Raw genomic sequence first — 139,829 nt, 5'->3', positions numbered from 1 at the left:
CCAGGCTCAGTCAGGGGGTCCGGGTTCCCACCTTCTTTCCAGTTCAGTTTCCGCCCCTGTCAAATGGGAGTGGTAAGGCCTCCACCTGGCAGGACAGGAGTGAAAGCCATGACAAGGGTGGCCACCCACCCGGCGGCGCCGTGGAGTTGCTCAGCAAATGATTCCCCTTCACCCCTTCCCATCTGGGTAACCCGGGGGGATTGCGGTTCCCAGCGCCAAGTCCTGCCGCCTTGTTCCGAGGTGGGAGGAGGTAGACGCAGGTCCGCAGGGGGAAGGATGGGGTGACAGGTGGCATTGCTGTAGCCCCCACTCCGCGCCCACAAGTGGGCACCCACGCCCGCGGAGCGCATGCCCGGAGCCTGCTCCCAGCCCGCCCACTGGACAAGGCCGCTCCTCCTGGGGGCGGGGCCAGGGACGCACCCTTCACGTGGAGCCTCCACGGGAGAAGAGGGTCTCTCGGTGGGCTCAGAGGAAGGCTGCGGCAGGGCCAGAGGCTAGGGGGCAGCAGGGCACAACCGGTCCCAGGGTGGGGGGAGGCAGGGTCCAGGAAGGCTTCCCAGAGTTGGTGACAGGGACTGTGGATTCCAAAGGCCAAGGAGTATGTCACCCAGCAGAGGGAATGTGTGTGCTTTCTGCTCCGTGGGGCTCTCCAGCCTCGCCTCACTTGACCCGCCCCAGAGTGGAGAGTCAGCAAAGGTCGTTGTACAAAAAGTAGTTCAGAAAGGGAGCTGGGCTGTTCCTGCCAGCCAGGAGTGGCACCCTATGACCCGAAGGAAACCACACCGCTCCTGTTGTCTTAGCCTCTGTCTCCAGGGGCTGAAGCGGGCATCGGGAGCACTTGCCTCTGACCTTTGCGCACCCATCTCCTCTGAGCTGTTCCACCCTTCAGCCGAGGCCCAGAGCTTCCAGCCCCTCCCTGTGCCTTCCCTGCTTTGCCCAGCTCTACCCTGCCCAGCCCTCTCCACCTGCCCACCCAAGCACACACCAGCCTTGGCACCTCTCCAGGTGCTGCCTTGCAGGTGTAATGTCCCTGGGTTGGGGGCTCGTGCTTCCAGAAGGAGCTGGAGAAGTGCACTGTCACCATCATTGCTGTCCCCAAGGGTCACCCCCCCACTGGGGACGTGCCCACCCCATCCCAGCCTGGCCCTGCCCCAAAACCCACCCTGCCCACTGGCTCAGGGGAACCAGCTAGTCAGGTGTAGGTGCTGTGCCCTGTCCCCACTGGATGCCGTGTGAAAGGGGCCTCAGCAGGGCCTCAGCCGGGCCTGGCAGTTGCAGCATGGTAGGGAATGGGCCGTGGGGACTGTGAATTCTTCCCACAGTTTGCTCCCATATAGTACTTGGTGCTCTCTAGCGTCCCTCAGAGGCCAGCGTGTGCAACTGCTTATATCTCACAGCTGGGAAGGCCCCAGGCCTGCAGGAAGCGCCAGGATTTGCACCCAGGCCTCCTGAGTCTGGGATTCATACTTGTTGCTGGGCAGGGGCAGTAAATGGACAGGGAGGGCACTGCTGTGGGCTCTGGGGTGGGAGGGACAAGATGTGAGCTGCACTGCCCCCTGGAGCTGGCGCCAGGGGTAGGGGGATGGAGGGAAGCGGGGAGAGTGGCCCTCGGGTGTGTGGCATCACTTGGGTCCTGGCCGTGACCCCCTTGGAGACTCCACGGATGCTCACCTGGGACGGGAGCGACATGTCCCTGATGGGCCAATGAGCTAAGGCTCAGCCCCAGTGTCTGCAGCGTACCAGGTAGGGTTCCAGGCCCTGAGGACCCAGGAAACAGTCAGACATGGCCCTGCTCCTGGGGCCAGGGCCTTCCGTGCTGGTTTTTCTGGCAGGTGGGTGGCTTGCCCGTGCAGGCTGCTGGGCCCACTACTGGACCTGAGCTGGAGGTCCCAGAGCTCAGCCTTTCCAACCCTGCGGGGCCCAGAAAGGCTCTGTGGCTGTGAGGGAATGTGCCCAGGTCCCTTAGTGCTGGAAGCAGCTCCACCCTCCTTTCCCAAGGGACCAGAGCCTTCTGGCTGCCTCAAGCCTGAGAGGTAGGGGCCATGCTCCATTTTATAGGTTGGGAAAGCAACCGAGGCTCAGAAGCCCTTGCCTGGCAGGTGAGGCAGCCACGCTGCAGAGCCGAGGACACGGAGGCTCATCACAGGGACATGCTCTGTGCTCAGGGCAGCCTGGCTCTGAGCTTCTTGGGGACCAGCGTGCTCATCTGTAAAGGTGGCCAACCCTTCAGGATGGCTGTGTCACATTCTGTCGTCCTCAGCCTTTGCAGCTGTGAGGACATGCAAAAACACACTGCCCAGGATCGGACCTGAGTTGGCGCTGCTCTTCCTGCTGCCCCAGGTCCTCAGGCACCACTAACCCTTCTGGGCCACACCATTATTATGTGCCTACTGTTTGCCTGGCCCAAGCATGGCTGAGACCCAGCCTGAGTCCTGGATGAGGATGAGCAGTGGACACAGGAACTGCCCTGGTCAGGACAGGCCAAGTGAGGAAGGGGAGAGCGTTCCTGATGGTAGCAGGGCCCCCACCCCTGTTTGCAGGGTTTGCTGGGCCTGGGCCTGGGCCAGGGGTGAGGGTGCTGGGGAAAAGGCCAGTGTGGCCTGTGCCTCTCCAGCCTAGCGTACAGCGCTGTTCAGGAAGTGTTTACTGAGTGAGGGGCTGAAGACGGTTCTGGGACCAGGTCTGGAAGGCTGGTTCCGTGTCCGCCCTCCTACTGGGAGATGCTTGGGGGTGGGCATCAGCACCCTGGGTCTCAGGTTTGCATCTGCAGATGAGAGACTGGACCACATGGGGAGATGTAGGTTGGAGAAGCACCCCAGGTCGCTTTACCTCTTTTTGAGGTCCACGTGGCCCTAGGAGATTCTGACAGCCCCCAGGCAGGGAGCCCGCATTAATGGTGTGGGCAGGTGGAAATTTGGGAACCCCCAGACTGCAGCATGTTTTGGTGCATTTCCCTGGCTCAGATGCCAGGGGATGGCATGGCAGAAGCTGTGGAATGTTCTAGAGCAGAGAGGGTGGGATGGAGCAGTGCCCGTGGGGTCAGACTTCCCTGGGATCAGGTGTAGTTTTGGAGGTGCAGCAACAGGAGGAACGTTGGGGGAGGGGCCTCACATTCACAGCAGGGGTCAGTTTGCTGGAACAGGACTCACTGTGCCAAGGAAGTTGGGAGGGGGTGCCACGGAGGGCCAAGCTGGGCCGTCCAGGCCTGGGCTGCCCAGGGGGGTCACCGGTTAGTGACAAACCATGGTCCCTCTGACTTTGGACTGGCTCTGCAACACTGGGGTCTCAGTTTCCCCTCCTGCAGAATGGGGGCTGGGACCCACCATCTCCAGCCTCTCCATCCCGCGATCCTCCAGCTGCAGCAGTCTATTCCCACGGTCTTGGCCTCACCCGCCAGAGACCCCGAAGCTAGGGCTGGCCCAGCTGGGGAAGGCGGGCAGGCAGGCGGGGCCCTGCCCCAGCCCCTTCCCACGGGACTTGTCGCTCTCCTGGCCCTGGGGCCCCTCCTGTGACTCAGGCTTCCTGGAAGAGGCGCTGGAGGCTGTGGCGGATTCCCCTATAACCCGCCTTGAGTTCCCGGCCAGTCTGCCTGCCTGGCCCCCTCGCAGTCCCTGCTACACAGGAAGGCGGTTACCTGTTTGTCTGCTCCACCCCACTCCACGGAAGGGTGCCTCTTCCTCCTGGCACTCCCACTCTGGCATTATCCACTGGTGCCTAGGATGCCAGCCCCTTCTGCTTTCCCCCTCCTGGCCCTAGGGCCCCCTGCCAAAGCAAACATTTTCTGTCCTTTAATCCCCCTGTCTGGGGTCAGCTGCCGAGGTCCCTTCTCCTGGGCTTTGCTTCTCCCTGGCCGGCTGCCCGGAAGACCCAGCTGCTGGGAATTGCCCTGTGGAGCTCAGGGGGTGCCCGGGGGTGCCTGGCCGCCTGCTTCCTGGGGCTCCCAGCCGTCCTTCCCCAACAGCGACCTTGCTGTCCCCTCCACATGGCCCTAGGGAGCCATGAGGCATGCACGGCCCTCCCGGGGTGACCTTGGCCTGCCCTGCTCCTCCTGGGAAATGGGGGAGCTTGAAACAGGCCACCGGACCCCAAAGCAGATGGAGTGGGGGGCTCAGAACTAAAGCCAGGGAACCATGGAGGTTGTGCCCCAGCCACCAAGGCCAGGCCACCTGTTTCCAGTCCTGCGTCCTCCTTGAAACGGGTCCTGGCATGTGACTCTTGCTTTCTCCAAGCCCGTGGCCATGGAAGTGCCATCCTGGTTGCCCTGTCTTCTACAGCTGTCATGCCGTGCTCTTGGGCTAGTCCCGGTGGAGGGCTGGGGGTTGCAGTGGTGGAACTGCTTGCCCTGAGGAGCTGACATTTGTGGAGGAAGGGTGGGATTCAAACAATGTATGTAGTTATTGTTATACTCCCCGATTTTACGAGGCTCTTTAGAAAGCTTCAGATGGCACAGAAAGTTCCTAACTTCCTTTTGTGAGAGCAGAGCTGCCTGCACGTGTCATGTCCTCCAGCAGCTTACCCAGACCCCTGGTCTCTCCAGAGATGACACCCTTGGCCTTGGTCCCCAGGCCTGGATGGACCCTCGTTTATAGACCAGCCCCCACTTGCACTGCCTCCCCTTTGGGCCCTGCCTGGGCTTACCAGGGCTACTGGCCCACCAGACCAGGCAGCTCACAGAGCAGGACGTGTGGCCTCGCAGGGCCAGAGGTGGGTGTCTGCATCGAGATGTGGGCAGCCCCGAGACCTGGGATCCGGCGTGGCAGCCTTCTGCCTGTCCCTTGACTTGTGGCACACCTTCATCTCAGCCTCCATCACCAGCCCACTTCCTTCTCTGTCTGTCTGTCCCCAACTGTGTCCAATTTCCCTTGGATGGTGGGGAGCCGGGAACAGGGGTTCTGGGAGTGGGCATTGCATGTGGAGCCTCCTGTTGGGGTGTCAGGACCTGACTTAGCGGTCACTGCACAGCACTGCTCGGCCCTCCCAGCTGGCCCGGGAGCTCCCGACAGCTCTTTCTTTAATCCCCTCGATGACCCAGGTGGCAGTTGCCCAGGTGGGGAAACCAAGTGTTTGGGAGAACCTGGTCAGGAGACGGTGGTGCTAGATGGAGGCGGGGGGTGGCTGGGTCGTGCTGTTTGTTTGATCCATCCTGTGGGTTGGCCTGGAGCTGGTCCCTCGAGTCTGAGGCAGTGAGCCTTGATCCTGGCCCACCCTGCTGCCAGCACATCACAGCCCGGGGACACTCTCCCTCTGGCCTCACTTTGCACACCTCTGAAACGGGGTCAAGCTCGCCTGCCCCACTGGGGCATGGAGGATCTGATAATGAAGGGGGCATCTGATTGGCAGGAAGGAGTTTCCACGCCTGCCCATGCCTCAGTTTCCCCTTCTGTGCATGGAGGTAGGAAGCCCTCTCTTCGGGCATGTTGGCATCCTTAAGAGGGGCAGTGGGGCCTGCCGACAGGCTAGCCCTCCCCTCTCTCGCCCGTCCCTCCTGGCCACGGCCAGGCTGGGCCGTTCCCACGGCTGCCGGGCAGCCGCAGGAAGCCATCTGGAGGCCTTGTTTACCCTCCCCCAGCCTCCCTGGCAGGAAGTCACCAGAAGGGCCGTCCCGAGGGGCCCCCAGGCCTGTGAGGACAGCCAGCAGCTCGGGGGGTCTGGCGGAGTCCCTGGGTGGGGCGTGGGGGCAGGGAGCATGGAGGACAAAGAGCCATGGCGAGCGGGCGCCTGGTGGTGGCACGTGGTTGAAGGTGTCTGGAGCTATAGCCAGCTCCCGTTTGTCCATCCCCCAGGCCACTGCCCAAGCTCACATCCTGGCCCACGGCACCCACTGTCTGGGGGCACGGATGAGGCGGGTTCAGCCCAGGGTGTGTCTGTGTCATGTTTGGGGAGGGGCGGGGTCCCGGGAAGCCTGGGGTGGGGGACCCTAACCTGTGTGCGCGGTGGGGAGGAGGGTTGCTGGAGCAGGAAACGTCCAGCTGCGAGCTGAGGCTCCCGGAGGAGGCACCCAGGGGAAGAGGTGGGGGGAGAGGGCCCAGCAAGAGGGCACTGCGTCTGGGGGTGGGGCGGTGCTGAGGCCACAGTGGAGAGGCTGAGGCCCGCGGGGTGGGGGAAGGCTAGGGAATGGAAGGGACAGTAAGGATGACTGTCACCCTGCGGACGCCTCCCCTACCGTCTCTCCCTCCGAAACACCCCGGGGACCCCCCTAGTCAGCGGCTCTGGACATGCCTGGAGCAGGCTTGGGGCCTGGCTCCCGCCTCCCGGGACCTTGCCCGGCCACCCTGGCATTCGTGGCAGCCCTGGTGCCCACTGACGGCCTGAGTGGTGGCAGAACCTGGGGCCTGTTCCCACGGATGCTGCCAGCGGGCCTGCCGGGCCAAGGAGGGACCTCGACCCCACCAGCCTCATGTCCTGTGTCCTTGGCAGCCTCGCGCCTGTCCCCGCCTCCCACCTTCAGAAGGGGCCTGGGGGACTCGGGGTGGGGGGTGGGGGCGGAGGAGGGGTCAGCCGGCTCTGCCGCCCAGCCCCCTCTGCCGCCCAGCCCCCTCAATTCCTTCCTCCCCTCCTGTCCCCCTCCCCCTCCTGCCCACTCCTCCCCTCCCCCCTCCCTTGGGTGGATGGGGGAAGTGAGCATCTGGGGGGATGAGGGCTTGGGGCGGGCGGGCTTCCTCACGCCACCCCCTCCCCGAGAGGAAGTGAGCGTGAGAACCAGGGCTGCGGGGCAGGACCCAGGAGCGGCCTCTGTGAGGCACAGCCATGGGGCTGGGGGACCTGGGGGCTTGCGGCAGTGTGGGGGGGGCAGTCTCGAGGGGGCCCAGATTGGGTGGGACCGGGTAATGCCGCTGTGTGCCCCCAGTGCCTCCCGCTTTGCGGTGGGCCCCCCAGCAACCGCCCCGGGGACAGCGTGGGAACCGTACCCCGGTTTTGCAGAGGAAGCAGTGGGACTTGGACAGCTCCCTACCCCCGGCACGCAGTGGGGTCAGCCTTGGTGAGGAGGCCCCACGTAGAAGCCCCGGCCCTACAGAGGGGGGAGCGCCGCTGGGTGCCGCTGACCCCACTGAATGACGGCTTGGGGCGGCCTGGGAAAGCTCAGGTTTATGTGTGTTGTTAAAAAAGAGACAGCAACGAGGAAGTACAACCCGTAATCCTGGACGGGACCTAGCAAGGGAGGAGAGGGACTCCTGCAGACAAGACTGGACGTGTGAAGACGTGGGAATATAAGACCCAGCTTTATGCCAGAGTTCGAGTGCTTGAACCTGATAGCCCGTGGTTATATAAGCAAATGTCCTTGTTCTAGGAAATGCACAAGGAAGTATTATGTGTTCAAGGAGCGTGATGAGTACAACCTACACTCAGAGCCTGAGACAATAGATAGGTGGATGGATCCATAGAATGAAAAAGCAAATGTGGCAAAATGCTAAGACTGATGGATCTGGGAGGGGGTATGATAGAGTTCTTTATATGGCATTTGTATTATTTATGCAACTGTACTGTAAATTTGAAATCATTTGCAAATGAGAAGCTTAAACCAAATCTGATGTGAACTTCCTGAGAAGAAAGCAGCAGAGTCTTGACAGTGCAGCTGTGCCCCATGGTGGGAAGAGTCGGAGGAGGCTGGGCTCTTGGCGCAGGTCTGGATGCTGTGGAAATGGGAGAAGCCTTGGGGATCTGGGGGAGCACTGGGCTGGCAGGATGGACCCTGGGATCTGGCCTTGGGACCATGGTCAGTCCTGGCCTCCCAGGCTTGGTTTTCTGAGGACAGTGTCCTTTATTGATGGGGCATGGCAAGGCAGCCCTCTCTGAGCCCTTCCCCTTCCTTGGAGGGTCAGGGGTTGGGAGATTCTCAGTGTGTCGGGGTGCCCCGTAGGCCCGGGCTCCCCAGCAGCTGAGGTTATCCCTCCTAGTTGCCGGATACTGGTCCCAGGCCTCTCTCCCCGACAAGGCCACTACCTGGTTGCTGTAGCCTCATCTGTTGCTGTGCCAAGGACTGTGCTCTCCTCCCCATGAGCTACCTGGCACCCAGAGCGCAGTGAGGTATCCAGCAAGTGCTCAGTAAGTGTTTGTGAGCTGCTGCCTGGGCCTCAGAAGAGCGGAGCCAGGAGGAAGTGCTGCGTGGGAGCACAGACAAGCAAAAAGGCCTGCGAGCAGGAAAGCAGATGTCCTGCCGGGCCAAAGCCTCCTGAGTGCAGTCGAGCAGTCCGTGAGGATGGTCCTGCGGGGAAGGACAGAAAAAGCACGAGGTGGGTGGCAGGGCTGTACACGGTGATGGTGTCTGGAGAGCACCCCAAGTGCCCAGCGCTTGGTAGGGGCTCAACACAACAGTGACCAAGACAGTCTCGGCTGGGGAGGCTCCGATCATAGGAATCCAGGGGGGCCTCCAGGAGGCGGTGGCTGTAAGACAGCCCCGGGAGAGGCGCTAGCTGCAGAGGTTCTCCAGCCAAAATTGCCAGGGTGCCCCCAAGGACGTGCTTGAGCACCCAGGAAGAGCCGTGGGCTCACCAATCCGGAGGCCAGGCTTGGGGGTACCGAGGGAAGGCTGGGTGGTTCTTGCTCAGCCTGCAGCTGCCCCTTTGTGCGGGAGCCAGAGACTCAAAGGCTGCCGGGCAGTCTTGGATGCTATGCAGAGGGTTCCCTCCTCACGTCCGTCCCTGAGTTGCTGGTGACCTGTCCACTTCCCCAGAGCATGAGCAGCTGGGGGTGTTGTCTCTTCCATCCCAAAAGCCCCAGAGTGGGGCGCAGGGTCAGGCTCAGACACTGTCAGTTAAAGCTCTTGGAATGAGCATTTCTGGCATTTTTTGACTTCTCAGATGCTTGTGGCAGTGCACACAGTAGGTGCTCAATGGGTGCTGCCGGTTGGTGCTGAGGGTAGCACACAGACGCTGGTGTTATCCCCACCCACCTAATGTTGCTGTACAGGTGGGGATGGAGAGGACATGTCCCAGGCACCCTCAGTGAGTGCAGGGCTGGAGGGGGAACCCGCTTGGGCCCCCCCTTCACCCATGGGCTTCCTGGTATCCTGTCTTCCGCAGGACAGCCCTGGCCAGATCCTGGGGTGCCTTGTCTATTTGGGAGGGACGGTTGCCCAGTGTATCTCCCCACCCAGTGGAGGCACCTGATGGCAGTGTCTTCAGTGTGTTCCCTGCTACACTAGCACTCAACACTCAGGAGGGCTTGGGTGGAAAGGGGGGGCGCCCAGTGGGTCCTCCACCACTTCCTGCGGCAGGGTCCCAGCAGGCCTGGGCCTCAGTTTCCCTGTCCATTCATTGAGGATAATTGTCCCTGCTCTGCTTCCTCTCAGGGCAGTTAAATACGTCCAGGCATTCACCGAGCACTTACTATGTGCAGATGACTATTGAGAACCAGGTAGACAAGGGCAGGACCTGGTAAAGCCGGTATCCCATTGGGGACAGAGATAAGGCACAGGCTGACATGCCAGTGCAGAAAGGCTGACGGGTGTTGCTGATAGCTGGGAAGAAAGTAAAGCAGGCAAAGGCACGGTCGGTGGGTGTTGGCAGTGGTTGGGGAGGTGGCCAGAGGGGTGGGCAGCCAGAGGGTGATGTTAAGCCTGAGATCTGAGTGATGAGAAGGAGGCCACAGTGGGTGATGTGGGGAAAGAGTGTTTCTGGCGGAGGGCACAGCAGGTGCAAAGGCCCTGGGGCAGGACTGTGGCTGGCGTGTTCCAGGAAGGACAGGAAAACAGTGAGGTTGGAACAGAGTGAGGCAGGCGGCTGGCAGGAGAGAGTCAGAGTGTGTGTGTGTGTGGGGGGTGGGGTGGGGGGCACAGGTCACAGAGGCCTGCAGGGCCCTAAGAACTTTCCAAGTACTGCAGGAGCCCTGCAGGGTTTAAGCAGAGGACAGGATCTGACCCAGGTGTGATTGGGATAAGGAGCAAGGGGGGCATAGGGGTGGGCCCAGGACGCTAGGTTGGGGCTGTCTCTAGGCAGTGCCCCCTCCCTCCCAGATTCCAGGTCACCCCAGGCAGCCCTGCCCTGGGGAGCTGGCTTTAGCTTCGGCCCAGGAGCTGCCACCTCACCTGTCTGTCGCCCACGGTGGGCAGCGGGGGACTCAGGGGAGTTACCATCTCCTTGCCTGCTTGATTCTGGGATGTGCATGTTTGGGGCACTGCTGAGGGCTGTGCCTTCGTTGCAGAGCCGCGGAGCCACCGCCTGCCACCCAGGCCTGCCTTCCCAGGGAGTGTTTCCCCCTGTACTCCTGCAGTTTCTCCTGCTTGCATCGGGCCCTGCCCCTGCCTGAAATGTCCATTCCTAGAGGGTCTGGGGAGGCCAAAGGGATCAGCCTGTCCCTTCGTGTCCTCGGATGTTGCTCCTAGGTGCCCAGGGAGCACCCACTTCTCTGGGGTGTCAGGCCTGGGCCTGACATGCCATTTCCCATTGAATAGGGCCCGAAGTGCCTGAAGTGATGGGTTGCAGTCTAGAGTTTTGCCTGCAGAAGTGCGGATGGGTTCTGTCCAGCGGAGGAGGCCTGAAGGTGGTGACCGCCCGCCCCGGAGGGCCCTTTCCAGGACCATGTCCCCGTGTAGTGCCTGGGCGCCCCTAAAATTCGAACCAGCTTGCCTCCTGCTGGTTACACCACAATATGTTAAATAACTTTGGCCCTGCTCTCACTTTGTGTGTTTGAAGGCCCTGCTTTAACTTTTAGGAATGCTTTGGCAAATCTCTCCCCTCCTTCGAGGCCCACCTAAGCACTTCACTCCCCGGATGAGAGAAATTGGGTGGGCTGGCTGCCCTCGGGGCACCCACTGTCCCTGTGCCTCTCTCCTTGGGCCGCACCAATGGGACTCCGAGGACCCTCCCCATCTGCAGTGGAAAGGGACAACAAGGTGCCCCGGGGTGGTCCTGCATCCCACCAGCCCACTCCCAAGCTGTCCACTCTTCCTGGCCCCCACTTCCCTGAATTCTCCACCTACAGGGGCGCATGGCAGGGACCCCACAAGCTCCCACCAGGTGGGATGGAGACGCCCTCTGCCCAGCCCCAGGGCACGTGCCAATGCCAGGGACCGCAGGTAAAGCTAGAACAGACCTGGAAGCAGCCCCGGTGGCCCCCGACCATCCCACAGAGCATCCCTCGGCGCTAAGCAGGAACGAATCGCTGGTTTTGCCACCATGTGGCTGAGCCTTGAAAATGTGGCCCGTGAAAATGGCTGATCACAAAAGACACATTTTGTGTGATTCCACGGACATGAAATGTCCAGAATAGGCAAATCCATAGAGACAGGAAATCGATTGGAGGCTTCCAGGGGCCGGGGGTGATGGGGTACAGTTTCCTTTGGGGGTGATGGAAATGTTCTGGAATTCTTGCAACATTGAATACACCGAAACATGATGAAGCCTACACTTAAAAATGGTGAGGACGGCGAGTTTTATGTTATGTGAATTTTATCTCAATAAAAAACGTTTAAAACAGATGCCCTGCCTCGTCCAGGGTCTGGTGTGCACAGGTCCTCGGAAAACTCTGCAGAAGGCGAGCTGGGTGCCGCGTGCAGCTTCCAGCTTTGCAGGGTCTGTCAGGGCTTGGGACGTGACGGGAACGAGAAGAGGGCGAGACAATAAAACGAAAGTCTTCCTCACACTAGCAGAGTTTTGTTGGGTGAGTGAAGGGCTGTTGGAAGTTCGGAGACAAGGTGTGTGCATGCAGTAGCCCCCCACCCCCTCGGCCCCCTGCCCTGCTTTGTGGGCTCATCTCTCCCCAGGTGGGAGCCTCTTTCCTTCTGGGTCTGGGTGACCTGGGTCTCCCTCCTGATGGCAGGGACCACTGCCCGCCTGTTCCCTGCCCACCCCCAGGTCCTGGCAGGGGCTGCCCTGATGGACGTCAGTACACATGGGGATTGGGGGAGGGGGGTTGCTTCGTGGTGTGTGGGGGGTCAGGTCAGGGGGATGCAGTCTGAGTCTCCTGTCTGAGCTTGGGATTCAGGTAGCCCTGGACTTGCTCCATGCCTCAGTTTCCATCCCTGTAAAGGGAGCTCCACAGGGTCTCCGAGGGGTTGGGAGGGGTAATGCAGGCATGTGGTTGCTGGGCCTCTGCCCCATTCCTACCCCTTCACCGCAGGCATTTAAAATGGCGTGTTTGCCCCGTGGCCTCTGCGTCCAGCGAGGAGGGGCTGCCGACATGAAGAAGGTGCTACCCAGGCAGCCTGGGGGTCCCCCGGGCCCCTCTTTCCTGAGTCCTTGACCCAGCCCTGTAGGAGAAGGCCTTGGAGCTGCAGTGTCCACCTGGGGGAACGGTCTGCCTGTGTGGCCGCGGGGATGACATTGCTGGCTCTCCCGGTCCCGCAGGAAAAGGGACTCCAGCACTTTTAGGGTGTGGGGAAGTGCGAATGGGGTGGGCTGGGGCTGTGCCCGGCACGCGGTCGGCCTGTGGGCGTGGGTGGCTGTGGTTGCTAGGATGCTAGGCTGCAGCACAGACCCCAGGCTGCAGGGATGGGGCCCGAGCTGAGGCCCCTCTGCCCTCTCTCCCCCAAGGGCACCCATTCTGCTGGGTCCTCCCTTGCTCCCCTAGGAGCTGGGCAGGTGTTCAAGGCTGGTGATGGGGGCTCCCAGGCCCCCACCCACGCCATGTGTCCAGGCCCCTCCTGCACTCCCTGAGCCAGCAACTGGAGAAGCGGTGGCTGATGGCCTCTGGGGGGTGGGGGTGGGGGGCAGGAATAAGGGTATCCCGCATGGCTGGGCACCCAGGGGGGGCTTGGTGGGGTGGGCACCCCCTCCCTGCGGCCAAGATTCCCCACCACCTGCTTGGGCTGGGCACCAACTCTGGCTTTGGCTGCCAGGGGCTATTGTCGCAGTGGCCACTCTTGCTGTCACTATGGCCATGAAAAACGTGGGCACACCTGTTTGGGGCCAGGGTAGTGCCCGACCCACTTTACAGACAGGCAAACAGAGGCTCTCCCAGGTTCAGACACTCCTGTCCTCTTGTTTCAGGGGTGGCAGCTGGTTCCTGGGGCCAGCTGAGCGTTGGCCTCATCATGGACATGCCGTAATGTCCCATATATGCCAGTGGTCCGAGCACGAGACTCATAGCCTAACTGCCCGGTGGGCTTTGTGGAAGGCGGACAGCTCCAAGAGGACAGGCTGTAGCCCCTGGGCACTGGCTCTGGGGGGCGCCGGGGCTGCATCTTAACTGCCAGCCAAGCCCAGAAATAACTGTGCCCTTGCATGCCCGGTTTGGCAGCACCAGCAGACGAGAGGCCTACGTGCGCCTGGCTTGGTCCTCTGGCTGGGTGGTGGGGCCGGTTATTTTGGACATGGCCTCTTGAGGCCACAGCAGAGTTCGTTCCCGCGGCTCCTGCAGGCCCCTCTGACGTGCATGCACCAGGACCTTGGCTCGCAGCCCTGGCTACCTCTGTGATCTCCCACCCCTTCCCGCTTGTCTGCCTGACCCCAGCGGCCCTGGGCTCTGGGTGAAGCAAGGGAGGGAATCCCGGGGATGGCAGTGGGCACTGAGCCAAGGGGTACCCTTGGGCCCTTCTATCCATCGGCAGGTTCAGCCTCAGTTTCCCCTCAGGGCCTGTTGTAAGGAGAGTGCCCTCTGTGGGCTGGCTCCAAGGCCCTTCTCAGTCCCTCTGAGCTGTGGGGACTGCATGGCTTCAACTATCATATCCCCATCTGGAAAATGGGCTGATGATGGGCCTTACATGATAGCCCTGAGAGTGGACGTGGCGGGTGGTGTATGCTATGGGCATGGTGAAAGGCCACTACATTGAGGGTCCTCAACCTTCTCTCATTTCCCAGGACTGGCCACTGATCCCAGAGAGGGATGACCTGAGGATGGACAGAGGAGCAGTCAGCTTAGCAGTGGCTGAGCATGGACTCAGGCCATGGTGGCCTGTACACCTGGGGTCCAGCTGGGCCTTGGTTTCTTCTGTGTCACAGAATCCCAGAGCTTCTGGAAAAACGGCCATGAGCATAAGAGGCCTCCATACCCTGAGTCCCCAAGGCTTAGTCATCTTTGGGGCCCACAGCTTCCTGGACACCTACTAACAGGATCCTTCCATGGAGGGACAGGCTGGCTCTGCTCCCCACCTCCCAAGGTTGGGCGTCTATGGGGATAGACTTCTTTCCTTGTCTGTGGGCCCATTTGGACTGTCCTGTGTGCATGCATGGGATAGGGGGGTCAGAGCTCCACCGGGCTCAGCCAGGGGTGGCACTGAGTACTCTGGCAGCCATGATGAGGGCGGGGGGGCCTCCTTGGGCCTCTGTGTTCTTGGCTGGGATTGCACTCCTGCCAGGTTCTGGGGGCCTGGCGGAGTCATGAGGCTCTGTGCCTGATGGAGTGCCATGCCCACTTCTGGGCACTCGGCCCTTAGCAGGCACTGGAGATATGGGTGGCATAATGCCAGGAACTGGTGCCGGCATGAAAGGGGGTCCCGGGAAAAGCATGTTGGGGATCTGGGCTCTCAGGGCTACAGTGGAGGGAGGCCAGGGTGGGCTTTCAAAGGTGCTTTCCTGATGTCTGGAGCCCTGGAGCTGCAGAATTCCTGCCTCCACACCCTTTGATTCCAGAATTATCATCTCTTATCTGAACACTGCTACAGCATCTCAACTAATCAGAAATCTGGGGATGGAGGCCTAGCAAACAGAGGGATGTGGTGGTGGAGGGAGGGGTGTGCAGCTGAGTCCAAACCCAACCACCCACACCCGCCCTCTCCAGGTCTGCCAGCCCAGGTGTGCGGAATGCAGATGCACCTGACCGGCAGGTGTGGACAAGGCCTGGGAATCTGCATGCCAAGAAACAGCACACTTAAGGATGAGGCCAGCTGCCTCAATTCAAAGATGGGGCTGCAGGAGCCCAGAGTCGGGTGACGGGCGCAGGCCCTTAGTGAGGAAGAGTGGGGGGCTCTAGCCTTCTGGGACCACCCCAGAAGGTTGACACTCGGTCTCTGGGTGGGGGTCCCCAGCAGCATGGAGGCTGCAGACATCAGCCTTTACAGTGCGACTCCCAAACGCCGCGGTCGGCAGGCCACGGCTTTGGGGGTCAGCTGAGGCGCTGGGGGTGGGGACATAGGAGGTGCTGATCTGGGGTTGACAGACCCGGGAGGGTCTCAAATGGTGGGCAGGCAGCAGGCAGCCTGTGGGGAGTCAGGGATGGAGCTGTGGGGCACTGTGACTGGGTGGCTGGGGTAGAGGCCTTGCTATGGGTAGGTGTCCCCTCTTCTTCCCCTGGGGGAGAAAGAGGGGCAGGGCGTAGGTTAGCATGGGGCCTGGGCTGGCCTGAAACTGCCCCCTCCCCGGGGGGGTGGGCTCCCTCTTCGTGGAGGGGAAGCAGGTGACTCTGGGCTGGGAGGTAGGCGTAGCCCTCATCCCCTGGGTGGCTGCTCATGGATGGGGGGTGAGCTTGGGGGTAGGGGTGCTGGCAGCCTCTTGGCTCACCTGCCCTCTCAGTTTCCTCATCCAGGAAATGGGGACTGAGGATGGATCCAATACCCAGCCCACAGGGGGGTCTGGGCCAACCTGGCTGCTACCTGGAAGGGAAGAGACCCTGAGGCCCCCAGAACTGATTGGGGAGGGCCCTGGGTGGGTGGGGGGTGGGGGTGGGGGGGCTTAGTCGGGGCTGGCTGCTTCTGATGGGGATGGGGTGGAGGCAAGAGCCTCCCCAGGCAGCAGAGACACCTTCCCTAGCCTGCAGGTGGACAGGGAGGGGAGACAGGCCGCCCTCTACTCCTCCACCCTGCAGCTCCTGGGGATCCTGGGTCCAACGGCGCCCTCCCTCCCGCCCCTGGCTCTGAGCCCACCCCTCTCCCCCACTGTTCCAAGGCCCTGGGGACTGTCTTACTGTCCTGCCTTTTGGCCGCGAGCCCGCCCAGCAGCCTGGGGGCTCTCCTGCCCTCATCCTGCCCCCGCCGTGCTCCCCAATCCCCCCCCCCCCGCCCGCGGGTGAGGGCGGGAGCCTTTTGGAAACCCGGGTGGCAGCGGAGGCGGGTTCTTCCCGGGCTGCCCCCACCCCCCAGCGAGGTTGACTGCGGGGCGGGGGTGGGGAGGGGATGGGGGCGTCCCTGACTCCCGAGGTCGCGGGGCGGGCGGGGTGATAAAGCCGGCGGGCGCAGGGGGGCGGGGCGGGCCCGGCCGACTCGGGGCGCGCCGGCGGACTGTGGGCTCGCGGTGAGTGTCCCGGTGGTCGCGGTGAGGGCAGGGCCCTCCTCACAGGGCACCCGAAGCCCACCAGGGTCTCCTTCTCTGGGAGGGGGGCCACAGGGGGTCGGGTGTGGCCACGGAGGGCGCAGACTCCAAGAGCAAGGGGCTGTAGGCGAAGAGACCCACCCCCACCCCCCATCCCACCCCGCCCCCATCTTCCCTGGTTTCTTCCATTCAGTGTGCCCAGGGCGCCAGCCTGGAGAGGGAACCTTTCCTTCCAGAACCCCAACTTGAGGACTCTTGGGAGCTCCCCTTCCCTCCAGCACTTCCACGGTCCTCATGAGCTCTGGTTTCTCTCCCTGGTTTCCCTCTAGCCTCACTGTTCCCACAGCTGGCTGCTCTCTCAGCCTCCTTTTCTGCACTTGCATCCTCAGGATAAAGGAAAGCGGGGACTTGGGGCCCACCTTGACTCTTCTCCCACTTGGGCAGTCTCTGGATCCTTCTGTGGCCAAGTCCTCCCCTGCAATGAGGACCCTAATGCACCCCCCCCACCCCACCCAACGGAGGCTGCCCTGGGGCAGTGGCCACCAGCCACCCTGGCAGTCGCTGTGGGGATAAAGTGAGTTAAGGCCCATGCAGGGTGGCCTGGCCACCAGCTCCGGGAGCTGTGAAGGCTGTGGCGGGTCAACCAGCTTTGGGATCTGTCAGACTCTTAAGTTTCTGTCCTAAAGTAGCTGCTAAGCAAGCTGTAGCTGCTGTTGTTAATAAATGGCAGCCCTGATTGTTATCTGTTGTCCTGGGTTTTAATATCTCCCGGAAGCGCTTTCCGGTGGTCATAATTGTGGGTAATGAAAGAGTCCCTGGGCTCGGAGTCCCAAGAGGCTCCCCTGTGGCCACACCCGACCTCCTGTGGCGTGGTGGCTGGTCTTTGGAGCTTGGGGCCCCTACGTCTGCTCTGGCTGCTCTGAAGCCCTTGGGTGCGTGACCTGGGTCTGTGATCTGAACGGATGGGGTTTGCATGATATATTGTGCAGAAGACCAGAAATTCTGGGCTTAGAACTAGAAAGCCAGGCAGAGCACCCCTCAGGGTGGGGGTGGGCGGCGCTTGGCGGGGAGGTCTGGTGCGGCCCTCACCTTGGGCGCCATGCCCTCCCTGTTCTGGCTGATGGGTCCCAGGGTCTTTGCCCAAAGGCTCCCTCCTCAGAGAGGAGATTGGCCCTCCCCATCGCAGTTCTCTGCCAGCCCGGGTAGTGATCTATACTGTCTTCTCCACCCCCTCCCAGCTCCCTGAGGGAAGGGCCACTGGAGGGTTGGCTTAGCCCGGATCCCCAGGGCCCGACCAAGGGGGTGCTTGGCTCACCTGTGACTGAAAACTCAGTGAGGGGAGCCTAAGCACTGATGAACACTCACTGTCCATAGGCCCAGCCTGTGTGCTCTGAGGGCTCCCTGGAAGAGGAGGCAACCCTCGCCTGAGTCTTGAGCATGAGGAGGAGTTTCTGGGGGGGGGGAGGGGGGACATTTTGGACTGAGACCAGCAGTAGGCTGGAGGCACAAATAGGCAGTCCCTAGGCTGAGTGTGGATTATCTGTGGTGGGAGGGGCAGGGTCCTGGGCCAGACTGCAAAGCAGGAGCTTGGGCCTTAGGGAGCTATGGAGGGTGTGGGAGCAGCAGCAGGATGGCCTTCCTGTCTGCACTGCCACCGTCATATCTCCAGCACTGGGCCAGGCCCTTGCCATCAGGGGCGGGTGGTTGGATGACATGGGTCCTTGATTGGGGCTCTAGTTTGGATCTGGAAGTGGGACGCCTACTCATCCCACCTGCATGAGCAGCCCTCTGAATCAAGAACCCACCTGTCCCTTGGTACCTTCCCTGGTGGGAAGGTGGGTTGGGCAGGTGGGCAGAACAGCATAGAGAATGAGGAAGGGTGGGGGTACTGGAAGACCTCAACCCACCAGGGAGGCCAGGATGGAAAGGCCTGAAGGCATCACTACCTGGAAGGATGGGAGGGGGTGGCGGAGTCTTTTGCCTTTTCTGGTGATTTCTTCCCCCTCCCCCTAAGGTGAGCTCAGTGCCTGGTGCTGGAAGGTGCTCAGGAAATATCTGACAGTTTGGATGAGTGAATGATTTATTGATGGCTAAATGAATGAGTGAATGCTAGTTCTCTTTGCCCCTCAGCTGGAGTCCTGAGGGCTGGGGTGTGATTAGGGGAGGCTGTGGAGTAGGAGGTGAAGGCTGCAGGTGGCAGAAGGTGGGATCAGAGCTGAGGCCATGGGGAGGAAGAAGGACAATGTGTTGGGGGTCCATCCTGGAGGACCCTGGATCTTGGTCAGTGATGAGTGAATGGTGGGTCATTGGGCAGAGGCAGCTGAGGGTCCAGTCCCCACGCACTGGGGTGCTGGACAGGCCACAGCCAAGTGCAACACTGGCCCTGGGATGCCTTCTAAGCCACCCTCCGCCTCCTGCTCCTGCTGTGTGCTCCTGGCTGGAAGCTGCCTGGAGGGGTGACGGACAGATGGTGCCCTCGCATTCCAGGTGTGTTTGGATGGTGGTGGGAGGGTGTCGCCGGAAGCCTCTGTCCGCCCTGGGCACAGAGAGGATGGCTTGGCCAGAGGGGTGCTTCTCCTCCATTTAGGAAACCCGAGGAAGGGCTGAGCCAGGGGGCCATGATAAGGCAGGCTGGGGGGAGGCATGAGGGAGACTGGCCACCAGGTGGGCCTTTGAGTGTAGGGTGAGGGGAAGGGCGGATAAGAGCTCTGTGGGCCTGGGATTAATGCTCCCATTTCCTCCATCTGTGCCTCAGTTTCCTCTAAGCTGCCTGGTGGACATGGAGGCCCCATTTTCAGCTATCATGGTCTCCTGTCCCGTTTTTTCTCTTCATACCCCAGTGAGGTGGGATTTGTCAGACCTTTTACACTTGGGAAACCAAGCATGGGCGAGGCTACTGGGCCCCACCCTGGCTGTCATTAGGCTCAGAGGGGACCCATGTTTACAGGCAGTGTTGGGTTTGACCCCAGGTCTGTGTGAGCCCTAAACCTGGCCCTAACCTCCACTGCCTGTGAGGTGGGATTGGCGTCCTCACAGCTATGGCTCCTGCTCCAGCTTCTCCTCTTCCTCCCGCTTCTCCTTCTGCTCCAGCTCCTCCTCTTCCTCCCGCTTCTCCTTCTCCTCCAGCTCCTCCTCCTTCTCCAGTTCCTTCTCTTCCTCCTGCTCCTTCTCCTCCTCCTGTTCCAGCTCCTCCTTCTGCTTCTGCTCCAGCCCCTCCTCCTGTTCCTCCTGTTCCTTCTCCTCCTTCAGCTTCTCCTCCTGCTTGCTCCAGCTCTTCCTTCTGTTCCTCCTCTTCCTCCATCTCTTCCTTCTGTTCCTCCAGCTTCTTCACTTGCTCCTACTCCTGCTCCAGCTCCTCCACCTGCTGTAGCTTCTCTTCGTGCTCCTCCTCCTGCTCCCCTGGCCCCTTTGACATTCCTGGTCGCATCAGGGGTGGTCCAGGAGCGAAAGGGCTGAGGCCAAGGTGGGGTGGGCTGGGGTCTCAGACTCTGGCTGTGAGGGTGTGGGAGAAAGCTTGGGCCTGGGGGAACAGTAGATGCAGAGTGGTAAGTATTAAGCCCTGACTGCATGCCAGGTTTCCATGTGTCCCTTGGGCAGTTCTCTGGTGCCTGGGGATGGGTGTTATTTGGAGGCTGGGGAGGTCCAGAAGGCCATAGGATTCAGAAGAGCCCATGCAACTGCCTGCCCAGCTGCCCTGTGCCCGGTGCTAATGACAGCCAGGGCGGGACACAGTAGCCTCACTCATGCTCACAGCGATGCCCGCCTGCCCACCCATGGAGGCGGCAATTACAACTTTCAAGTCTGCGGTGGGGCTGTGGCCTGCCTAGGCCGTGCTGGCAAATGGCGGCACACGAGGGTGCCTGTGATGGGTGGGCTGCCTGGGTTGGCAAGTCAGCACCACACTCTATGGCCCCATTAAAGCTGCAGGTGTGGGAGGCGGCCCCAGGACGGGGAGCCTGAGGGACCGCAGGCGAAACTCTGGTGGGTGACTTTGCAGCCCCCCTTCTCCCTCTCTGTCCCTGCATGGGGCGGACAGTGGCTTCTCCTCTTGTTGTGGGGTGTGCTTTTTCCTTCTGCACTGAAGCGCCAGGACCTGCCTTGTTCAGCTGGGCCGCCCGCAGGGCAATGGCTCAGATTGCAGGTGGACTTCTCGCCACCTGGGGCCCATCTGGAAAATGGATAAACAAAACTTAGTTGCCGGATAATAGCCACAGTGATGGGGATGAGGGTGTCCTTTGTTTGTCCAGTCTGGCTGTACAGGGGGCAGGCCTGGGGACCACCCTTTCTGCTCCATCTGGGTCCTCACCTGGGCCTTTGCTCCCAGGCTCTCTGGCCTGCCCAAGACACTGCCCTGGAGCCTCCTGGACCACCAGCCCTGATGGTCGGCCATGATGGTGGGTGAGCCAGGATCTGGGAACCTGCAGTCATGGGAATCTGACTCCTGGAGCTTCGATACCCTGGGCCTCTGTGGGCAGTGGGCTCAAAGAGAAGAGGGGGGATCTTGGGGCCTCCGTGTCTGGGATCTCCAAACTCCAGAAAGTTTGACTGACAGAGGGCCAAGTCATGGGGTCCAGATCCCTCTTTCCTAAGCAGGAGAATGAAGCTGGAGAGGATCAGAGCTTGTCTGGGGCCTCCCAGTTAGGGCAGGCCAGCACAGGGGTCCGAGCCCTCCCGGCTTCTCCCGGGGCACAGGACCCCCACTCTGTCGGTGCCCTGTGCTGAGCTGACAGCCTTCCCACAGCACCTGCTGTGTGCCAGCCCTGGGTCCTGGTGTGCCCTGGGGAGGCCCAGGGTGGGGGCCACACAGGCAGCCCAAGTTCCTGCCCTGTCCTGTCCAGCTTCGTGAGCTGTCCTGTCCAGCTTCTCAACCCACCAGATTGAGAGGGTGGGTTCAGGCCCGAAGGTGGGCATCCGTGCAGGTGGACCAGTGTGAATGAGGACCGAGGTGGGAGGACGCCTGGAGCCCGGGAGGACGTCCCTGGTCTCCCTGGGAGGAGCCTGGGTTCCCAGCGGGTGGAACAGGTGCTTACTCGAACGGAAACCCAAGTCTGCTCCCGACAGCTCTGCTTCCAGGTTGTGGCCCTGGCGCTGTGTGACCAGCTTGGCGTGAGCTGACACCACTGCGGAAGCCGGCTTCCCTCCCTGACAGTGCCTCCATTTAGAGAGGAGGCAGTGGGGCCCAGAGAGGGCACACGCTGGCCCAGGGGCCCACAGGGACTCAGAGCAGTGTGTGGGCCTGATGGTGAGGCTCCCCCCACTGGCCAGCTCTTCCAGGCAGACACCCGCCTCCAGCCCTGCCCTCTTGGATACCCCCAGCTGCGAGGGCTTGTTCACTTGGAAGCTCATCTTTCTGTTGGTCCCATCCCAGCAGTGAGTCCAAAGAAAGCATGAGACTGACAGCCCTGGGAACTGCCCAAAGGTGGAACGTGCTGCAAGGGAGTAGTGAGTTCCCTGTCATCGGAGGTGTGCAAGCTAGAGATTAGGTGGTAAAGGTGACTCTTTTTTCCCTTTCTTTTTTTTTTTTTTTGCATGGGCAGGCACCGGGAATTGAATCTGGGTCTCTGGCATGGCAGGTGAGAACTCTGCCACTGAGCCACCGTCACACTACTCTAAAGGTGACTTTTGAGGTCCCTCTGCACCGAGTTCCTGCAACGCAGGTTTTGGATGTTTCCTAGATCGGTATGTCTGCCCAGAATATTAGGTAATTTGTTCTTTAGACAAAAAAGTGTGGAGCCCTCCTGATGCCAGGCTCCGGGCAGGGGACAGGGTGGGTGATGTTCTCTGAGTCCCTTCTTGGGGATAAGCCCTCCAGTCAGAGATGAGTTCCCCAGGCCAGGACAGCTCTGCTCCAAAGGGCATGTGGCGGTGGGGAGAGCGGACAGGATGCAGGGGTGGTGGGTGTGGAGGCAGCTGGGAGAAGGGCAGGGAGGGCTCCGAAATTTCTTGGGTCATCAGGCTTGGGCTTGGGTCTCCCCTCTTGACTCCCCAGGCGGCAGGCAGACTCGGGCTGGCTCCCTCAGGATTCCAGGAACAACTCCTGCCCCGATAAAAATAGACTTCTCCGAAAGGCTTGGGGCCATGCCAGCTACAGCAGGTGCCCTGGGCCTGCCAGAGTGGGTGCCCCAGGCAGGGGAAACGTGTGGGCAGGGATATTGGGACCCAGGTTTGAGGCCAGAGCAGCACGGCCGGCTCAGTTTCCTGGTTGCAGCATCCCATGAGACCCTTGTAAGGATCGGGAAACTGAGGTTGCGGGGCAGAGGCAGCTTGCTCCTTCTCACCCATCCAAGAGACAAGCTGGGGATGATCAGGGCCTCTGTGGGTCAGCAAACCTCCGTTCCAACTGCCATTCTTCTGCCTCTTGGCTGTGTGATCTGGGTGAGTCACTTTGCCTCTCTGAGTGGCCCAGTTTTATCAATACAAGGTGGACATGTCAGTGCCTTCCTGGTGGGGGGCAGTGTCTGGCTCAATGACCCAGGGGGCAGGCCCTTGGTAAGCAGTCATGGTGGGAGAAGGAGTCTGGTGTTGGCAGGAGCCCTGGCAAGGAGGTCATGCCATCAGGGGCTACTTGGCTCAGTTGGGGGTGTGCCTGGGGCTGGGGGTTCCCACGGGTTCTTCCAGCCTGGATGCAGTCGTTCTGTTATCACCTACCCTGTCTGCCCTCTTGTCTGCGCAGTGGGAAGAGGCGAGGGTCCCAGGCATCACTGGGACGGGACAGGATAAGGGTGGTGGCTCTCAGGCCACAGGGCAGGAGGGGGCGGAGGGGAGCCCCTGCTTGGGAGGGAGGGGGCAGGAGGGGGCGGAGGGGAGCCCCTGCTTGGGAGGGAGGGGGCAGGAGGGGACGGAGGGGAGCCCCTGCTTGGGCTGGTCTCAACCAGGCCCCTGGCCAGCATCCTCCCTCCCCCAGGCACTGGCCGCTGATTGCGGGGGGCCAGGCAGGCTGGCTGGGAGCTGGGCTCAGAGCCGGATTCCCAGCAAGGGAGGCCTCTGGGGACCTGTGTTCTGGGGCTCCACCCTCCCTGCTCCGCCCCCTACCACAGGCCTCCAGGGCAGGTAGGGAGTCTGGGCCCCTGTCAGAGCAGCTCTGAGTTCCCTGAGTGGTTCCTTCAAGGCAAAGCCAGGACTGTGCTGAGGGTGGAGGGTGGGGGTGGGGGTGGGGGTAGGGAAAGTGGAGGGAGCAGAGCTGGGCACCCTGGGGAGGCTTTTGCTTCAGCATCATGGAGGGCTTCACAGGAGAGGGGGCATCTGAATGGCTGAACTGAGCCTTGCCGGATGGGCGGGATGGTGGGGGCAACTTCCCCGATTGAATTCACCTTCCGTGTGACCCTGCACGGACTCCCACCCTCAGGTCCTCAGTTTACTCACTGGGAGCTGGGGGGAATAATGGTACCCACCTAGGATTTAATGGGGATATGAAGTCTGCCACCAATAGGTGATCCATAAAGAGAGGGGTCCTAGGACAGGAAGGGCAGGCTGTGTCGCCTGGGGCCCGAGCGAGACCTCACAGCCAGGGGAGGTGTCTGGCCCTTGTCCTGTGTGTGTTGGCCTCATCACCCCTCCTCTGCTTTCCTTGTCCTCATTTGCTTTTTCGGAAACCCCAGTTCTCCCTTCTTGGCCGGAGCTGCGAACCCGGCCCCCCCCCCCCCCGCCCCACGCCCCCCACGGGGTGCTATGGGAATCCTTGCTGTGTGATGGGGCCATAGGGAGCCCCAGCAAGTTCCAGGGAGAGAGTGCAAACGGGTGAGGGCGCCAGCTGGGGCCTGAGAGGAGGGAGCAGGAAGGAAGGGTGCCTTGGGAAGGCGGGGCTGGCCGCGGGGGTCAGCGGCCCTCCTGCTGAGCTTGTATTTCCCCTTCCTCCCGCCCAGGCGCTTCCTTTAACTCGGCTCCGGCCCTCCTGGCCGGGCCCCTTTGTTTGCCGACCGCGGGCTATATTTAGGCAGCAGGTGTGGGAGCGCAGGCCTGGGCTGCACAACAAGCTGGGTCGCCCGCCGGTCACCAGCCACCCCCCTGCCCACGTGATGCCCGGGCGCTATAAATAGCCCCAGCCCTCCTCTGGCCCTGCATCCGCCTGGAGGCAGCGGTGCCCCTGCGGGAGGATGCGCCGCGCCCCGCGCCCCGCGCTCTAGGTCCGGGCCGCCTCCGCCGCGGGACTCGCGGCCCAGGGACCGCCCGGCGGGCGCGGATGGAGGCGGCGGCCGGACGCCTGCGGGCGCGGGTGAGCCGAGGCGGTGGGGGGCGGGGGCGGCGGGGACGGTGTGGGACGTGCTGCAGGGCGGTGGCGGGGGAAGCGGCGGGCGGGGAGGACCCCGGGGCGCTTCCCGGGACACCCAGCCCGCCCGGGAAGGAAGCGCCTTCCCTGGGGTGGCTGAATGGGAAACGCCGCTTCCTCCCGGGGAGGGGGCGCGTCCCTCAGAAGTCCCCAAAGAGGCCGGGCCACCCCGCGGGCTCCGGGCCGTGGGAACCTTCACCCCCACCCCCACCCCCGCGTGATCCCGCCGCGTGCAGCCCCAGCTCCCCGCCGCCCCGCCCTGCGCAGGGCGCTCCCACGGCCCCTGGCTCACCTCTCCGGGGGCCCCACTGAACCTTGGTGCCCCGCCTCACCGCGTCACATGGGGTCTCCTTTAGAGAGAGCTGGCTCTCCTCTCTGAAGCCCCAAGCAGGGCTTCTGGCTCATTCAGTGCTGGATTCAAACTCAGCCTGTCCTTCCACCAGCTGTGCCGGTGTGGCAGGGAAGCCGGGGTCGAGGGGGATTGGACTCTCTGAGCCTCAGTTTTCTCACTTGACAAACAGGGACAAAGGCAGGGGATCCCTTAAGGGGTCTCGAAAGCGTTCTGTCAGTGGTAGAGGGCTCCTTATCCATGGGTGGGAGGAGGCTGGGCTAGGGTCTCCCGGAAGGAGGAAGGGGTGGCTGGAAGGCCATAGGGAGAGAGGGACTGTGGGCCCACCTGTGTCCTGGGTGGTGAGCTGCTGGGACTGGGGGGCTGGTGGCAGCCGAGAGGCTGGAACAGAGGTCACCTGTCCCCACTTCACAGATTGGGGTCCCAAGGCTGTGGGTGCAAGTCCACCCTCAATGCAGACTGGAAGCCTTTTAGGATTGGGCCCTGGCTGCCATGGGTCAGCTCTGCCCAGGGCCCATTGCAGGGCTGGAGTTCCTGCTGGTGACTTCACTGAGGGGGTGTGGTGAGGAAGAGAGCCTTCAGGATAGGGTGGGGGTCCCGAGGAAGGGCCAGCTGTGTGGGCTGGAAAGGTCTTCCAGCATCACTGCTTTGCTCCCACCTGAGGGTCGGGCCCTAAACTCTGCAGAAAGTGGTGTGTGGGGCCAGAACCCAGCCCAGACTAATGAGCCCCATGGACAGGTGACACCTCCCTCTCCTGCTTGGAGCCTGGGGACACTGGGGACCAGGCCCAGACCCTCTCCTGTTGCCCCCAGCTACTGCGGTAGTAAGGGGGCAGCATAACCCTCAGAGAGAGACCCCGGGGACCACTGTGGCTTCCTTGGGCCTCTTTTTCTCCTTTCCTTCTGGTAAACACACACACACACACGCACGCGCGCACACACACACACACACACGCCCTGTGGCCCCAGGGGATACCTGGGTGTTTGTGTTGTTCCTGGCTTCTTGGAGCTTGGCTCGCCCACGGTCAGAGCCAGGATGAGGTCAGCCGGGCTGGTCCCTTCTCTCCTTGTCGCCTTTTGATCTGCTCCCGGGGTTCCCTCCATTTTAACCTCCGGGACCGCGAACCAGGAGTACCTTGCCTCACACCCTGGGATGCCCAGGGTGGGGGAGTGAGGATACACCCATAGTGGGTGCCCCTTCTCCGGGGCCTGGGATCCCAGGCTTGGGCCCTTCCTGCACAGAGTTGAGGCTCCAGGAGCCCGGCCTGCCTGGTGGGCAGCTGGAGAAGGTGCTGGGGTGTGGGCAAAGGTAAGAGGTGGTGGGAGGTCAGGTGGAGGGCCCTGCCGAGCGAGGGGCAGGCAGGTGCCTTTCTCTTGTGAGAGGGAGAGGCAGGAGCTGGGCAGATAGGAGTGGAGAGGGCTGGCAGGGGTGGTGGGTGTGGGCCTTGGGCTGAGCTGGGCAGCATGGGGTGGGGGTTGCTGAGCGTGGGTCACAGTTTGAGGGGCCTTGAGGGCGTCTTGTGCAGTCTCTCATTATGACAGTGGGGAAACTGAGGCCCAGCGCCTGTAGGTAGGGGCAGAGGAGGGCTGGGCACTCTTTCCAGGGCTCCCTTGGCCGACCTTTAAGTGGATGGATCCAGAGAGGTAGAGGTTGGAGGTGACTGGGCCGCCTCTGTGGCGGGGCTAGCCTCCTTCCCCGTGCCCTGTCTCAGTGCAACCCACTCTGAGCCACCTGCCCCTCCCATCAGCCTGGCTTGCATGCACCTGGAGGTGACCCTTTTGCCGTGGGTGTCCACTCCTGGGGGGCAGAGCTGATTTATTTCTCTTGGTGCTGGACAGGTCCTGGGCAGAGATGACAGGGTGGCCGAGGGAGTGGGAGCTGGTTCTGGGAGCGGGAGACCTTCCATGGGAAGCCTCAAGGGGTGTGAAGTGGTTTCTGGCAGTGAGAGGGGCTGCCACCACCCACAGCCCCCTCCCTCCACGCTCCAGCCCTTTTTCCTGCTCCTGTAGGCAGCTCCCTAAAGGTCTGGGCTCAGAAATCCCAGAGAGGCTGAGAAACCCACACAAGAGAAGGACTGTCCTGGGGTAGGGGTAGCATGTCGAGGGATCAGGCACTAGGGCGAGGTGTGGGGTCTGGGGCTCGGTCTCTGTCACCACAGATGGACCCCCATGTGTGTACACGTATGTGCATATGTGCACATGTGTGTGCACATGCGTGTGTCTGTGTTCCACAGACCCACCTCCTGTTCGTGGGCGGGAACCCCTCCTTCTGCCCTCCCTCCCCCTTCCTGGTGACCATGGGGTGACTGTCCTTGTAGGCTGGTCATCTCAGGGCCCTGGGTCAGCCCTGGGCAGGAGCTGTCCTCTCTCGTCCTCCCGCATGGGGAAACTGAGGCCCCAGGAGGGTTGCTGGCTCACCACAGTCACTCTGCAAGGGCCCAGGGAGAAGCATCAGCCACAAGGGGGGAGGTGGGAGGCTCCCAGAGACCTGTCTTCTGTACTTTTCTCCTCTCCCCCTACCCAGATGTTGCTTGCTGCGGACCAGCCCGGGATTTATGGAGAGGCCCGCGGGGGGCAGCCCTGAGCACCCACCCGCCCTGCCCGCCACCCGCGCCCCTGGCTCTCACCATTGCCCTCGCCTGCCCATGGCCTCCGCTGCCCGGCGGGGGGCCAGCTCCGCCTGAGCCCACCGCTGCCCTCCAGGACTGGCCGTACCCCGATGGGGTAACATGACGGAGGCCCCCTGCGTCACCGCCTGCCGCCTGCCCCCGCCATCGCCTGCGCCCCAGCAGGGCCGCCCGTAGTCGCGGAGCTCAAGTTCACGTTTCCTTTTGTCCCTGGAGTTTGGGGCCCACCTCTGGGCAAAGGGGCTGGCCATCCACCCACCAATGCGGAGAGGGTGTCCCCGGCAGCGGGTGCAGTGGTGGACAAAGCCACGGCGGCCAGATTCATTTTGGGTTCCTTAAGTTTTGTTTGCTGTTTTCTTTTTAAATTTTATTTTTGCCCCTTTGTAATTATCCGGCTCCGAGAGACAGGAGTTTGGAGCTGCCCGTTTTGCTTCTGGGGTGGGGGTGGGGGGCTGGTTTGGTTCCTTTTCTTTTTTGAAGAGTTGGCTTTTTTAACTATCCCAGCACTGGGCAGCGTCTTCCCCTGTCTCGAGTATTTGCACAATATTTGTGCTGGGTCCGGGGGACAGGGTTTTTAAAGCGTTTTCTCCCTCTTAGACAAGCACAGGGGTCTTGTTCTTGGATTTTGGGGGTGCGGGTGGGGGCCTCTCGTGCCTGTGTCCCTACGCCCTCTTGGCCACCCTTCCTGGTGCCCCCTGTCCCCGTGGCCCCTGAGGTGGAGCCATGGCCCGGATGAACCGGCCCGCCCCTGTGGAGGTGACCTATAAGCACATGCGCTTCCTCATCACCCATAACCCCACCAACGCCACCCTCAGTACCTTCATCGAGGTGAGTGGCGGCCGGGGGTGGGCGGGGGTGTACAGTTGCCCTCGGCCTCCTGAGGGGTGGGCGTGGCCCGAGCCATGGACAGTAGCTGTCAGGCTCAAGGACTGCTCCTGGGAGCCAAACTCAATTGTCCTGGTTACAGGATCCCGGGGGCGGGGGGTCCTGGTGCTCCGGGTGTGAGGGGTATTGGTGGGACCCCTGGGCTGCCTGGGAGACCCTGCAGGTGTGCAGGCCCGTGGAACTCTAAGCTGCATGAGCGGAGGCAGGGTTCGGGGGTGGGAGGTAAATGAGCCCCTCACTGACCTTCTGGCTTGGGTGAAGGCTGAGCAGGAAGCAGGGGCCCCGATGTGTGTGGGGTGGCTGCCTAACACAGCAGACAGCCTGGGGACGGGCAGAGAGGCGGAGACGGTGATGAGGTGCCGCTCCATGGCTCTGGGCACCCTAACGGCTCCGGGGGAGGCCTTGGGAGTTGGAGCTGAGCTGGGCAGGTCTCTGGGGGAGAAAGGGCTGAGCAGGAGGCAGAGCTGGCCCTGTGAGGGAGTCACCCTTGGACTCTGACCAGCTGACTGCAGAGAGGTGTGTTTGCAGAGCCTGCAGTGGGGACAGGGTCTGGAGCCATCAGTTTGGCCTACCATAGGAGCCTGGCCTCTGCTAAACTCCCTGCCATCTACAGGCCTAGGATTGTTTGTAGAATCTATAGCTATGCACTTATATGCAGGGCTGTTTGCAGAGCCTGAGGTTGTAAGCAGGGGTGTTTGCAGAGCCTGGGAGTATGCACAGGGCCAGTTTATAGAACCTGCAGTTGTGTGCAGGTCTGTTTGCAGAGCCTGCAGCTGTATGCAGGGCTTTTTGTAGCTTTGGACCCTCAGTCTTTTCTTCTGGGATGTGAGATGAGCGATGGCCTCAAAAGCTGTATAGAGGATGTGAAGAAAAAGGAAAAAAAAAGAAAAAAAAAAAGCTGTATAGAGGGAGGAAGTGGGCACCCTGCTGTCGGGGGACCTGGAACCTAGACACTGGGCCAGGTGCCTTAAAGAGGACGGCCGTCCCCCTCACAGCTGAGACTCTTAAGAGAACAGTACCTGGGAACACATGGACGAGCACAGAGCTCAGGGTCAAGGCGCAGCCGTCACCTGGCAACCTGGCACGGGGATTCAGTAGCCCTGCTGAGGGCACAGGGGAATTTTAAGGTGCCTCACAGCCTCAGAGCCCCACCCCTCCCAGAATTCTCAGAATAGCTCTGTCCTGCTCTCCTTGTCCAGTGTCCTCGCTGCATGACGAGCACGAACCAGGAGCCGATGCCTCACCACTCCCGAAATAGCTTCTGGGGTCAGGTGGGGGAGGAAGCAGCCCCTGCACCTGGTCTCCGTGCAGTGGAAGCCCCTCTGCCTTGGGGATAAATACCCTCCCCTGGCTGTAGAAGGCCCAGACCTTCCCCTGGTGGTGTGGGGCTCCCCGCTGATTCAGGCCACCTGAGACTGAAGGCCCTGAGCAGGGGCCAGCCATACTCCTGGGCTGGCCTTGCCTGTATACCCCCAGCCAGGAGGGCCGCTCAGAGTGTGTGTGTGTGTGTGGGGGGGGGGGGTGCAGTTGGGAGGTGTCCTGTCCTTGCCTGCAGGGTGGGGGGAAGCAGTAGCTTTGTCCACAGAATGGGACTTGCCGGTGACATCAGGGGATCCAGAGACCCCGAGGAGGAGGGGGCAGAGCTGGTGGGCATGAGGGGATGGATGGGGTGGGGTGGGGGACACCGTGATGGTGTGAGGGCAGCTGTGCTGGGAAGCTGCAGCCTGTGGGCCTGTCTTGCTGTGGATTGCAATGCCCTGGGGGTCAAGGGGCCATGGCACCCCGGTCGGGGACCCTGACCCTGTGACCCCCCCCCCGGCAGGACCTGAAGAAGTACGGGGCTACCACCGTGGTGCGCGTGTGCGAGGTGACCTACGACAAGGCCCCGCTGGAGAAGGACGGCATCACCGTGGTGGTGAGGCGCTGCTGCCATCGGGGGGGCCTGGCAGGGCTTGGGGGCACCTGAGGGTCCTGGGGGCACCTGGGGGTTCCTGGGGGGGGGTCTGGGGGAGTCTGGGGTGCCTGGGGTACCTGAGGGGGCCTGGGGGTTCTGGGGGGTCCTGGGGGTGCCTGGGGAGTCCTGGGGGTGCCTGGGGGTTCCTGGGGGACCTGGCTGTGAGGGAGGAGGTGGCAGCCTGGCATATAGAGGTGCATCGAGGAAGGCCTGGGGCCGCCTAGGTCCCCCAAGCTGGGCCGAGTGCGTGGTGGCCCTGCTCCCCGCCCCGGGACCTCTGCAGGCTCACCCAGTGCCTGGGGATTGTTGCTGGGCAGCGGCTGCTGCGGGCCCGGCTGGGTGCAGTGGGACCCGGGCAGGGAGGGCCCTGGAAGGATGGTGGGAGAAGCCCTCGGGGCTGTTTCCATGGGTCCCATGGACCTGGGCCCACGTCCAGGTGAGGGGTGGGCTGTGTGCTGCCCCAGTCCCGAGGGGTACCCCATCCTTGGCAGCTTGGCCCAGAGCGGTGGGTCGCAGCCTGGATTCCTTGACCTCGGGCTGGAGGCAGAGACAGGGGCAGCCTTTGTGGAGCAGGCCTCACCTGGCTCTGTCTGTGCCTCAGATACAGAGAACAGCCCTTTTTGGGGGCCCATTTTTCATCCCAGGACCCCATTTTTGACATGGGTCACTGTCTTTAGTGACCACTAGGCAGTCTGGAGGGGTGGAAAGAGCGGAGCTTTGGAGTCACACAGGCCTGGGCTGAACCTGTCCCTGTTCCTGCCCTGCTTGAGCCTCGAATTTCTCCCCTGTGAAGTGCAGGGGCTTGCAGGGGTGCCGGGTAAACATGTGAGATGCACCTCTCGACACAGGGGCTCCCTGGAGCTTCCCTTCCCTTCTTCTGCAGCAGGAAGGACTTGGGTTAGACTCAAGGAAGCCATGCAGGCCTCTGGGCCTCCAGGGACTGTTACACCTGGAGGCCCCACTGTCCCTGGAGGCTGAAGAGGGGCCCAGGTGACTCCCAGGCCACCTTCTGGTCAGCATCTGAGGGCCCACGTGGATTCACCCCCCGGTACCAAACCAGTATGCATTCTGGAGGCTTCCCCTGCAGCCCCACGTGAACTTGCTTCACCAGACTTAATGTCTCCATCCTCACCCTGCCCCATGTGAAGGTCCGTGGCCCTGGGTTTTAAGACCTGCCTTGACTCTTCTGGTCCAGAGGCTGGGTGGGCATGGTAGAAAATGCAGCTGATTTTTGAAAAGCAAATTAACCCCCAGATGACTGGAAAGGCCCCAGTTAGTTAGTGTAACTAACTCTTTGGCATCCCGCCTTCCCCTCTACCCCTTTCTTCATTCTTTTGGGGTGGCTGGGCTGGGTGTGCTGGGTGCTGGGGACAGAGGGAGGGGCACTTGCTCGGCCACATTTATGGCAGAAAGGAGGGATTACCACTGGGGACAAGACCCCAGGCCTGCTGCCCCAGAGCCTCTCGGGCTGGGGGGAGAGTCAGAGGGAGTTTGTGTCCCCAGAATCACTGCACAGGCAGGTGGGGTGGCAGGAATACTCTCGAAGGACCCTACTCAGAAAGGGGCAGCGGTGTTCAGGGAAGGCTTCCTGGAGGAGGCGCAACTGCAGTGAGCAGGGAAGGATGGAGAGAGGAGCCCTCTGGGATCCCCACTCCCACCCTGCGGGCTCCCAGAATCCTCTGTGCCTTCTCCGAGCACCCTGTCCTGCTTGCCTCCCCAGGACTGGCCTTTTGATGATGGGGCGCCCCCGCCTGGCAAAGTGGTGGAGGACTGGCTGAGCCTGCTGAAGGCCAAGTTCTGCGATGACCCTGGCAGCTGCGTGGCCGTGCACTGCGTGGCCGGCCTGGGACGGTGAGCAGGCCGGCGGGGCCCGTGCATCTCGCTACTGATGTGCTCGTTTCTTGGGTGTGGGAACCAAGGCTTGGGGCTCATTCCATAGCACACATGACCCTCTTCCCAGAGGGCTCGAGACCAGGGTGCCAAGTTCCAGGGTGCCCAGACACAGCCCTCCCGCAGCCTTGCAAGGAGGTCTGACCCAGTTCCCTCCAGGATGGTTGAAATCATGTCCATTCACCTCATGTAGGAAAGGAGCTGCCCGGCAATCCCCCTCCCCAGACACAAAGACCCCCTGTGGGGCTGCGGAGCCCTTGCTTACAGGAAGAAGGAAGAGCTGAGCTTTGATGGAAATGATGGGAAGTGGGATGGAGCCAGCGCGTATCCAGCGCTCATCCTGGGCCGGAGCGGGTCACGTTTGACGGGTTTTCTATTTAATCCTCCCATCAAGGCATTTTACATACAAGGAAACTGAGTCATGGGGCGGTGGCCAGACCCACCTGAGGTTGCCCAGGAGGGGCACGACGGGGCTGAGAGCCCATGCCCTCCACGGGGGAAGGAAGGGAAGGTCCGCAGGTGGAGTTGTGGGCACTCCTGGGACCCTGGGATGGCCAGGACCCCGCACCCTGCATCCTCGGCAGGTGGCCTGTCGGGGGGGCAGGACGGGGAGGTGGAGGCCCGGCCCCCTAACCCCAGCCCTGCCGTCTGCCCCCAGGGCCCCTGTCCTCGTGGCGCTGGCCCTGATTGAGAGTGGGATGAAGTACGAGGACGCCATCCAGTTCATCCGACAGTGAGTGGCTGGAGGGGAGGCTGGTGGGTGGCTGGGTTCAGGGGGGCTCAGCGCTGGCCAGTGAGCAGTCCTAGCCCCTCTGGCGGCAGACTGTCCCCCGAGGTGTCCGCCGCCCAGGCCCACGCAGCCTCTTACACATCCCTCGTGTGACCTGCTTGTGCCATGTGGGTGAGTGGATGCACAGGCTGCCTCTCCAGCTCCGTGGTAGCACCATGCTGGCATGTGTCTGGGGTTTAACTGAAGGAATTAGCCTACTTGATTCTCTTGGCCAAGGTGGGAGCGGGTACGAGGCCTCTTGGAGACCTCAGGTAGGAGTCTTTGAACACAGTTGGGTTTGGACCTGCTCATTATTCTACCGTAACCCATCCCCCCCCGCCCCCCACCGGCTGCTGAGACACCCTGCGAGCAAAGATTGTGGAGATGAGAACAGCTCAGGCTCCCCGGGTGGGGGGGTTGGCCTCTAACCCTAGCCCTGCTTGCTCCCCAGCTCCCCACCCAGGCTGTCCCCTCCCTGGTGTTGGCTCCTATAGCTGCACCGGTCAGGAGTGGTGGGCTAGCTGCAGTAACAAGCAGGCCCACACCCTAGCTAGCCTTTGATCAGCAGGGAGCTGGGGCAAACACTCACAACGGCAATGAGTACTGAAACCTCTGCCATGCTCCATTCGCTGGGCGCTGGGAGTGGAAGCCAGGATTGCCTCCCAGGCACTGCAGCCTCTGCAGGTGTATCTCTTTAAGCCCCCAGCAGTCCTGAGGCAGAGGCGCGTTCCCTCACGTCCCTGAGGAGGAGGGAACCCCAGGCGGCCATCTAGTCCAGCCCCTCAGGGAAAACCAAGAGCCTAAAAGTTTTCCCTCGCGTCCTGTCACCCCCCCCCCCCCCCCGCCAGCACCCCCAGGGACGGCTGACGTGTGCTGAGGTCTCACAGAATGTCTCCTGGGACACCCCTCCCTGCCACGTGTTCTGGCCGGGCCCTCGGGGCCCCAGGGTACAGCTTTTCCTGCGCCCCGTGTCCCTCCTCTGGCTGGGCCCCCCACCCCCCATTCTGAGCCACGGAGGTTTCCAGGCCTGTCCCCGCTCCTTGGCTGCCTCCATGGGGAGGACGTCCCAGCTGTTGGGGTGTCTGGGGGAGCCTTGATGCTGCCCCCCCCGCCTACCATGTGTGTGTATGAGTGTGTTACACACACTGTGCCATAGTGTTTTCTCATGCTGCTCAGCAGACAGACCATCTCCCAGGGCACAAGCCATTGCTTTCTCCCTGAGGTGGGTTTGTTTACGAGCCAAGCCCGCTGGCCCCTTGGGTCACATGCATACATGTGAGAGCGTGCCTCCTTAAAGGAGCTCGGCAGCCCGCCCCCCACACACCCTCTCCACCAGTGGGTGTGTGACTCTGTGCCTTGGGGAAGATATAAGAAGGGACTGTCCAGGGAGAGGGCTAGGCCTCCAGCTCCTGACTCCCTCCCTTCCCAGCTCTAGCCCCCTCCCCGCCCAGGCTGTTCCCCTCCACTTCCACCCTGGATTTTGCTCCTGTAGCTGCACTGGTCGGGGGTGGGGGGCGGGCTAGCTGCAGTAACAAGCAGCCCCACATCCCGTGCCTCACAGCAATGCAGGTCTGTTTCTGCTCATCTTCCATGCCCAGTGCAGTTAGTGGGGCTCTCCACGGGGGAGCATTCCCACCTCCAGTGTGGCCAGTTGCTGGGCCAAGGGGAAAGAGCTACGATGGGACCATGCAGTAGTCCTCAAGCCACTCACAGTTCATTGGTGACAAGCCAAAGCAAGTTACCTGACCACCCCTGAGGTCCCAGCAAGTGGGCATGGAATCCTGTAGGGGACCTGGCCAGCCATCCCTGGTCTGCCACTCACCTCATCTTCCGGCAGAGTCTGACCCACGGCTCCCTCAGTACTGACTCATATACCCGCCCCCTGGAAGCATGTTATGCCCCCACCCGCCAGGTGCATGTAGTCAGTGAGACTGTAATGGGGAGAGCCATGAGCCACTGGCCATGGCCCAGGGACAGGAACAGAGTGGATAGGCATCAGTGCTGGGCAGGCTGGGGGCAGGGCCTGCTGTCCTTGGGCGGCTGGGACCCGAGTGACACCGGGAAGCCTGGCCTGGGCGCTCAGGGATGAGCTGGCTGGGCAGAGGACATGGTGAGTGTAAAGGCCCAGGGGCACTATGGGTGAGGGCCTGGTGAGGAGTGAGTTGGGGGCAGCTGTTGGGAGCGGGTGGGGCCTGGGCAGGTGAGAGAGAATGGACTGGAGGGGGAGGGCATGATATATGGCAGGGAGGTGCCAGCTGGATGCCTGGGCTGTTGGGCAGCCCCAGGGTCTCTGCCCCCTGCCCTTGGAGACCCTGACGGCCCCTTGGCTGCCCCACCCGAGGCTCTTTGCTCAGCAGTTCACTTACATGGGTCTTTTGGCTCCTTGTTGTCTGGACTGTCATGAAAAGGAACCTGAGGTTCAGGGAGGGTCACACAGGATCACCCAGCAGGGAGGGCATTGAGAATCTGTCCACAGGCCTCCACCCTGGCCGCTGGCCCTGGCAGTGCTCGGGGTGGTGGAAGTGGCCCAGATCCCTTCCTGCTGCCCTCTGGCAGCCCCTGGTGTGGGGCAGGCATCCGAGTGTAGGGTCAGCCTGTGGGAGTGTGGGCTGGGACTGACTATGGGGGTGGAATCCGGGCAGCCTGCCCAGAGGAGGTGACACCCAGGTGTGTCAGCAGGCAGCTGGGGGGTGCCCCAGGGACCCAGGGAAGGGTGGTTCTAGCAGTGGTGCCAGCCTGGGCAAAGGCCCACTGGTAGGCAGAGGTACCCTGCAGTCCCATAGGCCGCAAGCTCCCAGGGCGGGGTGAGGTTGGTAGGCTGAGTTGGGCCCCACGGACTACCACCCCGTCCCTGTCTTCCCAGGAAGCGGCGCGGAGCCATCAACAGCAAACAGCTCACCTACCTGGAAAAGTACCGGCCTAAGCAGAGGCTACGCTTCAAAGACCCACACGCACCCCGAAGCCGGTGCTGTGTCATGTAGCCGGGTCCTCAGTCTCCCTGCGTGGACGCCCAGTCACCTCTGGCTTGTCCTGTGTCTGTCTGTCCCCGGACCTGCCATTTTCTGAACCTACCTTTACCTTTGTCTATCACTGTATCCCAAGTCAGTCTCTGTCCCTGCATCCCATGTCTCTGTCTGCCATGTATGTCTGTGTGTCCCTGTCTCTGTCTCTCTGATTCGGTCCCTGGGCCTCCAGCCCCGAGGCCCCTCCTGCTGGCGCCCTCTGCACACCACCCCTGGGCCGAGTGCCCGCTGGGCCTGGGCTGGGTGCAGTTTTTGGCCGCAGGGCAGCCCCTCCTCGGCAGCCCCTCCACCTGGCCCACCCTGGGTTTCTCAGGGCTGTGCAATGTTCTGGACATTCTAAGGCAATAAAATCTGACCCCGTGACTGCCTGCGTGCAGGAATAGGGTGTGGGGGGCAGGCTGGGGGTGGAAGGGCCACCTCGGGTGGATGGGTGAGGCCGGGGAGGTCCATGTTCCGGGATTCCTGGGGAGCCCCTCCCGTGCAGCCCAGCACCGCCCCCTGGTGACCACACCTGGTTCCTGACCACCCCCCCCACCATCCTGCAAGCTGCCCTCCCCACCTGGGAGTAGGGGGTGCAGCCGTTTGGACCAAGCCTGGCTCTGCCTGTCAGCCATGTTAGTTTTGGGGCACGGACAAGAAAGGTCCTTGATGAAGCCTTGCCTCTTTGGGGGATGCGTGTGGTGTTCACCCGCTCAGGTGGCTGGAGCTGGAGTGGTAGAGCTTCCAGCGGAGGGAGATTGAGGCTGAGGGGGAGGGAAGGAGGGGTGGAGTGGTACACAGGGCGCTGGGGATGCCTGGTGGTCTGGCAGTGAGAGCAGGGCAGCGGAGCTCGCCCGAGGGCATGGACAGCTGTGCTCACTGCTCCTGAGTGCAGGCTTCCCGGGGGTGGGAGATGGCCCCTGCCCTGGGCTGAGGGGTACAGGGGTGCAGGAGGGTGGGGGGTGGGCACAGCTAGAGAAAGGGAATCGAGGCTGGCCTGGCAGGATTACTGGCAGCTTTGGGGGCAGTGTCTGCCCAGGGCCTCCTCCCCGTGCCTTGTCCCCTGTCTTTGGAGATCACCTAGAGGCTTTTGCTACCTCCCCTTCCACCCAGTTGCTGGGACCCCGCTGCAGGTATCATGGGTGTGGGGACTGAGGGGGGGGTCAGACCGCCTCTTACTGTTTGTATTTTCCAGGCCTTGAGCCACTTGCTCCATGGGAGCCTCCCCCCGGGCTGCCTCCCCTTCTCCACACCCTCTCCCCTCTCTGGGCTCCTTGGAGGGTTCACAGCTCTGGCAGTGTGGACTCCCAGAGGGCCACGGCGGCAGGTAGACGCCACCCGTCTCTGCATCCCCTGGGCTGCTGGGCTGCTTTGGAGCACCTGCTGGGGGTGGGGCCCGGAGGAGCTCAGCCTACCCCGAGCTCCCCCAGGGTGACTCAGGCCTTCTCCCCTTCCAAAGGAGGAAACAGACTGGGAGGCTCAGAGGTGCTGGCCCAGGCCCACCCACCTCGCAGCTTTTACTAAATGACTTTCCAGATGGGAAAATGGGCATCTGGAAGGGTCTGGGGGAGCAGCCGGTTGCCCGGCCATGTGGGGAGGGCTGCCAGGTCCTGCGGGTGACCCCAGGAGAGCCCACCATTTAGGGGAGGCCCCACACCTGCCGGAGACACAGCATGGCCCTTGTCACCCCTGCACCCACGGGGCTGCACTGGTGGGCCACCTCCGGCCCCGCAGACCTGAAGGAGCCTGGGGCTGCCCCTGCCGGGAGCTTCGGCAGAAAAGGGTCAGTGGCAGGTGCCTGTGGAGGTCAAAGGACACGATGGAGAATCATTAAAAGTCATCTGTGTCCCCAGAGTCCCTCTTCGGCCCCCATGTTAGAAGCAGGTGGATAAGATGGAGCTGAGTGGGGTGGGGGATACAGAGAGGGGCAGGGACGGGACCTAGTTGTACTGGAAGGTTTGTTTTCTGCTTTTGCCCCAAACGCATGCTTGAACGCGAGTGCACTGATAAAGGTTTTGGGAAGGCTGCTATATTTGAACCCACCACCCAAATCTAGGGCCTCCTGTGTCCATCCCCAAGCCACTGGGTCCCTGCCCCGAGGGCTCACAGTCTAGGGGGGTTGCAATAGGCTTAGGGGAGTGGGCGGTAGCCTCTGCTGCCCTTTCCAAAAGAGAGCAGGTGGAAAGCCCAAGGGGGCAAGGCGGGGAAGGAGGTGGCAGGTTTGGCTGGAGCATCACGTTGGAGGGACAGCCAGTTGTTGGGACAAGGGTCCCGGGAGTATGCAAAACTAAGAGTCTGGCCTGGGGGGAGGGTATGTGAAGATCTCTGAGGGTGCTCCCTGCACCTGGCAGGCAAGGGAAGGGCCCCTCACCTGCTTCACATGTGGGAAAGCCCAAGCTGTGAGGGGGGTGGGCCTGGTTGCAGGTCAGGCAGGGGTCATGGCCTGCAGGGGCTCACTCCCTGGGGACCAGGAGACACTGCCTGGAAGGGGCCTTCCCGGGACTATAATTCCATGGGGTCTTGGAAGTCAGTGCTTACTTCCCCATTTTACAGATGGAACAGCTGAGGCTCAAGAGAACTGAGTCCACACAGCTCGTCCATGGTGGGGCAGGGCTCCATTGGGGGGTGGGGGTCTGAGTTGGGCCTTGGCTGGGCTGCTGTTCCCACCCTTAGCCCTGACTGGGCTCAGGAGGATAGAGGGGGGCGTGAGAGGGAGACACTAGGGCTCCCTGGGCTGAGGGAGGCCCTGTGAGGGACTCCTTCCACACTGTCAGGCCCTCAGCCCCGCTGAGCTCCACGCTGAAGACAAACTGAAGACCCCAGGAGAGCCCACCATTCAATCATGAGTTCCCTGAGGGCTAAAGCTGCCCCGGAGTGCCCTTCTCGACTCAGAACACTGCCAGCCATGGCTAGGGCTCAGGCCATGTGGAGTTGACCTGATCTCTGGGAGCAGAGGGGCTGCCCTTTGCAGGCCCCCACACAGACTTTACAGTTTGCTCTGGGGGGCCCAGCTCGATCTCTGTCCCCTTTGCCTGGGCCGTGTCTCTGAGTCCTGCTCAGAATCTCCGGGGACTTAGCTTGGTTGGAACAGAAAGGGGCCCATGGGAGGGAGGGACAGGGAGCCAACAGGTATGACGCTTCTTTGTTGAACCTAGATCTTCTAGATCTTTCTTTCAAACGGAAAAATGATAGGCAACCAAGCTCTCTGTGGACAGGATGGGGCTTAAGGGGATGGCAGGGGAGGAGGAGGGTGAGGGGACGATGCTGGAAGTCACTGCTCGGGTCTGGCTGCCACTTCCTTCAGGAAGGAGAACTGCCTGGTGGCGAATTCCCGGATGCCAGGCTCCGGGTCTTTTTTCAGATCTTCGAAAGCTGCAATAAAGGAGGGACAAATCAGAGGTGACCTGAGCTTTCCCATCTAGCCACAGTCCCCACCCTTGTGGAGGGAGCCCTGGGGCCCCGGACTCCCCTGGGAACAGCTCCTCATTGCAGCCTGGGCCTGGTAGGATGGGGTGGGAGGTATCCAATCTCACCTGCTCCTCAGCCCTTGGTAGGTGGTGACACCCCAACCACAGAGCCTTGAACCTCCAGGGAGTGGGTGTGGGTTTCCATTGCACAGGTGCCTTGATAGGCTTGCGGGGGGGGGGGGGGGGTCGGTGCGGTGGTGGAGGCTTCCAGACACAGAGTGGGGCCTGGGCTCTGGGATACTGGGGTGGGGGTGGGGGGTTGGGGAAGCCCCTGTCCCACTAGGTCCCCAGGCTCACCATCTGTGAAATGGAGGATTGGCTGAGAGGCACTATAAGGGCTACCAAAGCACTGGACTTGGGGGGAGGGCCTGTACTGGGGGGAGGGTCAGGGCGAGCGGGGTGGGGGCTGCTTACCACAGAAGAGCAGATTTGTGTCAACATCGTTTACCATCTGGGACACAGCCTGGGGGTGATAGCAGATGGTATAACCTGCAGGACAGATGGGTGCTGCAGCCCAGTGGGGGGGGAGGGTCACCCCTTGCACTCTGGGGGGCTCACACCACCCCACGCCCATCCTCAGCCCCCTTCACCCCCAGCTCCCTTTCTCTTGCCCAAGGAGCCTGGAGCCACAGCCATGGTGCTGTGGCAGGTGTTAGGGTGGGTGAGGGCAAGGGGTGCTCAGGTGGGGACAGCTTGGGTGGGTGGGGTCTCCGAGCCTGCCCCCCCACCTGCCCACCTATGAAAAGCGCTGCCCACGTCTTGAGGTGGTGACGGCCGCTGTGCAGGTAGCTGAGTGCCTGTGCCAGGTGGATGCTGAACTCCTCCTGGTTGTGGGACATCTGACCCAGCAGAGATGAAGTGTCACCCTCCTCAGGGGGTGGAGGTGGGGTTGGCCCTGGAGACCCCCAGACCCTGCCCTGCCCAGCTGCCCCTTGCACCTCTCTGCCCCGCCCCTTACCAGGCAGGTCCAGAGGAAGTGGCGGGCGCTGAGGCCCCGCCCCCAGGCCAGCGTGCAGAACAGGGTGTGTTGCAGCCGCCACCGCAGCAGCACGGCGCAGCGGTAGAAGGCGAACTTGGCCTGCTGCGGGGACAGTTGGGGGCCGTCACCAACACCTGCAGGATCTGAGCAGAGGCCTGGAACCCCTTCTCCAGCGTGGGTGGGCTATGGGCTGGGTGGTGAGTGGGTACCAGAGGACATATTCTTCCCTTTCCTGGGTGGTATTTGGGCCACCCTAGTCTCCCCTGGCTGCTTCTCGGTTCTCCTACTTGCAGGGCTGGTCCCTGTCCCCTTGCCCTGCCTCACTCTTAGCTCACTCTCAGCCCTTACTTGTCCCCCTTAGGGGAACATTTCTGGACCCCCGTGACTGCGGCACTTCATTGCCTGGCTGAGCTGAACCCAGCTCTAAGGCTTCGTGCGTTTCTGGGACTGGTTGCTGATTGTTCATCTCCCCTGCTCCAGAGGCTGAGTGTGTCTTACTCACTTCCTCGCACCGGTACCGGGCACAGACACTGGCACCCAGCAGGGTCTGGTCCATATTTCAACAAGTTCAACAAGCATCCTGGGCACCCACCCTGGGCTGGGAAATGGGGCCAGCGCAGCCTCGTGTGTGTGTTGTGTGCACGGTGGGGTGGACCGTTCACAGCTGGCGAAACCAATGCAGGTGGCTGACCCTGCTGCCCTATGGGTCACCGTTTTCTCTTGGACAGTCCTACTGCCACCTGCCTGGCCGGATCCCTGGCCACCTACAGGTGGCACTGACCGTGACAACAGCTGGGCACTGGTCCTTCTGGTGCAGGAGCAGGGGAACCATGCCCTGGAGCACCTGGGTCCGCAGGGCACCTGGTTCCTTGTCCTCCATGGTGGCCACCAAGTCCCCGAACAGGGCCATGGCTGCCGCTCGGATTCCGTCCCGTTCCTGCAAGGCATGGGACTCAGGGCTACAGTCAGCCCACCTGGGGGACCCAACCTGTGCCCCACGTGTGACCCCCTGCCACCCAGGCTGGGGGCATCCAGGGCAGGGCCCAGGTGGTCCTCTGGGGAAAGACCCCCAATCCCCACCCCATCACATCCTGACAACCCACATGCCAGGAATGCATTTGCCAGGGGAGATGTGTCTCCCTAATTTCCCAGCAAAGGGGAAAGGTTGCTGGAAGCGGAATGGAAAGGCCCCAGAGTGAAGAAGTCTGCTCCTCCGTTGTAGGACCGGGCCCCGCCTCCCAGGTACCGGGCCAGTGCACACGGTGCAAGCGCGCGCCCCAGGGGCCGCCCCCACCTGGCCCGCAGACCCCAGCGCGGCTGCCCCTTAACCGGGGGCCCAGGCCCGGGTGCTCCCCGGCCCCGCCCATCGTTGAAGGGCGCCGCAGGGCTCGAGCAGGGCCCCCCACGCTCACGTCGTCGAAGAAGGAGCGGGCGTTGACAGCGACGCCGAGGCTCTGGGCGCCCGCGCCGTGCGCTCCCAGGCGGTGCAGCACGTCGGACACGGCGCCCATGACGCGCACGACCACAGGCTCGCTGTCCTGGAAGAAGCCCTCGAGGAAGCGCGGCAGCTGCCCGCGGAGCAGGCTCCCCTGGGGGCGGGCGGGGTGGGGAGGGCCTGGGCTGGGCCGAGCGCACCAAGTCTGGCCGCCCCCACCCACGCCCCCGCAGGCCCACGACACCCTCGGGTTCCCAGCCGACCGCCCCTTCCGTGACCCCACCCCACCCTGGGGCCGGCATCCCCCAGTCCCCGCTCACCACCTCCTCATCCAGGGCCGGGCAAGACCCAGAGCTGCAGATTCCGCCTTGACTCAGCCCCGCCTCGGATAACCTTGTTCCCACCCAGGTCTGCCTACTAGGGGGTTCTTGGGGGCGGGGGCAACACGTAGGGCTGTGTCCCCACCTGACTCTGCCCACCGGGAGCCCTGGACAGGACGCTCTGCTGTCTGGGTGACATGGGGTTCTTGTGGGGTGAAGGGAGAAACTGGTGGGAAGCCAGGCCCGGGTGGGGGTGGGGACAGGGTGCATGTCGCAGAACAGGGTGACCCCAGTTCCCCTTCTTCCCAGGTGGCCCCTCGCCAGGTACTGGGGACACTCCCTGCCACTCTCTGGCCCCCAAACTTCTTCCGCCCAGTTCCCCACTGGGGGACACATTGAAAACGGTGGGTTTCAACACAACACATTTCGCGAGCGCTGGATGGTGTTACAAATGCCATCATGTTCAACTTTATACTTTCTTCTGTTTCCAAAATTCGAATTCATTTTTCTGTCACACTTGTTTGTGGGACGTTTGTGAATTCTCGAGGTGTGGGCAAATGTTTTCTGCCATCAGGCCCTTTGGTGTTGCCTTTTGTATAAACCAGAGTGATTTTTACAACTTTTAAACAAGATTTAAACAACTATGTCAGCTTTCTAAGCTATGCTTTTTGTTTTTTCCCTTGTACTCTGTATGGTGGGGGGTCACATTTCATTGCTTTTCCATGTGACTGCCCTGTTATTGCAGCATCATTTGTTGAAAAAAATATTTTTTTGGAGCGTATGGGCCAGGAATCAAACCCGGGTCTCCCACATTTGTTTGCTTTTAGATTATTAAATTCATTTTCGACAGATGAGTTATTCAACAACAACGAAGGCTTGTTGAGCACACAGTGTGGTGCAGCAGTGGGTAAGACTAGGGTTTTGGCACTGGACGGGGTAAGCAGAATGGGGTCCTAACAGGAGGGGCCATAAAATAATCTAAATACATACGATGTGTTGTATGCCAGAAGGGGTGGGTGACGTGCAGGAGAAAAAAAGCAGGGAAAGGGGGTGGAATGAGCCAAGGCGGGAGGGATAGTGATGTTGCAAATTTTAATTTTACATTGTTAGGGTCAGGGAAAGTCTCATCAAAGAAGTAATATCTGAGCAGCTCAGAAAGGAGGGAAAAGAGAGTGCAAAGGCCCTGAAGCAGGAGGGTGCCTGCCTGTGTGCAAGGGGTGGAGGCCAGGGTGGCTGGAGCAGAGTGATGGAGGGGGTTAAGGGAAAGGGTCAGAGAGGTCACGGGCGGGGGGCGGGGGTATGGAGCTGGCAAAACCTTGCAAAGATGTTGGCTTTTACTGAGTGAGGTGAGAGCCAGTGCAAGATTCTGAGCAGAGGAGGGATGTGGTGGGTTGAATGATATCCCCTAAAAAAGCTGCCTTCGAGTCCTGACCCCCAGTACCTACAAATGTGACCTTCTTTTGAAACAGGGTCTTTGCAAATGGAATCAAGTTAAGATGAGGTCTTACAGATTAAGATGGACCCTAAATCCACTGCCTGTTATCCTTAAACAAAAAGGGAACTACGGAGACAGTGACAACGGGGTGATTTTGGAGGCACACAGCCAAGAACACTGGCATTGTTGGCAAACACCAGAAACTGGGAGAGGGAGACAGATCCTCCCTAGAGCCTGTGGCGGGGTGGGGCCCACCGACACGTGGATATGGACTTGTAACCTCCAGAATGGTGAGACAAGGAATTCCTGTTGTTTAAACCCACCAATGTGGTCTCTTGTACAGCAGCCCCAGGGCACTTACACAAGGGACCTGCTGTGACTCTCAGGATCACAGGATCACAGGACCCTGCCTGCAGGATGAGAAACTGTAAAAGGGACAAGGTAATGCAGGGAGCTGGGGAGAGGTGGTTCCAAAGATCTGGAGAGCTGAGGATTGCGATGACTTGGGGGTGATTCCAATGACCTGGGATGCTGGTGGTTGCAATGACCTGGAAGTGGTTGCAGTGACCTGGGGGGGGGGGCAATTGCAATGACATGGGGGTTGCTGGTGGCTTTGATTGGGGAGGAACAGTGGAGGAGGGATAAGTGTTGGATTCTGGGTATGCTGTGGGATTTTGATGATTGGCTCGATGGGGAGCGTGAAGGAAAAGAGGAATCAAGGACACACAAGGTTTGGGTTAGAATGATGGAAGGGTGGAGTTTCCATCAGCTGAGCTGAGGAGGTGGTGGGAGGAGCAGGTCTGGGGGAACAATGGGGCCTCATTTTTGGATGCTATGAATTTGAGATGCCAACTAGAACCAAGCAGACAGTCCAGGCTGGGGTTCAAGGGCGGGGCTGGGATATCAATTTGGGAGAAGATGGCTGATGGATGGTATCTAAAGCCAAAAGATTGGATAAAACCACCAGAGTAGACAGAAGGAAGCAAGGAAGGGCCTTGGTCCCGGGTCCTCCTGTACTAAGAGGCCACAAACTAGAAAAGGAGCCAGCAGAGGAGACTGAGAAGGCATCCCCAACGACATGCAAGAAAGTCAAGTGGTGGGGGAGGGCTCCACGGAGGAGGGGAAGGTCACCAAGCCATGTGCACTGTGAGGAGGAAACAGGATGAGAATGGACATATGACCTCTGGATAGAAATGACTGATGACCTGGAAAAGAATGATTTCAAGTCGCAGAAGGTAAACTCCTGCAGAGGTTACCTGCCTTGCCTTTCAAGCTGTATTTGCATGGTTTGCAGTTGAATATTTCATTAATAGGTAAGATATTCATTGAGCAAAATAAAACTTGCAACCAGGACAAAAATGTCATGGTGTACCATTCCTGACAAAAGCACTAAGATTTTAAATGTGATTTGCATATTAAAACATGGTGGATTGAAGCTGTGTGTACCCTAGAAAAACATATGCTTAAAGTTAATCCATTCCTATGGGTGTGAACCCATTGTAGGGAGGACCTCTGGATGGGGTTACTTCAGTTAAGGTGTGTCCCATCTCAATTAGAATGGGTCTTAATCTTCTTACTGGTGTCCTTTAAAAGAGAATGAAGTTGAGACAAAGAGTGAGAAAGGAATAGAAGCAAGAGGCTGAAATCAAGGAAACCCAGAAGAGAAGCAAGAACCCAGCAGACAACATGTGCCTTGCCATGTAACAGATGAGCCAAGGATCACCGGCAGCTGGCCTTCAGGAAGAAAGCATCGCCTTGATGATGCCTTGATTTGGACATTTTCTTGGCCTCAAACTGTACGCTAATTCCTATTGTTAAGCCCATTACCTGCTTGGAGCAGCCTCGAAAACTAAGAGATGTGAAATAAAGAATTTTGAAACAGTTGCCTAGATCCTTTCTCTTAAAGTGAGCAGTGGGTTAGGGAGGGCCCCTCTGCCCACAGGATGGCCATGCCAGTGGGAGACAGATGCTGATTTGTTTAAGTTATGATTAACTTGTGTTTTGTACATGTCTCCATGTACTTCTGGCTTCCAAATACATGCACCATGGCACAGTTAGTGCTATCTGTGTTTGACAATAAAGATAAAGATGGCCGGTGGGTGGGAACTACCCTGTGAGACCACTTGCTTTGATGAACGTGTTACTGACCAATCAGGGCTCCCAGCTGAGTGTGCTTCTTTGGTCTCTGCAACAGTGACTACTGACCCTTCCTCACCCCTGTGGCCCACTCCATCTTGCCTGGTTCAGTTTGTCCTGTCCCCACACCAATAATAGACCTCCCTGGCTGGGAATGCTCAGGGGTCAGCCTGTTTCCTTCAGCCCTGCCGTGGCTGTAGCTCACACCCCAGTCAGGGTCAGGCAAGAACCAGCTTCTCTTCTCCAGACCCACAGATCTGGTGGGACCCTCACCTTCCTTCTCCAATCCCTGCAGAGCCAAGCCCAGTGTGGCATACCAAGGAGGTGCATAGAAACTTCCTACTGACCACCTCTCTGAGGGGACAATTGGAGAAAGAGTTGCCTAGATATCTGACTGCTGGCTGACTGACTGAGAAAGCAAATATAGGAATAACTGGTTGGGTGAACAAGGAAATAGATAAAGAATGAATCAAAGAAATAATGAATGAATGAATGCACAGAGAAAGGGTCTAAGGAACAGATGGATGATGGATGATGGATGGGTGGATGGATGGTGATGGATGGATGGTGGATGAATGGATGGATGGATGGATGGATGGATGGATGGATGGATGGGTGGGTGGGTGGGTGGATGGGTGGATGTGTGGATGGGTAACTGAAGAGTGTATGGGTGGGTGGGTGGATGAAAAAATGCCATCTGGCTTCCATTCTCCATTATGAAGCTTCTACTATGTGTCACATGCAGTGCAAAGGGCTCTTCCTTAATGAGCCTAATGAGGTCTCCTCTTCACCACAGAGACCTATGAATCAGATGGAATCAGAGTGAACTGGGCTGATGGACAAATGGATTCAAAGTCTCTTTGGAATCTAGCTCTCCTGTGGCCTCTCTGGGATCAGACCCTTTCTTCCACAGACCCTGAAAATCCTTATGTTCATAACACTAGCTTTCCCCCAACCCCCCCAAACAGCCACAGAGATGGGATCTGGGCATGCTGTCTTGTCCCTGGGGTCTTGACCAGAGGAGGGGAAGTGAAGGTTGCGTGCCTCTCTAACTCTGCACTTTTACTATAAGAAGTTCAGCCCCTGGAAGGACCCACAAAGGTGCCAGGAATGAGAAGATGCTCCTGCTTCTGGTATCTGTAGACAGCTAGTGGGTGGCCCAGATATAGCCTCAACATGGGACTCCCCAGTCCTGCCCACAACCCTATGGGGCAGATCCTATTATTAACCCATTCTGCAGATCAGGAAACTAAGGCTTAGAGAGGTGAGGTCACGTGTTCCCACGTACAATGTGGAAGGAGACAAAGCTGGTTTCCCGCTCAGGCGGGCCCTGCCTACCCTGGCGCATACCCTGCTCTGCTGGGGTAGTGCACCTCCCGGGCCCCTTACCTTCTCTGGGTGGAAGATGATGTTTCCCAGGCCCTGCAGACTCAGCACACGGACCTCGGGGCTGGGGTCCCTGAGGCCTTGGGCCAGCACTGTCAGGGCAGCCTGTCTGGAAAGCACCTCCAGGAGGGCAGGACTGTAAAGGAACTGGGGCAGCCCCCAGGAGGGCAGGCGGGTCAGGTCTAGCTTCCACTCTTGGGGGGGCTGCAGTGTGCCTGGGTAAGGGCGCATGTCCAGGGTCTGGGGTGAGGGTTTCAGAGGGCCGTTGACTAGCACTACTGGGTATTTTGGTTAACACGTGTTTGCAACCCATCTCCAGGGTGATTCAGATCGTCACTGAACAGCTGGGGACGAGGAGGCCTGGAGAGAGGAAGGGCCGTGCCTGAAGTCACAAAGCGAAGTTAGGGGTGAGGTAAGACTTAAGTAAACAGCCTGGCTCGTGGGGTGCCCAGGGCTGAGCCTCCAGGAGGGAAACCCGGACATTCTGGCTGGCAGGGTGGATGTTGGCCCGAGGCTTAGACCTGGAGGAGGGAGAATGGAAGTTTCTGTCTGGGGTTGAGGTCTAGGGGCTGGTGAGGGGAAGCCGGGGGATGGGCTTCAGGGGCTGGGTCTCAGGCCGCTTCTGGTGGGTGGTCCCCGCCCCACCCTTATGCCCTTACCTCTGTGAGGATGAGGATGGCCACCTTCCTCTCCCGCTCATCCTTGGTCTGCAGGCTGGGCAGCAACTGGCCTAGCACGGTCTTGACCTGCTTACAGCGGTTCTTCACCATGGCCCTGGGAGGCACAGAGGGTGCGGGTGGAGGGCGCTGCCCCATGCCTGCCCTCTCCCACTCGAGCTGGGGCTGGGAGTCAGGAAGCCCTGGGACACGTGCATGCACTTCTCTGTCCTTGATGGATCCTCTCCTGCATTTCTATCCCTTTTGCACCAACTGCGAAGGCCTGGGCTGGTCATGGGGAGGCCTGCCTCCACAAGCCTTGAATGTGATGGCACTTCCCACGCCTGGGTGGCTGCATATACCCGTGCGGATCTGTGTGTCACGCTCACAGGCTGACTCTGAGGAGCCACAAAGCCCCTGGATCTGTGGCCAGGGTCCACAGTCCCAGCCTTCTTCCTCTAGGGCACCCCAAGGAGAGGGAGAGACAGCCCTGGTGGGGCTGGGACAGGTGGTGGCTTGACGCAGGCAGCCCTCTCCCACCCTTGCCCCACCTCTACCTGGCCAGGAGGCCCACGCCCTGTGGGTAGGTGCGGACGGTGGCAAAGAGCTCCCAGGCGCCCTGCAGCTCCAGGTGGGCAAAGTCCCGCCAGTGCCCCGTGGTGGACAGGAGGCTCTTCAGTGCCTCCAGCGACGTGCTATGGCCGAGCAGAGGGACTCAGGGCCTGCTCAGGACCACGGGGGGTCGCTGGGGTCATCCCTCAGCCATCCCAGGTTGCAGGGCACCCCAGCTCCCATCTCTTCCCTGTGCCCAGAGCACTGAGACCTCCCTGGGTGGGTTCATCCCTGCCCTTGCTCACACGCCAGCGCTGAGGCTTAAAACAGCTGGCTGCTCTGCTGAGCCCGGGGAGGCAGTCGAGCACAATCAGACCTGGCCCATCTTTCTAGGATCACTTGCTTGGGCAAGAGGCTGCAAGGGTGCCCTTCTTGGGAGTGGGGAAGGAGAGGACAGTGTTTAGGGGGAAGCTCGAAATATAATGAGTGTGAGGTGCCTTTGAAACTTGCAAAGCAGGCACAGCAAGTTCTTGCTGAATTTACAGGGTGGAGATCTCTGAGGATGCTTGGCTGGAGAGAGAACTGCAGGGAGACCTGGGTATCGGTGGTTTTCATAGGCACAGGGTGGAGAGGGCAGAGGAGCCTGGTTCTGAGGGACAGGGTGCTCAAGTGTGGGGCCAAGAATACAGAGGAGGAGTGACCAGAGGGGAAAGAGCAGAGTCAGGAGGACATAGCATCGCTGAAGCCCAGAGAGGGGTCCCATGGCAATCCCTGAGACCCGGTGGCCCATTGAGGACATGGAGAAACCAGGTTCCACTGGCCGTGCGCGTGTGTAGTCGAGAAGGAGGCCACGGCTAATGCATGGGGGAACCACAGTGCTCATCAGATACGGTATAGTAAGGGCATAGCCACAGGTTCAGGGTTGCCCCAGGCAGCCCCCACTGTTCCTGCCACAAGCCAGAGAGGGCAAGCCCCCGAGAAGCATGGACGCCTCAGTTTCTGCCTGTCTGGTTGTTCCTGGCCACTCCTTGCCTGATGGCCAGCTTGAGATCACTGTGAGTGATCCTTTGTGTGTGTGTGAGCATGCACCGGAACAGAGGCAGTCACCTAGAACCAACCACCATATCTGAACAGATTTGCAAAACTAAATATCAAAGACAGCATTTTCCTGGCCACTGGTCTGAGCCAAACAGTGACGATGGCTTTCAATGAAAGGTGACTTGAGGGTGCAACCATATTTTGTTGCTCCGTGAGGACTCATGGAATCTTCTGTTCCTGGGCATCTTAGGAATTGTGATTGCTCATTTTTCATGATAGGCCTTGTCCCTCTGGCCACATCAAGACTTCTGGAAAGAAGGCACTGGCATTCTGTTGACTCGGGGTAAATCACGCCACAGAACAGATCCTGGGGTCTGTGATTCCTTAAACCATCCCAGCTCAGGACCGCTGGCAATGCCCAGGGATACCCTGGCCTGAAGGACTTCAGGCAGCCCTTTGAGACTAACTACAGCCAGAGCCCTTAGAGACCACGCCTGGCCAGAGCAGGATATCCTCATGTGTCTCAAGGTCACGTCCCTCATTCAGCCTCCTTTGGTGCACTGGGAGGGCACGTGTCACCAACGCCATTGTGCAGATGAAGAAACAGACACTGTGAGGTGGGAGAGACAAGCCCAGAGTCCTCAAAGATGCTCACGGGTGAGTTGAGGACAAGAACTTAGCTCTCAGACCCAAGCCCCAGAAAGTGTACCATTATTATTTGTTTCTTGTCAACTGTCCAAAGCCAGGACCACAAAAGGAGATTAAATAAAAAAGCCTTAAAAATTAAAAGACTAATCAGCAGGAGGTGAGAAATGAAGAGGAAATGCCAGGCACCATAATAATGGAGTGGTGGGCAGTAACTTTAGATGAACTTCCTGAGAGTCAGGGCCAAAAAGGAAATATGTTGGATTACACTTACAGGTGGTCCAAGGGGGAGCTTTGAAACAAAGAGAGAAGAGGCCGTCCAGGAGAATTAAAGAGCACGAACTCAAAATGGATGAAACAGAGAGGGACAGCCCTGAGAACTGATCGAAGCAGCCAACGTCTCCAAATGGAAGGGAGGGGCCCACAGGCAAGGGATGGCAGTGCCCGGTGCCGTCCTGCCAGGGTAAGGGTGCCTTGCCCGAGGCCCCACTCACTGGTCCCAGGAGCCTGCCTACTTGAGCAAGACTGTGGACCCGCGGGCACCCAGGACTGGCCGGGCCGCACGGCGTGACCCGCGCCATCCCCACTTCTCCGGGAAACCCACAGATACAGCAGGCTCCTCTGCGACGGGTGTGAGATGGCCTCCGCGGCCCCGCTGTCCCCTCTTAACAGCGCACCAGGGCAGTGCCACCCTCTGAGGCCCGGAGAGTGGCCACCAAGCTCCCAGCCGTCCTGACTGCTTGCCCGCATCGCGGTCCCTTGTGGTCTGCGTGGGATCTTACTCGCAGGCACCCCCTTACGGCAGCATTTCCATTTTCCTCCTAGTGCCCGGAAGGCGTGGGAGCCACACCTGGCCAATCAGGACCGCACATCCTCTCCAGCCACAGTGATTGGTTCAGGTGTGAACATGTGCTCAAGAGATGGGCCATTCAGAACTACACATGCCCTGTGGCCACAGTGATTGGTTCAAGGTAGGCATGTGATCTAAGCTGGTCCAATCAAAGCTGCACATCCTCCCTGTGGTCACAGTGATTGGTTCAGGGTGGGCATGCGCTCTGAGCTGGGCCAATCAGCGCCATAGGCCATGGACGGGGTGAGAGTGTCTGATCATGTGCTCCTGGGGCTGCTTGCTGTCTTGGAGGCGCTGCCGAGGGAGGTCTCGGAGGGGTGAGCGGAGTCGGGGCCCCAGGCTTGAGCATCTCCACCCAGCAGGGCCTCAACTGAAACCCAGCACCTGTTCCTTCATCTCCGACGTTCTTACATTCCCTGCATGTTTCCATCTCTTATTATCCTGGCTAGAGGAGCCTGGGGATGCTCTCCTCAGCCCGAGCTGATGAGGCCTTTACAGCCACCTCCCTCGCTAGGGACCTGTCTGCAGAGGAAGGGACAGATGGGGCGCGGTGGGACGTTGGCTGACGAAGGGCACATGGCCAGTGGAGACCCCGATCCCGCCCTATCAGACCGTAGACACTGAGGACAGCCCTCCCCACACCATTCGGGCCCCTTGGCCGCGCATCTGCCGTTCCTTCCTCCATCCACCTGCTCATCCGACGCACGGTTTCTGGGGGAGAGCCGAGCACCACGTGCCCCGAATGAGACAGACAAACGTCCCTGCTTTCCTGAAGGAGCCTCGAATAAGTCATACAAACATCCCATCTCTGGAGGTGCTCTGAAGTAAGACAGACAAACGTCCCTGCTTTCTGGGGGTGGGAGGTTCAGGCAGGAAACCAGGTTTAAGAGTGCACATAACATGTTAGATAGTGCTGCTGCTGGGGAGAGAGTAAAGCGGGCGAGGGAGGTAGCCCGTTGGTAGGGGTTGCTGTTTTAAAGAGGGTGTGGGGGAGGCCTCAGTGAGGTGATGTGTAAGCAGAGACCTGTAGGAAGTGAGGCTGTGTGGGAGAAGAGTGTTCCAGGAAGAGGGATCAGTCAGTGCAAAGGTCCTGAGGCAGAAACCTGCTGGGTTCCAGGAATAGCAATGAGGCTCTGAGGCTGGAGCACAGGTAGGTGGGTGGAGGCTGGGCAGGTGTGTGTGTACGTGTGGAGGAGAAGGAAATGCGGTGCCGGAGGTAACAGGGAGCCAGATGGAGAAGGATCCTGTGGCCTACTGTAAGGGCTTTGGTTTTTACCCTGAGCTAAAGGGTGGATAGGGAGGGTTCTGAGACAGGGGTGGTGTGACCTGACTTAGGGTCTCTTGGTCTGTGGTGTAGAGGGCAGAGGGGCAGGGTGGGAGCAGAGGGAAGTACTGGATCACATGGAGGTGGGAGAGAGAAGCATATGGATTGTGGCTTCATTGCTGCTTTCTCCTTACCCTCCTACGTTCTGGGAAGAGAACTTTTTATTAGCTTATTAGAGAAAGATTCATGCATTTTGCATGGTTGATCTGAATAAAAAAGGAGCTTTATGCACATTCAAATTCAGAGGCAATATGAGAAGAAGTGACATTCTTTTTGGTGATGCGCCTTGGGGAGAGCTGCTAAAACCGACAAATGGCATGAAGCACATCATAATACAAACAAATGAGTGGCGTCGGGCCCCAGTGGTTTTTAAAGACTTGCTTATTGGATTTCTCAGAATACGACCTGGTGCTGAGGAAAGATGAAGGCAGCCTGCCTGTACACAGGCTCGAGTGTAGCTGGGTGGTCTGGGACCTGCAGCCAGTCTGTGACTTCATCAGAAAACTAGGCGGGGTCCGAGAGATCCCCATGGGGACCCAGAAGGTGTCAGACTCCAAGGGGATGTGAGGGCAAGCATGGCTCTAGCTCACCTCTACCTGCACATTCTGTGTGGCTCTGGGGAAGCCTCTGAACCTCTCTGAGCCTAAGTCTCCCCATCTGTGAATGAGTCACCTTCATTTAACAGAATTGTTGCAGATAAGGTGTAGTGTCCCCATGGTTCCTTTAGGCCAACAGTCCCCGAGCCTCCTCTGCTGACCTGAGGCGGCAGAGGTGAAGGTAAAGGTGATATGCACCTGCCCTGCAGATACCCTAACCCTAAGTTGTTGCCGTGGTTGGTCGCTGGTGGTTGGTCGCTTGCCTCAGCAGCCCTGCAGCTGCTGCATGTGCTTGCCCAGGACGTCTGTCCCCTTGTCTTACCTCTGGGGACTTGGTGTGGTTGCCTCTTGGGCCTCCTGGGTAGGTTGTGGCTCCTTGGGCAGGTTCAGCTCTAAGACATAGTGCACCTGGGTGAGGAGGGCCAGGAAGAGCTTCGGGTAGGCTTCCTGCATGGCCTTTTTGAACTCTCGGGCGAACTGCAGCTCATGCAGCGTGTTCATGGCCTGCTGGGGTGGGGGTGGGAGGATGGATCTTGGGGCCAGGAATGTTGAGCCACTGTCCTACAAAAACCCACATCCGATCATGCCTCCACTCCCTGCTCAAAGCCCTTGGGACCCAGTCTGAAAGTCCAGTTGGCCCTCCCTTCTGAGGTGACCCCTGACCCCTCTGTAGCCTCAGCCTGGGCCTCTCTGCTCACTCTCTGGATCTGCCACATTGGTCTCTTTGCTTGCATGGCCCTGTGCCCTTCTGCCTCTTCCATGCAATCTGCCTAGAACGCCCTGTCCCCCACTCCCAACGTCCTGGCCCCAGGGACCCTCCCTGCCCCTGCCCCACCAGGTCCAGACTTGGGGTCTGTCTGCTCTCCTAGCCCTTTTCACTTGGCTATTATCTCAGGGCATGTGTATGTTGACTCTGCCCCTATACTTGTTCTGGGTGTGTGCCCCACTATATCCTTGGTGCAGCCCCCTGGCACGTGGCCGGCACCTAAGAAATGTGTGTGGAAAGAAGAGTCAGTGACTCTCCAGGATGACTAGCAGAGAACTGCCTTAGGCTTCCAGGCTCCCTGTTCCTGAAGGGGCATTTGGTCCAGAAATGTCCTAGGGCTGGGGAGGTGTAATGAGCCAGTGTTTGATAGAGCACAGGAGCTTGGCTGGGTGACGATGTGCCCCTCCTGGAATGCAGGGAGGGCCACCCTGCTACAACTCAACCCAGGGTAGTGTTCGGCCCCCGCTGATGTGAGGTTCCCTGACATGGAGGGCCCTCTGTTTGGGGTCAGCGTCAGAGCAGGGTAGGGGCAAGGAGGACTGCCATGCCCCAGTCATGAGTAGGCAGGGGACTTTCCCTTCTGCACTGGGGTTAGTCTTCACCACACCTCTGCTGCAGGCAGCTGCTATTCTAGAGACATCCAGGTGGGGAGGGGCAGCTGCGTGCTCAGGGAGCTTGTGGGATATGGGACCCAGCCTGGGAAAAAGCAGGGTTGGGGGCACAGCTGCTGCCTTGGCCAGGGTTCAGCCAGGGAGGAGAGGTGTGTCCATGTAAGAAATGAGCTCTCCATTCCTGGGGGTACGCAAGCAGGGCCTAGTCTTATTGGGAAACTGGAGGACGCTTCCCACAACAGGGTGGGGATTGCGGGGGGCAGCTTTGAGATACCTCCAAGGTCTTGTCTGTGACTCCCCAGGACCCAGCTGCGGGGAAGAGGGCTTACCAGCCTCCAAACACTTCCCTGGACTCAGGAGGCCATCCTGTCCCAACAAAGTCTCAACTGCTCAGGGAACCTCTGTGTTGTGCCAGTCCTGCGCACATACCCCATGACTTGTGCCCTTAGCAGTGCCCCAAGACATATGTTATTGTTCCACTTCACAGGGAGGGAAATGGGCCTGAGCTGGCATCCCCCTCCGAGTAGGGGTCTGGGCCCCGAGCCCCCAGGCTAGGCTGTGTCTACTTCAGGCTCGGGTGGAGCTGGGCTAAGTTTCGCAGCCTGAATATGGGGTGCCCGCTGCAGGCCTGGTACACAGTATGTCCCCAGGAACCCAATGTCTGATGGAATGCACAGATGGAGGCAAATCTGGTGGCTGGGGATGCTGTGTCAGAGGGATGGTGCTGAAGGGATAGGGTGGGGACAGAGACTCACGGCCAGTGAGCGCAGGTAGGTCTTTTCCTTGGGGTGGCTGCTGCCATCTCTGGCCTCAGTGGGCAGGGGTCGCTCCTGCAGCCAGGCCAGCAGCACTCCGAGTACCAGGCGGCTCATGGGCTGCTCGGCTCCAAGGGCCCTCCATAGCCGGAAGGCATGGCTGCAGGCAGAGAGGGGCTGTGAGCCCAGCCAGAAAGGTGGATCAGGGCATCCCCAGCCAGAGCAGGTTAGAGGGGAAAGGGCCTGACGGGAGAGAGGCTGGTAAAAGAGTGCATGGTGAGGGATGTCCAGATAAATCTGGGCCAGCTGCCCCTGGTCTGCACTCAGGGTCCCACAGTGACACCAACCTCTTCCTGGGTTTCCCCACATTTAAGGTCTCCCTTCCAGGCCACTCCTTACTCATAGCTGGAGCTTTCCTTATCTGACCTGTCTCCCCACTGCTGGTCTTCTTCAGTATCTCCCAAGTATCTCCCAAGTCTTCTCAGAAGACTCCCCTTCTGACCCCCAGCCACCCTGTCTTTCCCTCCATATCTGCCTCTTGGCCTCTACACTTGTCACCCAGATAATTCCTACTCAGTCTTTAGGGCTTATCTTAACATTACCTCCTCCAGGAAGCCTTCCCTGACTATCTACCTCCATTCTGGGTTGGCTGGGGTCCAGTTCCCATGGATCTAACTTGGCTCATGTTAAGGGTCATCATCGGTATTTGCACAGAGTTTTGCAGTTTGCACAGCACCCTCACGCCAGTTTTGGAGACAGGGAAACTGAGGACTACAGTAGAGGGAGGATGTGCCTTGATCAAAGGCCTGCCTTCTAACGGGGAGCTAGGACTCAAGGCCAGGCCTACCCAGTATGTGGCCTTTCTACTGCAGCCAAGCACATGACCTGACAGATTTGGAGATTGGGGAGGGGGCATTGGGACTCTCCCAAGGTGTCAGGGGCCATGAAGGTTCTGGCTTAAGTCATCTTTGGATCTGAGTGCTGGGTTGAAGGGGTGGCGGAAAGACCTAGAAATAATGAAGGTGGGGGATGGGAGTGTCATAGGTGGGTGGCTGGGATGTGCTCCCATCTCCAGGTTAAGAGAGAGCCACGGGGGCAGGCTTGGCATCCAGGGAAGAGCCACCCAAGTCCCATCTGTTCTTGGACTGGGTAAGTTCAACAGCGTGAGGACTTTGGGATGTGCCACAGGGTAGTCAACACTGCCCACCCCTCACCTACTGGAAAGAATAGGATCTTTGGAGTCAGAAGGGCCTAGGGTCAAATGCCCACTCTGTCCTGTGCTGGCTGACCTAGGGCATGTCTCTTAACCTTTCTGAGCCTCAGATTCCTGACTACAAATGGCTGGGAATCTGTCTCAGAAGGCCTGAGTGAGATGATTCTCCACCATAATGAGAGTGCTAAGAAGAGGAAGGCGTCTGCCCATCTACTCTGCCCATTGGGGGCAGTCACCACTCATGCAGTCAGCATGTCTGCACTGCGCATGATAGGGGACTGAACAGTGACAGAGTTGGTGAAATCCTAGACCTCAAGGCAGGGATTTCCTAGTGGGGACACAGGTAATTCACAAAAGGTGTCAGCGGCTTAGTGCTGTGAACAAGAGTACAGCAGGCATAGGGACTGGGAGAGCAGAGAGGATGCATTTGGGGTTTCTTCAGTTTTAAATAGGGCGGCCAGGGAAAGCTTCACCAGAAGGGGACATTTGAGCAAAGACCTGAAGGGGGTAAGGAGGCAGCCAAATGGGTATCTGGGGGGAAAATGACCTGGAAGAAGGCCTTGAAATAAGTTTATTCCTGATGTGTTCAAGGAGCAGCAAGAAAGGCCAGCATTGTCAGGGTGGAGTGGATAAGGGGGTGAGTAGAAGATGAGGGTAGTGAGATCATGGGGCCGCATCGTGACCTTGTGGGCTCTTGTAAAGATTTTGGATTTGACTTTGAGTGAGATGGGGCCACTGGTGGACGGTTTTGAGCAGAGTAGCGACATGATCCAATATACATTTTCAAAGGACCACTGTGATTTCTGGGTGGACAGTAACTCAGGTGGGGGAAAAGTAGAAGTGGCAGGATCTTCTAGGTGAGAGATGGTACACCCTGGATGATGTGATGGGAGATAAGATGGGGCAGGTGGGGCACATTTCCTAGTGGATGGATTTGGTATAGAGAAGAGTCAAGGTGGCCCCTAAATTCTGTCCTGAGAAGCTGGAAGGGCAGAGTTTTTAAGAGATGATATGGAAAGATTATAAGAGGAGTAGATTTCAGGGGAGAGTCCGGAGACTGGTCTGATATTATGTTTGAAATGTGTTTCAGATGTCCAAGTACATCTATCAAGACAGGGGAGAAGCTTAAGCTGGTGGTGAAAATTTTGGAGGCATCAGTGTTTAGGTGCTATTTAAAAGCATTGGAAGGGATGTGGTCACCATGGAAGTAAGTGAGGCTGAAGATTAGGTCTGAGAATGGAGCCCTGGGTCCCTATGCTTAGAGATCAGGTTGAAGAGGAGGAACCAGCAGAGAAGGCTGAGGCTGCTGAGGTCGGAGGAGAGCAAGGGAAGTTTGCCGGCCAGGGAGCCAAAGGAAGGAAGTGTTCCCAGAGTGGGGGTAGGGGGGTGATTTGCCTAGTCAGATTCTTCTGACAGGTCACATAAGGTGGAGAACTAACCATTAGACCTAACAACCTGAGGTCGCAGGTGACTGGTAAAAGAGCATTTTGTTGGAGTGGTGATGAAGAAAGTTTGATCTAAGTGGGTTTAAGAAGCAGTGGGAGAACTTCCATCTTCCAGTAATTATGGGCTAGACTACTCTGATCAACACCCCCCCCCCCACTGCAAATACTAAAAAGCCTGGAGAAAATATAAACAAGGGTACTAAAAGTATCAAAATTACAAGGCCCCACGGGGATGGAAAACAAAAGCCCAGAGAAATGGGGATCTGGGGGGTTGCTGACACCTGAGGGCATTTGACAGCTGGGAGGGGGAAGGGGCAGAGACCAGAACCTGGTGGCCCAGCCAAATAGGTGACCCTTCTCCACTCTCAGGGTCATGCCGAACAGGACCTAGAAAAAACATGTGAATTTCAGCCAGGTGTGAATTGCTTGGGGTGTCCAGGGAATCTCAAGCCTTGAATTTGCTTGGAGGTAGTCTTGGTTGGTAGTGCCCCTCAGTGCATGGCAGAGGCAAACACAAGTTCCCTTTGGAAGAAAACGTCTTCATCGTAGGCCCCCAGATATTATTAAAGTTTCCTTTTTAAGTGCAATGTCCAGCATGTAGTCAAAAATAATCAGATACATGAGGAAGCAAGACTCTGTAAGTGAGATACAGCAAGAACTACAGGTAAAGGAAATAGACCCGTGGACAATTCAGATATTAGAATTACCATGCATCAATTATGAAACTACTGTTTGTTTGAGTAAGAATAAAGAAATAAAAGACAAGCTTAAAGATGTCTTCAGAGATGAGGAAACCAGAAGTGATGGAACTAAATGCTGTTTACAAACGACATGTCCAAACAAAAGAGTGTAAAAATATTAAAGTTAAGACAATGGAAAGAGATATACAGTGCAATATTAACAAAGAAAACTGGTGTTACTAGATTTATATTAGGATAGACTTTTTAGACAATATGGACTCTAAAAATCTATGTTAATATCGGTCAAGTAAACTAGTCTCCAAAGACTATATGGGACATGCTACCCTTTGTATAAAAATTAAAACTGTAATGCATTATTATTTAGGGATATATTTAGATACAATACAGCTATATAAAAATAAGCCAAAGAAATGATGAGTCTTGATGGGATGAACCAGGGGGATAGAAATTAGTGGTGATGGACAGATCCTGTCTTTATATGGAGACTATTGGCAGGATTCTAGCTTTCACGTGAATGACAGGCTCATGGGAGGGTGATGGCCAATTAAAATTAGCCACCTATCCAGATAAATAATGAAGGCAGGCCATTCACGTACAGATCAATGATGAGAAGGTGTTACAAATCAAGGATTACAACAAATCTGATTTTGTGCAGTTCTAGTCAAACACAAATAATATCAAAGGGAATAAAAGAAAAAAGAAAACTTAGTAAAATGATTTTAAAAGCTATATTGAAATGCAAAAGGGTCTAGCATAACAAAGACAATTCTGAGGAAGAATAACAAGGTGAGAGGCCTTTCTCTATCAGATAATGGGAATATTATAAAATTATAGGCATTAGAACCTCAGGTTTTTGGTTTAGGGACAGACAAATAGACCGGTATAAAAGCATGAAAAGCCATAAACAGACAACCAGCAAACAGTCTCCTGATTTGTGATGAAAGTAGCACTGCAAAACTGCAAGAAAAGGGTGAATTTTTCAATAAACAGTGCTGGGACAATGAAATGAAACTGGAGCCTCACATTCTATATGAAATCACTTCTAGGTGGTTTAGACACCTAAATGCAAGATATAAACAATAGAACTTTTATAAGATTATACAGGGGAATGATTAAATTTAAAACCTCTGTCCTTTACAAAACACATTAAGAGTGGGACAAGGCAAACTTCAAAGTGGGAGAAGATATTTTAGATGCAATAATTAACAAAGGAATTGTATCCAGATTTCATAAAGAATTCCTAGAAATCAATAAAAAAAGAGGAACTATCCAACAGAAAAATGATTAGGCTACTTGAACAAGTGTGTCACCAAGAAAGTACCTACATGACTGAAAAATAAATGAAAAGGTGTTGAACGTCATTATTTAATCAAGAAAGTACAAGTTAGTACCACAATCTGATTAATACCACCGTTGGATTGGCTAAATTAAAAAGTTGATTATTGGTGAAGGTATGGAGCAAATGGAACTCTGAAAACCCTGATGGTTGGAGTGTGAAAACATTTGGAATCATGTAATAAAGTTGGATATATGCACAGCTTTGTGACTCATAACTTTCCCACCTAGATGTGTGTGCTACAGGAATTGAGTTCTTTTGTATATGAAGGCACAAGCAAGTTCACGGTGGCATTGTTTCTCACAGGCCAGAACAAGAAACAACCTACTGTCCATCTGTAGTAACGGGAATTCACAAGATGGAATACCACATAGCAACAAAAACAAATGTACTACAACCATATATAACATGGATGTAAAATCTTAAGTACATAATGTTGAGGGAAAAGCCAGGCAACAAGAGAACATATTGGAAGAGTATACATTACACGAATCTGTTTATACTTTTAAGACACAACCACCATTATTTCATGTACTTCTAAGGAAGAAAAATGGTTCAGAACAGGGTTCTAATAGAGATTTCTACATAGAGCTGAGATCCCAAAAGGCTGCATGCTGATGGTAAGGATGATCAGAAGAAAAATTCAATAAAACAAACCAGAAACACCCCCCAAAATATGCCCTATGGAAAGAAAGTATGAGGAAATCTTCCTGCTTCAATTGGGGCACTAGGTAGAGGGGAGGGTGTGTCTTTCATGAGATTTTGAACCACAAAACCTGTTTCTAGGTTGCTGTCTGAATACACACTAACAGTGTGGCCCCACAAAATCTCAGGCAGAGCTTTTAAATGTAAAGTGGGTTTCAAGCAGGCAGTGCACCTGATGTGATGGGCAGAAGACCACATAAATCCAGTTGTAAGATGGAACCAATGTAAAATGTACTCTGATTTCACAGATATTAAAATTGGGAAAACATATATATTCCAACCCAGTAGAATTCAACTATGAGCTTTTGGGTCGCTGAAACCAATGGTGGCTGCATAGGTCCCTCATTACCACAAGAAAGGAAAATAAAACTACAGAAAACCCATAACTTAAGCATAAAGAGAGAGAATGCCTGAACTTCAAAATGACGATAACTGAAAACAGAAAAAGGCCAACCCTAACATACAGTCTCTTCCTCTCCCTCCCTTACCCTTGCTCCTCCACAAGGCTCAGGTGAAGGAAGACCTAGAGTCAGTATGGGAAGAGAGAGGAAAGGAACTAGCAAGAGGACTTAACATTGATAACAAACCACATTCAGGAAGATGAAATCAACCCTAAATCTGAAAAACAAAACAACAACAAAAACCAACCAACGAACCAACTAAAGCAAAACAGATAGGTCAGGGCATGGACCCAAGAAAGGGATTTAAAATTATGGCCAATTTGAAGGACTCTCTTCCAAATGCACATCTTCTAGGAGAGAAAAATGGTAAAAAAGAAAGAAGTAACCTTTGGAAATTGGGTGGTGAAAGAGAAAGGAGCAAAAGGGGAAAATTTAGCATCCTGTAAGAGAAAAGAAACAAACAAAAACAAAAGTCAAAGGATATAACTCTTTCCTTCACCAATACAACAAATGAACAAAAAATCTAAATTATCTGGATTTTTCTATAGTGACAGAAGAGGGTGCCATTGAACTTGAATCCCATAAAACCCCATCAGATGAATAGGAATATTAACAGATCCACAGAGCATACAGAGTTATTGCAAAAAAATCAGAAAACAAAAGATCAACACATTTCAAATGAGGAAATTTCTCCTTGTAAAACTGTGAAGCAGAAATAAACTGTTAAGCTAACACTCCCAATGCGTTTAAATATACTCAAGCAGTTAAAGATATGAAAAACAATTCCGAATTAAAAATTCAAGAAAGGACCAAAAACCCTAATTAGATGTGAAAAGACAGTTGATTGAACTCAGGAAAGAAATGTTAAGTAAAGACAAAATTATTTCAGAAATGAAGAAAAAGATTACAAAGTGTCCAGTGGAGATCATGGACATTGAAGAAAGGCAGACAGACATCCAAGAGAATGAACGTGAAGTTAAGAAAGAAGAAAAAGGGATCAGAGAGAAAGGAGTGGAAATGGAAGACAGACAAAGAAGGAATAACAGTTGTATTATTGGGGTCCCTGAAGAAGGAAAACAGCAATGGGACAGGATTAATATTTAAGAACTATGTCCAGGAAAACTTTCCAGAAATAACAACAACGAAAAGATGTACATATTGAAAGGTCTATAATAAATCTACAGATTGAAAGGGCCCATGAGATATCTGACAGAATTAATCCAAAATGATCAACTCTGAGCCATATCTTAGTGAAACTATTCGGTTTCAAAGACAAAGTACTTAAAGTCTCCAGGCAAAAAGGTCAAATATCTTACAAAGGCAAAAAATTTAGATTGGCATCAGGCTTTTCAAAAGCAGAATAAGGCAACAATGGAGCAGTGTTTTAAAAATGAAAGAGTCAACCAGAGATTTTATACCCAACCAAGTTTTCAAGAAAAAAGGCTTTTGACATAAGTATTTAGGAAATTCTGAACCCGTGAGCCCTTTTTGAGGAATCTATTAGAGGATGAGCTTCATAAAACTTAAGCTATGACTAGAAAATTTCAGCTAAAGGATTGGGGTGATAGTGTTAAAGGATACCAATAAAAATGGATTAATGATGTAGTAAAAAGTCAAATAATAAAACTGGGGACTAAGTGCAATTTAAGAAGTTAAGAGTACAAAGGTAATACCTAAAGGAAAAATATAAACCTCCATAAATAAAAAAAATTAAAGCTAAATATAAAAGAATACACATCTCTTAGAAAAAGAAATCTAGCAAATATGGCCCTTCCTTGGGCCCATGCCCTGACCTGTCTGTTTTTTTTTGTCGTTGTTGTTCTGTTTTGCTTTAGTTGAGACTGAACATAAAAGTCATATTGATAAGTGTGAATGGGATTAACACATCTATTAAAAAAAGATTTTCAATTTGGGTCACATCTTAAGACCAAACTATACGCTATATATCAGTTGGACACCGAAGCAGAGGGATTCAGAGCAGTTAAAATAAAGGGATGGACAGATATATGTTGGGAAATGGAAAAAATAAGAAAGCAGGGGTAGTAATTCCATTAATAAAGTAGAATTCAAACCATGAAGCATTAAATGTGACAAATCCAGGCACTTTTTCATGCTAAAAGTCACAATTCACAAAGAATGTATAGCACTTATGAATATTTATGCAGCAAATAACATGACAACCACTTTATGAAGCAAAAACTACAGGGCACTAAAGGGTACATGGAACACACTACTAGGAGTCTCTACACACCATTCTCAGTGCAAGACAGATCAAATGCAAGGACATAGAAGACCTAAACAATACAACCAATAAGGCAGATATTATGGATATGCATCAAATTGTGTATTCTGATAATAGAGAACATGCCTTCTTCTCAGGCGCCCATGGAACATTCACTAAATTCGACTGAAAAAACCCCAAATCCATAAAGTAGAAATATTACAGACAACACTTTCTAATAACAAAGCAATAAAGCTAGCAACTATTAACAGAAACCGAAAGACACTTCTTCCTGGAAATTGTAAATCCTTCTGGCACTGGGAGGTTGTGGAAGTTCCCTTCTGGTGGCTTCTGCTTTCTCAGAGAAACAGAAAGCAAGGTCAGCAGCCAATCATGAAATGAGGGGACTGGGGAGCTTCAGCTTCAAGGAAGTCGGGGTTGACCCAGGGCAGGCGCCTGATGCATGGCTGAACTGAGGGGGGACGAGGGCAGGGGGTGTAAAGTGCTGAGCTGGGATTTTAGAGAGGAAGGGCCCTGAGCAGCATGAGGGCTCCAGCCCCACCAGAAAGGGTGTGGTGGCCACAGGTGGTTGGACGAGCAGGAAGGGGAAGAGAGTGTCTGCAGATGAGGCTGAGGATAGAGGGGGTTTTGCTGATGGACAGGGTGTTCCTGAGGACACAGTGGACAGGTCTCAGGAGTTGGGCAGGGGAGATGGGACGGAAAAGGGAACAAAGCCAGATGGGGGGAGGTGGGGTCTAGGCTTCCTTGTAGATGGAGGGAAGCAGGGGAGAAAGAAGGTGTGCTGAGACAAGGGTGTTGAGGTGTTGGTGTTGGCTGATACCTGTTGGGAGCACCTCCCTCCCCCAGGTGATGGGAGCGGTGAGGCTGGGTGGGGCATGACGTTTGAGGTGGGACACCTGCAGCCCGAAGGGTGAGCTGTGCACGGTAAGTGGATATGTGCATTGTTCCTGCCTTGCAGGCAGCCCCGTGGGGTCCCGGTCGGCTGGGAGAGGACACGCAGGAGGGCACAGTCTCTGACTCCTGCCTGGGGGTGAATGGAGGGAAGGCAGTGAAGGAAGGTGGAGCTCTGGTGCCTGAGGGCAGGACAGAGTGGCTGTGGAGTGGGCAGGGCAGGGACTTCTGGGGCTGCGCACCTGTCCAGGGGTATGGAGAAGTCCAGGAAGGTGGCTACCAGCTCAGGGGTATGGTTTCGGGCCAGCAGGGTGATGGCTTGCAGGGCATTTTCCTTGGCTTGGGGGATTCGAACAGAGCAAAGCTGGAGGTGGATGGCCCGGCCCATGTTGGCAACCTGTGTGGAGAGGAAGAATGTGGGGGGAGAGGGCCGGTCTTGGGGGCAGGCCCAGCCCAGCCGTGGTGAGCCTAAAGGGGGGGGGGGGTGGCTATCCTGTTCTGATGGGCCTGAAGTCCCCTTCAGAAATGGTCCCACCCTGGGGAGTCTCTGAAGGGGAGGCCCATCCCTGCCTGATTGGGGAATGGGAGGCACAGCCTTACCCTGGATGGTCTGCCGGATGAGACCCAGCCCACCCTGGGAGTAGAGTGGAGAGGTGCAACCCTGCTTGGAGAAATCTGTGGGAGGAGGCCCAGTCCTGACCAGGGGAGACTGAGTGGGGAGGCCCAGCTCTGCCTGGGGGAGCCTGAAGGGGGTGGTCCAGCCCTCTCTGGGAGTCTGGGAGAGGGAAGGTACAGTTCTGCCCTGGGGAGAACTTCCCTGCCCTGGGCATGTGGTTTGAAGGGGAGTCCCAGTCTGAGGGGCGACAGGCCTCACTTCTCCCTGCCCCACCACCCCATTACCTTTGGCATGGTATTCAAGGTGTTCCTACTCTGTCTTGACTTACCTGTTCTGTCCAGCCATTGGAACGTTCACACACACACTCACCCCCTCATCACCCTCCTGAACATGCCACTTTGGCGCATGCTGGTCCCTGTGCCTGGATTGAGAACCCCCTGCACCCCCATCTCCCCCAGTGATGGGTCTCTCTTACACACCCATCATGCACAGCTCTGATGTCACCTGCCTGAGCCTTCCCTGTCATTGGCCATCCTCTTTCTAGAGGAACTCCCTCCCCTCCCTGCCCTGCTGGGTCCATCCTCTGGCCGTGCATGCACTCTGCTGTGCAGCCATTATCTGTCTGTCTGTCTGGGACAACATCTGAATCGTGACTGAGCCTCAAGAGATCAGCTCACAGTGGGGGCTTTGTTACACACGTATGAATGGATGAGCCCACGCATAACCTAAGATGCTGTTTTCAGGGTTCTTAAGTTCGGCCTGCCTGTGAGTCATTGGACTGCTGGAGGGCCAGGGCTGGGCCTTCACCTCCCCCCGCCCCCCGTGCTTCTAAGGCGTGCAGCAGCTGCTCGATCGGGGCCACATTTGTCTCATGACCTTGCAAACAGCCTCCAAACACCACCGTCCCCCTCCTCCCTTGGCGCCCAGCCCTCAGCTGTCTGCCCCCACCCCTTACAGTCTCCAGCTCGGGGCCGTGGCTCTTGATGACCGTGAGCAGCATCTCGGCGGCTGCCTGCAGGCGGAAGGGGCTGATGGAGCCCAGGCCGTCGATGGCCGTCCAGATGAGGTCAGTCAGTTCCAGCTTGGTGAGATGCTTCAGGACCTCCTGTAGCAGCAGGAGGGGAGGGTGGCTGTCACCTAGGATGCCTGGGCCTGAAGACTCACTTCCCCCACCTTCGCTTTTACCCCTGCCTCCTTTTACCCAGGCTCTCCGCATCTCTGAGTGCTCTGGGAGCCCCGACATGGGCACATCATCTTGAAGTCTGCAATACCTCTACCATCTCTCTGGGCCACCAGCTGTGCCCTGTCCTCACCTCATAGGGCTTGCTCACCTGCTAGCTCAGCCCACCTGGGGACACCCCTGCTGCCAGGCCCCAGTCTTCCTCTTTACAGAATTTTAACCGAAGAGCAACTGAATTTCAGAGCTGTAAAGGATCTTCAAGGTCACTAGGACCAACCCCCCAGGCCAGGAGATGTGCATGGGCTGTCCTGAGTCATGGAGCATGATGGGCATGGGCAGGGCCAGGTTGGCTCTGGAATGCAGGGCTCCTGTCCCCATGGTAAAGCTCCCTGGGAGGTGACTCTGTTCTCTGCCCAAGTTCTGCCGGGAGTGGTACTCTACAGGTCCAGGGACGCGAGCCTCACCTCCTAGACAGACCCCAAGTTGCTCAGGGGTAGTGAAGGGCATTTAGGAAATCAAGGTAGTAGGTCTGATCCCTGCTCTGTAGGCTTAGCCTCAGTCTCCTGGAGGGGGGACTGGCCCAGGCTGGTGCTGCCCAGGTGAGACTTTCGGGAAAGACTTAGCACCATGCTGCCCAAAACGTTGCCACAAATTACACATAGCTATGTAAATTTAATTAAATAAAATTTAGAATTTGGTTCCTTGGTCATGCTAGCCCCATTTCCTGCTCTCAGCAGCTGCGTGTAACCAGCGGCTCCCTTGGATAGTGCAGTTGGAGAACATTTCCATCAGGGTAGAAAGTTCTGCTGGGGAACATTGACTTAGGACATCCCTCATCAGGGGAAATTAGCCTGCTCGTGCTGGAGGGACAGCTGAAAAACCTGATAGAAAGTTGTGCGGCAAGAATTTTAAGATAGTGGTAATGTTTCTTTGCAAATTAGGATATTAGAAAGTTTGAAAGTCTATTAAGATGTTTGTATGTGTATCGGAGTATAAAAATAAATGTCAGAATCCAGCAGCATATTAAAAGTATTATACACTATGACTAAATGGGATTTATCCTAGGAATGCAAGGGTGGTTCAAAATAAGAAAATTAAACACTGTAATACACCACTTTAATAGAATGGAGGGGAAAAAACCCCACCTGATCATCTCAATTGATGCAGAAAAAGCATTTGACAAGATCCAGTATTCTTTCACAATAAAAACTCCCAAAAAACTAACAGTAGAAGGGAACTTCTTTAACATGATAAAGGGCATTTATGAAAACCCACAGCTAACATCATATTAAATGGCAAAAGACTGAAAGTTTTCCCTTGAAAAGCAAGAATAAGACAAGAATGTCCACTTTCACCTCTGCTATTCAACATTGTACTGGAATTTCTAGCTACAACAATTAGACAGGAAAAATATATAAAAGCCATCGAATTAGAAAGGAAGAAGTAAAACTATCTCTGTTCACAGATGACATGATCCTATATATAGAATATCACAAAGACTCCACAAGAAAGCTGTTAGCACTAATAAATAAATTCAGCAAAGTTGCAAGGTTTAAGATCACCACAGAAAAGTCATTGCGTTTCATATGCCAGCAATGAAGAAAATAATCCATTTCTGATAGTACCCAAAAGAATAAAACATCTAGAAATAAATTTAATTGAGGAGAGGAAAAACTTAGACATTGAAAACTATAAAACATTGCTGAAAGAAATTAAAGATGACCTAAATAAGTATAAATACATCCCATATTAGTGCATTGGAACACTTAATATTGCTAAACTGTGAATACTGCTAAGCTGTGAATACTGCCTACAATAATCTACAAGTTCAATTCAATCTCTATCAAAATTCCAGAAACTTTTTTTTTCCCAAAGTGGAAAAGCCAGTTCTCAAGTACATGGGAAATTGTAAGAGGCCCATAATATGCCAGACAATCTTGAAAAGAACAAGGTTGGAGGACTCACACCTCCTGATTGCAAGACTTACTCAAAGCTACAATAGTCAAAACAGTGTGGTGCTGGTACAAGGCTAGATATTTAGACCAATGGAATAGAATTTAGAGTCCAGTAAACCCTTATGTATACAGCCAATTGATCTTTGATAAAGATACCAAGTCCATTCAATGGGGAAAAATTAGTCTGTTTGACAAATGATGCAAGGACAACTGGAAATCCACATGCAAAAGAACATGTGGATTTACCACATAACATATGCAAAAATCAACACAAAATGGATCAAAAGCCTCAATATAAGGGCTAAACCCATGAAACCTTTAGGAAAAAATGTAAGTATAAGTCTTCATTGTGCTGGTTTGAAATGATGTATGTACCCTAGAAAAGCCATGTTTTAATCCTAATCCCATTTTGTAAAGGCAGCCATTTCTTCTAATCCCTGTTCAGTATTGAATGTTTGAAACTGTAATCATATCATCTCCCTGGAGATGTGATGTAATCGAGAGTGGTTGTTAAACTGGATTAGCTGGAGGCATGTCTCCACCCATTTGGATGGGTCTTGATTAGTTTCTGAAGTCCTATTAAAGAGGAAACATTTTGGAGAAAGAGAGATTTCTGAGAGAGCAGAGAATGACATAGCCACGAGAAGCAGAGTCCACGAGCCAGTGACCTTTGGAGATAAAGAAAGAAAATGCCTCCTGGGGAGCTTCATGAAATGGGAAGCTGGGAGAAGAAGTTAGCAGATGATGCCATGTTCGCCATGTGCCCTTCCAGATGAGAGAGGAACCCTGACCGTGTTTACCATGTGCCTTTCCAGATGAGAGAGAAATTCTGACTGTGCTCGCCATGTGCCCTTCCACTTGAGAGAGAAACCCTGAACTTCATCGGCTTTCTTGAACCAAGGTATCTTTCCCTGGATGCCTTTGATTGGACATTTCAATAGACTTGTTTTAATTGGGACGTTTTCTCGGCCTTAGAACTGTAAACTAGCAAGTCATTAAATTCCCCCTTTTAAAAGCCATTCCATTTCTTGTTTATTGCATTCTGGCACCTGGCAAACTAGAACATTCATGATTTTGGATTTGGTAACAGATTATTAAATATAACATAGAAGCAAAGCAACAAAAGAAAAAATATATAAATTGGACTGTATCAAAATTAAAAACTTCTGTGCATCAGGGAAGTGAAAGGACAATCTACAGAATGGAAGAAAATATTTGCAAATCATATTTCTGATAAAGGTCTCATATCCAGAAAATATAAAGAATTCCTATAATCAACAACAACAAAACAACAACCAATTTAAAAAATAGAAAAATTTGAATAGACATTTCTCCAGAAGAAGATACATAAGTGGCCAACAGCACATGAAAAGATGGTCGGCATCATTAGGGAAACGCAAAAGCAGAACCACAATTATGCATCATTTCACACACACTAGATTGGCTATCATAATCATAATAAATGGAAAATAACATATTGGTAAAGATTTGGAGAAATTGGGAGCCTTGTACATTGTTGGTGGGAATGTGAAATGGAAGACAGTTTGCCAATTCCACAAAAAGTTAAAATTGCCAAATGACCCAGCAACTCCACCCCTAGGTATATATCCAAAAGAATAGAAAACAGAGACAGAGAAGTGTGCAGCAGTATTCATGGCAGCAGTAGTCACAATAGCCGAAAGTGTGGAAATAACCCTATGTCAGTTTCCTGTCTGCTCAAGCCAAGTCTGTACAGTGGTTGGCTTAACAGGAATTTCTTGGTTCACAGTTTCAGAGGATCATCATATTCCCTCCCTGGCTCAGTATCTTCCAGCTTCTCAGCCATCTTTGGGGTTCTTTGGCTTTTCCATCACGTGGCAGTGCATCCTCTCCCTTCTCTGGGTTTCACAGATTTCCAGCTTCTGGCTGCTCCCTGTGGCTTCCCTTTCCAGGTCCAGTTTCCTTTACTTATAGGGACAGATCAGCCATACTGGGTTAAGATTGAATTTTGGCACATCTTTACTGATAACATCTTTAAAGGTCCTGTTAACAAATGGGTTCACACCCAATAGGGGGTTGAGATCTGAACATGCCTTTTTTTGAGGACATGAATCAATCAACAAACCCAAATATTCATGAATGGATGAATGAATAAAGTACTAATGTTGCAATGGGAATGAACCTTGAGAACATTATGCTAAATGAAAGAAGCCAGGCCACATGTTGTATGTTTCCACTTATATGAGATATCCAGAGCAGATAAATCCATAGAGACAGAAAATCGATTAGTGATTGCCAGGGAGTGGGGGAGGGAATAATGGGGAGAAGCTGCTTTGTGGATATAGGGTTTACTTTGGGGTGATGAAAATGTTTTGGACCTAGATAGTGGTGATGGTGGAACCACAATGTGTATGTACTGAATGCCACTCAGTTGTTCACTTCACAATGGCTTAATTTTATGCTGTGCATATTTTACCTCAATAAATTATTAAAAAATATAAAAATGTAAAAGCATTTAATTAATCTCCAGATAAGCCATAGATTATCTTAGCCATCCCTAAAACTCATGGAACCATAAGGAGACTAGTTTATTAACAACATACATTAATTGCTAAAAAGGAGAATAAAAGCAAAGCAAAAATCCTGTTGCTGAAATCAGTCATTGATTTGAATTAGTTAATTCACCTATTAAAATATGGTCTAGAGGTAAATATCATGAAGATAAGTCTAAATGAGATGCCTTGAATTCAAGAAAAACATTAAAAAATAAGCTTTAAATAGTAGTTAAAATATTTGTTAGAATGTTACAGTTCTAAAATTTTTGTAAAAATGTTTATGAGAATGGTAGGTTATTAATGTCGGTTAGAATGTTAAGATAATTTTAGTGGAATATTTGTACCTTGTGACAATTTTTAAAAAGGATATTAGGCTACTAGAAATTTGGTAGGAACATTTCTTAGAAGATTAAATTGTAAAATTGTTTGCAAAAATGTTCAAAATGTAAAATATTTATGAGGAAATTTGACTGTTGAAATAGCGGTTATACTCTTAGAATCCCAGAATATTATGGTCTCAGCATTGGCAAGAATTTTGAGGTGTCTTACTTTAATCAAGGGCCTGAATCCATGTTGTGAGATGGAAGTGTCAGTGAGAGTAGTGATGGTGTGATAATGGTGATGGTGGTAACGGTGGTGATGATGGTGATGATGATAAAGGTAGTGGTGGTGATGGTGGTAATGGTGGTGATGATGAAGGGAGTGGTACTGGTGGTGATGGTGGTGGTAGTGATGCCATTGGTGTTGGCATTGGAGGTGGTGGTGGTAAGATAGTGGCGTTGGTGGTTTTGGTGGTAATATTGGTGTTGGTGTAGGAAGGAGGTAGTGATGGTGGTGATGATGATATTGGTGCTGGTGTTGGAGGTGGTGGTGACGGTGGTTATGGTGGCTGATGATGGTGGTGATGGTGTTGGTACTGATGGTGGTGGTGGTGATGTAGGTGGAGGCTGTGGCAGTGGTGGAGGAGGTGGTGGCAGTAATGGTGGTGATACTGGTTGTCATGATTGTGGTGGTGGTGTGGTTGTTGGTGGTGATTGTGGTCTTGGGGGTAATGGTGGTGGTTGTTGTGACAATGATAATGTTGGTAGTGGTGGTGATGAAGGTGTAGTATTTCCAAGGCCACACGGTGAGTCAAGGACAGAGTTGGGATGAGGGCCCAGGCTCAAAGTGACTGTTCTTGTTCTCCAGCCTGATCATTCCAAAGTTTGCTGCCCCATAATTAGCGGACCCTCCTAATCCTTTCTCCTATGGGCTCCCATCCATCACTGCTTTTGGTCAAGGGAGAGGCAGTGCTGGACACCCAGCCCCTCTGTGCAGGAACCGTGCAGAGTGGAGCAGAGTGCCCCTCCCCAGGTTCTAGGCACTGTGCTCCTAGTCACCCAGCCTGCCTGAAGTGTTCTAGGGGTCCCTTTACCACTGGCCCACACTGAGCTGTCAGCCAGTGAAGCCTTTACCCACCTCCTCTGTCCCCAGCCCAGATTCTTGGCATGAACTGCATGGACAATTGATTTTTTAGTCTTTAGAACTTTGAATTCATCCATTCTAAACTTTTATCTGTGTTAGCACTCTAACAGCCTTGCTACCCACTTGCATGGGTTCTGGAGTCAGCCACGGCTGGGTTCATATCCCGCTGAGGTACTTCCTAGCCATGCTGCCACTTCTTTGTCATTTTATTCACTTTGATTCTGCTTTATGGGTGTGGATTGAAAATCTACTGTCCCACCAAGCCCTGTGCTGGGTCCTGGGAAACAACAATGAGTGAGCTCCCACCTCTGGCTCAAGGTCTGATGGGGGTAGACGCACAAGGGTGTCAGTCTACAGGGGAAGGGAGGAGCCTTTGCCACTTGTTCAATGCCAAGAGCAGGCAAGCAGAAGTCATCATGTCACACCGTGACCGGTCCCTTGGCTAATGAGTCTCCATGGAACATGGACCCCCGCCCAGCCAACACCAGCTCCTCGCGCATCAGTCCTGCTCACACAGTTCAAATCAAGGGCAAAGTCAAGCTACCAAGCTTGCCCAAGAGGCAGCATATGACAGAGATGCAGGATTTCATGGACGTGATGACAGAAGAGTTGGAGAAACTGCTGAGCATCGAGAATCTGGCTGACCTAGACCAGATGGCTGCAGAGAGGGAGGGCGACAAGGCAGCCTGCAGAGGAGCAGGGCTTGGCTTGCAAGGAACTAAGAGAGGCTTCTAGGGGAAATAGGGAAGGCCGGGATATTTCTGCAGAATGGGCATGCCACAAACACCAGACTCGGGAAGGACCTCATAAGGTGTTTACACTCAGTTTTGTCAGGAAAATCACAGGAGAAGAGACATTTTCCTGAGTACTGTTGCAATAACAGGCATTTTATAAAACTGAAGAAAAACTTATTTTCATAATCTTAGTTGAATTTTTTAAGATGAAATGCTCATCAACTCCCCTCTTCCCTGCAGTATTCACTATCAAATATTGACGCCTGATTTAAGTGGATTCTGTTTAGGGGCCGTTTTTGGGGTGCTGACTGTCCTTGGTAAGAGGCCCTCCATTTTATAACTCGGTGTGAAGATGGCAACGAAGAAGGCAAAGAAACTCCGAGGAAGGTGAGAGCTGTTCAGTTCTGCTCAACTTGCACTGTGGGGGAGAAAGTCAGTGAAGACTCCTCAGAGGACCCAGGGCCTGAGTACGTTTTGAAGGATGCATAGAAGTTGATCAGAAAAGGAAGAAGTAGGGAAGGATGATCTTGTTGAGAAGGGAAACGTATCCGCAAAGGCACAGAGACATGAAGTGACATGAATGTGTGTATGTGTTTGGGGGTAATGGTAGGGGTGTGTATGTGGGCTATAAATGGGAAAGCTTGAAGAGTCCTGAGAATATTTGTAAATTTGAGACAGGCTCTTATCTATGAAATACCTTACACGTGGTAGGCATCTGTCGTAATTCAGTTCGGCCACCCAGCCCCCAGATATGTTGTACCTATGGTGCCTGTGAATGTGACCTTATTTGGAAAAAGGGTCTTTGCAGATGTGATCAAGTTGAGATGAAGTCCTCCTGGGTTGAATGGGCCCTAAATGCACTGACTGGTGTCCTAACATGGAGAGAGAGATAGAGATGGTGACCCACAGGGAGTGGGCCACGTGACAGTGGAGTGACGCCACCACAAGCCAAGGAACGTCAAGGATGGCCGGCCACCGCCAGAAGCTTGACCAGGCCAGGGAGGACCCTCCCTAGAACTTTCACCTTGATTTCGGACTTCTTGCCTCTAGAACTGTGAAAGAGCAAATTTCTGTTGTTTTCAGCTTCCTAGTTTGTGCGACTTTGTTCCAGCAGCCTTAGTGACCCATGAAGCAGTGCTGCCCCATCCCCACTCCGGCTCCCTAAACTGCCTAGATGCACTTCACCCCCCTGGGCAGTGAGCAGGTACCTCCCTCTATCCCTAGGCACCACGGGCATGCCCTAGCGCATGTATGCAACAGGAAGTGGACCTCAGCTCCTTTGTGTCCCCAAACCCCACACCCTGCTGCTCTGCAAGTAACTCCAGCATTTAAAGATGCACACATTCATCTGACAACTGCAGCTCCTTCCTCTGCTGTGCCCCAAGGAAATGGAGCAGGGTACATATGCAGCAGTGGACCTCCCCCCAACTGCCACCAGCAGCCATGAGCCTGCCCTGTTCCAGGAGGGATTCCAGGTGCCTGGACCTGGGATGTGCCAGGGTGCGGCCACTGAACTCCAGTCCCTTAGGTGGTCTCTGGGCTTGACCGCCCTGATCACATCTGGACACTCACTCCCAGCCTCCCCAGAACACCCGGGGTTCCCAGCACGTCACTTATCATGTGCTCATGCCCAGCCGGCACCCCACCCACTCTGCCCATTTTACGGAGGACTGGCTGAGTCTCAGAGAGAAGGAATTTTTCTAAGGTCACACAGCTGTGAGAGACAGAGCTGGTTCCTGAGCTGGGTCAGCTGGCAGCAGAGTCTGTTTATCTCCCCACTTCCCCTCCCTGGCCCAGGCCAGGTGCCTGGGGCTCTTCTGAATGTTCTCTTAACTATGGAAATTGCTGGTGAAACCCTGGCCCAGGCACTGGGCCCCTGGGTCCAGCCAGGAGCCCTGCCAGAGCCCAGCAGTTGGGGTGGGAGCAGAGCATGGCCACACCCCCCAACCCCCCACCCCACAGACCTGCCTGTGACTTCAAGAGCTCTGACCTTGATGGCTTGGTTGCTGCTGAGCTGGAAGATGTGGTCCTGGGGGGTTGTGGGAGGGGCCTTCTGGTCTCCACTGCTCCAGAGTGGGGCTCCATCGACACCAGGCTGGGAGGGTTGCTTGGGGGTCCCTGCTTCTACCTGTGAAGCTTCCCTGGCTGGCCAGGGTTAGGGTGAGGCTGGGATTGGGCAGGGGCGAGGGTGGGGCAAAGGTGGACTTGGGGTCTCATTAGGGAGGAGTCATTGGTGCACCTGTTTGGGGAAGTGGTCAGATTGGGTCACGAGTCAGGGCGCACTCATTAGAGGCTTAGGGGTGAAGAGCGGTCATAGTTGAGATCAGGGTTGGGTTTGGGGGCAGATTTGGAAGCAGCTGGATTCAGAGGTACTGGCGTGGGCTCTGGGCTGAGGCTGCAGTTGGGGTTGTGAGTTGGGCCTGCTGCACGGTCCATGGAGGCTCACCTTTCTGGTGCATCAGGAGCTGATAGAGGTGGCCTACCCCTTCCATGCTGGAGCGCTGGATGGCTCTGTCGGGGTCCTGGCACAGAATACCCAGCATGCCCACCAGCTGCCCCATCCGTTTGAACTCCTCTTGTGGCTGTGTGTGAGTACAGAGGCAACCTCTGAAGGCAGAGCTCCCCCATGAGTCGCCAGCCTGCCACCTACTTACCCTGGGAAAGCCACGTCAGAAGCCAAAAACATCCTTCTTATCATTGACCTTTAGCATTGGTGTGGTACATTTGTTACTGTTGATGAATAATATTAAAAATATCGTTGACTATAGTTCATATACCACTCTGTTATTAACTTCTTGTAGTAGTGTTGTATATTTGTTTTATGTCATGAAAGTACTTTTTTGTATTTGTAATTAATCACAGTCATTGTCCACCACAAGATTCATTGTGTTTTATATTCTGTTCTAGTTTGCTAGCTGCCAGAATGCAATATACCAGAAATGGAATGGCTTTTAAAAAGGGGAATTTAATGAGTTGCTAGTTTACAGTTCTAAGGCCAAGAATATGTCCCAATTAAAACCAGTCTATAGAAATGTCCAATCTAAGGCATCCAGGGAAAGATACCTTGGTTCAAGAAGGCCGATGAAGTTCAGGGTTTCCCTCTCAAGTGAGAACGTACATGGCAAACACAGTCAGAGTTTCTCTCTAATCTGGAAGGGCACATGGTGAACACGGCGTCATCTGCTAGCTTCCTGTTTCATAAAGCTCCCTGGGAGACATTTTCCTTCTTCATCTCCAAAGGTCACTGGCTGGTGGACTCTGCTTCTTGTGGCTACGTCGTTCTGCTCTGCTCTCTCTGAATCACTCATTCTCCAAAATGTTTCCTCTTTTATAGAACTTCAGAAACTAATCAAGACCCACCCAAATGGGTGGAGACAATGCCCCTACCTAATCCAGTTTAACAACCACTCTTGATTAAATTACATCTCCAGGGAGATGATCTAATTTCAGTTTCAAACATGCAGTTTCAAACATACAGTATTGAATAGGGATTAGAAGAAACAGCTGCCTTAACAAAATGGGATTAGGATTAAAACATGGCTTTTCTAGGGTACATATATCATTTCAAACCAGCACACATTCCCATGTTTTAATCTGTAGTTTTCCTTCTGATATCATTACATGACTCTAAACTTCCCCTTTCAACCACAGTCACATAAATCAGCACTGTTAACTGTACTCACAATAATGTGCTACCATCACCCCTCTCCATTCCCAAACATTTAAATTCAACTTAGTTAAAAATTCTGCACATATTAAGCAATCACTCCCCATTCTCTAGCCTCATTCTATCTCCTGGTAACCTATATTCTAGATTTTTTTGTTTATGAGTTTACATATTATTATTAGTTGCTACCAGTGAGATCATACAATATTTGTCCTTTTGTGCCTGATTTATTTCACTCAACATAATGGCCTTAAATTTCATCCATGTTGTCACGTGCTTCAGGACTTCATACCTTCTTACTGCTGAATAATATTCCATCATATGTATATGCCACATTTTGTTTATCCATTCATCTGTTGATGGACACTTGGATTGTTTCCATCTATACTGATCTGAAATATGTACTGCAGAAAAGCCATGTTTTAATCCTGATTCTATTTTGTGTAGGTAACCATCTTTTTTTTTTTTTTTTTTTTTTAAAGAGAGAGGGAGGAAGGGAAGGAAAGACAGAGAGAAGGAAGGAAGGATGGAAGGAAGGAAGGGAGGAAGAAAGGGAAACATCTTTAAACATTTTCTTGTTTTATTGTATTTTGTTTGTTTGTTTGTTTTTTACATGGGCTGGGGCCGGGAATCGAACCGAGGTCCTCCGGCATGGCAGGCAAGCACTTTGCCCGCTGAGCCACCGCGGCCCGCCCCGGTAACCATCTTTTAATACTGATTCAATAATATGTATTGGCAATTTTGATTAGATTATCTCCATGGAGATGTGTCACCCAGTTGTGGCTGTGACCTTTTGGTTACATAGAGATGTGACTCCACCCGTTCCTGGTGGGCCTTGATTAATTTATTGGAATCCTTTAAAAGAGGAAACATTTTGGACAGAGTCAGAAACGAATGAGCCTACATAGAGAGAGTGTATAGAAATGACAGAAATGGCAAGGCACACATGCCAGTACTTGGAGAATAGAGACACAGATGTTTGGACATGCTTGGAGCCCAGAAGACATTGCCATGAGATGTTAAGCAAGCCAGAATGTGGAGAGAGCCAAGAGAAGCCAAGAGATGAAAGCCAGCCCCAGAGAAGCAAAATGAGGAACCCTTATAAGAACAGAGGCTGAAAGCAGCAGAGCCCAGGAGCAAGGGGCCAGAGGATGCCAGCCATGTGACTACTCAGCCAACAGAGGTGTTCCTGGCCTTTTGGTCTTACGCGAATGAAGGTAACCTCTTCCTGGTGCCTTAATTTGGACACTTTTACTTCCTTAGAACTGTAAACTTGTAATTTATTAAGTTTCCTTTATAAAAGGCATTCCAGTTCTGGTATGCCACATTGCAGCAGTTTGCAAACTAACACACCGTCTTTTGGCAATTGTGAGTAATGCCGCTGTGAACATTAGTGTGTAAATGTCTGTTCACATCCTTGATTTCACTTCTTCTGGGTATATACCAAGTAGCGGGATTGCCAGTTTAGGCAACTCTACATTTAGCTTTTCGAGGAACTGCCAAGTGTCTTCCACAATGGCTGTACTATTTTACATTCCCACCAGCAGTGAATAAGTGTTCCCATTTCTCCACATCTTCTCCAGCACTTATAGTTTCCTGTTTGTTTAATAATGGCCATTCTAGTAGGTGTGAAATGATGTCCCATTGTGGTTTTGATTTGCATTTCTTTAATAACTAGTGAAAATGAGCATCTTTTCATATGCTTTTTAGCTATTTGCATTTCCTCTTTGGAAAAATGTCTATGTCTTTTGTCCATTTTTAAATTGGATTGTTTGTCTTTTTATTGTTGAGTTGTAGGATTTCTTTATGTATTCTGAATCTCAAACCCTTATCAGATATGTGGTTTCCAAATATTTTCTCCCATTGAGTCGACTGCGTTTTCTCCCTTTTGACAAAGTCCTTTGAAGCACAAAAATATTGAATTTCAAGGAGGTCCCATTTCCATTTTTAATTTTGTTGTTTGTGCTTTCAGTGTAAGGTCTAAGAAACTATTGCCTATTTACTATAGCTTGAAGATATTTCTTTAAATTTTCTCCTAGGAGTTTTATGGTACTGACTCTTACAGTTAGGTCTTTGACCCATTTTGAGTTTGTTTTTGTATAAGGTGTGAGATAGAGGTCCTCCTTCATTCTTTTGGATATGGATATCCAGTTCTCCCAGCATCATTTGTTGAAGAGACTGTTTTTAGTTGATTGGACTTGGGAGCCTTGTCAACAGTCAATTGACCATAGATCTGAGGATTTATTTCCAAACTCAGTTCGATTCCATTGACCAATATGTCTTATCTTTATGTCAGTACCATGCTGTTTTGACAACTGTGGTTTTATAATATGCTTTACAATCAGGAAGCATGAGTCTTCCCACTTCATTTTTCTTTTTCAAGATGTTTTTGGCTATTCAAAGCCCCTTACCCTTCCAAATAAATTTGATAATTAGCTTTTCCATTTCTGCAAAGTAGGCTGTTAGAATTTTGATTGGTATTGCATTGAATCTGTAGATCACTTTGGGTAAAATTGACATCTTGATGACATTTAGCCTTCCAATACATGAACATGGAGTGTTCTTCCATTTATTAAGGATTTGTTTGATTTCTTTCATAGTTATCTGTGTACAGGTCCTTTACATACTTGGTTAACTTGATTCTTAGATATTTCGTTCTGTCAGTTGATATTGTAAATGAAGTTTTTTTTTCTCAATTACCTCCTTGGATAGCTCATAACCAGTGTGTAGTAACACTACTGATTTTTGTGTGTTGATCTTATATCCTGCCACTTTGCTGAACTCTTTTGTTAGCTCTAGTAGCTTTGTCATAGTTTCTTTCTGGACTTTGTAAATATAGAACTCATGTAGGCTGCAAATAGTGAAAGTATTACTTCTTTTCCAAATTGGGTGCCTTTTATTTCTTTTTCTTGCCTAATTGCTGTAGCTAGAACTTCTACCATAGTGCTGAATATCAGGGTGATAATGGGTGTCCTTGTTTTGTTTCAGATCTTTGAGGGAAAGCATTCAATTTCTCACCATTGAGTGTGATGTTAACTGTGGGTTTTTCACATATGCCCTTTTATCATATTGAGGAAGTTTCCTTCTATTCCTACCTTTTGAAGGAATACCTACTTGTTTTTATCAAGAAAGGATGCTGTATTTTGTCAAATGCCTTTTCTACCTCAATTGAGAGGATCGTGTGGTTTTTCCCTTTCAATGTGTTAATGTGGTATATCATATTAAGTGATTTTCTTGTGTTGAACCACCCTTGCATACCTAGATAAAACCCACTTCATCATGGTGTATAATTCTTTTAATGTGCTATTGGATTCAATTTGCAAGTATTTTGTTGAGGCTTTTACATCTATTCATTAGAGAGATTGGTCTGCAGTTTTCTCTGCTTGTAGTATCAATCAGGCTTCAGTAATAGGCTGAGGCTGGTTTCATAGAATGAGGTAGTGTTTCCTCCTCTTCTATTATTAGAAGAGTTTGAGCATGATCTTACTACTTCTTTGGTATTAAAATCCTTGGAAGAATTGGTAGAATTCAACTGCGAAGGCATCCTGTTGTGGGCTTTTCTTTATTGTGAGGTTTTTGATGACTGATTCAATCTTTTTACTTGTGATTGGTTACTTGGGGTCTTTTGTTTCTTCTTGAGTCGGTGTAGGTTGTTTATGTGTTTCTAGGAAATTGTTCACTTCATCTAAGTTATCTAGTTTGTTGGCATACAGTTATTTGTTGTGTCCTCTTATGATCTTTTTTATTTCTACAGGGTCCATGGTAATGAACTCCCCTCTCATTTATGATTTTATTTATTTGTATATTCTCTATCTTTGTCTTTGTCAGTCTAGCTAAGAGTTTGTCAATTTTATTGATCTCCTAGAAGGATCAACTTTTGGTTTTATTGATTCTGTTTTTTGTGTTCTCAATTTATTTATGCTCTAATCGTTGTTATTTCTTTCCTCTGTTTTGGGATTATTTTGCCTTTCTTTCTCCAGTTTCTCCAGGTGTTCAATTAAGTCTTTGATTTTAGCTCTTTTAAAAATTTTAATATAGGTGTTTTTGTCTGTAAGTCTCTGTATTAGTTAGGGTTCGCTAGAGAAACAGAATCAACAGGGAACACTTGCAAATATAAAATTTATGAAAGTGTCTCACGTGACCATAGGAACGCAGAGTCCAAAATCCACAGGGCAGGCTGCGAAGCTGACAACTCCGGTGGATGGCCTGGATGAACTCCACAGGAGAGGCTCACCAGCCAAAGCAGGAATGGAACCTGTCTCCTCTGAGTCCTCCTTAAAAGGCTTCCCATGATTACATTTAGCATCACTAATTGCAGAAGACACTCCCCTTTGGCTGATTACAAATAGAATCAGCTGTGGATGTAGCTGACGTGATCATGACCTAATCCTATGAAATGTCCTCATTGCAACAGACAGGCCAGCGTTTGACCAATCAGATAAACAGGTACCACAACTTGGCCAAGTTGACACCTGTCCCTAACCATGACAGTCTCCTTTCATCACTGCTCTCACTGCGTTCCATATATTTTGATATGTTGTGCATTCATTTTCATTCATCTTGAGATATTTACCAATTTCTTCTAGTTCTTCTTTGACCCACTGTGTTGTTCAAAAGGCTTGTTTTACCTTGATATACTTATTGTATTAACTAGGGTTCTCTAGTGAAACAGAATCAGCAAGAGATATCCATAGATATAAAATTTATAAAAGTGTCTCACGTAACTGGGGGAATGTAGAGTCCAAGGTAGGACAGGCCACAAGCTGGTAACTCTGATGAAGTCTGCAACAAACTGTCAGGAGAGGTTGGCTGGACGACTATGGGGATGGAAGAGTTCAAATCCATAGGGCTGGCTCTGAAGCTGGTGACTCCAACAAAGAGTCTGGATGAACTCCACAGAAGAGGTTCACCGGCTGAAGCAGAAAGAGTGACTGTTTCTTCTGAATCCTCCTTAAAAACCTTCCACTGAGTAAATTAAGCATCACTCATTGCAGAAGACACTCCCCTTAGCTGATTACAAGTGCTGTCAGCTGTGGATGCAGCTGATGTAGTCATGATATAAGTCAATGAAATGTCTTCATAGCAGCAGACAGACTAGCACTTGCCTGACCCGATGACCTGGAACAACCACTGGCCAAGTTGACACATGAACCTGACCATGGCACTTCTGAATTTTCTAGTTCTCTGTCTGTTATTGATTTCCAGCTTCATTCCATTATCATAAGCAGAGAGAGCATTTTGTAGCATTTCAAATACCTTTTTTGTGCCCTAGCAGGTGGTCTCTCTTGCAGAATGTTCTATCCTGGAGCGCTTGAGAAGAATGTTTGTCCTGCTGTTTTGGGGGACAACATTCCACATATGTCTGTTAGGACTATTCATTTATCATATTATTTAGGTTCTCTGTTTCCATATTGATCCTCTGCTTAGATATTCTGTCTATTGATGAGAGTGGTGTGTTGAAGTCTCCCACTATTATTGTAGAGACCTCTAGTACTCCTTTCAGGTTTGCCAGTGTTTGCCTCCTGTACTTTGGGGCATCTTAATTTAGGTGCATATAGATATTTATGATTGCTACTTCTTGGTGAATTATTCCTTTTATTAATATATAATGTCCATCTCTGTCTCTTGTAACATTTTTGCATTTAAAGTGTATGTTGTCTGATATTAGTATAGCTACCACAATGTTTTGGGTTTTTTTTTTCTTGGTTACTTCTTGCATGGAATATCTTTTCAATTCTTTCACTTTCAACTACTTGTATATCTTTGGGTCTGTAATGAGTCTCTTGCAAACAGTATATTGATGTTTACTCCATTCTGCCCATGTATGCCTTTTGATTGGTGAGTTTAATCCAATAACATTCAAGGTTATTACTGTAAAAGCAGTAATAACCACTTGATCCTTTGACTTTTCTTTGGCAGATATATTTTTTTCTCTCTTTTCATCATACCTTTAGTTATTGTGCTGGTTTTAAAGGATTTATGTACCTTAAAAAAGCCATGTTTTAATCCTAATCAATCTTGTGGGAGCAACATTTCTTTAAAACCCTCTTTTACTGTATGTTGGAAACTTGATTAGATTGTCTCCACAGAGATGTGACTTGCCCAGTTGTGGGTATTAACTTTTGAATAGAAGGAGATATGACTCCACCCATTCCACGTGGGTACTGATTGGTTTACAAGAGTCCTTTAAAAGAGAAGCATTTTGGAGAGAGTCCCTTTTGAGAACGACAAGAACAACATAGCCATGAGAAGCAAAGAGTCCACTAGCCAGAGACCTTTGGAGATGAAGAAGGACTGTGTCCCTGGAGGAGCTTCATGAAGCAGGAGGCCTGGAGAGAAAGCTAGTAGATGTCACCATGTTTGCCATGTGCCTTTCCAGTTGAGAGAGAAACCCTGAACTTCATCAGCCTTTCTTGAGTGAAGGTAACCTCTTGTTGGTGCCTTAATTTGGACATTTTTAGACTTGCTTTAATTTGGACATTCTCATGGCCTCAGAACTGTAAACTTGCAACTGAATAAATTCCCCTTTTTAAAAGCCATTCCATTTCTGGTATATCAAATTCCAGCAGCTAGAAAACTAGAATAGTTACCCTTACTGATAGTCTTCATTTCTATACTCTTCTCCAAGCCTCTCTCTCTCCTGTCTTTTCAGCCAGCAGAACTCCCTTTCATAGTTCTTGTAGGGCAGTTCTCTTGCTAACAGACTCTGTTAGCTTCTGTTTCTCTGTGGATATTTAAAACTCTCCCTCATTTTGAAGGACAGCTTTGTTGGATAAAAAATTCTTTTCCTTTTCAGTATCTTAAATATATCATACAACTGCCTTCTCACCTTCATGATTTCTTATGAGAAATTAGTACTTAGTCTTATTTGGCTTCCCTTCTATGTATTGAATTGATTTTCTCTTGATGCTTTTAGAATTCTCTTTCTCTTTGGCATTTGCCAGGCTGGTTAGTATGTGTTTTGGACTGTGTATATTTGGGTTAATTCTGTTTGGAGTAGGTTGAGCTTCTTGCATTTGCATATTTATGCCTTGTATAAAGGTTGGGGAACTTTAGCCATTATTTCCTCAAATACTCTTCTTGGCCCTTTTCCCTTCTCTGAACTTCTGGGACACCCATGATATATATGTTTGTGTACTTTGCATTGCCAATAATTTCCCTGAGACCCTGATCAACTTTTTCCATTTTTTCTCTATTTGTTCTTTTGTCTGTTCAAATTCAGATGTTCTGTCTTCTAGCTCACTGATTCTTTCTTCTGTCTCTTCAGATCTGCTGTTGTATGTCTGTAGTGTATTTTTAATTTCATACATAGTGTATGTCATTTCCATAAGATGTTATTTTTCTATGTACTCTTTCAAATTCTTGTTTATGCTCACCCAGTCTCTTCTTAATATTCTCTATCTCTTTAGCCATCTCATTGAATTTGTTTAGGAGATTTGTTTGCACATTTTTGATTAGTTGTTCCTTATCCTGTATCTCCTCTGACTTTTGACTGGGGCATATTTTCTTGAATTTTAGTATGGCTTGTGATTTTTTTTAGCTGATATCTGGTCATCTGATTATCTTGATGGGTTTATTCTGAGGGTTGGTTTCTCTCTCTTGTCTAGAATTTTGTTGATGATTGGGTTTGTATTAAGGTTTTTTTTTTTTTGACAGTGGGTTGCCCATATTTCCTAGCCAAAATAGGGACAGGTTCCCATACAGGGAGCATAGACCAGATCCTGTGGGCCTTGGGAGAAGGATCTAGAAAGACTCCCCAAAGCCCTTTTTTCCTGCAGTTTATAGCCTGCCTAGCAGATGGTGCTCTTCAGATACTTATTTACCGCCACCCTGCGAAGGCAGGCCTTTCTGGCTTTTTGTTAAAATCACCTCTGAAGCAGTTGAAACAGAGGCATCTGTCTTTGGCTGGCTGGAGGGGCTGAAACTGAGGATCCTGTGTTCTCATGTTTCCATCAATAACTGGCTCAGTGTTGGTCTTTGTTCCCCTCTGTAGTTGGGATGGAGGACACCCACAGCCACTGCAGTCCACAGCCGTTCCCCAGGCAAGGATTGAGCTGCCCCTGCTGCTTCCCTCAAAGGAGGTGGATGGGCTCCGGGAGTCATAGATGGAATTATAGTCTCTGCCATGGCTTCTCAGGCCCTTTGTCCTGTACCTACCTGGGTGTTGTGTTGACCTCCCCTGGTCCCTGGATTACCAAACTGTTGAATCAGACTGTTTCTGCCTGGCCACTCCCTGCTTTAGGGGAGAGAGGTAGGTTCTGCCACTCGCTCCCTAATCCTCCATTTTCCATGCCCCTCCTTGGGGTCCTTTTGTATTAGTACTCCTCAGTGGCTTGTGTCCTGCCCTGGGTCTCGGTGGACTTGGATTTCTGTCTGTATATGCGTGGGGATCTAACTCACTGCTGTGAGTAGCTCTATAGTCTGTGTCCCCTGTGGGAGGTGGGAGGGGTCCCGGCTGCTGCCTCTGGGCACTTCTCAAGCTGTGTGAGACTGAGTGAGGGGGAGGGAAAAGGATCAGCTAGTCCAGGATGAAAGTTTTCTACCTGATGCTTTTCTTTCTTTGATTCAGCCTTTGTGGGATCCTTCTCCAGTCTCTACCTTCCTTCAGAGTTCTGAACAAGTGAAATTTGTCCTTTTTTTCACTGTATATCTGGGGAGGTTTCTTTTAGGGGATATCTTATGTCACCATGTTGATGATGTCCCAATGTAAGTTTTTAAAAGTAGCACATTAAAATAGTATTTATATTGATTATGGAGGTTTTGGCTCTCCTAGGCATTTTGCACCCAAGGCGAGTGCCTCTCCTCACCCCAGTCCCAGCCTGCTGTGTGGAAACTGACTTTGAGCCCTCTAGAGGTGTTCTGCTCATCCTAGGAATGGTGGAGGATTTTGGGCAGTGAGCTGTTCTTTGGCAGAGCCATCAATCCCTGCTGCTGCTCTTGCCTCTCCATGCCTGCTGGGCTTCAGCATGAGGGGCCAGTTTCCCCACCTCCCCGTTAAGCCCTCTAAGGAGTTCCTGCTGATATTGGCTGACAAGGCAGAATCACTCACTTCTGCACTTGCTCTGATGTTCACCATTCAAACTCTGGGCTTTATCAACAGATCTAGGTTAAGATGTTAACCATGCAGTAAGGGCTATGTGACAAGGGTGCCCAGGGTGCTTGTTCCATGCACGGATGCTACCCCTGGCTTGGGCACAGGGCTACTCAGTTTACAAAGCCCCTTTAACCACTCTGATAGCTGTCTAAGGAGTCATTTCCTCCCATTTACAGGTGACCAACTAAGGCTTAGGGCAGAGGTACCAGCCCATGGCATCCAGGTATGATGAAAAGGGCCACCTGGGCTCAGAGCCCACCGGAGGGACCTTAGGCAGGGGTCTGCCACTGCTGAACATGTTCCCTCATGTGTAAAAGGTCAGCTGGCGGGGTGCTCAGGCTCTTGCTGAGTCTTGAACCTCAGGAATCCTGGCAGGCTTTGGGAGGAGGGTAGCTCTGCTGTGTCCCCTTCCCCCTGGGCAGGAGGCTCCTCCCCCCAGGAGGGTGTACAGAGCCACGAGTGGGGCACTCACGTCCATGCAGAGGCTGTGGTTCAAGAATTTGAGGAGGGTCACGCAGCTGTGCACAGCCCGCTGCCGCTCGTGCACCTTCTCTGATGTCAGCCAGAAGTACATGTGCTGCGGGGCAGGCAGGGTCAAGAACAGGGCCGCTGTAGCCGAGGACCCCCAGTGTCAGGCTGGAGAGGGGGCCGCCAGGCTCACCCTCCTAGGGTCCAGGCCCCACCCACCCACCCACCTGCCAAGCCTTGCTCTGCCCCTTGAACAAGGCCCCACCTTTCCCTGGGCCCAGATGCTGCCCTCCGCTTCCCTCCACCAGTTGTGCCCATTGGCCAGCCCCCAGTGCCTCCAACCCAGGCTCCACCCCATTGACCCAGTCTCTGCCCTCTCTAAGCCCAGGCCATGCCCACCCATGGTCCAGGCTCTGTCCCTGAAGCAATGTCCCACCTACCCCCTGCCAATGCCCTCCCCATCCCTGCGCAGGCTGACCCCTTGGTCCCAACCCCCATCTTCCCCAGTCCAGCTTTCTCTTCTCTGTCCCAGGCCTAGCCCAGGCAGGAGGTGGGTGCCCTGTGCCCCAGGCAGCCCTGTCTCAGAGAAGTCACTTCCTCCCGTGGTGGCTGCCCACAGCCCCTCTGCACCAAACTTTTGCAGCTTGTGGCTCTTCAGTGGCTTTGTGCCCAGTGCCCTTCTCTAGGGGAGAGTGTTCAGGGTATGACATGAACTCTCAGGACGGCAAAGGAGCCAGACTGAAATAGTTACACTGGGGAGTTCTAAGCCAAGTTTGAGTCTCTCTATTAAGGTATTCTCAAGGATGAGAGGATAAAAGGTATCGGCAGATTCCTGTGGACATGTCTGTGTTTGCCTTTGGTGACACGGTCACTCACACTCCCTCTCCCTCACACAGACTCTCTCTGCAGGACCCCCTGGGCCCATCTTGCCTTGGCCCCTGCTGTGCTCGCTCTGCCCCCTGCTCCCAGGTGAAGTCTCGCTGGCCTGACCTCTGACCTTCTCAGCAGAGCTCACCCCATCCTCCTCTCTGGGCTCTGCCCTGGACCCCTGGCTGTCATTGCCTGTTGACTCATCTCCCTCCTGCTGTCATCCTGCTGTCACCTTGGCAGGTGACATAGCTGGGGACCCTGGGGAGGAGGGTGGTTTTCTCACCAGCTTTCCGTAGCGAGGCTTTAGTGCCCACTTTCCTCAGGTGGCAACTGCTGTCCCCGCCCCTCCCCGCTCTGGTGGCCCTATACCACTGTGACCCCTAATAAGGACAGCCCTCCAGCCTCCTCTTCCTGCACAGCTACCCCCCTCCAGTTCAGGCCCGGCTCCTCCGGGAAGCCCTCCCTGACTCCCTTGGGCTCCCAGCGCAGGGCCGCAGACCCCTTTGCCCTCACCGACAGCAGGATGTGCAGCTCCTCGGCGGTGGGGTTCTGTGTGATGAGGCTCTGCAGCAAGTGGTCTAGAGCCTCCGCCGTCTGGTCATACAGGCTCTGCACAGAGGTAGATGCTGGCCGTCGGGCGCCTGCTGACCCCTGGCAGGGTGAAGGGGCTGGGGCTGTGCAGCTGGCCGGAGAGCTGCGGGGCTGTGGTCGCCTCTGAATGCTAGTGGCACGCACTCCCTGTGCCCCCCATTCTCAGGCCCTGCATGTGGCTGCTCACCAACCCCCCCATGCCCCCACCGCCCCTGGGGCAGATGAGGAAGCTGGCAGAAGACAGCCAAGAGCTGCCCCAGGGCACAGGTTTCTCAGTGGCAGAGGCAAGTTCATCCCCAGCAGGGCCACTTCACGGGCGGGCACCCCTGCTCAGAAGGACGCACTCGAAAGGGACCCCTCCTGATCATTAAATGGCCCCTCCCCACACGGCTGGCACTTGGAAGGACCCCCTGCTCAGAAGGCCCCCATGCTGGGTTCGGTACTCTGCTGTTGCCATCCTGAAATTCTAAATAAGTTTTGAATGAGGGGCTCACATTTTCTTCTTGGATTGGCCCTGCAAATGACACAGCTGGTCCTGATTCCTGGGTCTGCTGCACCTCAGATCCCTAGCCTTCACTGCTTTTCTTGGTGGGCATACTCAGGGAGGAAAGGACCTCAAAATAACCTCGCCTACTGGGGCAGAGCCTGGCAACTTGTTGGCCAGAACTCGCTTCACCGGTCTGAGCCTTCGTCCCTCACCTGTGAACTGGCTGTGGCACTGGCCTAACCTGCCAGGTAGGCATTGGGTGGAATGAACAGGAGGCCCCAAGCCCAGCACCTGGCGCCATATGGGCTCCCCAGGTGAGTTGGCTCTGGTGTCATCACTTGGCAGTGGGGCACCCCAGACTCTTGGGGAGGGTGGAAGCGAGGACTCCTGGCTGTAAGATTGCACCTTTGCATTGCCCTGGGCCTCCTCATCCTGCCAGCCCAAAGTTCTTGGGGCAGGGGTGGGTTTCAAAGTTTCGGTTACTGCTGGGAAGGCTCCGTGGCAGAATGTGCACACAGGACCCGGCACACAGTAGGTGCTTAGTTAGCGGTAGCTTTCCCACCCCCAGGAGCCTGATCAGTGACTGTGCCCATGGGGACCCAGGCCCATGCCCCCTGGTGGCGGCCACGGGCAGTGGCAGGCGTCTGCAGGACCCGGGAGTGTGGGAAGGCTTGCCAGGGCCCTGCTGAGAGCAGCTCAGAGGCTGGGGTCTGCTGGGCCCATCAGAGAGCAAGAGAGCTGCTTCCAAAGGAACAGCAGGGTGGGGACTGCACTGGTGTTGACCCGTTTAAACAATTACCTGGATAAGACTGAGTCCACCTTGTATAGAAGGTGACATGGTCCAAGTATGGCAGGGACTCAGTGGCTGTGCTCGAATCTCAGCACCTCCCTGCCTCCCCCACCCCCACCAAATTTGGGGAACTCATTGCTTTGAAAGAGGCATCTTCCTTTCTCTAGGCTTCTGTAGGGCTTCCGGGGAGATTGGAACTTGGAGAAAAACATGAGCCTGACATTGCAGTGTAGCATGTCATTCAAGGTCTTTGCGTTGCCCTGGGCCCTCATCATGCCAGCCCAAAGTTCTTGGGGCAGGACCAGCAGCCAACTGGGGCCAGCTGGCACCAGGCTGCAGGGAGGCCACAGAGCACCCCTTCTGGACCAGTCCCTGTGCACCCTGTGCCTTGTTCGCTCCCCTTGATGAAGTGCAGCCACCTCAGCTCTGTTACCTTCATGTACATTACAGGTGGGCAGAGGGGTCTTGGAGCAGTTGAGCAACGTGCCCCAGGTCGTCTAGCCTGGTCTAGAATGTGGTCGGGTCCCCTTGCCTCCAGATAGCTCCCTCCCAAGACCCAAACAGGCAGAGCCAGGTACTCTGTCTGAGAGCCCCGTTGGTGGCCAGGCACGGCTGCCAGGACCTGCACCTGTATGTCGGGTGGCTCCAGAAAGAGGCAGGTGTGCTTCTCCAAGACCTCCAGTAGTGGCAGGGCAAATATGCTGCGGAAGCAGACAGAAAGGACCCGCAGTTTCTTCTCCAAGTCCAGGGGAGGCCTCAGCTTACTGTGGGGAAGATGGAGGGGGTTGGTGAGGGAAATGCTGGTGGTGTTAAGTGGAGCCTGCCGGGTGTCAGGGCCACCCTCGGGCGCAGGCAAGAATCAGCGGGTCCCAGAACGGTCCCCATGCTCTGCCTTCCTCACCTCCTTTCTGCTGCCTCTGGGGACACCTGCCTCACCCCTCTCATCTCCCTGCAGCCTTGTTTAGGGCCCTGCGGAATGGGGGATTGGCAGAGGCTGGCTCCTTGTGAAGCGCTGTACCCCCGGGCTGGCTGGTGGTGCCCTTGGTTTGTAGCAGCTCTGCTTAGGCCAACAAGGCTGCATTCTCATGCCTCAAGGTCTGAATTAGTGAGATCAGCTGCTGTTTATTGGAGGCCTCCTCTGTGCCAGGCACTCCTGAGTATTTTCCCCACACGATCTTGGTCATTTCCATAGAAGCTCTTTCTCCTACCTTAAAAAAAACCTGCTCTTGGCTCTGCTACCCCCTCCGGTCCCTGCCCCACTTCTCTCTTTCCCTTTATAAGGGTAAAATTTGAACGAGCCATAGGTCCTTCCCAGCTGCTAGTCCACTCCTCATCCCCCCAAATGCACCCCACCCAGGCTTTCGCCCTTGCCACTCCCTGCCCTCTCCCATCCTGCCCTCTCCCATCCACGCACCAATGGCCTCCTAGCTACTGAGCCCGAGGTTGGTTCTAGACATTGTCTTGGGTGGCCATCAGTGGCATTTGATGAACGGATCCCCCTCCTTGACATGCCCTTGGCCCCTGGGCACCCCCTGGCTCCCCTCAACCTCCTCTTCTCCCTGCCCTGCCTGTCCTAGGCCCCAGGCGGCTGACGACCCCCACTTTGTACGTCCAGACTGAGCCTCTCCCCTGTACTCCTATCTCCAACTGCCCGCTGCTGTCTCTGGAGTCAAAGGGGTTTCTCAACCCGGACATGTCCCCAGGCTGAGCTGCTTCTCACCACGAGGCCACTTCACCCACAGCTCCCCTCCCAGGGTGCTCTTCTTCCCAGTGCTTGTGCCAAAGGCCTCCGTGGCATCCTCAGTTTCTGCCCTTCTCTCTTATGTTTGATCTTCACAATTTTTCCAGTATCCAAAGGTCCACCAGTGAGCCTCTCTTGGATTGTTCTGGGGGCTCCTCACCAGTCTCCAGTGTCCTCCCTGGGCTGTTCCAGCATCCTTCTCAAAGAGAATCCTCATCATGGCTCTCCCCATGCTCAAATCCCCCCAAAGGTCACAGACCACAAAGCATAGGAGTCCAAGTCCATGCGGCAGACTTCCCTAGGATTCCTGGGACCTCATCTGTACCTCCCCTTGCTTCCTTTGTTCCAGCCACCCTAGCTTATTCACAGGTTCTTGGGCCCCCAGGCATACACTGGTCCCAGGGCCATTGTACTTGCCATTCTTACAGCCTAGAATGCTCTTTCTCTCACCCTTTTATCCTTTGCTCAAAAGTCCCCTTCTTAGGGCAGCCTCTCTGACCCCACGCTGTATCCTAGGTCCTAGAGTGCTCAGTCAATCACTCTGTTTACTACTCAACCCCGAGAGGATTTCACGTTCCTTCCCCCAGGCATCATTTTTGATGATTGCTCTCATCAGCCCTTGGTGTTGTATGTGTGGTTTGCTCCCTGCTCCCTGAAGTTCGGCTCTCAGAGAACAGAAACATTCCCTCTGTTGGCTCACAGTGCCCAGAATGGAGCCTGGCACCTAATAGGTGCTCCATGATTGATCATGCAATGGATAAATTAGGAACCTGAGGTGTGAGCACTAGCTGAATGTAGGGTTTGAGTTGGGTCTTCCTGCCTTCCCCACCTATTCTGCTGCCTGTCAGGGTACAAAACCCCCAGCACCCTTGTGCCCCTACTGCCCAACGTGGGGCCCACAGTGGGCACGGCTACTCCCTGTGCTCTCCCCTCTGCAGTGGGAGAACAGTTTTGATCTCCCCAGCTTCCTCAGGCAGGGTTTTTTGCCCTGGGGATTCATGGGACGCTTGAGACAGGGCCAGTTAGTCTGCTGACTGCCCACGCCTTCCTTCGTGGTCTGCTGCAGAGGCCACAGGGACTCTCCTGAGCCTTTGTCAGGCTCGGATGGCTGCAGCTGGTCTCCAAAACCAGTAAGGCGCAGTCCCTGACCCCTGCACTCATCCCCTGCCTTTTCCCCGGGATCACCAGGCCCTCTGAAATCTGGTCTGCCTCTCTTCCCCTGTTTGTTGATCTGTGTCCAGACTCAGTTTCCCTTTGGGCTCCCTCCACTGAGTGCTGGAGCCTGCTCTCTGGACCCTGCCTGTGGTTAGGGTCTTGCTGTGACTATTTGTAGGGTTGGCTCCCTCTGGTGAGCAGTGGTGCCCAGCCTATATGCACAGGCCCCAAGCCCTGCCCAGCACATTCCTGATGTCTTCTGGCTCCCTGCTGGCTGTCCTGCTGTCCCCAGGCCTGAGCCGAGGGGTCCTGAGGCTGGGGAACCTACCAGAGGCTGGAGATGATGTGGATGGCTTGCTGGCGAACTGGTGTGCAGAGCGAGTCTGGTGGCTCCTTCTCCATCAAAACCTGCAACATCCCCTGAAGGCTGAGTTGTGCAGGTCTGTGTGAGTCCCACCCTGGTGCCACGTCTCATCCCTGCCCCAAGACCTCGGGACCGGCACCCCGTGCCCTGCGGGTAATGCTCCAGCCTCTCACCCTAGCAAGCACCCAGCGCCTGCTGTCACCCGGGTGCCACTTTGGAATCAGACAGATTGGGTTTGAATCCCTTTGTCCCAGTTGCTAGCTATATGACCTTGGACCCAGTCTGCACACTGCTGTGAGCCTTGGTCATTCAAACATACGATGGCGCTGCTGCACAGGAAGCCAGGCTGGTAAAGCTGCAGTAGCAGTGCTGGCACTCAGAAAGAGTTCGGTGAATGAGAGCCGCCATCATTATTATTACTTGTTCCCTATCACTCAGGTGTGACCCCCACAACCCTGGCAGCGCTGTGAGACCACAGTCTCTAGCAAACCGTCCAGGCCCCGGACGAGGCCATATGTGAGGTGGGTGGACCTGGAGGTCCCTGTATGAACCCAGTGAGCCGGGGGATGTGGGAGTGCTGTGAGCGACTTGGACACGCCCCAGCAGTCTTACCCCACCCACCCCTGCCCCAGCCAGGAATGTGGGCAGCTTGTGTGTGGACATACCCCACCCCTGCCATGAGGCCCCTTCCCATCCCAGGGCCTCCCACTCACCAGTAGGCAGTCCAGGAGCTCGGAGGTCTGGGAGAACTCGTAGCTGTGGGCGCCCTCATTGCGAGTGATGGCTCCCACCAGCAGCAGGACGGCAGCGAGGAAACTCTGCTTTAGGGTGTCGTCCTGGCAGCCCGGGTCAGGCCAGGGGACCGGGGAAACTGAGTCAGGGAGGTGGTGGGAGCGCAGGAGCGTGCGGGGGCATGCAGGGGACAGCGAGGGCAAGGTGCGATGGCAAGGGGCAGCAAGGGGCAATAAAACCGGAGCTTTATTGCAATTCGTGGTTTTGTCTAAAAACCTGAAGACATTGAGGACGGTTCAACAGCAGGCAGGGGCCCTGACATTTTCGATGCCTGACTTTTCTCTGTGTGCCCATTGAGAGGTTCCTGCATTGAAGGCCACAGCCATCCCTAGCCTGAGTACCTGCACAGCAGCCCCCAGCACCTGGCTGGGGACACTTGACCTGGCCCCCCGAGGACGCCAGGTCTGAGAGCCCCACTGTGGAATATGGGCCATGGTTTGTCCTCTGGGCCATTCCCAGGCATGATGGGAAGTCACCCTTGCCTTCCAGATACCCACCTCCTGCACCACTAAGGTGAAAGCCCAGGGTTTGCTTTAGAGGGGAAATATGGGGTGGGGTGTGGGTCATCCTAAAAGCCCGGATGCCTTTAGATGGGGCAGGTGAGGGGTTGGGTAATATGGAAGCCAGGCTGCTGCTCAGGGTGGACAGCAGGGGGGCCTGCCACCTGGACGACCCTGAGACTCTGCAGGGCTCCCTGGGCTTGGGTGAGGCTGGGTGCCCAGGGTCCCGATCTCAGCCTGTGGTGGGCCCCCGGGGGCATACCCAGGAGCTGTAGTGGAAGTAGAAGATCATCCGAGACAAGATGTTGTCCACCCATGGCAGGATGTGCTCCTTGGCCTTGGCCGCCAGCTGCCCGTAGGCCAGGAGGATGGTGCTGCTCACCCACTTCCAGTGCAGGTCCTCGGAACCCTGGCCACAGGGGAGGCAGGTGAGGACCCTCCTTGGACGGGGGGAGTAGGGAGGGTGTTCCGAGAGGTGTGGGCCTCTGCTGACCTCATTAGGAAATAGGGAAATGGGCCTCCGGGCTTTGGGTGGGGAGGTACATGTGGGTGCCTGGCTCTGCCCAAACGACCAGAGTCCAACCCCCCCACCCCTCCCAGGGTAGCCCCTTCCCCAGGAAGCCAGTGCCCACCTCCACCTGCTCCCCTCTTCCTGCCTGATGGGGCGACGTGTGCTGCACACCTCACCCCAGGCCCCTGTGGACCCCTACCATCCCCTAGGGAGACAGTAATGGAGCACGTGCAGCCTCTGCTCCCAGGAGACCCCATTCCTCTGGAGACCCCAAGAATTGGGAGATGTGTGGCTGGGGTCCCACCTCCTTCCATATGTCCCCCAAGGACCATTTATGGCTCACTGCTCATTAGTGACCAGGCACCCGGGGAAGGGGTTGGAGTCTGGGCGCCAGATCCTGAGGATGTGGCCAGCCCTTGCTGGATTCTCAGTGGCCAGCCGTGACCTGGGAACCCATCCAGAGGGCTGCGGAGGGCCCTCTCATCTGTCCAACCAAACTTCTGCATGGTTCCAGCAGCGGAAAGCTATTTTTGGATGGAGCGGGGAAGCTGTGGGTACACTGCTGTCCTAAGCTGAGACGCACGGTGACCTCTAGCCCTTGTCTCCTGTTTCAGCACCTACTCATAGAAAGGCAGCTGCCTCCCAGCCCCATAGAGAATTGTTTCTGGAGCACCTCCTGTGCAGGCACGTCTAACTCTTGTCACTCCCATCAGGTGGGGAGGGGGGATGACTGAGGAAGGAACTGAGGCACAGAGGTGCTGAGTGGCCTGCACATGCTCACAAGTGGTCTAAGAGGGATTGAAGCCATGATGGTGGCCCCAAGCCTGAGCTCCTGATCTCGCCCCTGGGAATCCCTGATATGGAGGCCTTCATGGAGAGTGGGGACCCCCAGCCCAGCTTGCAGCCCCCCAAGAGTCCCTGAGCCAGTACCTTTGGAGAGAAGCTGTGAAGGCTCCACTTGATGGGCCCGCTCCGGCCAAACTGGTCCAGAACGGCCCAGACGTCATCCAGGTGGCGGACTGCAGCCAGCCCCACAGTGACAGCAATGCCCTATCGGGGAGGGGAGCAGTGCCCCAGACCCAGCAACAGACCCAGCAGATGGGAAACTGAGGCCCAGAGAGGGAAGGGGACTCATCCAAGGTTACAGGGCATCAACCTGCCAGCCCCATGCTCTTTAGGACATGGAATTCTAAGCCCCAAATCATGGAGATGTTTTTTATGGGGTCCTTTAGGTGGGGTGGGAGGAGGCAGGAGGGAGAAATGAATCCCCAGAGGCCTATTGTCCCCCACTCAGCTATGTGTTTACCTGCCTGAGGGTAGGAGCTAGGGTCCAAGAAATATGTGGGATGAAGGAAGAGGATCCAGGCTGTGGGTAGGGTCAGGGTTTATTCTGTGACTAGAGTTGGCTCAATCTGTGGCCTGGGTCAGGACTCAGCATAGAACCAGGATCAGGGCCCAGAGTAGGTTCAAATCAGGGCCCAGTGTGTGTTCAGGATCAGGGCTCAGCATGTGACCAGGATCATTGCTCAGCATGTGACACAGGTCAGGTTCAAGGTGTGACCCGGGAGAGAAAGCTTGGCTGTGTTCAGGATCAGGAATCAAATATGACCAGGGATTAGGGTTGTTTGTGGTCAGAGCCAGACAGTGTGGGCCAGGTCCTCACCTCCCTCTGCTTGGGCCATTGGTGGGATGTTTCCAGGAGGGCTTTCAGGTGCGTCCTGACCGTGGTGCTGTTCTCTGCAGCTTGAAGGATCATCCCATAGTAGGTGAACAGGAAGGTCTGGGGGAGGATTGAGCATCTGTCCTGAGCCTGGCCCTGCTTCGCCTGTTGTTGTCTACTTGGATGGCCTCTCTGCTCCTCTTTGCAGCTGGGACTACCTTCCTTTGCCTTCCCTGGGCCCCTGCAGCCGCTGGGCTTCCTTCTAAGCCAGCCCTTCCCACCCTGCTCCGGGACCCATCTAATCACCTGCTACGGCAGAGCCAGACACAGCTTCACATCTGCTGCCCAGTCTCCCAGGCCTCTGTTTCATCTGAACCCACCCACTTCCTTCCAGGGCCTTAGGCCTCGCTGCAGGTGTGCAGCCTCCTCTGGACAGAGCCCCTGGGCCTGCCTGGCGGGCAGGATGCAGGAGTGTGGCCCACCTTCTCTGGGGGCTGTTCGCGTTGCGTCCGGTCCGGCTTGGTGAGTGCCCACAGCAGCTCCTTGGACCACACGTCTGTGTTCAGGAACTGGACTGACTTGACAGCTATCTGTTAGCAAGTGGGGTGGGGCTGGGGTGCGGGCAGGTATGGAGCCTCGACCAGCCCCAGCCCACCCCTTCTCCTGTCCATGAACTGAACCCTGCTTTTCAGGCTCCAGGACCCAGTTCTGCTTGATAGCCTGCAGGGACAGGCAGCTCACTCTTTAAGATTCCCTTCCTGGAGGTTTTCAAGGTGAGTTTGGAAAACCATGAGCCTGGGAGGTTGGGGAGTTGAGTCCTGACCATGCGCCCAGACTGAGCAGAGGTCTTGGACATAACATATTCAGTGAGTGCCACTGAAGGTGGGCCCCCTAGACATGCCCCCCATCTCCCGCAAACAGTGTGGGTGCCAGGAGGGCAGGACTTTGTTTCCTTTATATGCAGCTGTATCTCCTGTACCTAGAGGAGTGCTTGGTGCATAGTAGGTGCTCCACTAATCTTTTTGTTTTTTGAAAATAAATGAGTGAGTGAGAAAAGGAATGAATGCAATGACCCAGATGTAAGGTCCTAAACGTTCTGATTGAAACATTGCATGATTTTATGATGACTGTAAGATTTCTCTGTTTTCAATTCTCCTAGATTGCACAATTCAGCAATTCCAAGATTTTTGATGCCAATATACTTTTGGGGTGTGTGTATTCCTCCCTTAGATTTGAACCCAAATTAAAAAATCTTAAAAGATTGAGAAATGTGAAGATAAACCTTCAAAGAAGTTTGGCCAAAAACACCACATGTTAATTTGAAAGACATACAAAGTTTTGTTTTGATTTTTTTTGCTGTCACCTGTTATGAACAGATAATATCAATAATAAAGAGCTCTTTATAAATTAATATGAAAAGGGCAAATGGTCCATCTTTTAAATGGTTAAAGGACAGGGACATGATAAAGAAACAAGCTAAGGATCCCAAACCCAGTCTTGCTATTATCTAAAGAATGAAAGTTAGGATATTATATTATTGTGACAAATATTGGCAAAGGGTCAAATGCAGAATGACAAAGGACAGCTTCATGTCCTTTGGTAGAGTGTAAGGGGTGGACCTGCAACTTTTTTGGAAGACTTTTGGCAATATCAGTTAAAATGTAAACCCTGCATGCGTTTCTCTAAGCAGATAAGCATAGTGCGCCCCCTGCAGGCAGAGCCATTTGCTTCTCCCCTGCCTTTGCTCTCGGTCCCTGAAATGGACCTTGCTCCCCGTTTTTGGCAGAAACTGAGGGTCTTGTGTGACCCTGAGTCTGCCTTGTGTGTGGTCCATTTGGAGGACACTAGGGCGCAGCAGGGCCTGGTTTTGGCACTCAACCCTCCCTGGGCTCTGGGCACAGCTGTCTGCAGAATCTATGGGGCCCTGGGCACCGAGAAGCCCCGAGGGTCCCCAGACACCAGAGCCTCCGGCCCCTACCCCGCACCTTTATTCTCATTTGTTCCCTGCTGTATGCATCACCGCCTAGGCCCGCATCTGTAGTTCAGATTCAGAAACTCAGAAAACTAAATGCCTTTTTCATAATTTCATGGTCACATAATCTGGTGACAAAAGGTGACCCAAGCTAACATGACACTATTTATGGGATTTATTTATCTGACTAAATGTGAATATTTATACGTATCTGCCCCAGGGCCTGCTAAGGTTGTTTATAGAATATATAGGGTGGATACCATATTACATTTTAAAAATCAGAAATATTCTCCAGGGTTTTTATTTTAGTTTTTAAAATATTTAATAAATGGAGATATACTTCATCTACAGGGAAATGCTCAGACTGTTAGTTCAGTGGCGTTAACAAGTGTACAAACCCATATAATCCACACCCCGTTAAGGTATGAACATCTTCCATCGCTCCCTGGAAAGCTCTTCTTCCTTCCTAGTCTCCACACCTACAAAACTGCTTTGATGTCTTTCATCATATATAGGTTTGCCTTTTTTTAGAATTTCTGATCAGTGGAATCATACAGTAGGTTCTATTTCATGTATGGAATTTTAAAACAGCACTATTTTGAGATTCGTCCATCTTGTTGCATGTATCAACAGTTCTTTTTTTTTTCTACTCTAATTTGTATCATTTCGTTTCTCCTGCTTGTTTCAGGTTTAAGTTTCTCTTCTTTCTCTAGTTTCCTAAGATAGAAGCTTGGATCATTGATTTGAGATCTTTTGCTCTAAGCGCTGCTTTAGTTGCATCCCACAAATTTAGTTGTCATTTCATTTTCACTTAGTTCAAATTATTTAAAAATTCTCTTGAGAGCTCGTCAATTCATGAGTTATACAGAAGCATGTTGTTTAATTTCCAAATACTTGGGATATTTAGCTGTCTATGCTATTGATTGTTAATTCTGTTGTGGTCTGAGAAAACACCTTGTTTCATTTCTTTCTTTCTTTTTTTTTTTTGACATGGGCCAGGAATCAAACCCGGGTCTCTGGCATGGCAGGCGAAAATTCTACCACTGAGCCACCATTGCCCCACCCTACATTTCTATTCTTTTAAATTTGATAAGGTGTATGACTCAAGATGAGGTTTCTCTTGGTGAATGTCCCATGCAACTTGCTGGGACTTGCTGGGAAGTCTTTAAGACTAATACTGAGCTTGTCTCTTTGAATTCTGTCGATTTTTTCCTCAGGTGTTTTGATGTGCTGCTGTTAGTTGCATATGTTTTTAGGGTTATGTCTTCCTGGAGAATTGGTTCCTTTATCATTAGGTAATGTCCCTCTTTCTCCCTGATAATCTTCCTAGTTCTGAAAGTTTTCTTTCAGAGCAGAAATTAATATGGGTCTTCAGCTTTCCTTTGATTAGTGGTAACATGATATATCTTTCTCTGTCCCTTTAGTTTTAACCTATTTGAGTTTTTAAAGTTGGTTTCTTCTAGACAGCCTATAGTGGAATCTTGTTCTTTACTCCATTTTGACAATCTCTGTCTTTTAATTGATGTGATTAGACCATTCACATTTAAAGTGGTGATTGATATAGTTAGATTAATACCACTATTTCTATAATTGTGTTCTATTCATTGCATCTGTTCTTTGTTTCTCCTCCCCTCCCTATTTTTCTGCCTTCTCTTTTTTTTTTTTGGTATCCTGTATGGTGGGGTCACCTTTCATTCTTTTTCCAAGTGAGTATCCTGTTATTGCAGCACCATTTGTTAAATTTTGTTTATTTGATTTTCTTTGTTGTTGTTGTTGTTGCTTTCTTTGTTTGTTTGGGAAGTGCATGGGCTGGAGCTCGAACCCGGGTTTCCCACATGGCAGATGAGAATCCTACCACTGAACTACCCTCGCACTCCCAGCCTTCTCTGGTTTTAATTGAGCATTTTATATGGTTCCACTTTATTTCCTCTCATGTATAATATTTATTTCTTTAAAGCATTTTTTAGTGGCTACTCTGGATTTTATAATATACAGTTGAATAATTGAATTCCACCTTCATATAACACCATCCTGCTTCCGTGTAGTGCTGGTGCCTTACACTGAGTATTCCACATGCTTTCTTCCCATCCCTTATGGTGCCCCTCCATTCCTTTCACCTGCTGTATGCTGCAGCCCACCAGCATGTCACTATCACTGCTGAAACAGTTGTCTTTTAGATCCTTTGTGAATAAGAAAAACAGAAGATTTTGCTTTCAATTATTCCTTCTCTGATACTCTTCCTTTGTTTATGAAGATCTAAGCCTACATCATTTTCTTCTGCCCAGAAAACTTCTTAATCTTTCTGGCATGGGAGATCTGATGATTATAAATTTCCTCAGATTTTTTCTAAGAAAGTATTTTTCCTTCACTTTTTGTTTTTCACAATCACAAAGTCACATTGTAAAAGCTGTATCATTATACATTTGGCTTCAAGAATCAAGGCTACTGGAATTCAGCTCGACAGTTTCAGGTACTTCCCTCCAGCCACTTCAATACAACACAAACTGAAAAAGGATATCTATATAATGTGTAAGAATAACCTCCAGGATAACCTCTTGACTTTGTTTAAAATCTCTCAGCCACTGAAACTTTAATTTGTCTCATTTCTCTCTTCCCCCTTTTGGTCAAGAGGGTTTTCTCAGTCCCTTGATGCCTGGGGGTCATGTCCCATGTAGCAGGGAGGGCAGTGAGTTCACCTGCTGAGTTGGCTTAGAGAGAGAGGCCACATCTGAGCAACAAAAGAGGTTCTCCAGAGGTGACTCTTAGGCATAAGTATAAATAGGCTTAGCCTCTCGTTTGCAGGAATATGTTTCACAGGGGCAGACTCCAAGATTGAGGGGTCAGCCTATTGAATTGGTTGTCCCCACTGCCTGTGAGAATATCAGGAATTCTCCAAATGGGGAAGTTGAATATTTCCTCCTTTCTTCCCAGTCCCCTAAGGGGATTTTGCAAATACTTCTTTATTCATTGCCCGAATGACTCTGGGATGTGTTGAGGTATCACATTAACCTGGACAAACCAACAAGATCTCATGTCCTATTCAAGATTCCATGTACTTATCACATTCAACTAAACTGACCATACAAGTTAAATAAAGTAATGTGCTACCCTAAATATAACAATTTTGCACCAAATAAACATCTCTTCCTTTGGTCTCACACAGAAGTTGAAGTTTTAAAACACGGACCATATCATCCATTACCCTGTATTCTGACCTATCCCAGGGCTATCCATATCAGCTTCGTTCATATCTCTAGTCGAAGTCTGATCTCTTCTTCAGCTTTGTAAACAGTTCCTGTATGGGGTACTGCTGACTTTCATAGCTTCAGAGCTCTAATCCTGAGTCTCAGGTGTCACATAAATACCAGAAGTTTCTGGAAATGGCCAGGTTATATACAAACAGCTCAGTATCTCAGAATTTAGAAATCACAGTTACACCTCCTGAATATATGTGACTGCCGTAAGAGCTTACAAGCTAGGACCCTTTACAATAGGCCCCAACCTGATAACTCATGCTCTTGACTTCAGTTCACTGAGCTTTTATATTATAGTTTGTCCGTATGAGTGAAGCATGATGATATTTGCCTTTTTCTTTCTGACATTCATTCACCTGGTTGCATGCCTCACAACTTCATTCCTTCTTGCAGCTGCTCAGTAGTCCATTGTAGGTATACACCATAGTTCCCCCTTCCCTTCCTCACTCGTACCCTATTTCTGTCTCCTGATAGCCTGCGTTCATAACTTCAACTCTCAAAGTACACTCATTGATGTTAGTTCATATTAGTGAGACCATACAGTATTTGTCCTTTTGTTTCTGGATAATTTTACTCAACACAATGTCCTCAAGATACATCTATGTTGTTGCATGCTTCATGTCTTTATTCTGCCTTACAGCTGTGTAATATTCCATTATATGTACATACCACAGCTTATTTAGCCACTCATCTGTTGGTGGAAATTTGGGCTGTTTCCATTTCTTGACAATTGTAAATAATGCTGCTATAAACATTGGTGTGCATATGTCCATTTGTGTCCTTGCCTTCAGTTCCCCTGAATACATACCTAACAATGGGATTGTTGGGTCACATGGCATTTCTATACTTAACTTCCTGAAGAACTATCAAATTGCCTTCCAGAGCAGTTGCGCCATTTTACATTTCCCACCAGCAGTGGATGTATGCCTCTGTCTCCACATCCTCTCCAGCACTTGTTGTTTCCTTTTTTTTTTTTTTTGATAATTGCCATTCTAGCGGGTGTGAGATGATATCTCATTGTGGTTTTGGTTTGCATTTCCCTAATAGCCAAGGAAGTTGAGTATCTTTTCATGTGCCTTTTAGACATTTGTATTTTCTCTTCTGAGAAGTGTCTGTTCATGTCTTTTGCTCTTTTTTAAAAAATGTTCAAATGTATAGTATAATACATATACAAAGCAAAGAAATAAAAAAGCAATAGTTTTCAAAGCACTCTTCAACACGTAGTTACAGGACAGATCCCAGAGTTTGTCGTGGGCTATCATACAATCCTCTCAGATTTTTCCTTCTAGCTGCTCCAGAATATAGGAGGCTAGAGGGCTTAAATATTTTTTTTTTATCATCACAATCGACTTTTTTCCTTCTTTTTTTGTGAAAAATAACATACGTTCAAAAAAGCTATAAATTTCAAAGCACGACACCATAATTAGTTGTAGAACATATTTCAGAGTTTGACATGGGTTACAATTTCACAATGTTAGGTTTTTACTTCTAGCTGCTCTGAGATAGTGGAGACTAAAAAGATATCAATTTAATGATTCAACATTCGTATTTATTTGTTAAATCCTATTTTCATATGGAAGGGTCTGTCACTAATATGGGGTAGGGAGAAGGAACTATCTGATGTGCTGGAGAGGCTGGGCTAGGTTTCAGGACTTATCTGAACCAGGGACCCATCTGGAGGTTGTAGGTTTCTGAAAAGTTACATGGAGCCCTTGTGGAATCTTACATATTGCCCTAGGTGTTCTTTAGGATTGACTGGAATGGTCCTGGTTGGGGTTTGGCAGGTTATGATCGGTAGCATGGACTAACTGAAACTTGTGGAAGAGCAACCTCTAGAGTAGCCTCTTGGCTTTATTTGAACTCTCTCTGCCACTGATAATTAATTACACTTCTTTCCCCCCTTTTGGTCAGGATGGAATTGTTGATCCCACAGTGCCAGGTCTAGATTCATCTCTGGGAGTCTTCTCCCATGTCACCAAGGAGACTTTCACCCCCTGGATGTCATGTCCCACGTAGAGGGGAGGGCAATGATTTCACTTGCAGAGTTGGGCTTAGAGACACTGAGGCCACATCTGACTTTTGCCCATTTTTTAATTGGGTTGTTTGTCTTTTCATTTTTGAGTTGAAGAATCTCTTTATATATTCTGTACACTAAGCCCTTATCTGGTATGTGCTTCTAAATATTGTCTCCCATTACATAGGATACCTTGTTACTTTCCTGACAAAGTGCTTTGATGCACAAAGATGCTTCATTTTGAGGAGATCCCATTTATCTGTTTCTTTTTTCAATGCTTGTGCTTTGGGTGTAAGGTCTAGGAAAGCGTCTCCTATTACAAGATTTATAAGATATTCCCCTACATTTTCTTCTAAAAGTTTTATGGTCTTAGTTCTAATGTCTAGGTTTTTGATCCATTTTGAGTTAATTTTTGTATAGGGTGTGTTCTAGTTCGCTAGCTGCCGGAATGCAATATACCAGAAACGGAGCGGCTTTTAACAAGGGGAATTTGATTAGCTGCTAGTTTACAGTTCTAAGGCTGAGAAAATGTCCCAATTAAAACAAGTCTTTAGAAATGTCCAATCAAAGGCATCCAGGGAAAGATACCTTGGTTCAAGAAGGCCGATGAAGTTCAGGGTCTCTCTCTCAAGTGAGAAAGCACATGGCGAACACAGTCAGGGCTTCTCTATTGGCTGGAAGGGCACATGGTAAATATGGCATCATCTGCTAGCTTTCTCTCCTGGCTTCTGGTTTCATGAAGCTCCCCAGGAGGCATTTTCCTTCTTCATCTCCAAAGGTCACTGGCTGGTGAACTCTGCTTCGTGGTGCTGCAGCATTCTCTGCTCTCTCTGAATCTCTCATTCTCCAAAATATTTCCTCTTTTATAGGACTCCAATAAACCAATCAAGACCCACCCAAATGGGTGGAGACATGTCAACCCTTAATCCAGTTTAACAACCACTCTTGACTAAATCACATCAACCAGGGAGATGATCTCATTACAGTTTCAAATATACAGTATTGGATAGGGATTATTCTACCTTTATGAAATGGAATTTATATTAAAACATGGCTTTTCTTAGGGGGCATACTTCCTTTCAAACCAGCACAGGGTGTGAGATATGGATCCTCTTTCTTTTGCATATGGATATCCAGTTCTCTAAATACCATTTATTGAAGAGGCTGCTCTGCCCCAGGTGGGTTGGCTTGATTGCCTTATCAAAAAATCCAGTGTCCATAAATGAGAGGGTCTATTTCTGAACACTCAGTTTAATTCCATTGGTCAGTATATTTATCTTCATGCCAGTACCATGCTGTTTTGACCACTGTAGCTTAGTAATATGCTCTAAAGTCAGGTAGTGTGAGACCTCCCACTTCGTTTTTCTTTCTCAACATATTTTTAGCTATTTGGGGCACTCTGCCACTTTCAAATAAATTTGGTTATTGTTTTTTCTATTTCTGCAAAGTAAGTTGTTGGGATTTTAATTGGTATTGCATTGAATCTATAAATCAATTTGGGTACAATTGACATCCTAACTATATTTAGTCCTCCAATCTATGATCATGGTATGCCCTTCCATTTATTTAGGTCTTCCACGATTTCTTTTAGCAATCTCTTGTAGTTTCCTGCGTATTGGTCTTTTGTATCTTTAGTTAAATTTATTCCTAAATATTTAATGCTTTTGGTTGCTGTTGTAAATGGGATTTTTTCCTTGATTTCCTCCTCAGATTGTTCATTCCTAATGTATAGAAGCACTACTGATTTTGGGGCATCGATACCTACCACTTTGCTGTACTCATTTATTAGCTCTGGTAGCTTTGCTGTAGATTTTTCAGGATTTTCAACATATAGTATCATGTCATCTGAAAATAGTGAGAGTTTTACTTCTTCCTTTCCAATTTGGATGCTTTTTTCTTTTTCTTGTCTAATTGCTCTGGCTAGAACATCCAGCACAATGTTGCATAACAATGGTGACAATGGGCATACTTGTCTTGTTCCTGATCTTAGAGGGAAAGCTTTCAGTCTTTCCCCATTGAGGATAATGTTAGCTGTGGTTTTTTTCATAGATTCCCTTTATCATGTTGAGGAAATTCCCTTCTATTCCTATCCTTTGATGTGTTTTCATCAAGAAAGGATGTTGAATTTTGCCAGATGCCTTTTTTGCATCAATCCAGATGACCATGTGGTTTTTCTGCTTTGATTTGTTGATATAGTGTATTACATTAATTAGTTTTCTTATGTTGGACCATTCTTGCATACCTGGAATAAATCCCACTTGGTCATGGTGTATAATTCTTTTAATGTGCTGCTGGATTCGATTTGCAAGTATATTATTGAGGATTTTTGCATCTATACTCATTAAAGAGATTGGCCTGTAATTTCCTTTTTTGTAGTATCTTTGTCTGGCTTTGGTATCAGGGTGATGATGGCTTCATAGAATGACTCAGATCATCTTCTCTTCTCTTCAATTTTTTTGAAGAGTTTGAGCAAGATTGTTACTATTTTTATTGAATGCTTGGTAGAGTTCACATGTGAAGTCATCTGGTCCTGAATTTTTTTGGGGGGAGCTTCTTGACTGATTCAATCTCTTCACTTGTGAATATTTCTTCTTGAGTCCATGTTGGTTATTCATGCCTTTCTAGGAAGTTTCCATTTCATTTATGCTTATTAGCATACAGCTTATTAGCATATAGTTGGTCATAGTAACTTCTCATTGCCTCTTTTATTTCTGCGGAGTCAGTGGTTATGTTTCCTCTTCCATTTTTTATTTTATTTATTTGCACCCCCTCTCCCTCCCTCTCTTTCTTTTTTTTTTTTAACCTCACTAAGGGTCCATTGATTATATTAATTTTCTCAAAGAACCAACTTCTGGTTTTGTTGATTTTCTTGATTGTTTTCATGCTCTCAAATTCATTTATTTCTGTTCCAAGCTTCATTATTTCTTTCCTTTTGTGTACTTTGGGGTTACTTTGCTATTTCTCTAGTTCTTCCAAGTGAACAGTTAATTCCTCGATTTTTGCTCTTTCTTCTTTTATAATATAGGCATTTAAGGCAATAAATTTCCCTCATAGCACTGCCTTTGCTACATCCCATAAATTTTGATATGTTGTGTTTTCATTTTCATTTGCCTTGAGATATTTACTGATTTCTCTTGTAATTTCTTCCTTGACCTACTGGTTGTTTAAGTGTGTGTTTTTGAGCTTCCACATATTTGTGAATTTTCTGGCCCTCTGCCTATTACTGATTTCCAACTTTATTCCATCATGATCTGAGATAGTGGTTTGTATGATTTCAATCTTTTTAAATTTATTGAGACTTGCTTTGTGACCCAGCATATGGTCTATCCATAAGAACTTGAGAAAAATGTGTATCCTGCTGTTGTGGAGGGTAATATTCCATAAATGTCTATTAAGTCTAGTTCATTTATCATATTATTCAAAATCTCTGTTTCTTTATTGATCCTCTGTCTAGATACTCTATCTATTGATAAGAGCAGGGAATCGAAGTCTCCAACTATTATGGTAGAGGTGTCTGTTTCTCCCTTCAGTGTTGTGAATGTTTGCCTCTTGTACTTTGGAGCACTCTGGCTCAGTGCATAAATAAATATTTATGATTGTCATGTCCTCTTGTTGAATTGTTCATTTTATTAATACACAGTATTTTCTTTGCCTCTTTTAGTTGTTTAACATTTGAAGTTGTTTAACATATACTGATGTATATTACTATAGTTACACCTGCTTTTTTATGATTATTGTTTGCATGAAATATCTTTTCCTAACCTTTTACTTTCAACCTATTTTTGTTCTTGGGTCTCCTGTAGACAGCATATAGATGGGTTTTTTTAAAAAATCCATTCTGCCAGTCTGTGTCTTTTAATTGCAGAGTTTATTCCATTAACATTCAGTGTTATTACTGTAAAGGCAGTACTTTCTTCTATCATTTTGTTTTTTGGATTTTATACGTTATATCTAATTTTTCCTCTTTTTACCTTAATTGATAGTCTTCATTTCTACACTCTTCTCTAGACCTCTCTGTCCTGCCTTTTCCTATCTTCCTATAATGCTCCTTTTGGTATTTCTTGCAGAGCTGGTCTCTTAGTCACAAATTCTCTCAGTGATTATTTGTCTGAAAAATTTTTTAATCTCTTCCTCATTTTTTTTTTCAGATGCATGGTCTGGGAATCCCCCTCATTAAAAAATTATTTATTAATTAAAAAAATTAACAAACCAAATAAAACATCAACATATATAATCAGTAATTCACAATATCATCACTTAGTTGCATATTCATCATTTCTTAGAACATTTGCATTAATTCAGAAAAAGAAATAAAAAGACAATAGGAAAAGAAATAAAATGAACACAGAAAAGAAGAAAAAAGATTATACCTACCATACCCCTTACCCCTTGCTTTCATTGATCACTAGCATTTCAAACTAAGTTTATTTTAGCATTTGTTCCCCCTATTATTTATTTTTATTCCATATGTTCTACTCATTTGTTGACAAGGTAGATAAAAGGAGCATCAGACACAAGGTTTTCACAATCACACAGTCACATTGTGAAAGCTATATCATTATTCAATTGTCCTCAAGAAACATGGTTACTGAACACTCTATTCGATTCCATTGGTCAATATATCTATCTTTATGCCAGTACCATGCTGTTTTGACCACTGTGGCTTCATAATATGCCTTAAAGTCAGGCAGCGTGAGACCTCCAGCTTCGTTTTTTTTCCTCAAGATACTTTTAGCAATTCGGGGCACCCTGCCCTTCCAGATAAATTTGCTTATTGGTTTTTTTATTTCTGAAAAGTAAGTTGTTGGGATTTTGATTGGTATTGCATTGAATCTGTGAATCAATTTAGGTAGAATTGGCATCTTAACTATATTTAGTCTTCCAATCCATGAACACGGTATGCCCTTCAATCTATTTACCCCCTCATTTTTGAAGGACAGTTTTGCTCAATATAGAATTCTTGGTTGGCAGTTTTTCTCTTTTAAAATTTTAAATATATCATACCACTTCCTTCTTGCCTCCATGGTTTCTGCTGAGAAATTCATGCATAGTCTTATTGGGCTTCCCTTGTATGTGATGGATTGCTTTTCTCTTGCTACTTTCAAAATTCTCTCTTTGTCTTTGACATTTGACAGTCTGATTAGTAAGTGTCTTGGAGTATGTCTATTTGGATCTATTCTGGTTGGCATATGGTGCACGTCTTGGATCTGTAATTTTATGTCTTTCATAAGAGAAGGGAAATTTTCAGTGATTATTTCCTCCATTAGTCTTTCTGTTTTTCCTTTCTCTTCTCCTTCTGGGACACCCACGACACATATGTTTGCGTGCTTTTGCTGTCATTCAATTCCCGGAGACCCTGCTCATTTTTCCTCCCATTCATTTCCCTATATTTTCTTTTGTGTGTTGTGTTTCAGATGTCCAGTCCTCTAGTTCATTAATCCTTTATTCTGATTCTTCAAATCTATTGTTTTAGGCTTCCATTGTTTTTGTCCCCCATCTTTTCTATTGTGTCTTTCATTCCCATAAGTTCTGTAATTTGTTTTTTCAAACTTTTGAGTTCTTCTTTTTGTTCACCCAAATATCTTTTTCACATCCTCCCTCAATTCATTTATTTAATTTTTGATGAGATTTTCCATGCTTGTTCTAACCCCTAAATTGTTTGTTGTTTCAACTCCTGTACCTCATTTGAAGTATTGGTTTGTTCCTTTAACTGGATGATATCTTTGGTTTTCCTACTATGACTCATTATTTTTTGCTGGCATCTAGGTATTTGATTTCCTTAATTAGCTTATTGTGGAAGTATTTTTTTTCACTCTTTTACCTAGGGCTTTCTTGCTGTATGGCTTTGTTCTCTATTTGTTGTTTGAAATTCAGTTAAACTTATTCTAGACCTCTAGCACAGGTTCTGTTTAAGTGATCAGAATTTTTCAGGTCTTGTTTTTCTGTGTCTTGCCCTGCCTATATGAAGCCTTTTTTTCTAAGAGCTTCTACTCAGATATTATAGACCCTAGTCAGTTTTCCCAAACCAGATAAGCCCATGTCTCAGGAGAAAAGAGTAGCCAGCATCAGTTTTCCCTGAGGGTGAGACCCGGCAGGTTGACAGACTTTCCTATGAAGCCTGTAGAATCTGTACTTTTGCTATCCTGCTGCTTATCTGTCTGTAGCTCCTGACCGGTGTAAAGCGATCAAAATCATCTTTTAAATCCTAATATCTTGGTTACAATATCGTAATAATATTGAGTCTTCTTATCCATGAACATTGCTTACCTCTCCATTTATTTTGATTTTATTTAATTTCACATTATGTTTTGTAGAGCCCTAGATTTATCTTTGAGCTTTCTTAATGCTATCATTTAAAAAATATTTCATATTGTTTGTTGTTCATATATAGAACTTCAATTATTTTTGTGTTTTGATCCTGTACCCTGAGATTTTGCTAAATTTAAGTATAATAGTTTTTAAAAAGATTCTATATGATTTTCTATGTATGCAATCATATTGTCTGCAATGAAAGATAGTTTTACTTTTTCCTTTGCAATCTGCTTGTCTTTTATTTCTTTTTCTTACTTAATTGCACTGGCTATGAACTCCAGTGTAGTGTTGACTAAAAGTGGTTAGAGTGGACATCCTTGCCTTATTCCTTGTCTTACAGGAAAGTGTTCCATTTCTTACTTGTAGGTTTTTAATAGATGTCTTCTATCAGCTTGAGACTCTTTCCTTCTAATCTGAGTATGTTGCGCTTTTATCATGAATAGGTATTGAATTTTGTAAAATGACTTTTTCTGTATTGAAATGATCAGTTTTTCTGCTTTATTCTTTAATGTGTTGAATTACATTGATTGTTTTTCAAAAGTTAAATTGACCTTGTGTCCCTGGGATATTATGGTGTATCATCCTTTTTGTATATTGCTGGATTCAATTTGCTAAAATTTTGTGAAAGATTTTGAGTCCATACTATGAAAGGTATTCTGTAGTTTATTTTTTGTGTAATATCTTTGTTTTTGGTATCAGGGTTATACTGGCCTCATACAGTGATTTGAAAAAGATTCCTTCCTTCTCTATCTTTTGAAAGACTCTGTACAGAATTTATATTCTTTCTTCCTTAACTATTTGATAGAATTCACTAATATGGTATCTGAGCCTGAAGTTTTCTTTGTGGAAAGGTTTTTAAATTATGATTCTTCTTCTTTAATTGCTCTATAAGATTACTCAGATTTTCTGTTTCTTTTTGTGCCAGTTTATTTGTAATTTGTGTTTTCAGGGAGTTTGTCCATACAATTTAAATTGTCTAATTTATTTGAATCATACTTCATTATTATCCTTTAATGTCAAAAGGATTTGTAGTGGTATTTTTCTTCATTTCTGATATTGGTGTTTTGTGTTTTTCTTCGATCAGTATTACTAAGGGTTTATAAATTTTATTGATTTGTTCAATGAACCTATTTTTTATCTTATTCATTCTCTATTACTTATCCCATTTTATCTGATTTTTGCTCTACTTATTATTATTTTCCTTCCTTCTTCTCATTTTGGGTTTAATGTGCTCTTCTTAATTTGCTCCTTAAAATGGAAGCATACATCGCTGATTATACCTCTGTCTTCTTTTCTAATACAGGCATTTACAATATAAATATCCTTCTGAGTATTGCTTTTAGATGCATCCACGTATTTTCATATTTTGTGTTTTCATTATTATTTGGCTCAAAACATTTTCTAATTTCCCTGTGATTTTCTTCTTTGACCTCTGGAATATTTAGAAATGTGTTGTTTAATTTCCAAATATTTGGAGATTTTCCAGATATATTTTTGGTATTGGTTTCTAGTTTATATTTTGGTCAGAGCAGGTACTCTATTTGATTTCAGTCCTTTTAAATTTATCGCAACTTGATATATAGTTCAGCATATGGTCTATTTCGGGTAAGTGTCTGATTTGCATTCAAAAGCTATTTCAGTCGGACCACTTTGGTTGATTATATTACCCAAGTGTTCTATATTCTTAATGATTTTGTCTCAATGTTCTATTAACTACTTCTTTTGCTGCTGCTGCTATTTCTACTAGATACCCTTTACTTACAACTCTTACTACTAATGACCATAACAATAACTAACATTTAATGAGGACTCCCTGTGCCCAGAACTTTTTAATGTCTGTTTTTCTGTGATCTTCACATCTACCCATGTGACAGGTAACGAGGGTCACCCCAGGTCCTGCAGCTCTGATTGGTCTAATCTGGAAGGGGACCCAGGGCTGCGGGTCCCATGCCCCTCCTCCCAGCTCTGCACCCCCTCAGGCAGGTGTGCGGCCAGAAAGGGGCCTGTACCGCCTTTTGGCTGCAGCCTCCTCTGTCCACTCCAACCTGCTTCCTGCTTCCTTCTCTCTCTGGTCTCCCTTCTGGCCTCTGCAGCCTCTCTGTTCCCTTAGTCTTGGCCCCAGCCCCCAGGATTGGGTGGAAAGGGGCTCATTTGTGTTGGATGCCTGCTCTGTGCCAGACATAGAGACCAGGGTTCCAACCCCAGCTCTCCCCTCGTGGCCAGCATTGGACCTCGGTCACCACCACCTCCTCTCCCCGTCCCAAGTGGCTCATCTGTGAAACGGGATGCCCCTCCCTCCCATCCCTCCCGTCTTCTCCCCCCTTCCCTCCTCCCTTCTCTCCCTCCCTTTCTCTCTCCCTTGTTCCCTTCCTCCTACACTCTCTCCTTCCCTCCCACTTGTGCTCTCGCCCTCTCTCACTCCCTCATTTCCTCCTTCCTTCCACTGCTGCCCCCTCACAGGCCTGCTGTGAGCCCCATCCATGCTGATCTGCCATCCCCAGCCCCCTGCACTGCCGTCCAGAAAGCCTTGTTGGCTGGCCCCCTCCCTACCTGCGCCAGCTGCTCCTCCCAGCATGCCTTGTCTCCCTGGCTGAAGATCTCTTCTGTGGGCAAAGACTGGGTCACAGGCCAAGTGGGGGCCCAGAGCCACCAGCAGTCAGCCTGCCACCACGCCACAGTGGCTCTGTGGGGAAGTGAGCCCCGAGGAAGGTGGAATGTGAGTTGGGCTTTCAGACAGGAGCTGCTTGGATTGGGGTTCTGGCCACCTGCCCATGCTGTGTGACCTCAACCAGGTCATGCTCCTTCTCTGGGCCTCAGTGTTGGATGAAGGGGCTGGTGACTGGCGAGCTGAGGCTCCTCTGAGTGTGGCCCTTCGGGATACACAGGGGTCCCCTCAGAGGCTGGGAAATGTGGCTTGAGGGGGAGCTCTGTGGGACTGGAAAGCTTTTTAGGGCTCTGGAAATCCCACTGCAGAGAGACGGGCTGCTTTCGGGATGACGCTGTTGGTCTCAGAGTTCACCTAGGCCCAGTGGAGTCTTCACCCAGGTGACTATCCCAGGGTGGAGTGTGAGGCCAAGTCTAGCTGGGTCCCACCTCACCCCGGGCCTTCCCTTCCACACTCCCAAGGACGGTGCTTAGTGCCTCCCCAGGCTGGCTGGGGCCAACCCACACCACCGCCTGCCACAACCATTTCCTCCCACTGCCTCCAACCCACTGTCATGGCTGTACCCAACTCCTCCTCAAGGCTGAGCTGCCCTCTCAATCTGAGAGAACCTCAGCTTAGACTTGGCTGCCTCTTCCAGGAAGCCCTCCCAACTGCCCCAACTGCCCTTGTCATAGCTTGGGACCTCCCCAGCTAGGCAGCAATGAGTTCAGCAACTGCTTGTGAATGAATGAATGAATGAATAAATGAATGAAAGTTGACACTTGCCCTCCTCGCTGGCCTTAAGAGACAATTTCTTAAGACTCTGAATGTCCCTACACCTGGCAGCGAGCCCGGGAAGTGTTTGCTGCCGTGTGTTATTAAGCTTAGCCCTTACCCTGGCTCAACTTCTCCTCTGCCCTCGCTCCAGGGTGACCCTTCCCATGGCTCAGGGGCAGCGTATACTGGGCAGGACCCCCACCTGGGGACCTGTACTTGTTGCACTGTACCTCTGAGCTCAGCTTCCTTACCTGCCCATGGAGAGGGCTGCCCACCCACCTGTGGGGCCACGGAGAGGACCAGCACAGGGAGGCGCCGCATTGGTGCGGCAGCCCCCAGCGTCACCCCCTCCTGTCCTGGGTGCCCTCCCTGGGCCAGCCCGTGAAGGACTGCTAGCAGGAGTGGGAGAGGGCCAGAGCAGCATGGGAGCTCCGGGTGGGGTGTGACCTTTTCCCAGGGAGGCCCCACGGGCAGCCCAGGCCAGCAGAGGCACGGGGGCTCGTGGGGTGGAGCTTGGGAAGCAGCCTGGGACCCTGAACAGTGGCTCTGCAGCCTTGCGGAGCAGGCCGAGCTGTGGTTACCCGCCTCCCAAACCCCATCACGCTCCCCCCCAAATCAGGTGCCACCTGCTGGGTTTAGCCCCAGCATGGGTGGGACACACCTTTCGTGGTCAGGGCGCTCATCACGTAGAGGAGGCTGCGGTGCGGGAAGATGCCGGTCAGGACCTCAGTCTCCAGGTGCTGGGCCACCGCCCGCCATGAGTGCCTGCAGATGGCCACCAGCACGTGGCTGGCCGCGTCCTGGTACATGTCCTCCAGTTCCTGGGGCAGAGGCAGCGGGGCAGGGAGGCAAAGAGCAGGCACCTCAGCCCTTCTGAGGCCTTGACACACCCGGGGTGGCCCGTTCAAGGTGACCGAGGAAACCCGGGGAGGGTGGCCCACAGGCGTGGCAGTCCCAGGCCTCGCCCGGTCCCCTCACAGTTCCGGAGTCGCCTCCTTCTTATCTCTGCCGCCGTGCCACCCCCCCATGCACCCCCCCCGACCCGCCGCGCCCCTGCTTGGAATGTCACCCGCTGGCCCCGCTGACCCGAATCCTAGTCCGGTTCTAAGGCTTGGCCCCGGGCCTCGGCTCTGGAGACACATCCTGACGATGCTGGCCAGTGCCGCCTTCCCCTTCGTGCGGCCCTGGTGGCACTGGACAGCGGTCCTGTCCTTTAGTCCTCTACCATGGCGAATTTGGAGGACCGCGGTCTCTTGCCCGAGGGGTCAGAGTGCCGGGTGCTCGAGGTGGGGACCCAGGTGGCTGGTCCCCTGGCCCTCCCTGATGCTGGCCAGGCCTGGGGTGGGTGCCCACGGAGGAGGGAATGACCCGCCCTGGAGCTGGACCCTCGTGGCCACCTGGGACCCCTCTGCAGGTGTGCTGTGTGTCTCAAGCTCAGGCTTCACTTTTGAGCTCCTCTTGCCTGTTTCTGAACGGGGGCCCTCGAGTGAGCTCTGCGCTGTGGGCACGAAGGCGGCACAGTGGGTCGGGCCCGGCTGGTCCTTTAGGGGCCTCTCAGAGTGAGGGGCCTGAGGTCCCCTACTCCCTACGGTGCCGCTGGAATCCTGATATAAAATCACTGGGTCATGTATCATTTAAAGATAGTGTGAGCCTGAGGGCATCTGGCTAAGGTGGCAAATCAAATCTGATGTAGCCCTTAAAAAAAAAAAAGAAGCCTCAACTGAAACCACACATAGGATTCTTTTTTTTTTTGTCATGGGCAGGCTCTGGGTATCGAAAGGATACTTTTAAGGACAGTCACAGCTGCAATCTGGAAGCTGGAAAGCAGCTGGACAAGGCTAACTGACGCCTGAGTGTGATGCCAGTGGTGGGGAAAGCCAAGCTTCTGCCCCAGCTATGTGTACTTTCCTTCCTAGCCTTGGATGGCTTGGCGAGAAGGGCCATAAAATACGGGAGAAGTGGTTTGAGAAGTGGTTAGGTTCCTAGATCCCCACATCAACCCCCAGACACACCTGGAGGGCCGGCCCCTCCTCCACCCCGCAGGAATCTGCAGCCTCGGGTGGGTCAGGCAGAGGGTGTGTGTGTGGGGTACCGAGGGTGGCGCTTGCCAACACAGGAGGGGCCAGTCCTCAGGCCAGGCCTTCCACAATGTGACAGCCTGCTTTTGACTCTCCAGGCTGAGAAACCAGGCAAGGTCTTTCTTGGTAAATCTGCTAGGCCTAGGAGGAAGGATGGGCATACTGACACTGGGGCCCAAGCATCTGCTCGTCTCGTCACCCTTCATGGAACCCATGGCCTATCACCCTATCCATGAGCTCAGAGCATCCTATCAACTCCTCCCTGTGGGCAGCCACCCCAGCTGGAGAAAGTCTCGGACATGGGAGACACTTAAGCCACCATCAAAACCCCAGCAGAGCCCAGAAAATGCAACTCGGAGGAGAGAGAGGCTAGGTGCAGCTGAAAACTTTAAATAAAAGTCTATCTTTAATATCCTCAGAAATAGATGAGAAGATTCCGCATCCATAAGTGCTAACAGGATGCTGGGAAATAGGAGCATTCTGAGAACAAAATAACAATCTCTTAAAGTCAAAAAGATGATGGTACAAATGGAATACACAATAGAAGGTCTGGAAGATAAAGCTGATGAATCTCTCAGAAAGCAAGGCAAAAGAGGTGGAAAAAGACCGAAAGATAAGAATAGTAGGGACTCTGGAGAAGTTCCACGTTGGGGTGGTAGGAATTTCTGAAGCTTAAAGCAGAGAGAGGGGAATAAATCATCTGTGAATTGATGTAAGCAACTTTTCAAGAACCAAAGGACACAAGTGGCCAGATCAGAAGGACACCCTGAACGTAAGGCACGGTGGCTAGAAGTAGGCCCAGACAATCGAAGACATTCGGGACAAATGCAAGCTTCCCAACAGAAAAGGCAGGTTGCGTAAGAAGGACCAGGGTTCAGAAGGGCCTTGCTGCCTCCACCACCACACACGGGCAAGAAGACAGTGCAATGGCGAGCCCCAACTCGCAGTCGGGGTGAAACAGATTAAAGACATTTCCAGGAATACCAGGTCTCAAAAATTTGCTTCCCATGCACTCTTTCTCAAGAGGCTGCTGGGGGTTTTGCCTTCAATTCAAAAAAACAAATGAGGAAAGAGGAAGACTTGGGGTGTAGGGAATGGGGCCTTGGCCAAGGGAGGGTGCAGGAAATCCCAGGTAGACTCTGAATACTGAACTGGGCTCTTGACGCTTGGTGAGTCAACCCAGATTCTCATGCATGGCTGATTTTTTTTTTTTTTTTCATGGGCAGGCACCGGGAATCGAACCCGGGTCCTCGCGCATGGCAGGCAAGCATTCTTACCTGCTGTGCCACCGTGGCCCTGCATGGCTGATCTTGACCTTGAGAAAGTGCCTATTCTCTCCTCCTAGACCAGAAGTGTCCCTGAAGCAGCTGGAGGTGGGCTGCAGTGTTTAGAAGCAGGCCAGGTGCAGCTGTCCATCCAATCCATCTACCTTTCTTTGTGCTGGACGCTGTTCCCTAGCCCTGCTGCAGCCCTCCTGGTGGTCCTGCCCTTAGGTGGCCCTGGGAGAGGCTCTGATGCACCCCGGGGGAGGCTGAGACCAGACCACCACCCAGAGACTTTGTTCGGCTCCGCTTGGCCTGCAACCCATACCTCCTGGGTATTGACTGTAAACTAATAAAATTATTATTATCAGGTTAAGCATTACATCTGTGGCCATGCACTTTCATTTATATGCCTGATATCCTTTACAGTGGCAAGTTAAAAGGAATTTTAACAGTAAGGTAGATGTGGACCTTGTTCTTTGTTTTTCCCTGTCAGTCACACCCGGGATGGAGTCACAGACTTCCTTGGGGGGAACTTGGAAGCTTGTCTCACCTGCTGTTTACCATCTGGGCAAGTCCCTAAACACTCTGACCTCAGCTTCTCATCTGAAATGGAGAACATAAGCACCTGCACGGAGGGTGACATGTCTATCACACTTCGCAGTGCATCGGATTGGCCCTGGTGGGCCCTCAGTGACTGGTTACTGCTGACCGGGACTAACTGGGTGGCCGAGGTGTTGGCTGGCCTGGGGCAGCTCCCTGGACCACAAGCTTGGAAGGCTGATGGTTCAGCTCCAAACCTAAGACGCCATCAAGCAGGAACCCGGCAGGCAGGGGACAGAGGTGGAGTTCCAGCCTGGGGAATAGGCTGGACTTGCAGAAGAATTTCTGCAGGTTGGGGCATAGGAAGAAGTGACAGGAATGGTGGAGATGGGGGAACCCAGAGGGTACCCTAGGAAGGGTCCTTTCGGGGAGGTGCTGGCTATAACCCAGGCTCTGTGACCTTAGGCAAACAACAACCTCTCTGAATTTCATCTTCCTTAACTGTTAAATGGAAGCGCAAGAGATTGTTTTTCTAAAGGGGCTTGGTGATAAGAAAATGAGAAAAGGGACCAAAATCACTAGGCAGAGCACGAGGTTAGGGGGCCCAGCATAGCTTAGATCCCTGGGGCAGCTGCCTGCATTCCCAGGGCTTGGGGGATAGGGCCATTTGCTGGGAGAGAGGGAGGCCCACCGTGGACTTGGTCATGTTCTCCAGGGCCAACTGCATGAAGGCTTTCTCCCAGACCTCTTCCAGGAAGTCACTGGCTTCAATGACACTCTCCAAGACCTGGAACAGCCGGAATTTGTGCCGGGTGGATATCTAGGGGTGGCAGAGCGGACAGGCTCAGGGACACTAGCAGGAAGATGAGTGGGGGGTGTGAGGAGGCCTGAGGGGCAGAATCCATCCCTCTACTCCGCCATACAGTGAACCCTTCCCACCTGTAGGCCCTGAACCAGGTGCCATGGAGATGCAGAGGACTCAAAGTTTGCCCCCGTTCTTAGCAACTACTATGGGATTTTCAAATCATACCTTCTTCAAAGTCAGTTCATTCATTCATTCATTAAAACCCAGACAGATTGTCTTCCATCTGTCCATCCGTGTATTCACCCACCTACCTATCCATCCACCCACCCAACAACCTATCCATTTGCCTATCTATACATTCACTCACCCACCTGTACATCCACTCATCCATCCATCCGTCCATCCATCCATCCATCCATCCATCCATCCATCCATCCATCCATCCATCCACTCATCCACCCATCCATCCATCCATCCATCCATCCATCCACCCAGCCATCTCTGCCACTTAATGACTCTGTGACTTTGGGCAATTCACTTCCCTTCTTTAAGCCTCAGTTTCCTCATTGTGGGTATCATAATAGCTACTTCAAGAGACTGTTCTGAAGACGATCAACCCATGTTGGTACACTTTCCTCCAACCCCTTTCTCATCTCATTTGACCAGGAAGAAGTGAAGACTTGCCCCAAATCCTGCAGCTGCTGTGTGGAGGGACGAGGACTGGAGCCTGCCTGGGGTCCAGCACTCCCTACTGGTCTCCATGCCCAACCCCGGTGGCCCAAGCGGTTCGTACCTCGGGGTTGTCTATGAGGTAGTCATGGATGGTTTCCAGCACCAGATTGGGGGACCCGTGGGCTATGTTCTTGATCTTCTTGATGACATACTTCAGGCGGAGGGGGTCTGGCCCATTTAGGTCCCGGAGCATCTTGAAGCAGATGGCTAAAGTCGGCAAAAAGGTGTGAAGGTGGGTGGGCTGTGGGGTGGACACGTTGCGGCAGCAGGGCTTGGCAGGCCACGAAGGATAAGACTGGGGATGGGAAGACGTTCCCTGAAAATGAGGACCAGAGAACTGGACACGTGGGGGAATCCTGGCCCTCCTGGCTGTTCAGATGTTCCTTCTGGCATGGATTCATCCGTGCCCCCTCCACCCAGTCACCCAGTACTCAGTGATATTCACTGCTGTAGGCTGAGGGCTGTGTCATGGTCAGGTTCACGTGTCAACTTGGCCAAGTGGTGGTACCTGTTTGTCTGGTTGGGCAAGTGCTGGCCTGTCTGTTGCAATGAGGACATTTCATTGAATTAAATCATGATCATGTCAGCTGCATCCACAGCTGATTCCATTTGTAATCAGCCAAGGGGTGTGTCTTCTGCAATGAGTGATGCTTAATCTAATCACTGGACGCCTTTTAAGGAGGATTCAGAGGAGACAGGCTCTTCCTGTCTCGGCTGGTGAGCCTCTCCTGTGGAGTTCGTCCAGACCCTTCATCGGAGTCATCGGCTTCACAGCCTGCCCTGAGGATTTTGGACTGTGTTCCCGCTGTCATGTGAGACACTTTTATACATTTTTTATTTGTGAGTGTTCCCTGTTGATTCTGTTTCTCTAGAGAACCCTAACTAATACAGGCTGTTTGTGCAGGTTCAAAGGGAAGTCAGAATCCTGCTCTGCTTTGAAGGAGTCCCAGGGCAGGGGAGGCCCTACCCAGTATTAGCAGATGTGGTTCTGTGGGGTAGATGTATAAAAGGCCCTGCACACACAGACAGAAGAGTGGCAGCAAACGTGGACTAAGATGCAGAGTGCCGGGACTGGCTCTCAGACGAGCTGGCAGTTTAACTCAGCCTGGAGGATAAGGGCAAGTCCTTGAAGGGGAACACTTGAGAGACCCAGGCTTAAGCTTAGGTTTTGGGGTGTGAGAGAGTTTGGGAGGAGAGTGGAGTGTGGGGTGTGAAGTGGAGCATTTTGGGGGCTTTGGATGGTGCCCCAGGAGGCATCAAGAGGCCAAGGAGGAGGGGTGGAGGTTCTTGCTGAAAGCCTCACTGTGTCCTCACCCACTGGCCTCCCTCTAGCTCCCACCCCAGGACTGCCTCGGTGGAGGGGCACGGTGGGATGTGCTGGAATTTGACCCTATTGGGGGCCACCACCCCAACCTGCCCGAGTCCCCAGCTGGTGATCACCCGCGTTGTAGGCTTCCTCCATGAACATCTTGTGTTCCTTGGGCACCAGCGCAGCCTGGCTGCTCTGGGACTTGCGGAGAAGGATGGTGGTGGGGAGCCCCCGCCCGTCCTTGTGGGCAGAGTCCTGAGCAGCCTTCATGGATTCAGAGACATAGTAGGAGGAGATTCTGAAATGGGAAGAGGGACCTGGGTGAACACGTCTGAGCACATTTGGGGACGCTCATGGGTGTGTGCGTTCAGACACATTTGGGTGCATTCGAGGTGTGTGCATCTGGGCACACGTGGGTGCTTTCATGGGTATGTGCCTCTAGGCACTGTTGGGTGCCTCCATGGGTATCTAGGCATACTTGGGTGCATTTGTGGGTAAGTGCGTCTGGGCACACTTGGGTGCATTTGTGGGTATGTGCCTCTGGGCACACGGGTGCATTTGTGGGTCTGTGCATCTGGGCACACTTGAGTGCATTCATATATGCAACTGCAGCTGACAACAAGAGCACCCTTGGGCTATCTCAGGCAAGTCAGTGTCCTTATATACTGTGTCTGGGGTTGGACCGTTCCTTTCTGCCTTCATTCCTTCAAGTCAATGCTTGTTAAATGCCTCCTGTGGGCCAAACACTCTGTAGACCCTGGGGATTCAACAGTGAACAAATACACAACCTCCTTCCTATCTGGTGGGCTGGGGGAGACAACAGGCAGGAAATCCATGTCTTGTGTCAGATGGGGGTGGTGAGATAGAGATAAACAGAGTGGGGAAGGGGCGCTGGACCAGCTGTGGGGTAGGGTCTGAGTTTACAGAACCCAGTCAGGAAGGTCCCACCAAAGGGGTGGGTAAAGCTGTCCAGTAGGTGCCCAGTGTGTATGCTGAATGAATGAATGAATGAATGGAGGCCTTCTGGGAATCGTGCAGCCTGCCCTATTTGGATACAACACCCCCTTGCATCACCCCTGCTTCCGCCTCCTCCACAATGATGATGATTATGGGGCCTGCTTCCCCTCTCCACTGCAATGGTGGAGTAGGGAGTCTAGGGTTCAATTTGACCTCCTGGGCAGCTAGTCAATAATCAGGAACTGTCTGAAACAACTGTCTGGAGGATCCAGAGGCCATAACAGCACCGTACACCCTCCAGGAATGAGAAGAAGGAGACTGATAAACTGCGGTGAGGAGTTGTGAGTAGATCTCTCTGTGCTATGGAGGCTGGCGCCCCTCCCCCGCTGGCATGGCAGGCTGCCTCAGGGGCCGCTCCTTGCCTGGAAATAGAAGCCTCTCTCCCAGGAACAAGGTGGGGGCCCTTGGCCAGGCACCAGTTGCAGCTCCTGATTAGCAAATTCAGACCGCTGGATACCAGCTCTGAGCACGGCTAAATTTACAACCCGCCCAGGACAGACAGCACTTGCCAGGTTCTGTTTCAACCCTGTTCCTGCAGGGGACACAGGAACTTCTCAGGGGGGTGGGGAGAAGTTTGATGAAGGATGGCTCTTCTCCAGGAAAAGGGGAAGAAAGGGTTGGGGACCGATTCTGGCTGTTGATTAACGAGTTTGGGATGCTGGACACCAGCTCCGTGAAGCCACAGCAGCCAGATACGGAAAGTAGCTGGCAGCCTCTTGCAGACCTTCCCCTGGCAGGGGAGGAAGGAGGGGTAACTGAAAGACACAGTAAATCCTCAGGGCAGTGGAGAGAAGCTTGCTGAGGGGTGGCTTTTCCGTGGGAAAATGGGGGAGGGGGTCAAGACCTAGTGCAGTTTTTGGCTGTTGATTAGAGACTTCCGATCCCAGGGTCTGGGGTACTAGCAAAAGTTTCAACCAGCCACTGCAAAAGGTGGGTGGCAGCCTCTGTCTCAACTAAGCACCTGGAAGGGCAGAGTTGGCTGAGAATTAAAAGCACAGTGCCTGATGGAGAAGTAGAATGGCGAATGATGGTGGATACTTATGAACAAAGATTGTGCTGCTGCAAAAAATGAATAAAGTCGTGAGGTATGCGACGATGTAAATGAACATGTGGGACATTTGGTGAGGCAAAAATAAGCCAGAAACAAAGGAACAACAATGGTATGGTCATCTTTAGAAAATGCTTATAAGAAAACAGGGGCCTAGATTGTAAGCTTTTAGAGCAGACACTTTAAGTCCAGAGTGGTGATTATTATTTCCGGATTATGAAAGGCTGTTTTATAGATATAACCTGATATTTCAAGATAAGAAAGAAGCCAAACAGTTGGGGTTAAAGTAATTCAGAACATAGGGGTAAGGAAGACAGTGTCTATATTTTAGAACCACACATACTCTTTGAGACCAATGGAAGAAAGGTTTATTTGAATTTTTTTGTAGTGCATAATCTAATTCAACCTGTCTGTATAGCTCATTTGAACAATTGAAACACAAGGAGCACAGAATAAGAAAGAGGTCCTTTAATCCTGGATAGATTATTGTAATGCCTGGAAATATCTTAGAGTATATTAACCAGATAATCAAAAAGTATTAGCAAAGTCTCCTGAGGGAGGGGACAAAGAATATGGAGCAATTAAACCTTACCATCAGAGAATCCCCTGATACTGTGTCAAACTTTAGGGACACCCAAATCAATAGGCCATGCCCTCGATCATGAGGCTCACTCTTGTGAAGCTTATGTAGGTAGTGGAGAAGCTTAGCCTACCTACAGGCACGCCTAAGAGTTACTTCTGGAGGACCTCTTGTTGCTCAGATTTGGTCTCAGTCTTTCTAAGCCCAGCTCTGCAAATGAAATCATCGCCCTCCTCCTATGTGGGACATGACATCCAGGGGCAAAAGTCTCCCTACCAGCATAGGAGATGACTCCCAGACATGAATCCAGACCTGGCACTGTGGAATCAACAATTCCATCCTGAGCAAAAGGGGGAAAAGAAGTGTAATTAATACGTATCAGTGGCAGAGAGAGCTCAAATAGAGTTGAGAGTCTACTCTGGAGGTTGCTCTTACACAAGCTTCAGGTAGACCTTGCTACCTGTCATAACCTGTCAAACTCCAACCAGGACCATTCCAGCCAATCCTAAAGAACACCCAGGACAATATATAAGATTTCACAAGCGTTTCATGCACTACAGTAACTTTTCAGAAACCTACAACCTCCAGATGGGTCCCTGGTCCAGACAAGTCCTGAAACCTAGCCCAACCTCTCCAGAACATCAGATAATTCCATCTCTCTACCCCATATTAGTGACAGACATTTCTAATATGAAAAATTTAGAATTGCCATAGCCCAAACACCCCTAAAGAGAGGGATGGAAAGATCAAAGATGATAGGAGAGTTATACAGAGAAGATAGGATTTAACAGATGAATATGAATGCTGAATCATTAAATTGACATCTTTTAGTCTCTAGTATTTTAGAGCAGCTAGAAGTAAAAACCTAAAACTGTGAAATTGTAACCCACGTCAAACTCTGAAATATGTTCTACAACTAAAGTTTTCACAAAAAAAGAAGGAAAAAAGGCAATTGTGATGATAAAAAATATATTTAAGCCCTTTAGCCTCCTATATTCTGGAGCAGCTAGAAGGAAAAATCTGAGAGGACGGTATGGTAGCCCATGACAAACTCTGGGATCTGTCCTGTAACTACTTGTTGAAGAGTGCTTTGAAACTATCGCTTTTTTATTCCTTTGCTTTCTGTATATGTTATACTATACAATACAAATAGTTAAAAAAAAAAAAGCGCAGTGCCACCTTAGGACTGTGGGGAATAGTTGGCTTTTTCTGAAAAGTGCCACTGGCTGTGCATGACAGGAAAGCACAGAATCAGGGAGCTGCCATAGAGAAGACTGGCATCCTTCCAGGTCTTCTACCCAGGTTACTTCAGAACTGATCTACACCCCCTTTGTAGGTCCTGGGTCTGCTGGAAAAACTAACTTGGGAATGTCCCTTCTGGGGAGACCCTTTTCCCAGGCTCCAGGTAAAAGAAATTAGAGGTAACGAAAGGATTGTTAAAAACATACAAAAAATAAACAGATCAACATACCTGAGGTAGAAGAGGGAAAATGAAGCTTTTTTTTGGGGGGGGCGGGTGAAATAATTGCACAAATAGTGCAGTTAAAAAAAAACTGTACCATATACTCAGGGAAAGAATCAGATGAATAAGAGCAGAAAATTTTCTGATCAGTTAAACACTACTATTCTAAAGATCTAGAGAAATTGAGCCAAGTGTCAAAGAAGAGCTATAACAGAAAGCCAATCAATAAGAAAACCTGAGGCGAGAGAAACTGACCCCCAGGATAAACTCATCAAGAAAATTAGATATCTAGACACTTGCAAAAAATTACAAACCTTAGTAAGAAACAGGAAGATATGGGCCAGCCAAAGGAACAAACTAAAAACTTCAGGTGGGATAAAGGAATTGAAATAACTAGTTAATGATATTCAATCAAATCTTCTAAATCAATTCAAGGAGTGGAAGGAAAATGTGGCCAAAGGGATAAAGGATATAAAGAAAATACTGGATGAAGATAAAGAAGAATTTAAAAGCATGCAAGGAAAAAAAAAAAAAAGAAGAAAGAACTTATGGGAATGTAAAGCACAACAGAAGATATAAAAAATACAATGAGACATACAACAACAAATCTGAAGAGGCAGAAGAAGGATGAGTGCACTAGTGAACTAGCAGAGGCTAGGATTTCCAAAACTGTATAGGCAGAAGGCCAGGTAGGGAAAAGAAAAGAAAAATTTGAGCAAGATCCTGGAGAAATGAATGACAGCACAAAGTACACAAATACATATACGTGCCCTGGGTGTCCTAGAAGAGAGGAGAAAAAGGACAGAAGGAATATTTGAGGAAATAATGGTTGAACCTTTCTTAACTCTTATGAAAGACTTCAATATACAGGGGTCCAGGAAGAACAATGTACTCCAACCAGAACAAATCTGAACAGAATGACCCGAGACACTTTCTAATCAGAATGTCAAACACCAAAGACAGAGAGAATTCTGAAAGCAGCAAGAGAAAAGTGATTTGTCAGTGCAAGGGAAGCTCAATATGACTAAGTTCTAATTCCTCATTAGAAATCATGAAAGCAAGAAGGTAGTGTGTATGAAACATTTCAGATACTGAGAGAGAAAAACAGCCAGTCAACAATTCCTTATCTGTCAAAACTCCCCTTCAAAATGAGGGGGAGTTTAAAATAGTCACATACAAACAGAAAATTAGAGAGTTTGTTAACAAAAGAACTGCTCTACAAGAAATGCTAAAGGGAGTATCACAGGCTGAAAGGAAAAGAGAGAAGAGAGCACCTTTGGAGGGAAGTGTAGAAAATAAGACGATCAGTCAAGGTAACTAAAAGGGTAAAAAAAGAGACGAAAATAGAATATGACTGCTCTGATCATAATGGAACAAAGCTGGCATTAATAACAAATGGAGGACTGGAAATTTCACAGATACATGGAGGTTAAACAACACACTTTTAAACAATCAGTGGGTAAAAGAAGAAATTACAAGAGAATTCAGTAAATATTTTGAGACAAATGAACCAAGAACACAACATACTAAAACTTTATGGGATGCTGAGTGAAAGAAACAAAACAATAGGTCGGCAATATGGGGAAAAATACCCCTATGTGTACTATGGACAAAAGTTATAGTTCTACTTCAATAATCTTTCATCAATTGCAACAAATGTAACTGCTGTTAAAAATAGTAGAATTACAAAATAGTGTTTATCATCAATTATAACAAATTTTCCACACCAAAGCAAGTGTTGGGGTTGGGGTAGTGTATGGGAATTCTGTATTTCATGTATGATTGTTCTGCAAACCCATAACTTCTCTAATAAAAATAACCTCTTTTGTAAAAAAAGGGAATTAAACTTTGATAGAAAAAATTGATGCTGTGAAAACAAGCTTCAAATATATATTGGATCAGTTCAAATAAAATAGATGTTTTCTTTCACGTTTGTAAAAAAAAAAAAAAAACCAAACAAACAACTTATAGGGATGCTGTGAAAGCAGTGCTGAGAAGGAAATTTATTGTCCTAAAAACCTAAAAAAGAAGAAAGGGCTGAAATGGAGGGCCAACCTGCACGCTTGGAGGAACTAGAAAAAGAGCAGCAAGCTATCCCTAAAGTAAACAGAAAGAAAGTAATAACACAGATTGCAGCAGAAATAAATGAAATTGAGAATTAAAAAAAAAAAACAATAGCAAAACCAGAAGTTGGTTCTTTGAGAAAATTAACATAATTGACAAACCCTTAGCTAGATTGATAAAGAAACAAAGAGAGAAGATGAAAATAAAATCAGAATGAGAAGGGGCACATTACTACTGACCCCACAGAAATAAAAAGCATCATGAGAGTACTAGGAGAAACTGTACGCCAACAAACTAGAAAACTTAGGTGAACTGGATAACTTCCTAGAAACACATGAATGACCTACACTGACTCCAGGAGAAAAAGAAGTCCTCAATAAACCAAAACCTCCTAGCTCAGGACCAGATGGCTTCACAGAGGACTCATTCCAAGAAGAATTAAAATCAATCATGCTCAAACTCTTCCAGAAACTTGAAGAGGAGGAAATGCCACCTAACTCACTCTATGAAGCCAATATCACCCTGATACTAAAGCCAAACAAATATACTACAAGTAAAAAAATTGACAGACCAATTTCTCTAATGACTGTAGATGCAAAAATCCTCAAAAAAAACAAAAAAAATGCCAGCACATTGAATTCAACAGCACATTGAAAGAGTGAGACACCATGACCAAGTGGGTTTTATCCCAGGCATTCAAGGGTGGCTTAACACAAGAAAATCAATTAATGTAATACACCACATTAACAAATCGAAGGGGAAAAAACACATGATCATCTCAATTGGCATGGAAAAGGCATTTGATAAAATCTAGCATCCTTTCTTGATAAAAACACTTGGACCGACAGGAATAGAAGAAAACTTCTTCAACATGATAAAGGGCATATCTGAAAAACACACAGCTAACGTCAAACCAGTGGTGAGAAACTGAAAGCTTTCCCCTTAAGATCTGCAATGAGACAAGTGTGCCCACTGTCACTATTGTTATTCAACATTGTACTGGAAGTTCTAGCCAGAGCAATTAGGCAAGAAAAGGCATCCAAATCAAAAAAGAAGAAGTAAAAATTTCACTGTAGATGACATGATCCTATATTTAGAAAGTCCAGAAGAATCTTCAATAAAGTTATTAGAGGTAATAAATGAGTTAAGCGAACTGGAAGGATACAAGATCAACATGCAGAAATCAGCAGCACTCTGAGGAGGAAATCGAGGAAAAAAAATCCATTTCAAATAGCAACTAAAAGAATCAAATATCTAGGAATGAATTTAACCAAGGAGGTAAAGGACTTATACACTAAAAACTACAAAAATTGCCGAAAAAAATCAAAGAAGATCTAAATAAATGGAAGGACATGAATTGGAAGACTAAGTATAGTTAAGACGTCAATGCTATTCAAATTGATTTGCAGATTCAGTGCCATACCAATCAAAATTCTCACTGCCTACTTCTCAGAAATGGAAAAACCAATCATCAAATTTATTTGGAAGGGCAAGGGGTCCTGAATTGCCCAAAATATCTTGAGAAAGAAAAGTGAAGTTGGAGGACTCACACTTCCTGACTTTAAAGCATATTACAAAGCTGCATTGGTCAAAACCGCATTACTGGCATAAGGATAGATACATAAACCAATGGAATTGAATAGAGAGTTCAGAAATAGACCCTCATATCTATGGCTATTGATTTTTTTTTTTTTGCCTGGGCAGGCACTGGGAATCGAACCTGGATCTCCAGCATGGCAGGCAAGAATTCTGCCACTGAGCCACTGTTACACCACCCAGCAATTGATATTTGACAGGGCGGCCGAGTTCACTCAACTGGGATAGAACAGTCTCTTTAAGATATTGTACTGGGAGAACTGTATATCCACAACCAAACAAATGAAAGACGACCCATATCTCACATCTTATGCAAAAAATTAACTCAAAATGAATCGAAGACTTAAAACTTAGTGTTAGGATCACACAACTCCTAGAAAAAATGTATGGAAGCATCTTCAAGATCATATGGTAGAAGGTGGTTTTTTAGATCTTACACCCCAAACACAAGCAATGAAAGAGGAAACAGATAAATTGGATCTCCTCAAAATTTAATACTTTTGTGTTTCAAGGGACTTTGTAGAGAAAATGAAAAAGCAGCCTACTCAATGGGAGAAAATATTTGGAAACCACATATCTGATAAGAGTTTAATATCCAGACTGTATAAAGGAATCCTACGGATTAATAACAGCACAACTTAAAAATGGGCAAAAGACTTGAACAGACATTTTAACAAAGAGGAAATACAAATGGGTAAAAGGCACATGAAAGACGTTCAACATTGCTGGCTGTTAGGCAAATACAAATCAGAACCAAAATGAGATATCATTTCACACCTGCTACAATGGCCATTATCGAGAAAACAGTAAACCGTAAGTGCTGGAGAGGATATGGAGAAATAGGAACACTTGTGCACCACTGGTGGGAAAGTAAAATAGTACAGCCATTGCAGAAGACGATTGGCGGTTCCTCAGAAAGCCAAGTATAGAGGTGTCTTGCGATCCGGCAATCCTGTTACTTGGTAAATACCCAGAAGAACTAAAAGCAAGGATGTGAACAGACATTTGCACACTGATGCTCATAGCGGCATTATCCACAATGGCCAAAAGATGGAAACAGTCCAAGGGTCCATCAACAGATGAATCGATAAACAAAATGTGGCATGTCCGTATGATGGGACTATTCAACAGTAAGAAGGAATGAAGACCAGAAGCCCATGACACGTGCATGAACCTTGAGGACATTATGTTAAGCAAAATAAACCAAATGCAGAAGGAAAAATATTTTATGGTATCACTAATATGAAGTAATTATAATGAGCAAACTCTGGGAGTCGAAATCTAAGGTATGGGTTACCAGGAGATAGAGAATGGGCAGACGTTGCTTAAGGAGTACAGAATTTTTAATAAGGTTGATTGTAAAAGTTTGGAATTGGATAGGGGAGATGGTAGCACAGTACTGTACATATAATTAGCAATTCTGTTGGGAGTATGGTTGAAAGGGGAGTCCAGGGTTGTTTGTGTCATGAGAAGGAAAGTGAGAGGACAAAACATGGGACTATATAACAACAAAACCTGCTACAAATGATGACTGTGGTTAAATGTACAATTATAGGAAAGTTCTGATATAAACTTTGAACAAAAGTACATCATTACTACAAGGTGTTAATAATGGGGTGGTATAGGGGAAAAATACTATTCATACAAACTAAGGACTATAGTTAATAGTAAAATTGTAGTATTCTTTCATCAATTGTTAACAAGGGTCCTATACCAAAGCTGAGTGTCGATAATAGGAAGGGTATAAGGGCCATAGGATTTGCTTTTGGACCAATGAGAACGTTCTCAGATCAACTGTGGTGATGAATGCACAACTCTGTGATTATACCAAGAGCCACTGATTGATTGTCTGGTGTGTGAATAAAATTGTTAAATGAAAAAGAAGATGGGACCTGCTGAGTGCTGGAGGGCACCCATGCTGCCCTCCCCCAGCTCCAGAGCAGCGGCACCCTCCGGGGTCCAGCACCTTGTCCCAGGTCACTCAGTCAGCGAGGGAGGGACCCCGGCTCTGCAGCCTGCATCGGAGAGGTGGCTTGTTCTGACATCTCTGGGGGGTCTCCGAGCCCAGCTCTCATGTCCGCACCGAGGGTCCCTCCCCCTGAGTGCCCACCCTTGGAGCCCGGCACAGGGTGTCAGCCCCTCCTGGAAGGCTCCTTCAGCTCCTGCAGCTCAGGAAGCCAGCCCTTCCCAGCTGCTCCCCGAGGGCATAGCCTTTCATCCGAGCCCAGCTGATGCCAACTGAGTGGGCATCTCACGCTGGTCAGGCCTGAGAGCCAGCCCCGCAGGGCACCTGGGAGGGCCTCGGGCCTGCCCCTCCATCGGCCACCGGCTCAGCGAGTTTACTACCTTGCCGCAAACCCGGGTCACGGCCCCCATGATGTCAACAGTTAAATGTATTTTTAAAAAGAGAAAAACAATGCAAACAGGATATTAGGCGAACATCTGCGTCCTCTCAGTTTAGAAGCTATACACGATATGGCAGAGGAGAAGACAGGTCTGACAAACAGCCCAACAGAAACAAGTGCGCCGATACCAAAATAACCGAACTGAAAGGCAGGCTCAAGATGCGCCTTGGGGAACAGCTTCGGGGGGCAGGGATCAAACCTGGGGGGTCCCAGGCAAGAGCTTGAGGAGAGGGCAGCTCCGTGCCTGGGGGTGCCCGCCTGGGTGGGCAGAAGGCAGAGGCGGGAGTGTGGCTCAGCCTCCAAGCTGCCTTCGGGACCCTGGGCTCGGCGGCCTAGGGGAACCTTCCTTTAAATAGGGCTCCCACAGACTCTGCAAGCCCATTCTGCAGGCCATCTGTCTGTCAGTCAGTCTGTCCATGCCTGCTCACAGCAGGTGGTCACCTACTCCTTGGGTCCTCCCAGGCAGCGCTCAGCCATGCAGGCTGCCATGGAATGGAAGTGTCCTTCCTCCAGGCTTCCCCCCGACCTTGGCACAGAGGCCACCCCCGCCAAGCCCCCACCAGCCTACACTGGCAGCAGGACCCTTCCCACCTTGGCCAGGGGCTGGGGGTCAGCCCCAAATGCCCCAAGGAGGAGGGCCTGGCCACCCCTGAGCAAGGGAAAGGCAAGGACCCCGGCAGGGCAGTGGGGAGCCTGCGTCCCCTCTCCCTGGGCTCCCCACATGCCCAGGGCTGCGGGCTGACCTGGGGTTCTGGGACATGGCAGTCGACGTCTGATCGCCGGAGACGCAGCTGCGCAGCCTTTCAGAATGCTGCCCATTCATGGTGGGGATGCCGTGGGGGACCCACAGGCCACAGCTGCCAGCTCTGTGCTCGCTCCCAACAGGGGGCAGCTCTGTCTCTGGGTGCCCCTCCCCCAACCCACCAACCCTGACCTCACCCTGAGGTCACAATGGCTCCGGGGGACATGGACCCCTTCCTAGGACGGTGCCGTGGGCCTGGAACTGTTGTCTGGGGCACACAGTGTATGTGTGTGTCCTGACGTGGCCTGGGGCTTGCCCTCGTCCTTCGCTGGGGCTCAGTGGTCTCCTCTGGGGCCGGTGCACCCAGCTTGGGGAGTGGAGATGGAAGTGAGGCTGGGCTGGGCTTACCTTTGGGGCCCCATCTAAGCATCCAGGAGAGGCTGAGCTGCTACTTGAGGCCAGCAGCTCCTCCCCTCTACATGAATGGGAGTGAGGAAGGCCCCAGAGGTTCGGCATGGGGCTGGGCGGCACCCACTGACCGTGGCACTCGATCTCTCTGTGCCTCGGTCTCCCCATCTGTAAAATGGGAGCACAGCCACCTGGCCTCCCTGGTTTCTGTGAGGGTTAACGAGGGGATGCAGGTGAACTCTGGGCATAGTGCAGGGCTGAGCTGGGAGTCCCAGCCAGGATGCTCGTCATGGGCCCTAATGCCAGAGGTCTTAAGGGCTGGGCCCGCCTTTGCAGTGGGTACGAGTGACGAAGCTGCAGCCATGTGCTGGCTGTCCTGGAACATCATGCAGCTTCAGCCCCATGAACGTCTCCCTCTACCAGCCAGCCCCTGGCTAGGGATGCCTTTGAGCTTCCATCTCTGCAGGGTCCCAGGGAAGGCGGGATCTGCAATGGGATTCGAGCATCACTCCGGGGCATGGGAGTCAATGAGTCTCCTTTGTGGACTGACCCTTACCTGTGGGAGCCTGGAGAGAGAAACCCGCTGAGACCTAGGATTTGACTTTTGTCCCTCTCTCCCCACTCCTCACTACGTTTGAAAAGGGCACGATGCCAGGAATGGAAGGTCTCTGGGGGGGTCATGTCACCTGCGGGTCTCCCGGATAAACTCCTTAGGAGTCAGGGATCCCCATCTGCGGCCGGAAGCACGAACCCCTGTGGGGTGCAAGCTCTCAGATCTGGGTTGTCCTTTCCTTTTCACAGCAGCTTGGAAGTCGGCTGGGCTCACCACCTGCATAGAGAGGGCCAGGGACTCATCCAAGGCCACACAGCATTCGGGAGAACCACAGCTCAAATCCAGTACCACACCCTGCTACCCCAACCCACGTCCAGAATGAGGGTGAGACTCAAAGACCACCTCGCTCCCCAACCCACGGTACCCAGCTTCCACGCTGCCGGTGACTTTGTGGGCCGCTGCTCGCCATGCCCCTTCCCCTGCCCCACCGAACAGCCGGCAGATGGCGCTGCGGGCCCAGGCAGCAATGGCGCGATGGGAGGGCGGAGCGCCGCGCAGCGAAGGCGGATGCGCAGGGCCAGGGACCTGCGTGCGACCCAGGCCCCAGCGTGGTCCTGGAGTAACGCCCTCTTCGCACTCCCGCACCCTCCTCCCCAGCTGGGAGCGGGGGCGGGTGCTGACGCGGAAATGCGTGGTGGGAAGGGCGCCCAGCATTTTGCAGCCCTAGGTGCCTGGAGTAAACCTGGGGGTCTCCCACCTACACACTTTTGCATGGATCTGCCTCCCACCTCCCGGCGAGGCCCCCCCCGCCCCCCCCCCCACTGCAGCTCTCCAGGCGGTCCTCCAAGGCACCTTCTTCCTGAGTGCCCCCTTCGTCGCCCCAGCTTTCTGAAAGGAATGCCTTGCACTCTCCTAGTCATCCTTGAAGAGCTCTGTGAAGCCCTTCGGAATTTCTCAGAGAAAGGGACTTGCTGCCTCAACTGGGCTCTGGGTGCTGGGTGTGCTCTGGGAATCTGGTTAGTGAGAGCCGCAGGTTAGATGGGGGAGAGAGGGCCAGTCCAGCCCTGTACCCATCCTCCAGCTGGCAGTGCCAGCAGCGCCTCTGTTTGCTCTCCTCATTCTTCTCGCTTCTCTGAGCACCAGTAATAGCTGATGCTGAACAGCCACACCGCCAGGGTCTCACTCCTTCAGGGAGGCCCCTTCCCCAGGGGCACAAGTGCCCTATGGTGACTATCCATGTCCTCAAGGGGCCTCGGCCTTATGTTGATGCTGAAAAACCATCCACCGAATAGGGCCGCACACGGCAGAGGTGGGATTCAAACCAGGCTCCTGAGCCCGAGGCTTGGCTGGCTCCCAGCCTGCCCGGGAAAGAGCCTGCATGCCAGCTCTCTCTGGGAGGGGAGCTGAACCTCCCGCTGGGCTGTTGCCAGAGCAACCAGATGACAGGCCCCACCTGTCCCACCCCATTGCCCTGCCAGCACCCCCAGGCTGTGCCCTCCGCTTTGCCAACTGGGCGCAAACACTGTGGAAACGTAGTTCTTGCTCACCTAACAGCCAAAGCTGGGGGGCAGGGGTCTCCTCCCCGTGGGGGCCCAGGGGCCCAAGCTCACTTCCAACTTTGTCAGCAGGTTTGTCTGGCCCCTGAAGCCTTCTTGGAGACTGTCCAGGAGTCTCATGGGAGTCAGGGGACAGGCACCGGCCTCCCAGTCCCCAGGTGGGACAGCTCAGGGCTCCCCCCTGGAATGGGCCCCCATTGCCAGCCTCACAAGACCCTTTGCAGGTGTCCCTGCCTTTGTGGTTATATCCCACACTCCCCCATAGGTGCCTGGGTCTGCTTTGCGGGGACCTAAGCTTACACATGCTCTCTGAGGCCAGGGGCCTAGTCTGACCCATGTCCCTGAGTTACTGAGGATGGTGGCTGCTGACATGGCCTCCCTGGGCCCAGGAATGCCCATGAGATGCCGTGGTCAAGATGGGATGGCCCAGCCCCAAGACTGGATTATGGCCTGGAATGCCCTATGCACAAATCCAGGGGACCGTGGACCCCAAACCTACCTGAGGGGGAAGAATGGGTGTGTGTGGGGGGGTGAGATACCTGGGCAGGTCCACAGGGACAGGGTGGGGTCGTGATGGCTCCTAGGAGGCGCTGGGTGAGATCAGGGGTAACTCCGGTTGCTGGATGCACTGGGAATGTCATAGAGGGGCCGGCCTCAGAAACACCGCAGGGGTGTTGGGGGGCGGTGCTCTCTGAGCGCCCCATGTATCCTACCCTCCCACCCCGCTCCCAGGTGGGGTCCCTTTAAATGCAAGGTTCTCTGCTTCCCTAGAAGCCCCTCCCCCAGGCTCCAGGGCAGCCAGGTAAACAGAAGTCCAAACCCCACCTGCTGACATGGCCTCCCCCTCTTCTGGGACGCCCAGCCCGGCCAGCCTGCCCCCTCCTCCTACAGCCACCCTAGGGGAGGCACTTGGTAGGGTGAAGGATGGAGGGGAAGGGGTGGGGCAAGTGGCACTGGACATATGGGGCAGGAAGACGCTTTCTACCTTCTCTTATAGCTAAGGAATAGGGCGAGAGCGAGGGCTCTCCAATGTCACACGTCAACACAGTGAGAGCGGGCCAGGGTAGGGTGTCCCCCTCGTCCCCTGGAGCTCCCTCTGTGGCCCACTCTGGTGGGGGCTAGTTTTCCCCAGCCCCCCACCTCTGGACCCTGAAGGTAGGCCAGGGGCCTTCTCGATCCCCAGGGTTGTTTTCACCCTAACACCCCAGCTCTGAATCCAGGTCTGATGGGTCTGCCCACTGCCCCTCCTGGTGGGGTGCAGTCATCCACCTCCACCCGTGGTCACTCCTCCCTCCTGAGACATCCAGGGTCCTGGACCTCTCTCCATCCCTCCTGCCACCACTGTTGGTGGGTCCTTCCCTGCTCTGGACCTCCGGTTGCCCTGGCTCCTCCAAGGCTCCCGTCTCCACCCCAACCCCTACCCCCTGCCTCCCGGTCCTGCCCTTGGCTCCTCAGGACCCCAAAATTACAGCCCATCCCTTGCCGCAATCTCACACCCTCTAGAGGCTGACTCCAGCACTGCTCTGGCAGGAGCAGATGGCCCACCCTCCACCCACCTTCCCCACACACCTTTCCTCACCGCGGCCCCTCCCTCCCTGCTCACCCAGCTCCCTCACCTCCCCAGCCCCTCCCACTGTATCAAACTGGCCAGGCAATCCCCCAATTCTACACCTCCTCTGTGCCTGCACCTGCGTGATTGAACGGAGCTGGGGACCCCTGAGCCACACGGATGCGCCCACTTTAAATTCTTGACCACAAGCCTCTGGGGCGTCTCGGCGATGCCAGGGTCCTGCTGCATTTCCTCAGTCCTGCCACCCTCTCTCGCTCTCCTAGCAACAGTCTCACACCTTCTCTCTCTCCAAGTCCCAGCTCTGCCTCTCCCTGCTCAAGCTCGGCTGCTGACCTTGCTCCCTCATTCAAGGAGGCACTGGAAGCCATCAGAAGAGAGCCCACAGGTTTCGAGAGCCGTGGGAACCCACCCACCTGTACCTGCGCCCACCTATACCCACACTCCTCGGCTGTGTCCTCCTTCTCCCTGCTCCTACGACCTGTCCCTGCTCCTAGCCAAGCCTGTCTTGATGCCCTGTCCCTTCCCTCCTACTCAGCAATTCTCCACCCTCTCTCCTGTATCATGACATTTTCCCTCTTTAATGGATCACTTCCGCCAACATAAAAGCTGCTGGTATTTATCCTATCTCCTGACCCCACTTCCCTTTTAGCTACCGCCTCGTTTCTCTGCTCCCCATTTATAGTGAAACTCTTCAAAAAAGGTTATTTATACTCGCTGCTGACAAATCTCTCCCTCCCATTTGCTCTTGAGCCCACTCCAATCAGGCGTTCATTCTCAGGGCTTCACTCAACCAGCTCTTGCCAAGGTCACCAGTGGCCTCCATGCTGCTAAATCCGAGGTCAGTCCTTAAGCTCTGCTTGGGAGGACCACCAACAGCACGGACTCAGCTCTCCCATTCCTCCTCCTGTGGCTCCCAGGACTCACCTCGTGCCCGATGTGCCTGCATCCCCGGCTGCTCCTTCTCAGCCTCTTTGCTGGCTCCCTGACCTGGTGAGGTTGGAGGGCTCCAGGCTCAATTCTCAGCCTTCTCTTCCTGCCCACACTCCCTTGGTGATTCCATCCAGTTCTGCGGTTTCAAATACCATCTTCCAGTGTCTCTCTGCAGCCCAGACTTCTGTCCTGGACTCCGGACTCATGGCCACTGTCCTTCCTCTCTCTCCCTTGGATGGCTGAAAAACATCTCAAACTTGATCTGAACAAAATGAATACTCTTTGTTCCTCCTCTCCTGCAACCTGCTCCTTTTTCGGCCTTTCCCATCATAATAAAAGCACTTCCTTCCTTCAGCTGCTCAGGCCCTAACCCTCAGCATCATCCCTCTTCATCCCCAGTCCCTACCCTCTCCACCCCGCTGGTCTTGTCTTTAGCATGTAGTCAGAGTCGGAGCATTTCTCCCCAAGCCAACCCCCTCCCCGGCCCAGACCTCCGCCCTGGCCCTCTTCTGGCCACCTGTAACACTACAACATCACCTGGTTGAGTGTGAGTCAGAGAATGTCATTCCTCCTGCCCTGGGGACCAGTCTGAGGCCACACGGTGGCCCTCTCATCTCCCGAGGCTCTATCCACAACTGCCCTCTTCTCCAACGCTTTCTCTCACCCTTAACCCAGACCAAGCTCCATAGCCCCTCCCCCGACTGCCCACCCACCCTGTGTCACCCTCTCCAGCTGCTCGCCCTGGAGGCCTGCAGGAAGGAGGGGTCCTGTCGGCCAGGCTGCCCCGGATGGACACCCCGCCCTTCCCCTAGCCTTGCCAGGGGCTCCAGGCACAGTGGCCGTGGGAGACGCTGTCCTCGGTGCTGATCCAGGAAAGTACTTTTTGGATGATTAAAGCAGATTTGTCACTGCCATTTCATTTGTGAGGGTGGCAGAGCAGGCTGGCTTGTTCCCATTTTGTAGGAGGGAAAACCAAGGCTTGGTGAAATGAAGAGACTAGTCCAAGCTGTCACAGGTAGAGAGCAGGACATCTGACCGTAGAGGGCTGCTCATTCTTGGCCCTGGAGAGCATTAGAGCCCGAGTCCATTTTGTTTGCTGCTGTAGCAGGTCCCAAGAACAGTGCTTGTCCGGGCCACAGCAGGGGCTCAGTAAGGATTTGTGAGAAATGAGGAGAAGCATAATAAGAGGCTCTTGAGCCAGGAGTTCTCACGGTACCAAGTGCTCCCCAGCCCACGTGTTCATTCGGGTTTTGTGCCTGACTTCTCTGGACAGAAAGATGGACTTATTGTCACTCTCTCTCAGGGATGCTTGGTGGAGGATCCAGAGGAGTTTATGCTCAGAATCTGTGCAGATTCACCCACTGCCTCTGCCCAAGACTTCCCATCCTGCCCGTGCCGAGGCAGCTGCCCTTGTCTCTGTCTTGTCCGCTCGGATTCCCGGAACCTTCTCTGGCTCTGTTCATGGAGAGGGCCTGTGGCTGATCTGTTCACTTCAACATCCCCAGAGCTGAGCACACTGAATGAATGAATGGATAAGAGGATGAGGAGCTTGGTCTCGGATTGAGGGGCCCAGAGGGACCCTGCGGTCCAGGCAGGGTTTGGCCATGGGCAGTGCTGGGGCTGCCTGCTGCGGGCCATGGGTGGGTTTCAGGGGACTGAGATACCCAAACCCAAGGGCAGGGGCTGTGGGTGTACAACACATGATTTTCTGGAGAGCAGGCCCGGGTCTTTCCCAGGGCCTGAGGGTGACCCACAAAAGGCCAAGAGATTTGGAGACTTTTTCCGTTCTCCTGGGACCCCGTCCTGGCCAGGATAAACTTGCAGTTGAGAGTCTGGTGGGCGAGGTAGTCTGCTTCTGTTTGGAACCTTCTGCTCCAATAATATTTGAGTGGCTTGTGCTATTGTACACGCTTCTGGATGTCGTGCCTTCCAAGCCCTTCCCTCAGGAATGCCGGCTCCTACCACCCCTTTCCTCCACTTCCCCCACCCTTCTCTTCATCTGATTTCACACCTGCCGGTCAAGACTCAAATGGTGACCTTCCAGAAGTTTCTCCTGCCTCTCTGCACTTCTGCACTCCCCAGACTCCCTGCCTGGCCGGTCTGGATTGGCGGGTCACCCGTTGCACCTCACTCACCACCTCCGTGCTATCTGAGCTCCCTGGAGCCCATCCCCACCCCCCCTCACTGTCACTGCCGCCCACAGGTCCAGCGGCAGCGCAAGAGCCCCCCTTCCCAGACATCTACGGCGGGGACGCCCAGCTGTGGGAGGCGCACTTCCGTGGCATCGGGCGCGCCTACCGCGCGCTCGGCAAAGAGGACGACTTCGCCATCCGCGTGCTTACCGAGGACTTCACGCTGCCCTTCCCGTTTGCCTGGCCGCCCGGGCCCGACCCTGCCCGCGGGCCGCTCTTCTACGACCCTCGCGACCGCACCGGCTTCGACTTCCTGCTGCGGGGGCCGGGCGCGCCGCCCCCCGCGCTGCTGCGGCCCCTGCACGCCACGGCGCAGGCAGCTGTGCGCAAGCGGCGCCTGGAGCAGCTGGCCCTGAGCTACGCCAACGCGGGCGGCGGGCAGCGCCCCGGCCTCGTCCTGCTGGCACCTGGCCCCGCCGCGGCTGCCTTCACGGGACCCCTGGGGCCTGAGGGTACGGCGCCCGGAGGCGGAACCCCTAGGCTGGCCTAGCCTGGACACTCACGGGAGTAGGGGGATGGACTGCCCCGCGGAGAGTCCCCAGCTTTCCAGAGAAAGTTAATAAAGAGTTCCTCTTACTTTTCCTGCCCCGCTGATGTTCCTTGCTGGAAACACCTGGACAGGCATGTGGATTCCACAGCTGGACTCCTGGGTGGGTGGTGGGGAAAGGAGCTGGGCTCCGGTCCTAGCTCTGACCTTGGCCAGACCTGGTCAGGTCAGCCTTGGTACCCAAACAGCCACATGTATCTCAAGTGGATGGAAGAATGAAATAGAAGAGGCAACTGAGGCCGGCGGTCCTAGCCAGAGAGCAGCTGTCATGGAGGGGAGCATATGGGAGGTTCCTTTCAGTCCCCAGGCTCTCAGTGCCACCTCTCTGATCCCAGCCTGACCCCTTGGGAGGTGGGCAGCAGAGTCCCCATCCCACAGGTCAGCCCCCTGAGGCTCCAGGGAGCAGCTGGGATTTGATTCACCTTGGGTCTGGCTCCAAGATCAGGAATCTCACAATTTTCCAGGGCAAGGGGACACAGGGATCTGACGGAGGCAGAGGGATGGTCCGAGAGCAGAGGGAAGGGCAGCGGGAAGCTGTGGAGTGGGAGGAAGAGGGTGGGAAGAACAGACAGGACAAGGAGAGGGGGTGTGACCAGAGAGGCACAGGGCACAGTCCTCTCCACCCGCCTGCCGTCCTCCACTCCCCTCACTGACTTGGACCTGCCGCTCGCCTGCTGCTCGCCCCATCCCGGATGACCCATCTTGGCTCTGGGGAGAAAAGAGGAGCCTCCTGCTTCCCCCTGTGGGGCTAAAGTTCAAAGAGCCTGAAGAGTCTACCAGTGACCCTGCCTCCACCCTGGGCTGTATCGCTCTGTAGGTGACAAGTTCTGGGCAGGGGTCTCTTGCTACTGGGGAGTGTGGGCGCTATGGCTGTGGACAGGGCCAAGTGATTGTATGACCCCAGCAGCTTCCACCCCCAAACACTACTTGGGCATCTGAACCGTAGGTAACCAGTAGAGTTTGGGGAAGGTGCTCAGTCCAAAGGCCCAGACTTCCTCCTTCTGGGATTTGTATTCTGGGTGCCCCAGCATAGCGGGAGACCGTGTTCTTACTCGAGTACAGATGGAATCAGCTTTTTCCCCGCTTCTTGTAATCCAGAAGTTATTTATAGCTCCCAGTGGTGGGGTTTAGACAAGGTTTTTCCAAACTCTCGCTTAGTTTTAGCTGGAGAACTAAGAGGTGTTATCAGGAATCCCTCTTCTTGGGGAGAAGGAGGGCTAGGGGGCCTGGAAAAGGTCTCTGGCTTCCCCTAAATAATACTACCACGTGCCGCAGGTTCCAGGCTCCCTCCTATCTGCTGCTCTCCTTTTGCTTGGATCTCATAGAGGCATGCAAACGATTTACACTGTATACTATCCAGGCACTTGAACTGTGATGAGATGACAACCGTGACATTATGTATCATGTGTCACGTATTATCTACTGTGCATTAATTGTTTGGGTTCCCCCAGCAGTTCCTAAACAAAGATTCGCATGCAAGTGGTTTTTTGAGAGCTGATTCTTGGAGACATGGGGAGGGGGGTGAGGAAGCAAGACCCGGAGCGGGAGGCAGCCGGGAAGGGGGTGGTATAAAGCACGTTACCCCTGGGAGCGACTAGAGGGCAGTCCCCAGGGATCCCTGGGAGACAGATGGGGCATCCCTACCCAGGGGCCAGGAAAACAACCCTTTAATCACTAACCTGTCTTCCCTGGCGAGGGGCTCCCCATGTTATTTGGCAGCACAGCTTGCCCTGAGGGGCGCTGAGGTTGGGTTTGGGGATCCTTTCAGGACAAGGAAACAGAAATCAAGAGTAACCATTTAGAAACCTTTGTAACAATTTGATAGTATCATTTTGTGAGTATGGAATGTATTAAAAATGATTTGGGGTTTATATTTTGCTTGCTTTTTTACTTCATTTTTCTAGAAATTTATTTTTAGTGCTGTTTACAAAAGTCTGGGTCTGTGATGGATTCGATACAAAAACTCTGGTTTTTCACCACCACTAGTTTGAGAAGGGTTGGTCTAGGGGACAACGACCCCAAAGGAGTAATCAAATGGAAAAACAAGCATGACAGAAACTACAATAAGTGAAAACAAATAGGGGCGGGGCAGACCCTATTGCAAAGAGGAAAGAGATGCCCGAAGGGCTTCTTGGAGGAGGTGGGATTTTAAGGATAAGGAGGAGCCGGCCAGGTGAATACTCAGGGAAAGTACCTGGCATGTGCAAGGGATGGGCAATGACGCAGAGCTTCACTGAAGAGGAACTGAACCCAGGACAGTGAGCCCGGAACAGAGGCAGTAAGGGGGAAACTCATGGACTGATGAGCAGCACCCTCCTGGCACGGAGCGCACCCTAGGGCTTCCAAAGCCTTTTCACTCTCATGGCATTATTTCATCTGCTGCAACACCATGAAATCACTGGACATATGAAGAAACTGAGACTTAGAGGTGGGAAGTATTACTAGAATGCCCAGCTCCAACAGGCTTAAATCGCAAAGGGACTTCATGGTTTTGGTTACTGGAAGGTCCAGATATTAGGTGAGCTTCAGGGAAGGTT

The 139,829-nt window shown here is 52.4% G+C and overlaps 3 protein-coding genes across 18 annotated transcripts; 2 read left to right on the top strand and 1 right to left on the bottom strand.

The window, feature by feature from the left end:
• The first annotated feature begins 24,306 nt into the window (after nucleotides 1–24,306).
• On the top strand, nucleotides 24,307–36,246 carry PTP4A3 (protein tyrosine phosphatase 4A3). The gene is made up of 6 exons (XM_077166672.1): nucleotides 24,307–24,333; nucleotides 27,260–28,190; nucleotides 30,070–30,162; nucleotides 31,922–32,052; nucleotides 32,750–32,824; nucleotides 35,724–36,246. Exons 2-6 carry the CDS (start codon nucleotides 28,086–28,088, stop codon nucleotides 35,839–35,841), a joined length of 522 nt encoding a protein of 173 aa, XP_077022787.1. The 5' UTR covers nucleotides 24,307–24,333; nucleotides 27,260–28,085; the 3' UTR covers nucleotides 35,842–36,246.
• A 1,575-nt stretch (nucleotides 36,247–37,821) lies between these two features.
• On the bottom strand, nucleotides 37,822–132,632 carry LOC143688571 (maestro heat-like repeat family member 5). 11 transcript variants are annotated; one of them, XM_077166668.1, is made up of 31 exons: nucleotides 132,593–132,632; nucleotides 130,631–130,697; nucleotides 118,754–118,920; nucleotides 117,375–117,520; nucleotides 116,468–116,596; nucleotides 112,555–112,714; nucleotides 111,023–111,075; nucleotides 95,403–95,510; nucleotides 94,924–95,040; nucleotides 94,191–94,310; nucleotides 93,012–93,158; nucleotides 92,171–92,293; nucleotides 91,422–91,501; nucleotides 88,826–88,961; nucleotides 86,843–86,980; nucleotides 85,464–85,568; nucleotides 74,677–74,812; nucleotides 74,221–74,375; nucleotides 65,319–65,468; nucleotides 63,990–64,144; nucleotides 54,814–54,973; nucleotides 53,004–53,188; nucleotides 48,234–48,371; nucleotides 47,680–47,794; nucleotides 47,024–47,167; nucleotides 41,721–41,897; nucleotides 41,090–41,245; nucleotides 40,288–40,410; nucleotides 40,066–40,198; nucleotides 39,744–39,818; nucleotides 37,823–39,234 (listed from the first exon to the last, which is right to left on the bottom strand). In XM_077166668.1, exons 3-31 carry the CDS (start codon nucleotides 118,890–118,892, stop codon nucleotides 39,134–39,136), a joined length of 3,804 nt encoding a protein of 1,267 aa, XP_077022783.1. In that variant the 5' UTR covers nucleotides 118,893–118,920; nucleotides 130,631–130,697; nucleotides 132,593–132,632; the 3' UTR covers nucleotides 37,823–39,133. The 11 variants fall into 11 exon arrangements, with proteins under 11 accessions (XP_077022776.1, XP_077022783.1, XP_077022774.1 ...); XM_077166661.1 differs by lacking the exon at nucleotides 132,593–132,632 and having other exon boundaries at nucleotides 37,822–39,234; nucleotides 40,288–40,407; nucleotides 130,631–130,794; XM_077166659.1 differs by lacking the exon at nucleotides 132,593–132,632 and having other exon boundaries at nucleotides 130,631–130,794.
• Nucleotides 129,744–137,326, top strand: C6H8orf90 (chromosome 6 C8orf90 homolog). 6 transcript variants are annotated; one of them, XR_013178141.1, is made up of 3 exons: nucleotides 129,744–129,818; nucleotides 130,746–130,881; nucleotides 136,757–136,869. XR_013178141.1 is itself a non-coding variant. In XM_077166670.1 (2 exons), exons 1-2 carry the CDS (start codon nucleotides 132,887–132,889, stop codon nucleotides 137,233–137,235), a joined length of 558 nt encoding a protein of 185 aa, XP_077022785.1. In that variant the 5' UTR covers nucleotides 132,742–132,886; the 3' UTR covers nucleotides 137,236–137,326. The 6 variants fall into 6 exon arrangements, 1 of the variants encoding a protein (XP_077022785.1); XR_013178139.1 differs by having other exon boundaries at nucleotides 129,750–129,923; nucleotides 130,749–130,881; XR_013178138.1 differs by having other exon boundaries at nucleotides 129,750–129,923.
• The last annotated feature ends 2,503 nt before the right edge of the window (nucleotides 137,327–139,829 follow it).

Source organism: Tamandua tetradactyla, chromosome 6 (genome assembly GCF_023851605.1).
Source record: "Tamandua tetradactyla isolate mTamTet1 chromosome 6, mTamTet1.pri, whole genome shotgun sequence".
Classification (NCBI taxonomy): Eukaryota; Metazoa; Chordata; class Mammalia; order Pilosa; family Myrmecophagidae; genus Tamandua; species Tamandua tetradactyla.
This window is presented reverse-complemented; position numbering and strand designations above follow the sequence as displayed.

Bases quoted from the DNA above. Each gene is read 5' to 3' on its own strand.
- PTP4A3 (XM_077166672.1), top strand. From the start codon at position 28,086: ATGGCCCGGATGAACCGGCCCGCCCCTGTGGAGGTGACCTATAAGCAC. The intron at 28,191-30,069 runs GTGAGTGGCGGC...CCCCCCCGGCAG, and splicing joins CCCTCAGTACCTTCATCGAG to GACCTGAAGAAGTACGGGGC. The intron at 32,825-35,723 runs GTGAGTGGCTGG...CTGTCTTCCCAG, and splicing joins GCCATCCAGTTCATCCGACA to GAAGCGGCGCGGAGCCATCA.
- LOC143688571 (XM_077166659.1), bottom strand. From the start codon at position 130,779: ATGCAGGTGGTGAGCCCAGCCGACTTCCAAGCTGCTGTGAAAAGGAAA. The intron at 118,921-130,630 runs GTGACATGACCC...TTCCCATTTCAG, and splicing joins TTTATCCGGGAGACCCGCAG to AATCTCCTCCTACTATGTCT. The intron at 65,469-74,220 runs GTCAGAGCTCTT...CTGCTGCTACAG, and splicing joins GCAGCAACCAAGCCATCAAG to GAGGTCCTGAAGCATCTCAC.
- C6H8orf90 (XM_077166670.1), top strand. From the start codon at position 132,887: ATGGCCTCCCCCTCTTCTGGGACGCCCAGCCCGGCCAGCCTGCCCCCT. The intron at 132,966-136,756 runs GTAGGGTGAAGG...TGCCGCCCACAG, and splicing joins CACCCTAGGGGAGGCACTTG to GTCCAGCGGCAGCGCAAGAG.